We start from the raw sequence: 120,625 nt of genomic DNA on the forward strand, positions 1-120,625 counted from the left end.
GCTCTCTTTTCAGCAAGCTGCAATGAAAAATTGGGTGTATTTGCCTGAGATTTTTGGGTAATTCTAATTCTACTGTTACTGGATTTATGATTCTTTTAATTGGAAAAGGTCCTATGTATTTTGGTCCAAGTTTTTTACAGGGCTGTAGGGACTTTAGGTATTTTGTAGATAAGTACACCATTTCTCCTATAATGAATGGTGTAGGCTCAACCCTTTTTTTATCGGCTTGTGTTTTGTAAGCCTGCCTAGCTTCATCTAGTGCTTTTCTGACTATTGGCCAGGTGTTTTGTAATTTTTCCATCCATTCTTTCAGCGAGGGGATCGTTGGTTCGTTTGGGGTTAATTCTGGCATGGGGTTGAAACTTTGACCGGTGGCTATTTGAAAAGGAGTGTAACCTGTGCTGGAGTGGACTGCATTATTGTAGGCAACTTCTGCAAAGGGGAGTAAGTCCGCCCACTCGGTCTGCTGGAAACTAAGAAAACATCTTAAATATTGCTTAAGTACTGAGTTCATTTTTTCAGCCCCCCCATTTCCTTGAGGGTGGTGGCTAGATGTCAGTCCCTGAGTGGTTCCTAAGAGGGATAAAAATTCCTTCCAAAATGCAGACGTAAATTGCACCCCCCTGTCAGAGATGATGCGTTGGGGTGCCCCATGCAATCTGTAAATGTGTTGGATGAAAAGTTTTGCTAAGGCTTTTGCAGTGGGAATCTTTTGGCAAGGGATAAAGTGCACCTGTTTGGAAAACAAGTCCGTGACCGTCCAGACCACAGTATTCCCATTGCTTTCTGGCAATTCCACTATAAAATCCATGGCTATTTCTCTCCAGGGGGCTGAGGGACTTGCCACTGTTTGCAATAGTCCTGGCACTTTCCCTTGCAACCTCTTTGCCGTGGCACATTTTGGACAACTGGCTATATAACTTTCAATGTCCTTTTTCATGGATGGCCACCAAAATTGCCGTTTAATTAAATGTAAAGTTTTTACAAATCCAAAATGCCCTGCTGATTTTGTGTCATGGCAAAGGTGCATGAAAGTTACTCTTTGAGTTGTTGGTATATATAACTTTTCCCCTACCAAGGCAACCCGTCTCTCATTGTGCACACATTTTTGTTTTTCTGGAACCATTCATCTGTTTCCAAACTTTTTCTGAATTCAATTCCAGTTTGGCTGTCCAGTTGTGGTTTTAATTTGGCTTGGGTTCTTGTGGTTACTGGTGCTGCCAGTTGTGACTCTGCCATTATTGGTCTAGAGTCTGTGGTTCGTGCGCTGTTATATTGGGGCATGCGAGATAGAGCATCTGCCAGGAAGTTCTTTCTTCCTGGTAAATGTTTGAGCTTAAATTGGAATTGGTGAAAATGCTGGGACCAGCGGGCTTGTTTGGGATTGAGTTTCCTGGAAGTTTTCAGGGCTTCTAAATTTTTGTGATCAGTCCACACCTGGAAGGGGATTTTGTTGCCTTCCAGGAACTGTCGCCATGTGAGTAATGCCCAACGTATCCCATAAGCCTCCTTCTCCCATACGGGCCAGCGCTGTTCTGTTTCCGTGAGTTTCTTGGATGTATATGCACAGGGTTGCAATACTGCATCATCATTTTCTTGTAATAGCACAGCCCCCACTGCCACATCACTTGCATCTGCCTGTATTATGAAGGGTTTGTCCATGTCTGGGTGCCTTAGTACTGGTTCGGCAGAAAAAAGTCTCTTTAGTCTCTCAAACGCTGCTTGGCACTCCATTGTCCATGTTAGTGGCTGGCTAGGTTTTACTGAGGATGTTCCCTTCGTTTTTAGTAAGTTAGTGAGGGGCAAGGCTATCTGTGCAAATGAGGGGATGAATTGGCGGTAAAAATTTGCAAAGCCCAGGAAACTTTGTAGTTGCTTTCTTGTGCGGGGTGGTGCCTTCTAATACTGCTCTGACCTTCTCTGGGTCCATTTCAATGCCCTGTGGGGATATGCGATAGCCTAGGTAGTCTATCCTTTCCTGGTGGAATTCGCATTTTGAGAGTTTGGCATATAGGTTAGCGGCTCGCAGCTTCTTTAAAACCGCTCTGACAAGTTTGACGTGTTCTTCTTTTGTTTCGGTAAAGATAAGAATGTCGTCCAAGTAAACAAGGACCCCCTTAAACAGGTGCTCCCTTAGAACGTCATTGATTAATTGCATAAAGACTGCAGGGCCCCCTTGTAATCCAAATGGCAAGACTTTGAATTGATAGCACCCCATGGGGCAGTTAAATGCAGTCTTCCATTCGTCCCCTTCCTTGATTCTCACTCGATAGTAAGCTTCCCTTAAGTCTAGTTTAGAAAAAAATTTTCCCTTTCGATAGGTGTGACAGCATGTCTTTCATGAGGGGCAGCGGGTATAGGTTGCTTTCACTGATTGTGTTCAGGGCCCTATAATCCACGCATAAACGTAAAGAGCCATCCTTCTTCTCTCTAAAAAGGACCGGGGCAGCCACTTTAGGCTTAGCTGGTTCAATGAAACCTCTCTCCAGGTTTTTTTTTATAAATCTTTCCATTTCCTCCTTCTCCTTTGGGCTCATGGAGTATAATCTGGGCTTCGGAAGTTTTGCCCCAGGCTTGAAGTCAATGGTACAGTCTGTGGGTCGGTGGGGGTGGATCTCATTTGCCCTCTCCTCACTGAAAACTTCAGCAAGGTCCCTATATCATCTGGTATTTGTTAATCTTTTTTCCTCTCCTATGGATGCTTTTTCTATTCTTGATTCTGGTAGCCTCCCTATGGGTTTAAGTCCATAGGGTCCCCCTTCGGGAATTGATTTCTGTCGTCCTCCAATTTACCCAGGGGTTCCATTTTTTCAACCATTCCATCCCTAGAATCATTGGGCATTCCATACCTGGGGTCACCACAAACGTTTAAGTCCTCTTCATGGTTGCCCAGGGAGAGGTGTATTGGCAGAGTGGCTAGGGTAGCTGGCACCCCCCCTGCTATGGATCCATCTAGCTGGCCAAATGAGATTGGTTGTTCCAGTCTCCTGGATGGGATGCCCAGATTCCCCACTAGTGTTGGGCTAATGAGGCAGCGGGTGCAGCCAGAGTCTATTAAGGCTTTCACCTTCACAGCTTCGGGCATGGGGGGGATTAATATAGTCACTGTTTTGAAGATGGGTGTGATGCGTCCACTTACCAGGGGTTCGCCCTCCGAGCTGTCATCTGAGGCATCCACCGTCCCTGTGGTGTAGGCTGGAGTTCTTTCCCCTTGGTGAGCAGAGGTGGGGGTTTCTGCAATTTCCATCATTCTCATGGCTGTTTCTTTTGGCTTAGCTGAATACTTTCCGGGTTTGTTGATTGGGGATCTGTCTGGGTTGTGCTGGGGGGCCTTTGAGCGGCATTCTACAGCTCGATGCCCTTCTCTTCCGCACTTGAAACACCCCATTTGCTTCTTGGCTGTATCCGATGATTTCACCGGTTGGTGTGTCAGCTCAGGCGGGGGGCGGCTCCATTGTTTTCCTCGGCGGTGCCTCTTCAATATGTCGATCTCTGCTTCCTCTGCCAAGACGTACCATTCCTCAAGTCGATGTGGGTCCCCTCGGGGCAGGCAAGCATCATATAGATCATAGTTTAGTCCGTCTTTGAAATGGCCAAGGAGGATGTCTTCTGGCCAATTCAGTTTGCTGGCAATGGCCCGAAATTCTTGTGTATACTCATCCACTGGGCGTTTGCCCTGCCTCATCGTTGTTATTCTTTCACGGGCTTTGCGATCAGCCAGGGGGTCTTCAAATCGTCTTCTCAAAGAGGACATGAAACGGTTGAAGTTACTGAGTTCTGGGGCATTGGAGTCATGCAAGTTCACTACCCAATCCGCAGCTGGTCCATCCAGGGCAGATTGCACGATCCGGATGCGGGCTTTGTCGCTGGGAATATCCTGCCCATATTCCTCCATGTAGCTGAGGACTTGGGTTAGGAAAAACCCCAAGCGTGTTGGCTCCCCTTTGAATTTCACTTCCAACGGTGGACGTCTTGGAATGGATCGGTGTCTCTGTTGTGGGTGGTAGTGTCTTCCGTCCAGATTGCCATCTGTGGTCCGGTAGGGGGTGGGGGCTCCTGGATCAGTAGATGTCCCTGGGGTTGCAGGTTCCATGTCCCCCTCGGTGTCTCTCCCTTTGCGGCTCCAGGAACTGGGGCGGCCGTAGGGCTCAGTATTCTCCTCTCCTAGGAAGCTGAGAGTTCTCTTCATCAGGTCAATAGCTTTCTCTAGGATCCAGTCTGAGTACGGTGCCCAGCTTCCTCCCTCTTCACTTGCGTGCAGGGATTTCTCCATCTCCTGCTTCCATTCTGGTTGCTTGGTCCCCCGTCTCAGGGTCACCTTTCTTGATTCCTTTCCCCACTCACTTTTCTTTCCAACGCCCATTGACCAGCGAGGCTTGTGGTCCTGTGTCTCCACCACTTCTTCTCCTGAGGAATCTGGCCTCTCGGATCCCAACATCTGGCAAGGTTCCAGCTGGGTCAGCGCTCTCTTTCCAGGGAGTTTTCCCCCTCTCTTGCTCCATTGTCTGACATGGTAAATTTTTGCAAAATCCCCCGGCAAGGGTCTCCCTTCCAGGTGGATTAATTTTGCAAGTCCTGTCTAATGTAAGGACCCACCCCACTTTGCATCTTAAGAAGACAGAACTCTTGAATAATTCTTCCAACAGGAATCCTTTATTAAGAGAAAATGGTTGCAGGCATGCTAGACAGGACTTGGGGTCCAAGCTCTCCCATTCAAGGTTTTAAGGGGTTCCCCAGTAGTCCCACCCAATCAACCCCCCTTCCAGTGATAGTTGTAAGTTGTAAGATTTCTGTAAGAAATCTTCATTAAGCTATGTTGCTGTAAAGAAGAATGGTATTGTAAATATTTTTATATAAATATAAAGTTATTTGAATCAGCTAAATGCAGTCAACTGTGAGAGCTTCTGATTTATTTTTTCACCAATAGAGAAATTAAAATTCTCTAACAGGTTATGGGCCCAGAGCTTACTAAGGACTGCATTGTAATTTAAAGCTGGAAGAAATTGCCTGTGTTTAGAAAGTTTAAGAACAAGGCAGAATTAGTAGAATGGCTGCAATGGAATTTGAGGAAAACTCTGTGCCTTGTTTAGGCCAGAAGAATTATATTGTGTGGGCTGCAAAAATGGAATGTTTGCTGAAAGCTAAAGAGCTGTGGTATATTGTAGAAAATCCACAAGTGTTTGCAGCAGTTGATCAGAAAAATCATGATAGAGCAATGGCTTATCTTATCTTGAATTTAGATGATGACCAATTTCTAAATGTTGCAAATTTAAAAACTGCAAAGGCGATTTGGTTGAAATTGAGAACTGTGCACGTGAATGTTTCTGCTTGCAACATAGTGCAATTGTCAAGAAAACTTTACAGAGCCTGTTTGCAACCAGGTGAATCTGTGGAACAGCATTTAAATAAAATGCAAAGTTTATTTTTGGACTTAGAACAACATGGGATTAAATTCCCTGAGTCCCAGAAGGTCTTATTGGTGTTGAACAGTTTAGATAAAACCTGGGAAACAGTTTCTGCAATATTTGAATGCAAAGAAGAACAAGACCTAAATTTTGAGGCTTTAAAGGCATGTTTGCTTAATGAAGAAGAAAAACGCCATTTTATAAGCAGCCACGAGGAGGAGAAATTCCTGAGGAGGGGGTCCAGACTACAAGTCTCCAGAGGAGAAGAAACAAGCAGATCTGACCCGGACCAAATTGCAACAAAGGAGAGATTTTGCAAGCAGAGAGCAAGCAGAGAGAGGGAAAAGACTTGCTACATTTGTGAAAAAAAGACACATTTGCAAAGGAACTGTTTGCAAAAGAACAATTTGCAGCAAAGGACATTTGTGCATGCAAAAGGGACTGCTTTGCAAAAGGAACATTTTGGTGTTGCAAAAGTTTGCAATAGCAACAACAGATACAAGTGGCTAATAGATAGTGGGGCAAGTCAAACAATTGTTAATGATTCTAAATTATTTTGCAGGTTTGTTCCAGTAGCACAAGAAGCTGTGGCTTTGGCAAATGGCCAGAAAGCAAAAGTCATTGGAAGAGGCGATGTAAAAATTCCATATTTGGAATCAAAGTTTACCAATGTGCTTTGTGTACCTGAGATGTAACATAATTTGTTAAGTGTGTCTAATTTAGACAAACAAGGTTTTGAGGTCATTTTTGTAAATGGGAAATGTCTCATCAAAAGGAATGGGAATATTTGTGCATAAGGCATAAAGGAAGATAATCTATATGTATTGCAGGGACAAAAGGTTCAATGTTCCCATATATTTAAGAATGTTGCAGAGCATGATTCATGTGTTCATCTTCTGCATAGAAGACTTGGCCATGCAAGCTTTAAAGATTTGCAGCAAATGCAAGATTTTGCAGAAGGGCTAAATTTGAAGGGATGCAAAACATATTTGGACTGTGCAGTATGCAAAGCATCAAAGTCAAAGGCATTCCCAGTCAGTAAATGTAGCACAAGACAAACAAAAAGAGTTCTAGAGCTGGTTCATGCAGATCTGGTGGGACCTATGCAAGCCAGTTTGGGAGGAGCACAATATGCACTGGTAATTGTTGATGATTATAGCAGGTATTCATTTTGCTACTTGCTTAGAGCAAAGACAGAGGTGCTACAACAATTCAAACAGTGGGTAAGTTTTGTAGAGAGAAGGTACAGACAACAAGTGTGTCAGTTGCAAACTGACAGAGGTACTGAATTTATGTCAACTAAATTCCAACAATGATTGGGGAAATTGGGGATAAGACACACACGTACAAATCCTTACACAGCAGCAGAGAATGGTGTAGCTGAAAGAAGGAATGGTGTTTTGCAAACAATGAAAGATTCATTATTGGAGGATTCTGGTTTGAGCAGGTCATATTGGGGAGAAGCCATATTGACTGCCAATTACATAGTTAACAGACTGTGGAGTTCCTCCATTAATAATACTCCATATGCCATTCTATATGGGAGAAAGCCATCACTGGCACATTTGAGAATTTTTGGAAGTACTGCATGGGTACATATTCCGAAAGTAATCAGAAGAAAGGGACAGCAAAAGGCAAGAAAGCTCAGGTTTGTGGGCTATGAGCCAGGGTCAAAAGGATATCACTTTAGCGATGGGAGTAAAAGAATTATAATTTCAATGTCTGCTAATTTTGCAGAACAAAATTGGGACAGAATTAATGCAAATTCTGGGTATGTCTCACTTAATGACGGTGATCTGTTTAGTGACAATAACTCATCTAATGATGAAAAATCATTATTGAAGATGTCCATGTTCAAGGAGGAGAGGCTGAACAAGACATGAAGTCAGAAAGACTTGAGACACAGGAGCAGTTAATACCACGTAGGTCAGAGCGATGTAATAAAGGAATTCCGCCTGACAGGTATTCTGCTAGCAAGGTAAAGGTTTGCAATGTGTGGTATGAGCCAAGAAGTTATAAAGAGGTGTTGGCATTACCAAAAGCTGAACAAGAAAGATGGAAGGAGGCCATGGATGAAGAGATGAAATCCATGGGAGACCATGAAGTATTTAAATCAGTGACTTTGCCACAGAGAACCAAAGCTGTGGGTTGTAAGTGGGTATATAAGAAAAAGGTATTGCCAAATAACGATATACAGTGTAAGGCCAGGTTAGTGGCACAAGGTTTTTCAAGATTAAAGAATGTATTAAGTTAATAGGTCTGATGTCTCTTCCTGTCATGAAGGGAGGAGTGTTGGAATATTCATGAACAGGAAGAGTCATGTGGTAACTCAGTCAGCCAATGGGAAGAAAGTGCTACTGAGTCTGTGCAAAAAGAGCATTGAGTTAGGAGCTGGATTTCCAGTCTCATGTTTGTATCTGGTCTGTCTCTGTAAGAAATCTTCAATAAGCTATGTTGCTGTAAAGAAGAATGGTATTGTAAATATTTTTATATAAATATATAGTTATTTGGATCAGCTAAATGTAGTCAACTGTGAGAGCTTCTGATTTATTTTTTCACCAATACAGAAATTAAAATTCTCTAACAATTTTGACCTTCATTAATGAAAAAAGGAGTGGTAGTAGTATTGTCCAAATGCCAGTTGGGTGCTATGAATAAAACTGTAAGGTTGGTTATTGTATTACATAAATTCAGTAGGACTGCTTTGAGCCAAGTATCCCCACGGCTCTTCCAAAAGGGGATATAAAGGCTCCTACAATTCGCAGAAATATTGAAAGAATCCTGTGTCAACTTGTTGAACATGATTCACAGAAATAAAGATATTTATGCCCTTGCGTTAAAGAACTAGAAACAAAAATCGAGGCAAACGTAACATTTGAATGTTAATTCACCATTAACAACAAAACCCTCTTCATTGTTCATGATCCTGAGCAAAATTAGTCGATTTCTGCTGTTTTCGAAGACAATATTAGATGAAAAACATGGTAAATTTTAAAAGCGTGAACAGGAAGCCCAAGTGAAAAAAAATTCTCCAGAAACGAAAGAAACGCAAGTTGTTGAAACATCAAAGTCTACTCTGCAGTTTCATCAAATACATACACCAGGGGTCTTCAAACTTGGCCCTTTTATGACTTGTGGACTTCAATTCCCAGAATTCCTCAGCCAGCATACACCTCTTGTTCCTAAAGGCTCTCGGCGGCTTCTTGGCACGCCATAACCTTCTACACCCACCACCATCACCAAGCCTTCATCACCTTCCGTCGCTGCTTTCAGATGGTAGCACGCATGCGCCACCCTTTCATTTCCAATCCCATTTCGTCTGGGCGGACTTGACATACACGTGACCCTTCGAACCCGCCTCCTATTCCTCTAAATTTGTCTTCCCGGAGTATGGGCGGGAATAATTTCTTCCTGTTCCCCGATTGGTCTTGCCGTAGAAAATTAATTTCCCGCCAAAGCGATCAAGTACACGTGTTTCACCAAAGGGCTTTGAGGGGTGGGGTCACGGCTGGCTCCCAGCATTATCCAGGATAACGGCAACAAAACTTACTTCTTTGTCGGTGGCAAAAAAAAAAACTAATAATCCCCTATTCCCTCCTTTCTTTCTACGCTGTGGACTTTTGACTACTATGGACCACGCATAGAAACCGGAAGTTGGCATAACCCCAAAGTGTGTCCCCACTCTCGGGCTGCCTGGTGCACGCGCCTAGCGGAGCCCGCCTCCCTTTATTTCTGCGGGGAAGGAACATCCGGGTCAGCCTTGGATCACATCGATTGTGCGCGGGGGTGGGAGTGGGGCGGAGGCGCGAGGGTCGCCTGAGGGAAAAGTGTGATGGCGGTAGCGCTGGTCGCTCGTCTGTTAGCGTCGGTATCCGTGTCTGGACCACGCGGCATTCTCCGGTAAAGCAAATCCCGGCGTTCATCCCTGCTTTCCTTCCCGCATCCTTCTCCCTTAAGTCTTCGCAATGCCTGGGCGTCCGTCCCGCTGACCTTCGTTTGGTGGGGATCGGGCTGGTTCGCGGAGTCGTAACTCGACGCCGCTTTAAAATGACCTAGTCGGACTCTCTCCTGACGAATGGGGGGGTTCCAAGGCCCCGGCCTTTCGTATGTCCAGCCGGTAGAGAAGCAGCTGCTGCCCACAGACTCGTTTTCACCATGGTTTTCCTATCCTTGGAGGTCTTTTCTGTGGCTGAGACGTGAGGGACCAAAGCACAGGCGTCTGTTTCAGAAACGGGGGAAGGTACTAAGAATTGGGGCGTTGAGGCAGGAGATAAAAACATGAGCTTTAAGCAAAGCGTCGCCTCCCTGCATTTCCTAATCTGGGCCTCCAAGAGAAGAAAAAACTCTCCTGGATACAGATTACTATAATTTAAGATGAAATGTGCTAAATTGCGGGACAAATATGTTGCTTCCTTTCTCAGCCCGCGAGCCTCGCTTATGGCCGTTGGCGTTTCATCCCGGGGTTATTTTATTTGGAATGTCTTCACCATCGTTTCCTTCCTGTCCTTATTTTGAATTATAAATAGGCGTTTACGTAAAAAAGTTTTTATTAGAACATGTTTGTTGGTTTTTAATATACTTAAGGGATTTGAGAAGGGTGTATTTTTATTAGTATCTACCTTGTTGGTTATTTTTTAACTTGTGTTTATAATCCGGGAAAGGTTAGTGTTTTGGCTAGAGTGCAAAAACTAAATCATGCAAACTAAATCACAACAAAACTAAAGTACACAAATGTTCTGGCATCTGCCCCATTGCAATCAATAAGCAAACAAAAAGAAAACCCATGTTTTCTAACTATGATTTTATTGTTCTCAAATTTATACTATAATTGACACATACTGTTAAGCCAGAAATAAGCCATATAATATGAGTCCCTGCACATTATTGACTTTGTGGGCTTAAAGAGTTCTGCGGAGGTTGAAAAAGATAAATATTCTCTTGAATTTTGCGCTCTTCACAATACTGAACTTGCAGTGGTAGGAATTTCCAGCTGCTATGGTTCATCTTCGGGCCTATTGCTTTGCAGTGATTAAGTATGATAAAATGTGGATTTTATATATAGATAAAATAAATTATAATGGTAAATTGGTTTATCAGAAAGAATTGATTAAGAAATCTTTTTTAGAATACTATCAAAAATTATATAAGGGTACTAATATTCAAATTACAGATATAAATAATTATTTAGGCAAAGTTAACTTTCCTAAATTAACAGAAGATCAGGAAAAAAAGATTAATGGTTTAATTACTAAGGAAGAAATTGTTACAGCTATTAAACAATTGAAATTGGGCAAAGCGCCGGGTACGGATGGGTTGACATCTATTTATTATAAAGCTTTAGTAGAAGAGATGATCAACCGTTGTGTGAACTGTTTAATAATTTATTACAGGGGTTAGAGATCCCTCCATCCTGGCGTAATGCATTTATATCATTGATTCCAAAAGATAGTCAAGATATTACTTTGCCTAAAAATTATAGGCCTATATCTCTTTTAAATGTGGATTACAAAATTTTTGCAAAAATTTTAGCTAACAGGCTTATGGGGATCTTGCAGCAGTTTATACAGAGGGATCAATCGGGTTTTATAACTGGAAGGTATATGAAGAATAACGTTAGACAAATTATTAATTTATTAGAGTATTTAGAAAAGAATAACCAAGTCTCTGCAGGCCTGATATTTTTGGATGCTGAAAAAGCCTTTGATCAAGTGAATTGGCAGTTTATGCTGTGTTTAATCAAGGAGATTAATTTTGGACAAAATATATTACAAGTATTATCCAATATATATCAAAAACAGACTGCTCAAATTATTGTAAATGGGGGTTTGTCAGAGGCTTTTGTAATAGAAAAAGGAACAAGACAGGGATTCCCGTTGTCTCCGTTATTGTTTGTTTTAACACTGGAAATTTTGTTGATTAAAATTCGGGAGTCTCAAGAAATAAAAGGAATAGAAATTAATAAAAAAGAAAATAAATTAAGAGCCTTTGCAGATGACTTGGTTGTTACTTTGTCTCAACCTGTTTCTTCGGTGGTGAAATTATTACAATTGATTCAACAATATGGACGTTTTTCTGGCTTTAAAATTAATAATAATAAGACCAAAATATTAGCTAAAAATATGACTAATGGTGATAAACAGGCTTTAGTTAACTTAACAGACTTTGAAATTGTTGATAAGGTAAAATATTTGGGGGTTACATTATCTGCTTCTAATGTAAAATTGTATAAAAATAATTATGAAAAGCTGTGGATGGAGGTACAGAAGGATTTAAAAAACTGGAATAATTTACAGTTATCCCTTATGGGCAGAATTGCAGTTATTAAAATGAATGTCCTGCCAAAGTTTATTTTTTTGTTCCAAATGTTACCTATCTTAAAGAACGAACGTAATTTAGATGAATGGCAAAAAGGTATTAATAAATTTGTTTTGGCAGGGAAAAAACCAAGGGTGAAACTTAAAATAATGCAAGATTTTCGTGAGAGAGGTGGACTCAAGGTACCAAATATGAAATTGTATTCTGATGCTGTAGTATTGACATTGATTAGCGACTGGGTGAATTTAACAAATACAGAAATACTTCATTTGGAAGGCTGGGACCTATTTTTTGGATGGCATGCCTATTTAATATTTAATAAAAAAGTGGATTGGGTTTTTAATTCTCATATTATAAGAAACTCTTTGCTAAGAGTGTGGAGAAAGTATTATAAAAGTGACTTCAAAATACCATTATGGGCTATACCTCGGCATGCCATAGAAGGTATAAGGAAAGGGGTAAATATGGACAATGTCTCTTATGTACAGTTATTAAGATGGGATGGCCAAGACTGGCAGTTAAAATCTTTGGAAGAATTAACACATGAAAACTTAACTTATTCATGGTTCCAATATAGACAAATAGTGGATAGAGGGAAGATGGATTGTAAAATGGGCTGGCTTAGAGAAGATGGAATTTTTTTAAAACAAGTAAGAGATCAAAGGCCAACCCATATTAAGAGAGTTTATGGGGTTTTAGTGGAATTAGATTCAGAACTTGAACTAGTTAAAGATTGTATGATTAAATGGGCACAGAATATTGGTGAAACGATTTCAATGGATACTTGGGAACTTATTTGGATAAGAAATGTTAAATTCACACAAGCGCAAAATTTAAGAGAGAATTTTTATAAGATGTTTTATAGATGGCACCTTGATCCAAAGAAAATGTCCATTATGTACCCTAATCTACAGCCGAAATGCTGGAGATGTGGATATTTGGATGCTACCTATTACCATATTTGGTGGACGTGTAAGCATATAAAAGCTTTTTGGATTAAGATATGGTGGAATATTCAAAGAATTTTTAAAAGGAGGGTAAAATTTACTCCGCAATTATTTTTACTAGGTATTGTTATTGACTGTGATGCTAAGGAGGTTATATTGATGTTAAATTTGATTACAGCCGCTAGGTTGTTAATAGGACAATATTGGAAGAAGGAATCTTTGCCTACTTTACAAGAATGGTTTCATAAAGTTTCGTATTTGGCAGAAATGGCAAAGATTTCGGCTTTCTTAAAGGAGCAATCTCAAGAAAAATTTTTTGCGGTATGGGAAAAATGGATAAATTTTATACAACATAATTTGGATATGGAAAAATATTATCTAGCCTTTTTATAATTTGTAATGATTGTTTTTTCTTTCTTTCTTTCTTCTTTTTCTTTTTTATATATATACATTTTTTATGTATTATTATTCATATATTTTTTTTTATATATATATGCTTTATTCTTCGTCTACTTTCTTCTTTCTTCTTTCTCTCTCTCTCTTCTCTTTTTATTTATTTTTTTTTCTTTTTTAGTATATATTATTCATTTTAAAGTTTATTTTATGTATATTATTTCTATATATATTATTACTGTGATTTTTATTATTATTATTAATTATTTTATAAATTGCAAATGTTATTTTTAAAATATTTGTTAAATAATCCTATATTCAGTTCTGGGAAGTCGGGGGGGGGTGGGGTGGTTGGGGATGGGGGGGTGGATTTTTATTTGTAAAACTTTTGAAAAATTTCAATAAAAAAAAAAAAATGTGGATTTTATAGATTTGAACTGAATTATGAAGCTTGTGTGTGTGTGTTTTTTTCAACTTTTATACAAGGGTTTCCTGAAACCTAAAAATTGTTTCAAGGGCTCTTCCAGATTGAGAAATGCTGGCTTAGTGCAATCGGTGAACTTTTAAAACTTAACATTGTGATTAATTTATATAGAATTCAGACAAATATGTTCTATGAAATGTCTTTTTTTATTGTTTGTTTTCCTCCTGTTTCCCCTTTGCTCCATAAGGTGCAACTTAACAACCTTGGTGATTTTGTGCTAGGCTTAAGTAAAAATGTTTAAATTAGGACATTATTTCTAATTTTGTAATTAGGATATAGTTGTAACTGACTTTTTTTTTTGAACTGATGATGGTTTGGATAATAAAACATCTGCAAAAAACCAACCAAGCTCAGAGATCATCAAGGACCCCTTCTCCTTTATTGGTGACTGCTTTCTCTTAGACTCTTCAGTTCATGTCTCTTTTTTTTAAGCAATCCCTGTTTTCCCATTATTATATACTACTGTTACAGTTTAGATGCAATAATAGTTGATATTTTTGTTTCTGTCTACCTTAGATGCAATGTCACTCCTTCACTGGAAAAATGTTTTTCAAAATATTTTAGTTCTGACAGTTGTCCAAAGCGTCCTCTGCCATCATACCTTGCTTTTCTAAATAAACAGCGTGACCATTACAAGAAAAAATATCCAGGTAAGAAGTTTGCCTAAAGTTAAGAAATTAGTTTTCTTGATATCTGTTTAATGTACTTTTTTGAATTTAGTTTTAACCCATTCAGAGTTTGTCTAGGCAGATTATAAATATTGTAAAAATACTTCTTTAGTAAACTAAAAGAAATAACTCCACAAAAATCTATTATAAGTTATGCATTAGTTAGTTCATTATAAATGTAAGTGAGGTAGATTTTGAGGGGTAGCATAAAAAACATCACTGTTTTACAAATGATTTTCATATGCTTTTGATGCTACTAGAAGCAAAAAGTGCAACATATATATATATATATATATACCTTTAATGTATAATTCCACGAATTAATGGGGATAACCAATTTTAAAGATTTTTCTGTATAAATGAAAATATATACACATATTTTAAAAATCAAGGAATTTTAAAAATCAAGAATAACTTCCAGCTATTGATTCAAGTAGGGGAAAAAAATCATCAGATTTAAATAGAGAGATGAAGAAACTCAAACCCAGATAGTTTTGGCCAGTATCTGGAAGCATTTAATTAAAAGCAGTCATTCAATTTGCCATTTTATCTGTGCAGCAAAGAATTGCCACAAAGAAAAAATTGTAGTAGGTTACTTATGCAACCTCCTCCAATTCTTTCAAATCAGATTCTCTAAGTCAGGGGTCCCCAACCCCTGGTCTGTGGACTGGCACTGGTCCATAGCATGTCAGAAACCGAGCCATGCAAACAAGCAAAGCCCAATCTTGGGATGCAGGCAGCATGTGAAACCATGTCCCTCCGGTCCACACAAAAACCTGGCTCCATGAAACTGGTCCCTGGTCCCCAAAAGGTTGGGGCCACTGCTCTAAGTGCTACTTTTTATTTTTCAAGCATATGCACTACTGCAGAGGTCTCCAACCTTTTGGGCACCAGGGACCAGTTTTGTGGAGAGAAGTTTTTTCACAGACTGGAGGGTGCATGGTTTTGTGTGCTGCCTGCATCCCGCAGATGGGGCTTTGCCAGTACATGGACCGGGGGTTGGGGACCCCCGCACTACTGGATCTAAAAATTTACTGTTATGATTTTTTTCCCACAGGGACAATCTCCTCCCTTTTTTCTTGTTATGTAAAAGAACTGTGAGTGATTATCATATTTTCATAGTTAAAGAAATATAGTTTGCTTACTAAATCTCTTGTTTAGATTTCTCAGATAATCAGGGTAATTGTGAATGGTATGGATACTAAAGTTTAACTTAGTCTGCCACTGTTCTGATATATATGTGTCTTCTATTTTCATCATATAAAGACTGTAAGTCTTTATAGATTATTATTACTATTATAGTCATTGTTATTGTTATTATCTAGAACTGAACAATCAGCAGCTCATGAAAGAGATTGGGCGTATCTGGAGGGAATTACCAGAACCTGAAAAACAAGTATGTATGATTTTGTCCTCTATATTATTTGTTTGTTTACAAATAGAATACTATTTTTATTGAGAATCATGAAGCACAGTGGCGCTCACATGGTTAGGACGCTGGGTTGGAGGTTAGCAAGCCCACATTCGAGACCAGAGTGTTGCCACGGAGCAGAGTGCTCTCCCATCCTTCGCTCTAGCTCCTCTGAAAGAAGCCCCCAACTTGGTGACCCCAGACAATGTTAATCTCACCGGCTAATCCTTTCAACCCAGAAGCATTGCTTCCAACATGAGTGCAATGCAAATTACAAATCATTAACTCTAGAACTGACAAGAAATGCTTCTTGTATTCATAGAAATACAGTATCTTTAACTTTTCAGTGTTGCTTGACAGATGTATGTACATGTTTATTGCAAAATTTAGTTTTCTTTATTTTTAGCATTATGAAGCAATTGCAAAATCTGAATGGGATAGATATAAAGAACAAATGGCTAAATATAAATCTGAGCTAAATCCTGCGGAGGAGGCAACTTTGAAACAGGAAAAAAGAATAAGGAGGCAAATAAGAAAAGAAGCAAGAATAAAGAAGGTTAGTGCTTTCTGTTCTCATTATCCAAATATATAAGGACGTTGTACCAGCAAATCCTCAGTATCCTGATTTTGTCTGTGCAAATTTTTTTCCTTTCAGAATATCTCTAGCTGTGACTCACTGTATATACATAAGATTATTTTGATAAAGAAACCTCTAAATGGTGTTTATTCACCCTAACAATAAATAACATGATGCACATCTTTTGATCAAGATATATATCATCAAAGGATATATTTCACATACTAATATCAGAGTTATTTCTAATTCAAATTATATGGTTGCTCATTCGCAATTGCGACTCTGGGCAGTGAACATAGGACTAAAAAGCAAACAAAAACAACAATAAAATAATGACCCCAAAAGACAAGTTCTATTTAACCATATGAAAACTCAGGATCATATTGATGGACCTTCCCAATTTCCAAGCCTATTATTATAATGGTTTATTGCACAGTCAACCAGATGTTTAGACTGAATTTAGCATTTTTATCCATCTATTCAATCTTTCCCAAGGACCTGGAATAGGCAGATGTTGATGTTTGATGGTATCAAAGGATGTAAACTGTTCCAAGTAAAATTGCCTTCTACAATTGACTGATGATAATTTTGTCAATGCCAGTAATAAAATTAATTGGTTTTTGTCTGAATTAACGATAAAGCCAATATACTTACATTCAGATTATTCCTTTCGGTTCTCCTTTACAATCTTCTGAATCTTTACAATAAAACGTCATTTAAATAATGTGATTAAAGTGCCTGATAATGGAATGACGTACTAGTAAAACTGGAGTCTCCAGTAAGGAAATACAGGATGTTTCCAAATTGCCTTAATGTGCAGTCTCTTTTTTACTGACTTTCCTTGAATGTGTTCCATATCAGTAAACACATTTGTTTTACAAAGATTCTTTTAAATTCTCCATTGTTCAGCATTGTGAATTTACAAGTGAATACAATTTCAAATGAAATACTTGCATAATAATGTCCAATAATGTTACTGTAGGAATTAACAGCATTTGGAAAACCAAAAAAATGTCGGAGTTCCTTCAATATTTTTGTTTCTGAACATTTCCAAGAAGTCAAGGGGACCTCAAATAAGGTAAACAAAATGAGATGGAAAGTAGCATAAAGAAAAGAATGTTAAACTTTGTATTACTACAAATCCCTGAAATGAATTGGTATACTGTATCCCCCACTCCCCCAGTGAATAAAAGTATCGTATATTCCGGCGTATAAGACGACTGGGCGTATAAGACGACCCCCAACTTTTGAGAAGATTTTCAGGGTTTAGAAAGTCGTCTTATACGCCAGAAAATACGGTACAATATTGAATTTCTGTTTATAGATGAGCACAATAGGAGCTCCATTCCTTTGCTGCTAGAAAGCGAGTGTTGCCCACCACTGCTTCCCTAATTCTTCCTGAACTCAGCTGGTATTTTTCCCCCATATATTTTATTGATTTTTTAAAACATAAATCACTTAATAGTTGGTAAACAGTGTGTTTGCTGGGTTTACATTTGTAAAGAAAAATCATTAACAATTGGTTTCTATAATCTATAATCCACATAGTACATTTAGTTGATTTTCCCTTTCCCCCAAAATGTCTTCTTTGCAAACCTTGAAATAATATAGTTCTTATTATTTTGATAAAATATATTTAATCTTTAAATATTCCATTTAATGTGCCTAGTCATCTAATCCTTTAGGTCTTATTCAAAACATTTTTTTCTTTTTTATACATTATAATTTCCCTAAATTCAGACACATTTAATTATCTAAAACATTTCCTTCATCTAGGCCATTTCAGCAGTATTATATTACTTGTATCAAGAAATAAAATAAAAGGGGGGGAAAGCATACAGTATTATTTAAGGAATTCATCTCTCTTAGAATGACATATGTATTCAGAATCTTTTCTGTTTCTTTAACCATATTCAAACAAATGTTTCTTTTTTAAGCATTCTCTCTGGTAGATCCCATCATCTATTTTCTTAATTTTCACTTTGATCTTTTTCCTTTGACCAGTATCTTTCATAATCAATGTGATTTGCTGAATCAAAAAGTTTTTTCATAGATTCATGACTGCTGCTATAGGTATAAGAAGTAAATCGAATGTTTCTTTTTTTTGTAGATGTAATGTCCTTAATTTATATAGCTTACTGTTTTCTACTATTTAATTGCTTTTCCTGAAAAATAATAAAGTGATGGGCGATGTAGAAAAATGGGATTTTTGTATGCTTTGTCCTGTTAGTGCTTATTTCTGTAAAAAGAAAAATAGGACTGGGCACTAGGGGGCAGATTGGTTTTAAATTCAGAGAACAGCTACCCATATATTCCGGCGTATAAGACGACCCCCGACTTTTGAGAAGATTTTTAGGGTTTAGAAAGTCGTCTTATATGCCGGAAAATACGGTAATGGTGAAAAAAAATAATAATATACAGGTAGTCCTCAGGTTACAACCACAATTGTGCCCAAAATTTATGTTGCTAAGTGAAACATTTGTTAAGTGAGTTTGCCCCAATTTACGACTTCTCTTGCCAGAGTTGTTAAGTGAATTATTGCATTTGTTAAATTAGTAATGTGGTTGTTAAGTGATTCCCCATTGATTTTGCTTGTCAGAAAGTCACAAAGGCTGATCACATGACCCCAGGACACTGCAACCGTCATAAACATGAACCATTTGCCATGCATGAATTTTGATCATGTGACCATGGGGATGCGGCAACGGTTGTGGTCATAAGTCCCTTTTTTCAGTGCTGTTGTAATTTTGAATTGTCACTAAGTGAACTGTTGTAAGTTGAGGACTACCTGTATCACCTAATTTTAATGACTGTTTTAATTTTGTATAGGGGTACCGGACTGTGTGGGCTTGTGCAGTCAAAGAAGGGACCAAACCCCAGAATGAGTTTTAGCACGACTCGAGTTTTACATGATTGTTTTAAAACCTTGAGATTTTTTTTTAAGGTCATACTTTTCCCCTTCATATTCCTTCACGTCCTATAGTTTGAGAACCCTTGACCTAAAGGATACATTATAGGGGGAATAGAAAGATTTTATTTTATAACATTTTAAACATGAAATTTCACAAAATTGTTGGTCCAAGTTTAAAATGGGTTATTTCAGACATTTTGGAAGTGTTTCAAATTCAAGATTACTATAATGTTCAAAATAGCCAACTGTAAGTTGAAATCATGGTGTTATTTTTTGCACTTGATACATTTCAAAGTGAAATGTTCTGTGCACCCATTTTTTATACTGATGGGAACTTTAAATCTAAAACAAAATTGGTTGTTGCCCATTTCTGATGACACAAGATTAAATTTCAGTATGAATTCTAAGATACAGAAGATCTTTCAATTTTGATTGTAAAAGAAATTTCTTTGTACTTCATGCAGTCAAGTAAGTAAATCAGTAGTTTACATCTCCCCCTTTGTATTTCCAGTAATTCTATTTTTCTAGGTACAAAACATTAAATTTTTCATGTAATTCATCATAAATACTAAAATTCTGTCCTGTATATTAACTGTTGTAATGGATGTGTAAATTTTGATTGATAGACCTTAATGGTAGACCTATCATTAAGGTCTAATAAGTTGGCAAAAATGTTAAGTGCTGAACAGAGTAGTTCTCTATATCTCTGGAGGCTTTTCTCTAACAGATTGGGCATAATCTCTTTATGTACTTCGCATGAACTATGATGTTTAGAATTCCCTGGACTTTTATATCCATTAATCCAGATGGTTATGCCAACAATGACCCTTAATAACCAAACCTAACCTTAGGAAAGTTTCAAAAAGTAAGTCTTTTCACCAAAGATGTATTTCTAAGGTCTATCTTTGATTAAGTTTTGAAAATTGTATCTGCTCCATAAACCTAGAAAGGTCAGGCCCAATACATGACATCATACATTGAGAAGTAGATTATGTTCAGGAAATTAATAGAACCGTCTTGTATTCTGACTGCATCTTGAATTGGTTTTCAATGTCATAGTGACAATTTCATCTCTAAAAATTCTTACTAATTTTCCTTTTTTTTAAGCAGTTAGTTTAAAGTCTTAGATATTATTTCCAGTTTCTACACATAGATTATTCTCTGGCTTTGGAGATCTGCAGAGAAGAAACCACATATTTCCAAAAGCAATGCTGGGGTCGTTTAGTCATTAAATTAGCTAGCAAGTAAGAATTAAGGAAAGCTATTTATAATTTATCAGCTCTTCTTTTGCTATTCCACTTTTCAATCTTGCTTCACACATACCTGTCAACAAAAATTAATTTTGCTGAGTTTATAATTTTATTAATTGTGAATCACTTATTATTTATAGCTGTACTTGTAGACTCTCACAAGTACTATAAAAATGAAGAGCAGTATAACATATTTTTTATTTACATTGGATCATTTGATAGTCTCATTTTAGAATAATAAATATTGTCCAATATAAGTACAGAACAAATAAAGTGACTAAGGAATTTCCACATAATTTTAGTGAATTATTCTTTTTTTTTTCCTTTTCATGTAGGAAAAGTTTCATGCTTTATGTGAAGAATGGAAAAACCTGCCCAGTTCTCAAAAGCAGGTACTATCATAAAACTAATATTGGTGCCAGGTTTAAGCTGATGTCTAAATTAGGAATCTATCATATTTTAAGTCTGCAGTCAAGGGTTTTCGAATGTTGATAATTGATTGTTCACTTGGGAAGGAATTGTCTATAACATAGCTTAATTATTGGAAACAGGTGAGTATATGAACCTAGGGCTATAAATCTGTTATATCTGAATTATGATTTGTTTATCAAGTGAAAAAAGATCAGGAAAAATATATTAGTAAAAGTTTTAAATCTGCTCATTCATAAAACAGCTCCTTGCATCAGATGAAATAAGCTATATCTCATAAAAGTTTATGCTATTCCATAAAAATTGTAATTTGAAAAAGCCCCTGACTTAATGGAAATTCCAGTTCCACTTGTCACTGTTAGTCAGATACTACTTGTACCCCAGAGCTTAACTTTCTTCCAAATAATTGTGGAAACAGGTTCAATAATTTCAAGGCTAAGACCTGAGACCCAGGAGAATCAGTTTTTCCTATTAAAAATACAAGGCCTCATTTTATTAATTATTAAATAACACACATAACTATTTAAAAGGAGCTATTATTTGACTATTAAATTCATCAACAAATTCTTGACCAGTACCTGCTTTGTGCATCCATGCATTATTTTTTAAAAAAATGCAAGCAGTATTTTAATAGCTAGACATTGCAATAATACTCAAAAGCTGGAACAATATTAATAGTTTTGACAATGTCTCAGTTATATAAATTTTAAGTTAATGATGTGAGCAAATTTGCCTTAAGGTCTGGGGTTTTTTTCACCTTAAGGTACTAATTAAAGCATACTTGTATTTGCCAGATATGAAGGCTTATATACATCTGTTTCAAACAGAAAAAGATCATTTCTAATCAAGCTTTGATTCTCCCCCCTCTCCATAGGAATTTGAATTTCTTATAGAATGTTAAATCCTGGAAGATATTAGAAATATTATTATAGAGATATTAGAGATGGCTGAGGTTTGGCAGAGAAATGCTTCATTTGTTGTGTATGTATATGGTATTTTTCCTTTTAGCAGCAGTTTGTGCAGACAACTTCAGCATTTTGGGAACCCCATTTCTTTGTAACCGGTTCCTACATGAAGCTAAACCATAATGAGGTGTTTTTTTTGTTTGTTTTGGTTTAGAGAGTTATATAGACCAAGCCATAAAGGTTTGTAAATCATGGTTTACACCTTTGCACAATTCACATGAATTGCTTCTAGTTTGGGGTTAATTAAAATGCGATTAAAGATTGTGATTTAATATGATATGTGACTAGCTGATATACTACTTTACAGGTCTACAGCCAGCTTGCAGAAGATGATAAGATTCGCTATGAAAATGAAATGAGATCATGGGAACAGCAAATGAAAGCAAGTGGGCGTGGGGATATTCTAAATTATAAATTCACAGTGACACGAAAACGAAAAAACTCTGTAACAGAACCTTTAAGCTGAAAATAAAGATTTGGAAAGCAATATTATTTCATCAGCAACAAAGAAAACGGGTGCAAGAGTAAACCATCTGAGGAATAAGTTTAAAAATGTCTTATTCATTATTCCTGACTGCAAGTGAAAGCATTTGTCATTGAGGGTTATTCCTCATAAATATAAGTATTTTACTTTTTTGTTAACAGTCAAAACATTTATAATCAAGTTTGTGGAAATTTAAGTGATCGCTAATCATGAGAAAGGTGGTATTTTTTTTCCAAAAATGTCTAAATAACCACTGGACATAGACTTTTTTTTAATTAAAAGACCTTGAAGTACAAACTTGTGTCCTGTAATTTATAGGAATTTAATTGAAATATTTATTGCAGTGAAATATTGCAGTAATTTAGTGGGAGAATAATATATGCTGTTAGTGGAAAAAGCATATATATTACAAATTTCAATCATGTAATTAAACTATTGCTCCACAAATTTTAAATAATATTTTGAAGATACATTTTAATGTTATCTACTAACGGCACATATGAATATACACATAAAACAATTACAAAATACTATAACAAGCTTTATGCAAAATATATTAATATTGTTGTTCAGATCTGATAGAGCAGCGGTTCTCAACCTGTGGGTCATGACAACACAGTCTGCCATTTTTTTCCCCCTTTTCCTTAGCTGTGCTACTCCCTTTTATTCTATTGGCTTTTGAAAGCCAATAGAATAGACTCTCTTGAACAGAGTCTTATTCTATTGGCTTTCAAAAGCCAATAGGAATTGTCCAGGCTGTCTCTGCCCTGCTGAGCCCACCAAAAGTCCCATTCTGCAAACGATGCTGCAAGTTGTCTGCAGCGAAGGCGAGCTGTCTGGAAGTTTCCACCCCTCCCTGCTGAGCAACTACTAAAAATGTAAGTAAAAGAGGGCCAGGGGTGGGAGGTGGGAGGCCGGCGGGCGCAGGGAGGGTTGCTGGCACGCATGGGGCCTGGCGGGTGCCTTACCTCCCTTGGGCTGGGCCAGCTGGTGGCCCAGCCGGTGGTCGCCCTGCGCCGTCTCTGCCGCTTGCCAGCTACGCCTCGGCCAGCGCAGGGGTGGGCACCACACATGTGCGGCACTCCCGGGCAGGGATAGTCCTCAACTTACGACCGGTTGAGTAGTCCTCGACTTACGACCGGTTGGGGGGGGTCACGGCATTAAAAAGGTTGAGAACCAGTGTGATAGAGGAATTAGTACTGCCAATAGTTTGTGTCATCAGAATGAGTCCTAATATACTTCTTCCACTTCAGAAGTTTGGAGATGTCACAGATTTGAGATTTAGTCTGGTGGGCAGGGAGAGAAATTACAATGAGTAGAATGAAGAAACGTGCAATTTGAATGTTGCCCTTAGGCCTTTACCCAACTAGGTGGCAACAGTCCTTGTCTACAGCACTAAAAATGTTGCAGCCCTTGTTTGAGGAGTTTGAAAGCTGGGATGAAACCCTTCTACCTCCTGTGACGGGAAATAATGCAATAGTGAACTGGGGGGAAATTTTCAGTAAAATAGGTATCTTGGAAAGAAAATTTTCATACCAGTGATATCTGGTGTGTCAAGAAACCTGTATATTTTAATATTTACTTTATAATGAAGAACTATGGTTTTCAGCATTAATATATAGACTAGTGGGCAGTAAATATTTGTACATAGGCAAACTAGCAATTATCAATGACAGCAGAAATACTCCAGGCTGCCCATGTAGAGTTTGAGAGAGAACTAGAATTATGTTGCATCATTATACAATCTTTGTTACGGAAAACTAGGATACAGAAACTCACTGGAACCCCTCCCACATATGATTCTGGGCCACTGGTATTATCTTGGGGAGGTGAATTAGCTTCTGGTAGCTAATGGCAGTTAATTGATTGCTTTCTCACTTTTAAAACTAGATTTGCCTCTTCCATAATTCAGTTTTGAAAACCAAGGTATTCTTGCTTTCCCTGGTCATTGATACTATCTGATACATTTGCTACTGTAATGATTTTTCATTCTTTCTTGTTTTTATTTTTGTATTCCAGTTTGTAATTCTTAGATGAGAAACAGTATTCAAGCATGGTGAGTTAGCAAAAAATAAATGTATTAAGGACTGAGCATGTAATAATAAAATACCTAGATTGATCAGCAGAAAATCTAATAAATATAATCTAGATGACTAGTGAACTTTTTTTTTTTGCACAAACAAGGGTTTCATAAACATGCCATACATTGTTTCAAGAAATATATAGTATATTTCATTGTGTCTGGGTTTTTATTCAAAGGAGAAAAACATTTTTCATGCTTTAAGAAGCTAATGTTGGCAAATGTGGTATGAGGTAGTCCAGCGGTTCTCAACCTGTGGGTCGTGACCCTTTTGGGGGTCGAACGACCCTTTCACAGGGGTCGCCTAAGACCATAGGAAAACATATTTCCGATGGTCTTAGGAACCGAGACACTGCTCCGCATCCGTCTCCACATGTCCTCCTCCACCATTTGCAGAGAGAGAGACAGAGAGGCACTTTCGCTTCCCTTCTCTCTCGCTCAGGCGGACTTACCTCCTGCAGGGCTCCTGATTGGCCATGCGCCCAGGTGCCCCACCCCCTGGGAGAAGAGTAGCCAGGGCCTTCAGCTATAGAATTGCGGATTTTCACGATAAAACCTGTCTTTCACTCTGCAGGAATCACTTCTTGCCTTCAAAACAGAGAAGGGCCAACCAAGCAGGAGCGACGGATGTGATTTCAAACTAATGAGTTGTTTACATGCCTGCTGAGCCCGGACTGCCCGCCCCCCCCCCACAGACATACAAACACTCCAGAGCGCCTCTGCCTCACACCCACAACAGAACCAACACACCTGCTGATGCTCGCAGTTGTCAACAACACCTCCAGCAGCCTCCGGGCCTTCTGAGGCTCCAGCCTTCCTGCCCCGAGCTTTGGGAGCAGAGTTCGTGGGGAAGCGGAAAGCGCAGTGCAGGCCAGCCTCGCCGCTGAACTCTGGCTGTGGCTCTCCGGAGCGATGGGCTGTGGCCTCCCTCCACGTCGCTGCCAAGCATGGCCCCTCCTGTGGCGGTCCCTCCCCCGGCGGCCTCTCAATGGACAGGCTGGCCCGCTGCCGGCTTCGGGAAAAACGGCTAAGTGCGGTTCCGCGAGGTGGAAAATTGCGGCCGGCCCGGGAACGGCAGGGAGGCGAGGCCGGAGCGTGACAAGTTTGATGGGGTGGTGGCGGGAGGGAGCACCAAGGGGCGGCTGGGCGGCTCTTCCAAAGGTCCCGGTGGCGCCTCTTGAGCAGCCTGGGAGGACCCTCGGCCAGGCCGGGCAGGAAGGTCGCCCCCTCCGGCCGGGGTGTCCAGGAAGTTTCGGCTCCTCCCTGTCGCGAGCCACTTCAGCCTCTCGCCCACATTCTCGCCTTCCCGGGGGCTCAGGACTTGCAGACCCCCGTGACTTGCCGCCGCTCCCGGGAACTGGACTGAGCCCGCATGGCGGCAAGGCCTGGCGCCCGACCAAAACTTCCAGCCGTGCAGAGTAATGCGCCAGGCCACGCAACTGGCAGAGGCGGCTGCTCCTACTCTCGCTGCCGCTGCCTGGCCTGAATCTGCTTGGGGCAAAAGAGGCAGCTGCTGCCCAGTGCGCGGAACTCCTGTGTGTCCCAAGCCCCCCCCATTCTCGAGAGAAAGAAGCCGCTGCTTCCCATCCTGCTCCCCCTCCCTGCCTGTTCAGCTGAGGATGTAGCGGAGGCTGGGCTGGGGGCGGCAGGGCCCCCCGACGATGCTGCCATAAGAGAGAGGGGGGAAAGAGAGAAACAGGAAGAGAAAGAGAAAAAGAGGGAAGAGGAGAGAGGAAAGAGAAGAGAGAGAGGAAAGAGAAAAAGAGAAAGAGGGAGGAAAGAGGGAGAGGAATGGCGCTTCTCCAACCAGGCTGGGTGGAGCCGGCAGAGCAGCCTTCCTGTCCCCCCTGGGGGGTTGGGGGTCACCACAACATGAGGAACTGTATTAAAGGGTTGCGGTATTAGGAAGGTTGAGAACCATTGAGGTAGTCTAACTGGTATGGTGGTGTTTCAGAGTTTATTATTTCAATGGCTTTATTAACTATATTGCACAAAAAAAGTTATACTCTAAACCAGTGTTTCTCACACTTACAGCAGTGGCCAAAATTGTGGAAACCTTTTGGGAAAAGTGTATTTTGGAAGTTTGATGGCCACCACTTTTTTGGGGGAGTAGTACCATAAAATTATATATCAATGGAAAGATAATTTAATCAAGAATGTAATGCAACATAGTTTGTTCAATTATTCTATGAAAAGTTATAGCCAAATAACCCGAAAAAGGAAGCACAACTTGCTTAGGTTGATATCAGGTAGCTTTCCTTCATCTGATTGTAGCCAATGAGCATGAGTGTTTAGAGAGCCAATCAGGTGTCATCTTGTTTTGGCAATGAGCCAATCAGATCACAGTAGGATTCAGTTATTGATGTCACGTATTGAAGCTGAGAGGACATTTATCAGTGTGTTATGTGATCACTATCAAGTTGGTTGGGGTTTTTTTCCTTTCATTTAGTGAGCTTGTAAAACGTAATAAAATTAAAGTAATGGTGCAAAGAGTTGACTGGTTTCCCAGAAAGCGATGTAAATTAGAAGAAAAATTGGTGGAAACTTAACCAAGGATGGCATTTCTACTGTACACTTTTCCCAAAATATTTCCACAATTTTGGCCACTACTGTAGCAATTTTAAGATGTTTGGCAACTTTTAAGATAGGAACTGGGGAATTCTGGAAATTCAAGATCACAACTGCTAAATGTGAGAAACACTGTTCTAAACTGCTTTGCTAGGCTCAGCAGTTAGAGAAGCATTTTGAAGCAGAGTTACCGAGAGACTGAAATCCAGGTTCAAAGTTGATGACTGCAGCCCTAGCCCTCTTCAGACAAACTTTTGCTTGGATTCAGAGTCACTGATTTCCCTATGCTGCTGCTCTGAATGAAGATCGTTGAACCTTCTTACCAGATTCTAAATCTTATTTTGTACTGTAAACACCTCAGGGATATTTCCAGAAAAATAATTACAGGTAATCTTTGACTTACAACCACACTTGAACCTAAAATTTCTGTTGCTAAGCAAGGCAACTGTTAAGTGAATTTTGCCACATATGTTAAGTGAATCACTGCCGTTATTAAGTTAGTAAAATAGTTATTAAATGAATTTGGCTTCCCCATTGACTGCTTATCAGAAGGACACAAAAGGTGATCACGTGACCACAGGACACTGCAATAATCAAATTTTAGTGAGGTGCCAAGCATCTGAATTTTGTTCACATGATCACAGGGATGCTGCAACAGTTATAAGTGTCATAAGTCATTTTTTTCAATTGTAACTGAACGAACACTAAATGAACTGTTGTAACTCGGAGACTACCTGTACTGAATATTTTTACTTAGGAAATAACTTAAGCTGTGGTGAATAAAGCACCAGCAGGGCTTCCTGGACAGCCCCAGGTTGGAAAAAACAAAGCTGAAATAAACTGCCTAGCAGCTAGGGTGAGCAAACTTTCCCTTTTAGCTCTCCCCCAGTGACTATCTGGCTTTTTCCAAGCAAACTTGTCTGGCAGCCCTAAACCAGGACAATCACAGTAAGTGCAACCTACCCATCCTTCACATTAATTGCTCAGAAAGCAGAGCACAATAACTCCTAATCAACTGAGTACAAGTAGTCATGAACTTACAACGGTTCATTTAGTGACCGTTCAAAGTTACAATGGCACTGAAAAAAGTGACTTATGACCCTTTTCAGTTACAACCTTTTGCACCATCCCCATGATTCTGTGATCAAAATTCAGACACTTGGCAACTGTCTCATATTTATGATGGTTGCAGTGCCCTGGGGTCATTTGATCCCCTTTTGCAAACTTCTGATAAACAAAGTCAATAGGGAAGCCAGATTTACATAACAACCAGGTTACTAACTTATCAACTGCAGTGATTCACTTAACAACTGTGACAAGAAAGGTCGTAAAATGGGGCAAAACCCACTTAATAAATATCTCGACAACAGAAGTTTTGGGCTCAATTGTGATTGCAAGTCGAGGACGCGCGCCTCTATCCATTCCTATCTCTACGGTTCACGCTCCCGGTCCTTTGATTTCCTTGACTCCCTTTGTTTGCGACATCTACTGACGCGCGCTGTAAAGTAAAAGGCGAGGGGCACGAGTGGCGGGAAAGCCAGGTTCGCGCGCGCTGCCGAGCGGGGAGGAGGAAGAGGCAGCGGGAACGAAATCGCGGGTGCGCGCCAGTGAGTCCAGGGCGGTTTCGCGGGAGGAAAAAAAAAAGATGGGTTTGCTCGAGCTGTGCCGGGAGGCCTTCGGTGCGGGCGACCTGTACCAGGTGCTGGGCGTGAGGCGTGAGGCGTCGGCCAATGAGCTCCGCCGTGGCTACCACAGGGTCTCGCTCCGGGTGCATCCCGACCGCGCTGACCCGGCTGATAAGGAGCGCGCCACCCGGCATTTCCAGGTATAGCTGAGCTCCGGGGGCTGTTTATTTTCCGATTGAGCCCCTGGAGCCTGCCTTGTCTTTTACCGCGGGGGTGGGGGGAGTTAGTTTGGACCAGTGCGAGGATGGGAGACCACCAGGAAAACCCAGGGCTGCAGGTTAGACGGGAAATTAAGCAAACACACACACACACCCTTGGAAGAAGCAGGGGCAAGCTATCTTGGAAGAAAGCTGCAGGACTAACTTTATTTGGTCGCCTTAGCAAACACACACACACACACACATATCGGAAGAAGCAGAGGCAAGCTATCTTGGAAGAAAGCTGCAGGACTAGCTTTATTTGGTCGCCTTAAGTTGAACTCGGGGAAAGCTCTTTTTGTTGTTGTTAGTTGCGAAGTCTTGCTTAAAGAGGCGACAGCCTTGGCTAACCTCCGGGAAAGCTAACCTGGGACGGACCTAGTGGTTAGGGAGGAGGCTCGATTGGAAAGCTTAGTGTGACTTTCCATTCTGCGCTAAGGACATTTGAAAAAGGCAGATGTAAAATACAAGAAAACCCACGTGAGTTAGCTGGTGCAACAGTACTACAAAACCCATATGGAGAGTATCACAAAGGCCATACTGTGTGGCCCTCAGTACCTTGACTGAGACGGAGAAAACTAATAAGTGGAACATTTCCAGTCGCTGCACCAGAAAGAGGGCACCCACGACAAATGGGAGAGAATATAAATATTGCAGGTATAGCTACAGTAGTGGCCAAAATTGTGGAAACCTTTTGGGAAAACTGTATTTTTGAGGTTTGATGGCTAATAACACCAATTTTGTTTGGAGTAGTACCATAAAATTATATATCAATGGAAAGATAATTTAATCAAGAATGTAATGCAGCAAAGTTTGTTCAATTATCTGTATTCTATGAAAAGCTATAGCCAAATAACTAGAAAAAAGAAGCACAACTTGCTTAGGTTGATATCAGGTAGCTTTCCTTCATCTGATTGTAGCCAATGAACTGTTTAGAGAGCCGAACAGGTGTCATCTTGTTTTGGCAATGAGCCAATCAGATCACGGTAGGATTCAGCTATTGATGTCATGTATTGAAGCTGAGAGGAGGGACATGTCAGTGTGTTATGTGATCACTATCAAGTTAGTTGGGTGTTTTTGTGTTCTTTCATTTAGTGAGCTTGTAAAACGTAATAAAATTAAAATAATGGTGCAAAGCGATGTAAAATAGTAGTATTAAGTGAACAAGGCTACAGTTATAAAGAAATTAGAAGAAAAATTGGTGGAAACGTAACCGAAGGTGGCATTTCTAAGTTTTTGAAGAGATATAAGGAGACTCAGTTACTACAAAACCACATTGGTAAAGGCAGGAAGAGGTGCACAACAGCAAATGATGATAGAAGAATTAAGAGACTGTGCTTACGTGACAGAAGAAAATCATCTAGGTGTATTCAAGATGAAATGGCACAATGCAATGTGCAAGGACTGTTCGGTGCAGACTGCAGGAATTTGGCCTAAAATCTAGAATTCCATCAAAACCACTTTTATCTCTCAAACAAAGATTGAAAAGATTAAACTGGGCTAAAACCATGTTACTGTAAGTATTAACTGACATGGTGATAATTTTTGTATATCTCATTTTTTCTACGTGTTTAACTTTTTATTTTATAATTGCTATTCTAATAGCAAATCCTTCATAAAAGTTATTACATTACAGTCTAGATTAAATTATCTTTCCATTGATATATAATTTTATGGTACTACTCCAAAAAAAAGTGGTGTTATTAGCTATCAAACCTCAAAAATACACTTTTCCCAAAAGGTTTCCACAATTTTGGTCACTACTATAGTGTGGCAATTAGCCTTGTTGAGGTTCTGGTTGGGTCACTAAATTTTTAACTGACATTCTCAGGCTAACTTGGCTTGATGTAACCTCCCAGGGCTCGAGGGGGCGGGGAGGAAAAACTGGAGGTGGGGATCCAGCCCTTGTGTCACTCTAAACTTGTGGCATAAAAGAAGAGGAACGTGGGTGGGCAGAAGTATCCCAGATATGCCCAATTGGTGGTGGAATCGTTTCATACTGATAAAAGCATTCTTATTTGAATGAAACAGGAAGCATGTCCTCCGGGGGTTTCTTGCCTGTCCATCCCACAAGTTAATTTTAAAAACAATAGTTTTGGTAAGTTGGCTGGCAACCTATTTTTGACTTCTACCTGCTATAGTGATTTGCAGGGCTCTGCCTCTCAATCATAAACTAAATGTAGACATTTATGCCTTCTGAACCCCCTCCCCCAACCCCATATAAGAAGCAAAGGGAAACATAAATTGACTTTTCACAAAATTCTTATGGTGGCCTGTCCTGTCTAATTACAGTATTACCATCCTGTGGTTTTGATGTTTGGCTATGAATTGTGGGCTGCTTAGAATCAATTGAAGCAGCATAAATCTGCTTGCAGTGAATAAATTGTTATTTTTATAAAAAGATTATACATCTAAAGAACAAACAATATATTTTGAAGATTCAGTTTTGTTTTAAAAAGTTTAAATTCTGCTTACTTAGAATGGCCCCAATTTACTGTACTTACAAAATGATAAAACTCTTCAGTAGTTTTACTACTTTACTATTAGGACAATTTATGATAATGTAACATTCCTTATCCTAAAACAGGCCCTTTGGAAAAGGCAAGAGGAAGGGAGCAGGCCATTTATTGGATTATTTGTCTGTATCCTCTTAGATCCTCAGCAAGGTGTACGCAGTACTAAGTGATGAGGAACAGAGGGCGTTATATGATCAACAAGGGATCGTGGATGAGGAATCAACTGTATTGACCCAAGATCCTAACTGGGATGAATACTGGAGGTTGCTATTCAAAAAAGTGGGTTTTTTTTTAAACTCTACACTAACTATATAACTGAATTGCCAGAATTATTTCCAGTATAACATTTTGTATATGTTACGATTGTGTAAGTTTTGTATAATACATCATTTTATGATGGACTCTTACCATATCTAAAGCCGGTTGCTAGGGTTTTTTTTTTTTCCATTACTTCATTGTTCCGGACATGGGCAGCAAACAAATTTAATAAAGAAGGCTTAATGAAAGTTATAATTAAAGAGAAGCAGTTCTGATAATTCTGGAATTTTGTACAAATGGCAGAAAATATTAATTTTTAAATCCATTCTTGCCAAAATACAAGTAACTTACACTAAACCCTAAAAATCCTGAAGTTACTAATGAACATAGCTCTTGCATCTGAACTTCCCAGACTTCACACTAGAATCTCCAAATAGAATTGGAAAATATTACAACTCAAAGCTCACAGGAACTGCTTCCAAGCAGTGATTATATTGCTGAACTAGATAAATTGCTGGTTTTGCTTAAATTGAGACTGTCTTCTCTGGCTTCAGACTCCACATACAGAACACCTTCTTATTTCATAAAGATTTGGTTCAGGTGAACTTGAACGACAGGAAAAGAAAAACCTTTTAAATAATAGTGAATGTAGGAATGGAAAAAAGTATTTCTAACAAGCTTGTAAAAAAAGTTTTAATTTTTTCTAATCAACTAGATAACTGTAAAAGATATTGAAGATTTTGAAAAGAAATACAAATATTCCACAGAAGAGCTGGAGGACATTAAAGCCGCTTATGAAGACTTTAAAGGCGATATGGACAAAATCATGGAGTCTGTGCTATGTGTTGATTATACAGATGAACCAAGAATAAGACAGATCATTCAACATGCTATTGATTCTGGAGAACTTTCATCTTATAAATCCTTTGTAAATGAGTCTAAGAGAAAGATAAATGCAAGAAAAAGAAGGGTATGTTTAACTGGTGATAAGATTTATTAATAAAGTTTGTAACACTAAATAAAATTCTAAATATATCAGTGTATATAGCAGGGGTCTTCAAACTTGGCCCTTTTATGACTTGTGGACTTCAACTCCCAGAATTCCTCAGGCAGCCATGCCTGGCTGAGGAATTCTGGGAGTTGAAGTCCACAAGTCACAAAAGGACCAAGTTTGAAGACCCCTGGTATATAGCATCTACCATTTATCTTTATATTATAATCCTCATATTTTAAATCAAGGTGGAATTTCTGAAAGTGACTGATGCCCTTATCTTTTGTATTATCTTACATTCTAGTGATTTTTAGAAAAAAAATTCTAAAGCTATGAAAATAATAATAATCAGTAACATGTACAGAATACACATATGTGTTTATTTGAAGATTTTTATTAAAACAGTTAATTAAAGTTTTGGATTTGTTCCTGGGGATTCAGGCCCAGGTCCTCACTTTATTATAAGTTCCTGCATGGCTTTGGCCACCTTGATTCAAAGAATGGTTGCTGTGGGAATATTTCTTTAAATGCTAAATAAATTGCAGTGGTGATTTGAATTAGGAAACTTGATAGTTCATTTCAGTATTGTTGCTGTTTCAGACAGAAAAGGAAGCTAAAGAGGCAGAAGAATCCAGAGAACAAATGGGACTTGGAGAAGGAGATGATGATCTGAAAGTACTAATTCAAGTAAGATTAGGAAAAGATACTTAAAGATCCTTGGGAAAAAAACTTTTCTAACCTGATCAAAGAGTTCATAAAATGTCAAAATTTAGCATACAGTGACTTGCATTGGAACAAAGAATTTTACTTGATATATGGTAGAGGTTCCAAATTGACTGTGATTTTCCTATACAAAACACAGCAATAATCGGGGAATCTGTTTCTGATCTTTGTAGCATATTTAATTAATAGGCATCTTGATAACAATAGCTCATAGATGTTACAGTTACTTTCTTTGTAATTTTTAAACAGTAGTTTTGATTCTTTCAACAAACTTATTTTAAGTCTTCATGTTATTTTAAATACTTTAATATAGATGCTGTTTCTGAATTAATGACCACAATCTGTTCAATTAACTTTGTCATTAAGCAAAGTGGTAGCTCAGCAAATATTTGACTGAGATACTGTAAAGATTGCTGGTTGCTAATGTCTCATTCAGATAAAATTCTGTAGTGCGTTATGCGTTACTTTCACTCAGAGTATATTCTCAGATGCAAAAATTTGGTGTAAGTGCACATTACTAAGAAAATTAATATTTTTTTACTACCATTTATTACCATATTTGCAGATGGTCACTATCTGAGGTAGTTGTTAAATGAGGAGAAGCTGTAATGCTTTTTACAATAGAAGCTAATATTTTGCTTTTTTAACCAACTTGTTTTTATTCCATTTAACAGAGCAGAATAGATAGTCGAAAAAAGGAAATGGAAGGTTTTCTGACTCGGATGGAAGCAAAGTATGCAAACAAACCCAAAAAAGGAAGAAAGAAAGCAACTGCTAAAAAATGACTGATTTTATAAATGATTTTCATTTACCCCTAATTCGCAGCACACTTTCAGCAGTTAATTGATGTAAAACAAAAAGTACAGCAGGATTTTAGATACAATTAGCAAATTTCCAGCAAAATAGCTCTGAACATTTTGTAGGAACAGCCTTTCTGCACAGAAAGCTTGATCAAATCCTTACTATACTATATTTCTGTAGAATAATATTGTTCACCTATTGCTGAGTTGAATGTAAAACCTTCTTTAAAATTAAAAAATGAGCAAATTATTAAATTTAAATTGCTTTCAGAAGTGTACCAGAAACATTGTAGGTGAAACTTACAGGTATTTGGAAACATTTTGAAATGATGTATTGTTAAGTCACCTTTTCACAGGTAACAGTAGTGCCTTGAGTCCAAAATGATGGTAGTTCGTATGCATACATAAGAACTATATATTTTAAACATTTCTAATAACTCTACAAGTAATTTTAATAGTGCTACATGAACTGAAATCTTTACTAACTTTAATGCAGTGAGACTGAGATCTGAAAGAGAAAATTTCTTTAAAGCAATTATATACAATTGTACCAGTGTTTGCAAGGGCATGAATTCTCTGAATACATCTGACTTAAAGAAGAGTGTGCATTGTCCTTCTGGCTTATGTATGATTACAGCTGGGGATCAGTCTTTGAATATCTTACCTCTCAAATTCCATTCTGGAAGAAATGCTGACTGTGGCAACCTATATCCAACCAGTATGACATGCTCAAACCCAGGTTGGCTGGGATGGGGAAAGTAATACTTACCTTTCTAATCATATCTCTTCCAACATCTCTTTATAAGCATAAGGCAAAAATATGCCCATCAAATACAAGCATGAGGCAAAACTGTTAACTGTAAAATCAGATAGTCTTGCAGGTTAAGAGCAATATAGGAATGAGAGCTGTTGTAAAAGCAAAAACAATGCACTGGAAGATTGCATAATCAACAGGTTAGCTACTCAAAATGAAGTCAGCTTTCCAAACTATAGCCAATGTGAGCATGGAAATTAATTCTGATTTTTAAACAGAATTATTTATTATAGCTACCCAAGTTGACCTTCAATATCAGACTATATAATGGCAGCAAAAGTAACAGCTCAGATTAAAACAGCCATAACATAACAAACATACTAACCCCAACCCTGAGAACATTAGATATGGAGAAGAAAACAAGGGTTATGTACACAGACCCATGTTACTTGGATTCCCGGGGCTGTAATCAAACTGAGCACATTACTGAATTTCAGTGGCAAAGTTTCCTAACCATTGAGACAGCACAAAAGCAGACTCAATATATTCCAAAAGCATAGGTGTTTCTTCCATTTCTTGAGAGTATCTGCATCCATTGTATTCCTCAGCCAGATGCATTATTTCCCCTATCCATTTAGTTTTTAGCTAAATTTATAGGTAATAAAGATATATGGCTTATTTATTGTATGAAACCTAATTTCCTTTTTCATAAAACTACAATTGAAAGAGTGGCTTAATATTGTGCATAAACTGTCATTTTCTTACTGCCCTTTCCTGGAAAAAAAATCAGCTTCCATTTCTTGTTAGAAGAGGCAATGCTGCTTTAATATGTTATTCAGGCAATTTGTTCTTCCTAAGCAACACACACATTTTTGTATGTCTGTGGTGGAGTGAAGGAAACCAACTTGCACAACTCAGAAAAAGGAAGCCAGTTTAGGGATCAAAATCGGAAAAATTGCAAATGAGAGCTTGATAAAATCTATAAAAGCATTATTGCTAAGTGGGACTGTGACCAATTTTTCCTGTTGAGGGAGCCTCCAAAAATGCCATAAAATAACCCCCCATTTTTGCCCATAACATTTTATAATAGAGGAGGAAATAGTCTGATTATTTGCTGTAAAACATTAATAAAACTACTACATTGTTATTGTTAAGTGTGACTGGAGAAGTTAGGATTTCTTCGGATGATCTGAGTCAGCAGGCTCATCCTGCTGCTTGATTGTATGGGAGGTGCAATACCAACAAATGAAAATGCCCTGATGGCTCTAGCAGAAAATTAACACAGTATTGATGCCATTTATTAAAGGAACTCCAAGAGCAGCAAGTATTCTTTAGTTAACGTTCATCTGTAACATTACATCAGAGAGACAGAAATATATTTGAGGTGTTGCCTCCTTCCCAATCACATCCACTCAGGTCCAGCAGGAAGGAGGCGATGTTGGGATCTCATCCAAAGCAATGTCATCTGATGGGTCCCAAGAGAGCCTTTTCTGCTGTGACACCCCCCTCCTCCCCTTTTGGAACATCACCGACCCTGATGTCAGATTGGACCCAACCTCACTGGTCTTCTGGAAAAGTCTGAAAATGTGGTTTTGCTGCCTGGCCTGGGGATCTGGTAACGTGCATATGGAGCCTACAAAGTCGCTGTATTGCTAGGGAAACAATGTGATTGCTAGTAAATTATGATTTGTTTTTTTAAATAGTTTTTAAAGTTTTTAATGATTTTTGTTACAATTTTTGGTTGTTTTGTATTGTTTTGTGCTTTTTAACTATAAGCTGCTCAGAATCACATATACAAGTGGCTATACAAATACATACATACATACTAACCCCACAGGGCTGCGTGCTTAGCCCTTACATGTACTCATTGTACACATGATTGTGTATCATCCGACCCATCCACTGCGATCAAGTTTGCAGATGACACCACTGTGGTGGGTCTCATTACAGGTGGAGATGAGACAGCATACAGGGGGGAAGGTACAAAAACTATCCTCATGGTGCCTAGAGAACAACCTGCACCTGAACATTGGCAAGACGAAGGAGATGGTGTTAGACTTCTGGAGGAAAAGAGGAACCTGCCCCACTTTACATTGGAGGGGACTGTGTGGAGAGTTTCCTCCTTCAAATTCCTGGGAGTCTACCTCTGTGAAGATCTCACCTGGAAAACTAATACAGCCCAGGTGGCCAGAAAGGCCCAACAGAGACTCCACTTCCTCAGGGTTTTGTGGAAGAACAGGGTAGAATGACAACTCATGACCTACCGGTCTACTATTGAAAGCGTTCTCACGTATTGTGGTTTGGTATGCTGGCCTGACAGCCATGGACAGGAAGGTATTGCAGAGGGTGATGAGCACAGCTCAAGACATCGTGGGCTGTTCCCTGACTCCACTGGATGACATCACCAGGGCCCGTTGCCTTGGCAGAGTGAGAAAAATTCTCAGGGATGACTCACACCCTGGTCGGTACCTTTTTACTCTCCTACCATCAGGTAGGACAGGGCTTTTCAACCTTTTCACCCATTGTACCACTTTTAGGATATGGCAACATCCGAGTACCACCAGTCACCTAGCAAGGTGTCAAAAACTTGATGACCCCCCCAAAAAAGGAAAAAAGTGATAAAGTACAGGTAGTCCTCAACTTACAACAGTTTGCTTCGTGACTGTTCGAAGTTACAATGGCACTGAAAAAAGTGCCCCCCAACCCACCTGCCTGCCTGCCCAGTGGCGCTCTTCCTCCTGTCCGAGGTTTTCATTGTTGTGAGCATTTCTGTTGAGGATTGGCAGCGGGGGTGGGGTGTGTCTGGTTTTTATTCCCCTCGCCTGCTGGGTGGTTGCAGCGGGTTTTGGTCACTTCACATGACCCTCGGACACTGACTGTCATAAATATGAATCAGTTGCCAAGCATCTGAATGTAAATCACAAGACCCTGGAGATGCTGCAACATTCCAGCTCATTGGTGCTTCTTCAGGGCTCAGCAGAAGCACCAGGATCAGCACCGAGCTGCAGCTGGAGCCTGGCGCTGATCCTGGCGCTTCCGCTGAGCCCTGACAGCCCTGTAACTCCAGCCATCTCTCGCTCAGGCTTGTGCAGTACTGCCACCGGTTCAGCTCATTCCTCTCCCCCGCTACTTTTCTAGGATGGTCGCGTACCACCTGCCAGGTGCCAATGTACCACAGATGGTACCCGTACCACTGGTTGAAAAGAGATACAGAAATATAGCCAGCCGTACCAACAGACTGAAGAACAGCTTTTATCCATGGGCTGTCAGGCTTCTGAATGGGACATAACTTTATAACTTTATGCATGACAGACTCGTGAGGCCGGTGTGATGTGCAATTAGTTCACAGGATGAAATAAGTTAGGGGTTTGTAGTCACTGTGAGTTTGTGGTGAGGGGGGGCACAGAAGGAGGCTCAGCCAATTTCATTGTATACATGTTATATTTTGATAATAAAGAGTTTATTATTATTTATGACCTTGAGCCAGTTGTTCTCAGCCTACCCTGTTACGTAGGACTGCCTTGAAGTTGAAACTACATAGCATACTTACCCACCTTTAGCTCTTTGGTGGAAAAAAAAATAGAACGAAAAATTTTAAAATATTCTGGAAATTCATTTTTCCATTTCCAATTTCTACCACTTTTAAATCCAGGAGGTAGGCCTCAGCTCTGATATTTATTTTCAACTCAGATACAATCTAGAAAATGTTTTTATTTGCATACAAAATAGTCTCCATTTTACAACTTAATAAGTCTCTTTCCCTATCTTGTTTCTTTTACATCTCTTACATGGTATCAGGGAAAATGCAGTTACCTTTATTTTATACATAGCTTCAGCAATTAATGGTTTGTATTTACTAGTTCATCTTACTAGTTAGTCTTTGTTGAATTACATCAAAATTATGTTAGACATTAAACACAATATTCAGGTTGCTATGTTTTTATCTATCTCTAGATTATTACCTCACCAGGCTTATCTCCTACAAAATGTAGAAAATATTCTGTCTTCCCAACAAGAAAACCCTAATCTGTTAAATTTGACTACATGGTGAAAACGTTTTTTAAAAGTTTTTACCAAACTTTTTCATTTACTTAAAAAGGATATTGTGCATTGACTACAGTTGAAGAATACACAACTAAAGTGGTGCCTTACAATCTTAGCCAAAGTTAGCATTATTATAAAGTGATTAAACATGTATGAATTTAATTGGGAAATAATAGTATCCTGCATTTAAATACATAAATTAATTCAAATATACTGTGTTTAATCCTGGTCACCTTTCAAATACTAACTTTTTCCAAATACGTGAACTAGCAATGATAACCTTCAACTATTTAAACATTTAGGGAACCTACTGCAGGTGCAGGCCAAGCAATAATCAAATTTAATATCATTGTAAATAATATTGCTAAAAATATTGCTATTAAGTATCAATAATTTGCAAGTCATTGAATCTTAACCAGTATTGCCACTGCATTCTTCAGCCAGACATTTTGTAACAGAACATACCAACAGCATGATCATGGAGTTCCACAGAACACAAACTTTTAGTGCTCCATAAAAAAGAGGGTGAGTTTCTGCTGGTACAAAATTCTCATGCAAAAATGTAGTCTTTGGCAGTTGTTATACAAAAATAAGACTCTTCTAAAGAAAAATTGCAAATTCTTTTGTAAACGGATTTGATATTGCTGTCGTTTAATACTACTTTCAAAAGCTTCAGTAGAGTCTCCCTCTTGGAGATGGATGGCTTACAATCCTTGTTTGTTTTGTGATCCAGCTCGACTGTGAGTTCTTACAGAACCATATAACTGAAGACCTACTAAGCAAGAATGAGATAAGGCTTGAAAGTAACTATACAATTCAAGTCTACTTTGTACCCGTAAAAAAACATCATTACTGCCTGCAAGACATCAAGACAATAAACCTGTTGTAGATTTTTCAAGCATGCATCTGTATCAGCCTTTTGCACAAGACCACATCTTGTGTGAACCAAGCTTCTCTGCAAAACTACACTGCCGCGTTTTGTCAATTAAAACCAGAACTAGTTTGTATTCGAATAAGAATCATTTCTGATATTCAGGTTCTAGCAACTGAGCTAAGTCTACTTATCATCTGTCTGTGATTTTTATTCTTATGTGGTATAACATAACTCAGCAGGACAGGTTACAATTTGTCTTTCTGAAATCACAGTCTGGCTGCTACCCTCTTTTGTTAAACTGACAGAATAAGCTGAATGGGAACAAACCCTGGAATGTGTCCTGAACAGATTTAAAATTTATTCCAGCTTAAGAAATAAACTTTAGGCAAAAAAGACAAAACATATTTCCAAAAAGATGCCAAATTTTTTATGACTTGCAACCAAACAGATGATGTACATTCCCAAATCTGTTTCTTTACTTCTTACCCAGAGGAGGATGATCATCTTTATCTTCCTCATCTTCATCAAGAAAATGACCAAGAGGCTGGTGGTGGAAAGAATTAATATAGGAAGAGCTAGATATCCCTAAACTGGTTCCCATGACACCTATGTTGACAGAATCTGTCGAATAATAAAGATTCCAGTATTGAAGTCTCTTTGTGTTAATTGCTCTACATTAAACTGTCATTTAAAAAAAATATTTAATTATCAACCTACCTGTACCAGCAGATCCTTTATTATTTCGTGGCTGATTAGCATAATCAATAACAGTGCAAGAACGACGATATTGTGATTCTGGCTAAAAGGTTCAAATAAAATTATTGCATCAGGTCCTGGATCAAATCATACAAATCTAAAATATTCAGCAGAATTTTCATGGTTCCAACCCATCCTAAATGCATAGAAGTAGGTCTCCAGGTTACTCTTCAAAGGAAACACATACTGGTATTTATTTGGATGCAAATAAATCTCTCTGCTTGATGTGGGACATTTCCTGTTAAGGTTGCCTGAAGAGTTATACAGGTAGTCCTTGACTTACAACAGTTCATTTAGTAATTGTTTGAAGTTACAATGGCACTGTAGCATCCCAGTGGTCACAGAATCAAAATTCAACTGACTTATATTTATGACGGTTGCAGTGCCCCTGGGTCATGTGATCACCTTTTATAACCTTCTGACAAACAAAGTCAGATTCACTTAACAACTATGTGACTTACTGAACACATAACAAGTGTGAAAAGTCGTAGAATGTGGCAAAACTCACTTAACACAAATGTCTCATTTAGCAACAGAAATGTTGGACTCAGTTGTAGTCATAAGTTGAGGATGACCTGAACTAGCATTAAATATTGCACATACTCTCCCTTCAGACTTCCGACAAACTATACATCTTGGCATTTTCCAAAAGAAGGAATTCTATTCTAGTATGAATGCAATTTTGTTAAACCTTACCCAAAATGCATGTGACGTATTAGGCCTGGAAAAACTCTCAGGTAATAAAAATTTCTCGTGAACCGGTTGATGGCTGATGTCATCTGCTATTGCACTTTGAGCCCGGTTAACATTTACCCGGGATTTCTGCAACACAAAGAGAAAAAAATGGTTTTATATCCAAAAGAGCTATTTAAAAAATTGGAAACAAGCATCATTTATAACATAAACTAACTCTCAGATGTTTGGCTAAAGAGAGGGTGCATATGAATATTTAATGCAGCTTTCCTACCAATTGAATTTAACCCAAAATATAGAATTTGGGATGTAGGTGTTATGATGATCTTGGCCCAGGTTCAGTGATGCCTATGAAGTTTAAAAACCTTATTTAAGAGATATTATAGTTCCACAGTTGAAACTCAAATACTTTGGTCACCTAATGAGAAGGAAGGGCTCACTGGAGAAGGGCCTAATGCTGGGAAAGATTGGGGGCAATAGAAGAAGGGGACGACAGAGAATGAGATGGCTGGATGGAGTCACTGAAGCAGTAGGTGTGAACTTAAATGGACTCCAGAAGATGGTAGAGGACAGGAAAACCTGCAGGAACGTTGTCCATGGGGTCGCGATGGGTCGGACACGACTTCGCAATTAACAACAACAACAACAACAACAGTTCCACATAAAGTGAAAAATTGGAAGTATCTATACGCATAATACAAGAAATACAAGTGTTGTCATGAATCACAGCAATCAACCTTACTGGACAGCTGAGTTGAACTCCACCTAATTCCCAAACAACATCGCTATTATTCAGTTTCTAGATCATCTACCTCCTATAGCATCTCTCAATGATAATACATCCCATTATTTTAGGCTTTTGTTAGCATATTTCAATGAGTATTTGTAGGGAAAAAAATCCCTGAAAGCCACTAATGAAAACCCTGTAATTTAAAACTCAAAAGTAATTTTAAAATGTTACATTCTTTTTTTTTTTTATCAGAGATAATCTACAGAGGAAGCAAGAAACTAAAAAAAAAAAGCAACTGACTTACCATTTGCTTTTGGGATACTACATGTTCTGTCCCTTCTATGGTATTAATAGGAGGCAGGAGATTATTTCTGCTTAATGGCATTGGAGAAGGTGATGATGACAGCTGCTCATTTGCAGCAGAGCTGGAAAAAAAACCCAGCAGTTCTTACAAACTGTCCAATTCCATAAGGCTGACACGAACTGCTTTAAATGATGCAATCGACAACGGTAACTTTTGCTAGTTGAAGCACTGTTTGCCTGATGGTCTGGGAATAGTTAAGACTAAGCAAATGGTGAACTCCACATTAGGTGCATTTCAGTGGAGATGAAAAATGGGTGTTGTTTGTATATTTATGAAATTTGCTTGCCACCCATCTCTTATGCCACGACTCTCGGTATCATGATTTTATCAAGATTTCTTTCTAGTACAGGGGTGGGTAACCTTGGCTCTTTTATGACTTGTGGACTTTAATTCCCAGAATTCCTGACCCAGCATGGGAATTGAAGTCCACAAGTCATAAAAGAGCCAACATTCCCCACCCCTGTTCTAGTACTACATAAAACCATAATTCTAAGTGGTCATAATCAATTTCCCCCCTAACTTAAGAACAAAATTGTTTGCGAAAAGCGTAACAATTATCTGCAACGGTATTTCTCAACCTCAGCAACTTTTAAGATGAGTGGAGTTTGAGAGAGGAGGGCAGTTTAGAAACATGAAATACAAGTAAATAAATAAAAGTTGCCAAGGTTGAGAAACCCTGATCTACAGGAAAGTTAAACCCTCTATTTTTTTACTTTCATAATTAAGTAACGATGGGATGGTTTTACTTATTTGATTTCCATCTTGCCCTTTGCTCAGAGCGGAAATTGATATGCACAGCACTTCGTCCTCCTAATTCTCTGTAAATTAACAATCCGGTGTGATAGGTTATGCTGAAAAAGAGAGTCTAAAGTCTCCAAGTGAATCTTCCAAGTGAATCTCTGTGGGCCACCTGGGGACTCTTGCAATTCGCTTCCCGGTGCTCACTTTTTATACTAGCATGCATCTGTCTCAAATATATACAAGACTATTCAGATGCACCAAGATGAATTCTAATTAGTCTAATTTTGCTGAAATAAAAATAAATAAATTAGTCATCCATCCTTACGTTGCCTGAAAGGAATACCATAATTCAGATGCAAAAAACAGGCAAAAAAAGGGGGGGAGACAAGCTTTGCTTCTGAAGTGTACAGCAGGGGTCCCCAACCTTGGCAACTTTAAGACCTGTGGACTTCAACTCCCAGAATTCCCCAGTCAGCATGGCTGGCTGGGGAATTCTGGGAGTTGATGTCCACAAGTCTTAAAGTTGCCAAGGTTGGGGACCCCTGGTCTACAGTATTTAACAAAGTGTTTTCAACTCTAATCGAAATTTGTGAGGACAACATTTATTATCACCTTTTTTAGCTTTTGGCATTTATCCACCCAATGAGCAGATGCCATATGCTCCTGACGTAATTCATCACTGTTTCCAAGTTGCAATGGGGTCATACTTATAATACTTCCAAATCCGTACTGGATTACTTCAAGAGATGATTACTGTTCTCTCTGAGTCTGGAGAATGGAAGATAATGTAGCTGCTGCAATTAACCAAGGCTTCAGCAGCCAATCTCCTACAATCCAATCTCTTAGTTCAACACTGAACTCAAAGCAGGCTCTAAACCTGCTATTCCTTTGCACCTCTTTATTGCATGATATATTCCCTCACTGCCAGAGGTTAAAAAAGCAGCTTTGATGTTGTCGCCAGGAGGGTGAGTTTTATTTCTATAAGCTACCCAGAGTCACTGTGAGTTGAGTAGCCATATAAGTTTTCTAATAAAACCTATTAGAAGCTTTAAAAGAAGCTAATAAAAAAGCTTTAGGACAAAACATGGAAGAGTAACAAGTATTATGAAGGGGGGGAAATCAAGATAAAATCCAATCAGATTTTATTCTTGATGGTACTAAATAATAATAGTAATTTAATTCCAATTGCAAAATACTTAGAATCTGGAGTACTTTGCAGGTAGGTTAGCTTACATTTTTACTTTTCTATTTGGTTTCTATATAACTTTGGGAAGCATAATTTGTGCAATTTAATCCTATTTTTGGTCTTAATAACACCAATTTTCCTTGATTATAGATTCACCTTCACCCCTTTTAAAAATATGCCCTATTACAGATATGGCTCAAGTTACATTCATTTTTTCCCCTTTCCTCTCCCCCTCTTTTTCCCCCTCATATTTTATTGTTCATCTACACCAGTGGTTCTCAACCCTTCTAATGCCGCGACCCCATAATACAGTTCCCCATGTTGTGGTGACCCCCAACCACTTATACATCATCGGGTGCCAGGGGCGTGGCCAAAGGGGGGAAAAATGGCAGACAGCCTTGTTTGGCGACCCCTGTGAAATGGTCGTTCGACCCCAAATGGGGTCCCGACCCACAGGTTGAGAACCACTGATCTACACCATTTCCACTTTCTACACATTTTAGTTCCATATCTTTTAAAATGATTTTTAAAAGCTTTTAATTATTATTGTTGGTGGTGTTTTGGCTATTCGGTCATTTCGTGTTTGATAACTCTGTACGCCACTCCGAGTCATGTATATGAGATAGGTGGCTCCATAAATTTACCAAATCAGTCAGCAAATAATAGCAGAAGGAAGGAATTCAACTAATTTTATATCTCAACATACAGTCGCGTTCCCCTGATGATGTCATCTAAGGGTCGTGGGGTTCCTGAGCGAGAAAGGCTGGCATTGATAGGATGCAGGGTACGTGGTGGGGGATTACGCCTCCTTGCCGACTGTGCACAGTAGGACAGAGAAGATGCACTGAGCTCAAGGGGACGATTTGGCCGAGCTCTAGTTGACAAGATAGAACTGGATCCTGGTCTCATAAGCATTCTTTCATCGTAGTCTCTAAAACCAAGACAAGGAGAAAAGGCACAAGGATACAATCAACTATTAATCAACTTTTATAGCATTTGGGTAAATTATCTAGTATATCATTACAAATGAATCATCTTTCTGCTCCATAAAGCATACAGATATAAACTGCTGACAAATGTTGTTCCTTTCCCAACTAAGACTGTATTAAAAGCAAAAAAATGTAATGATAGCCTATTCTGGCTTAACTGTCATGGCACCGAACAACCTTATTAAATAAGAAATTTAAAATTAGTAGGATTTTATTGATAAATAGGTAGCTATTCATACAAATTGTTTATACAACAATGAACTGTAACTTTGTTCCATAGGTTTGTTTAAGGAAAAAACACTCTGATCCTAGCCAGGTGCTGGAAAAATATTAGTTCCACCCACACTTAATGGATGTCTACAAGAATTTAATGGATATTCATTTTTACAAAGTTGAGGTAAGTTTATTTATATTTCCAATATTTTCTATATTCAGCTTTGTGAGACTGAATGGTAGTATACACTATTTAGGGCTTCTGTACCATGACATACCAAATAGCAAAACATATCTGATCTTGGCTGATCCTAAAGCTAAGCAGTATCAAACCTAGCTGGAGCTTGAAGGGAAGATCTTCAACAAATGACATCCTAGAAGACAGCCCTGCTAACTCCCTTCTGCATTGTTGCCAATAAAATTGTATAGACATTTTATAGCAATCAAGCCCAATGCAAGGGAATCTTTATCTTCACACCATCTTATACAATTTTATCTTTGTATTTAAATTTTAGCTCCTGTCAGTTATAAATATCTAGTTATATTTAATCATCTATCTTTATTAAAGCATATTATACATAAGGATCCCAAGTCTACAATGTAATAAATTGTGCATTTAAACCAAAAGAAATTCACATCCTTATTGGTTTAATACAATCTAATATAAACATGCATTAATAGACATGTTTTAACTAGTTATCTGACTAATTATTTGCAGAAGTATTCTGTTTCCATAGGATGCAAGAAGAAAAAAAAATAAAGTCAACTCTAAAATATCTGTCTGAACAAAGACCAAGCCTTGAATACTTCAGATTCATCTTCCTAATTGGAAAGCCAGCTTTATGCAGAACAAACAAATTCTTGTAAATTCTTACAATATTTTATCCATCAAGGGCAAGTTCCTCTGATGTAAGGGAATCCCATGAATTACCATCAAGCCATTCAAATTACGTTGTGGACCAGCATTTGTACCTTGAGAAACATTTACCTGTAGATTAGAAAAAAATAAATTAGGTCATAATTAAACAATAACAACAACAAAGTTAATTTGCAATAGTTCATTCCCACTGGCCAAAGGAACTACTCCCAATTATTATGCAATAAGCAACATAGAGAAAAGATGCTTTAATTTTGGAAGCAATTACGTAAATATAACATAAATGCCAGTTATGTTTTTATGCCAGTTTTGTAAGTAGATATTTATAATAACACTGTTAAATTTTATTCTTTGTAAGTACTGTCTATTCATTCCCAAGCAATGGGGATCTGACAAGCAACTGGGCTGGCTGGATCTGCCTTTTGAGTACATATGATAAGTTATACAAAAGGATTATAGGAAATGAAAGAAAAAGAAGGAAAAAGGAAAAGGAAAAAACTGAATTAAACCACTAATACAATATTATTACAGAATGCCCTTATACTTGCAGAGTATGCATAGCGAGAATCAGAATATATTTTAAAAACTCAAAGAGATTAACTTAGTTAACTTTAAATTAAAGGAATCATGCTCCTTTCTGATCTCTGTTAAACTGAATAGAATCAAAACTAACATCTTCTATGCTTAATCAAAACCTCACACAATATTCTCAAAAAAACTGAATGCTTACGTTCCCAACTCTATTCTCAAAATATAAGAACATTTGCAGCACAAGACAGAAACTGCTAAAAGGTGTGATAACACATGACAAAAAAAAAAAAAAAAACATTTTGGAAGGACAGTTGGTCAAGTATTAAACTTACCAGATTTGAAGGAATAGAGGGCATCTTGGTTTGTGGCATCCGAGGTAATACCAAAGGCAAAGGTTCAAACTGCATAAAAGGACTCACTGAATCTGTTCTGTTTGCTTCCACAGAAATGACATTCTTCCCATCATCTACCAATATCCCAAACAAATGAGAAAAGATATTATTTGACTGAGATCCTTACAGGCAAAGTTTTCAGATATTAAAAAACCTACAGCCTGATTTCTCTCATAATTGCTTAAAGAGCTATAGCAATACTTGGTTATTCTTGAAAATTTATTTAATACTTGCTAATTTAACAAGCATCAATAGATTAAATAAATTAAATGTAGCACAATATTCTTGCTAAATTTGATTAGGAATCATTCATGCAGTAACTATTTTTATTGGGGGGAGGGGGGTTTCAAAGCCCAGTATTATGAGGAGTTGAATGCACATAGCTGCTTATGAAATGAAATAATAAGACCTCAAGAGTCACAATATAGGTTGTTTCTCATATTTTAAGTATCTAATCCTGTCATTTGTAGAAGCAGCTAGGGATGTGCACTAAATGGAATCTGTGTCTTCCTTCAATTCCCAAACAAATGCCACCCTGCCTTGTGAGCAGAAACATCTTCAAAGGAAAATACACAGTTCTAGTCCAGTAATAGTTTAGAAGAACAGAATATAAATAAAATAAATTTGTCAAGCATAGCTTAAAACATTAATACTAAGCATTATTAGAGATAGAAAAGCTCCAAATATAGCATCAAAAAGCCCAATACTATTTTAATAACTGCTTGAACACTGTCAAATACATTCTTAAAATGTGATTTACTATCTCCAAACTATATTCAAGTCCATGTCATATTACAAAAGAACATAATTACTAGTGCTATATCTGTATTAAAATTATTTCGGGGAAAAGAATTTTTGAAAGAGGCATCCATTATTCCAGGGGTGTCCAAGCTTGGCAACTTGAAAACTTGTGGACTTCAACTCCCAGAATTCCTCAGTCAGCCATACTGGTTAGGGAATTCTGGGAGTTGAAGTCCACAAGTCTTCAAGTTGCCAAGCTTGGACACCCCTGCATTATACAGGCAGAATTGCAGCATAAAGACAAACCTGATGTTGAACCTTCCCAATGCCTGCAGATTAGCTGCTCCATGTAGCCCAAGACTTCGCTCCACACATCATCAAATACGAAAGAAAGAACTGCATCTCTCATACAACACGATGGTGAGATTGGAGGAAAGCCTAATTTCCGTCGGGCTGGTGAAAGTCCCATTTTCCATTCATGCAATTCTTCTTCCCTTTGAAAAAAGCATGTAAATATTACAGCTGTTCGGTACTTAAACTGTTGACTGACAGCTTCTCACAGAGCTCCATCTTATCTACTGAACTGGGATTTGGAAACAGAAATTGGAAAACAATAACTATTAGAGGGTCTTCTCCACTTTTATAGGAGGAACTGAACCATCTGATTGAATCCCTGCCTTTATCAGCCTCTTCCACTGTTAAGACATCTCTGATGGGAGAAGAACAAGTCAAGCAATCACCCAAGGAATTCATAACAGGCTTTGCTGCTAGATAATATCTACTACCCCTTACCATCCAATGCCCCAACAGAATAGAAAATTCCAGCACTGGTTTCCTAATGAGGAAAACCAAACAGATTCTAATTGAATCAGAAGTACTAGAGCTAAATAAGAAAGTTGGATGAGTTGTAATTCCCTAAAGGAAACTTCTACTCTCTGCGAGGTGTTGTGCTCCTGGTCAACCAACAATTTGGCAGTGATCCACATTTTGATTACATCCGAGCTTGAACATTACAACACGCTCTATGTGAAGCTATCCCTGAAAAATATTTAAAAATTACAATTATTGCAAAATGCAGCAACCAATTAGTGCAGGGTACAGGGAATTATACAATCTGACTGTAAAGATCTCCCTATCAAAACAATTTGTTACTTTTAAAGCTCTGCTGGCCTAAAAGATCACCTCACCTTTTATGAACCTATCCAGTAATTAAGTCTGGCCAGATACTCTTATAAAAGCTGTTCTATTTTCGGAGGCCAGTCTTTCAGGTACTTAGGAGCTGGAACTTCTTGCACTTTTTTGAGAGCATAAAATGTACTTATTTCAGGAGTTCCATTTAGGCCATTTTCTTGATAACTTTCTAAATATTTTCTATAAAGATACATTCCCCCCAATGTTTCTCAAAAACATCCCAAAGATGTTTTGCCCAATTAGTATTAATTTTAATGCTAATGTTTTAATTGAAAACATGCTTTAAATTTCTTAGGGTACTCACAACAATAGCTAAATGTTAACATTAACTGTTTAATGAAAATAAAGCAAATTTCCACTTGACTTATTTACTGCCTTGCGTGATCACAAATAATTATTTAGCCAGCAACTAAAGCAGAGGTCTCCAGTCTTTCTCAGTTGGTGGACCGGAGGGAAAGGGAGGGGGAAGCATTTTACACACACGCACACACACAAAGGCCACAACAAGCACATGCGATACAAATGGGGCAGTGCTAGCGCCCGCGTGATACTCATTAGCACTGCCCGTTTTTGCCACACGGCACTGTTTTCGTCCCACGGCGCCCCATTTGCATAGAAGCAGCAGCGCTAGTGCAAGTGAGGGTGAGTGCACACACTGGCCAGTCTGTTCCGTGACCCAATGGCGAGCAGGCCACGGCCTGTCACTTAGATGACGATGCATCATCTCATGGTTGAGTACAAAGAAAGTTGATACTGTACATTACAAAAGTACATGCCTTTTCCATAGGTTCCTGCAGAACGCCTTTCCTGGCGGGACCTGGCAGGCCCCCACCTTTTTAGCCTTCTGGAAGGCCAGAAAGAGCTGGCTCTTCCCCCAAGGGCTGGAATAGGATGAGGCAGGAAACTGGGAATGTTTGTATTGGATTCATGCAAGGGGGATTGCTCAGGCACCAGGTTTTTGTTTTTACCATTTTCTGGTTTTTAACTAATGTTGGGAGCCACTTAAGAATTGTGTTCTGTGGATGGCTACATCTTTTACAAAATAAATAATAGATTTCCATCAAGAGGTAACACTGAAAAGAGAATAATTGTTTTCTATATTCAAAACTAAAAAAGAAAAAAAATCTTACAGGTTTATACACTGTTTGGCACAGTGTATCTTTTTTAATGTTAAGAAGAAACATACAATTCTAGGTCGTTGTAAAGTCACTACTTATGTTGTGAAATGTGTTCAATACCTACACATCTCTGTGGTCAAATGCTAAGTATTCCTCCATTATGCCTTCAGAGATAATCACAGTATCTTCCAGGTCTTCATTCTCAAACATCTCCAGCTCAGGGACTTTTGAAAAGTTGTCCTCTTTACCAACAGAAGAAACAGAAAGGGGAACCTTTTTGCCCCAGATAGTAAACCTGAATGACAAACAAGGCTTTTTAATGTCCATAATAAAGTTGGCTCCATTTTCTTTTAGATCAAATGTGCAGGGAATCTATTGTTTGTTTGCCTGTTTGCATTTAAAATTTTTATAACCTGCTTTGTCTGCAGAACAAGGTATTCAAGTGGCTTACAGATTAAAGAAAATATTGTCTTTACATATACACCGTTACACTTTTAGGCTTGACAAAATGGGGGGGGGGAAGGAAGAAAAGCAGAAAATTCTATGCAGCGTATCTACTTCAGTGTGCACTACATGATTAGTTTTAAAAAATAAACAAAAGGTTGTAGTTCCGTAGAGATTTTAAAACAAAAATCAAGGTATAGGTAGTTCTCATTCAGCCACTGCCTTGGATAACGACTATTCATAAATGACAGTAATAAGCAGTAATAAAGATTTCATTTTTCCAAGCAATCCATACATTTATGACAATAAAAGACTTCAGAGTGAAACTAATTAAGATCTGGTCAGTTTCAGGCAGCAGAGTCCCAGGGAGAGTTCTAATCAACCAATTAAGATAACAGAGTTGAACTTGTTAACTTGAAGTTAGCACTTTTTTATGGAATTGTTGTATTGCTCAGCTGCAGATAGCAATCTCTCTGTCCTGCCAGAGGGAGCAAAAATGGTGGGGGGAAAAATGGGTCCAGCACAGGACACAGAAAAGGGTTATCTAAATGAGATGGCAGCAACTAGTAATCTTTGCAGCCTCTGTTATGTGATTTGCTTAGTGACCATGTCACTTAGAGACCATATCGCTGATACCAAGTGCAGTCATTAAATGAGGACTACTTCTACATATAAGCACACAGTATTAAGAACTCTGTAGGATTAAATCCTGAATGGGATACAAGGAATGGAATCTGTTGATACCGTATATGCCGGCGTATAAGACGACTTCCGCAAGCGCTAAACTTGGCGCCAAAGACGGGGGTCGTCTTATACGCCGAGAATACTGGTAGTTTCCGGCGTATAAGACAAGGTTTTAGGAATGCGGCTCGGCGACAAAGACAGGGGTCGTCTTATACGCCGGGTCGCCCAATACGCCGGCATATACGGTAATTCTTCTCACTTATGGAAGATCTTACGTCTCCCTTTCTAACTATACTGGAAAGGGGAAGCTTAGAAGCAGTCATAATATGAAAGTAGAATATATATATATCTGAAAGAAGAATATCTGTAGCTCAGGGTTGAAATGAGGGGTCCTTGGTGTTTTCTGAGCTTGTTTGTTTTCTTGCAGACGTTTCATTACCCAAACTAGGTAACATCATCAGTGCTAGTAAGGAGTGGGGTTTGCTCTCAGTTTATATTCTAATGGCTTGTCCTGTCAGTGTTAATGGGATGGTCTTAGATAATCTTTGGTTGGCCTGTTTACTGTTCGCTTGCTTGGCCAACTAAAGCACTTCAAAACATCCTAAGCAAACCACAAGACCCAGCAGTCCCAGAAGAAAAAACAGGAGTCATTGACAACATACAGCGTAATGATTGCAATAGCCATTACATAGGACAAACAGGCAGAAGACCGGCAGAATGTATCCCTGAACACCAACTAGCAGTCAGAAGACACGATGAAAACTCTTAAATTTCACAACATAATGAAAAACTTAACCATGATTTCAATTGGGAAACTGTGACCATCCTAGACCAAGTCAAGTCAAAAAAGCAGTAGGGAATTTCTAGGAGCCTGGCACTCTGACAAATTAACCACCAATAGATACATAGACAGAAACAATATCTACATACTATGCAAAAGAGAATAAACAAGCCAAAAAGGAACAAAAAAAACAAAACACCTCCCCACCAAAAATCAGGACCCAGATGAGCACAGATTATCTCCAAGTTTAACATCAGATCAACAGTCAAGTAAACAATACCCCAATCAAGGAACTGCCATACAAGTCAATAGTAAACAGCCCAACCAAAGAACCTCTAAGACGAGTGTCAAACTGCCGGCCCATGGGCCAGATGCCTCATGCCAAAACCGCACCCACTCCATTGTTGGCAATGGAAAAAAAGTCACGATATGTCAAGACACGTCATGTGACATTGCGAGTTTGACACCCCTGCTCTAAGACCACCCTCACTAACACTGACAGGGTAAGCCACTAGAACAGACATGTCAAACACAAAGCCTGGGGGCCGGATGCGGCCCACGAAGTGGTTTCATGTGGCCCGTGAAGCCATCCAGGAAACAGTGAGGGAACAGCCCCCTCTACCTTGCCCCTGGCCCAGGCCAGCCGGGAGCCAATGTACAATTTTGTGGTGGCCATTTATGCTGATATGCATTCAGTCTTAGCTCCACAAGGCTGTCTGGAAACAGCAAGGAACCAGCTCCTGCCGCATCAGCTCTGCCCCCTGGATGCATGCTGGGGAGGTGTCACCCTTTGTGAGGAATGAAGAAATGCACCATCGCCTGGAAGTGGCCAGCAAATGGCCCTCACCTATTTCACCTATCTGGCTTGATGGGCTCCAAGGGAAGGGTTTTGGCAGGCAGTGGGACGCTCTCCTCACAGCACCGAAAGGCTGAGCTGGGCGGCGTGAATCCAAAAAGAAGCACGACAACGCCCAGCCCAGTTTCGGCAGGCAGCGGGGCGCTTTCCTCACAGCGCCAAGAGGCTGAGCCAGGTGGCGTGAATCCAAAAAGAAGCGCGATGCTGCCTAGCCCCCAGCCTGCCCAGTTTCAGCAGGCAGCAAGGTGCAAAGCTGGCAAGCTTTGCACTGCCCGGCTCAACCTCTTGGCGCTGTGAGGAGTGCGCCCCGCTGCCTGCCGAAACCGGGAAAGCTGGGCGGCATTGCGTAGGTAATGTTGACTCTCACGCTGCTCATGGCATCCCCTCTCCCAGAGCCCAGCAAGCCAGATATGTGAGTAGGTGAGGGTCATGTGCTGGCTACTTCCAGGTGATGGTGCATTTCTTCATTCCTCACGAAGGGTGACACTTCCCTAGCTGCGTTTCTTGCCTGTTTTTCACCTTTCCTTATCTCAAATATTTTCCCACCACTCTGTACTTAGGAAGGAAAGAAGGAGAGGGAGGGTCTGAGGGAACTCCTGCCTTAGTTCTGCCCTGCTGTCCTTTCACCATCCCCTTGCCCCCTCCTCCTGGCCTATCCTGGGGTTCTCCCATCCTATTGCTAAGGAAGCTTTGGATACAAAGCCGGGTCTACTCCCATGGAGAGGAAATGGGCCTCCCTCTGACTTTGCCCTCGCACCCATTATGAGCAACCTGGCTAAGGAGAGCAAGCACAGCAGCAGCAGCCTTGGGGAGGAGGTAAGTGCAACTGGGTGCTCCCTTGAGGAAGTATGGCTCAAGGGCCAGGCTGGGCATTTGACCTCTGCTGCCCAGGGCTCCGGGCAGCCCGCATCACCATCCAGCCCCCCCACATGGCCTGAGAGGAATAGTGAGGCTCTTCCAGTGGACCATGCTTTGGCACTTGCCCTGGTCCCATTCCCTTCTGCCAGAGACCCTCAAATCTGTCCCACTCCTGTCCAGACCCCCACAGGCACCCTTGACGCGAACTATGTAGAGCTGGCCATGCCCACCCAGTAGGCCACACCCACACTGGCCACACTCACCCGGCCCCCCAAGGGCAACTGCAATGCTGATGCGGCCCTCAATGAAATTGAGTTTGACACCCCTGCACTAGGATATAAACGGGCAGCAAACCACACTCCTTACTAGCACTGATGATGTTACCTAGTTTGGGCAATGAAACGTCTTCAAGAAAACAAGTTAAAAAAACAAGAACCCCTTGCATTCATAACCTTTTTTTTAAATATTATGCCTTGTTGGACAACTATTACCCTCAAAATACTTTCACAATCCTTAACCCAACTTTATACTTTCCCTTCCTCAGAGGCAGTTTTTTTTTTGTAAAGTTTTACAAATTTAATACAATATAATCCAAACCCCTCCCACCCCTTCCCCCCCTCCCCCACTTCCCAGAGCTGATTACAGGGTAACAAATAAACAATCATAATCTAACTAACATTACCTGACTGTAATTCAATCAAACCATAACATATTTTAACTCCTTTTCAAAACAAATATTAACAAATTGAAAACAAAAATAATAATATAATTATACCATAACACTAAAAATAATATAAATTCAATCATATTAAACTATTAATAATAATCTAAAATCTACTCATAAGCAAGATAATACTTTTCAGTCTCATATTTCTTTTGAATATAATCAATCCATCTTCTCCAGATCGAAATGTATTTTTCTTGTGTATGGTCCTTCAAATAGGCGGAGATTTTCGCCATTTCTGCTAAATTAGACACCTTAAGTATCCATTCTTCCATAGTAGGCAAAGAGCTTTTCTTCCAATATTGCCCCACCAATAATCTTGCAGCTGTTATAAGATTCAGCATCAAATTAATTTCTTTAGCATCAAAATCTACCATAATACCCAACAAAAATAATTGCGGAGTAAACTTTATCTTTCTCTTAAAAATCTTTTGAATATTCCACCAAATCTTAATCCAAAAAGCTTTTATATCTCTACAAATCCACCAAATATGAAAATAGGTTGCATCTAAGCTTCCACATCTCCAACATTTGAGCTGTAAATTAGGATACATGCGGGACAGCTTTTGGGTATCCAAATGCCATCTATAAAACATTTTATAAAAATTTTCTCTTAAATTTTGCGCTTGGGTAAATCTCAGAGGCAGTTTTCTTAATTTATCCAAAAAGTATTTGCCCCTCACAGACTGCATAAATTCCTGCTGAGATTAAAATAATTATTCTAAATCAGAATAACTGGTGGTTACAATAGCAATAGCACTTAGACTTCTATACTGCTTCTCAGTGCTTTATAGCCCTCTCTATAAGTCAGCATATTGCCCCCAATAATCTGGTTCCTCATTTTACTCATCTTGGAAGGATGGAAGGTTGAGTCAACACTGAACTTCTTCATTAATTCATTAGGTTGTATATACTGTTTCTATATTACTTTGTATATGACATTTGATTATCCAGTGGCAGGGCAACAACTACCAGTCTATCGATATTTGAGTTATTATTGTCCACAGCTCAGATCCAAAGAGAAAATTAAACAGTAGCCTTTTGTTATTTCCCTCTGAGCAGCAACTTGTAAAGAGTAACTAAACTTTTTCTTTCCATATAGTTTCTAGCAAAATATTTCCAGTATGTTTTTTAATATAGAAAGTAGGCACAAAGACCTTTCCTGGTTTTGTAGAGCCAGACCAATAATGTCAACGCTTCTTTTTTTTTTATTGAAAATTTTTAAGTTTTACAAAACAATTCCCTTCCCCGAAACCTCCCAACCCTCCCCTACCCTCCCCCGACCTTCCCAGAGCTGAATACAGGCTTAATTAAATTTTTTTTTAAAAAAATCTTAAGACACATATAAACCATAAGCAAATCTAAATACATTAATTAAACAAATTATAAAATAGTTAACAACAATATATATATAAAAAAATACCAGAAGGAAGGAAAAAAGAAACAGAAAAAGAAGAAATCAAATAAGAAGAAAAATAAAAAGAAAATTAAAAAGAAATGTCTATAAAATATCTTAAATTTTAAATATAAGTTATTCAAAAACTAAGTAGTATTTTTTTATATCCAACTTATATTGTATGAAATCTATCCATTTTTTCCATACCAGAAAATACTTCTCTTGCGATTGATCTTTCAAAAAAGCCGAAATCTTTGCCATTTCCGCCAAATAAGAAACTTTAAGAAACCACTCTTGCAAAGTAGGCAAACATTCCAACGCTTCTTAAGAATATAGTTTGTACATGGAAGAGATGCATTATTGATGCTACAGCTGTTTATTTAACAAAAAAAAACAAAACTGGTTTGTATAATAAACTCAAGATAGAAATGGACTGAATAATTGCATATTCATCTCTTAAAACAAAAATAAGATTGTAATTTTAAAACGTTCAGTTTCTGCTGTAGATGACAAGGGCTTAATTGGTCAAAAACAATAACTGCAATCCTTGTGAAGTGATCGCAGGCACTTACTCACTAGGATCTTTCTCTTGCATGGGACTCATGCCTGATGAAGTCAAAGTGCTGCATGCTGAACTAATATACCATCCATAGCCTTCATCAGTGGGTATCACTATTTGCTTCCCCACAATCCTGATGTTAAAGAGAAAATTATAAAATATTAGTTGATCTGAATAAACTTATTAAACGTTATCTGCTCTAAAAATTATACACATACATTAGACCAGTGGTTCTCAACCTTTTTAATGCCGCGACCCCAACCAGTCGTAAGTCGAGGACTACTCAACTGGTCGTAAGTCGAGGACTACTCAACTGGTGCAGCACCGTTTGCAGAATGGGACTTTTGGCGGGCTCAGCAGGGCAGAGACAGCCTGGACAATTCCTATTGGCTTTTGAAAGCCAATAGAATTAGACTCTATTCAAGAGAGTCTATTCTATTGGCTTTCAAAAGCCAATAGAATAAAAGGGAGTAGCACAGCTAAGGAAAAGGGGGAAAAAATGGCAGACTGCGTTGTTTGGCGACCCCCGTGAAATGGTCGTTCGACCCCAAATGGGGTCCCGACCCACAGGTTGAGAACCATTGCATTAGACCAATCCTAGAATACTGTTCAACTGTCTGGAATCCTTACCGCTTATCAGACATTAACAAAATCGAGAGAGTTCAGAAGTACTTTATATGAAAAGTCTTGTATTCTTCTTGTCCCTAATAGAATACCTATGCTACAAGGCTTCAAATTCTTGGCTTGGATAGTTTAGAACTGCAATACTAGCAGTCAGACTTAGGTATTGAATACAAAATTGTACATAGTAATGCTTTGCCTGCAAATGACATTTTTAGCTTTAATTGTAATGTAACACATGCAAACAACCACTTTAAAATTAATGTAAGCCTCTTCTAAACTCGATTGTAAAAAAATTCCATTTTTGTAACAAAATTGTCAAAGTCTCCAGAATATCTTACCTGATTCACTTCTCTCGGTCATTAACTTTCAGTTTTAATTCTAACTTAGCCTCTGTGGTTAGGAGGCTAGTTAAGAGGCTACTCCATATACAAGAGGGCCCTAAGGGGGCATGCATAAGTGCCCTAGCATGCCTATACCTGTCTGATTTTATTTTCTTTGCATGAATTTGTAATTTTTGTTTGACAAATAAAATAAAAAAATAAAATAAATAGGCATGCCCCAAAGACAGCTAGCAAATATGCAGAGGCTGTATGTCAAAAAAGCAGATTGCATGCCATAAAGCAGGATTCCCCAACCCCAGGTCTGTGGACCGATATCGGCCGCAGTATGCCAGCAACGGGTCCGCACAAACACGCGAAGCCCCATCCATGAGATACAGGCAGCACATAAAACCACGCACCCTCCGGTCCGTGGAAAAACCTTTCTCTATGGAACCAGTCTCTGGTGCCCTAAAGGTTGGGGACCTCTGCCATAAAGGACACCACCCACATAAACAGAGTAGCTCTCTAGTACTCTGAAGTATGTAGTAGTAATATATATTTGAGATACCTAAGGTGAGGAAACCTTGACATCCATTGTTCGCATTCCTCCTCTAGGCTAACATATAAACATGGTTTTTGTTCATAAAGGAGCTCATCAATGTGTCTGAATATTTGCTGAACTTGCCGGGTAGCAGCCTTATCAAATTCCTAGGGGAGGAAAAGGCAAAAAAATTAGTTGAAAAAATATATGACATTAATCATGTTCTCAGAAGGCTTTTTTAAAAAATAGAAAGATAAAATTAATATTTTACAATACTGTGCAAAAAAAGACTGATCCAAGAAATGAAATTACTTGCTTAGAAAATCCCAAAGAATGTCTTTCCAGGGATATCTAAAATAAAGTCAACTAAAATAGATGAGAAAATGAACCAAGGCATCACAGGCTTAATAGAATCTCCAGGTTTACCAAATAAGAAAAAATATTAAGAAGGTAACCAAATAAAAAATAAAACAATTATTTTTGGAAGTTATAATAATTTTCAGGGTCATTAAATTCTGGCTTTGATTTTTTAAAACAGAAATATTTCAAAATTTGTAGAGGCTCTCTTACAAACTCATTCATGAGCTCATTCTTCAAGATCAAAGTGTGAAAGCATACATAGATTCTTATGAGAATCTAAACTTATTCAACCAAATGTTATAATTCAATAGTTGTCAACCTGTGTTCCGTGAACCCCTGGGGGAGGTGCGATATCACAAGAGATCTGCAAAGGCTTGAAGAAATGTTATAATTTCATGAACAAGGACACCCGTTCAATTTTGCAGCTACTAAGATTGTTGGACGAGCAGGCACAAAAACAGCCAGGGAAATGACTGAAGCCTGGGAAACAGGAGTGCTGATTTACCACCAGCCTATCAAGTACTTAGAAGGCGAGGGCTGGGCAGCACAAGCAAACGACAGCTAATGACTTAAAAGCCAGCCATCAAGACACCCCAATCAATATCCAAAAAGCCACGTACATCAGGCACTATAAATACTACACACAGAACAGCACACACTCTGCTAGAAAGAAGTTCCCTGAAGATGGGCTCCAGCACAAATGTGAAAGATTAGAAGACAAAACCTCTAGTCCCGGTGACTGACCCAGATTGGATCCTGCAACGTTATTCTGGGACACGTATATATGCCTTCATTCATCATGATTTAAATCTTGAGTTAAGTCTTGAAGATCCATGGCCATGGTCTGTGGTTACACAAGGCATTTAAAGGGGATCTGTGATGAAGAAAAGGTTGAGAACCACTGCTACAATATAAAGTTAAAGGACAATACTCACATCATAGCCCCAAGAAAAAACAGAACTGTCTTCAGTGGAGGTGCCTGTGAAGCTCTGACAAGCAGACCATGAGTTTGCATTGTCTACTTGATAGTTTGACTCTTTTGTACTTTCAGACTCACTAAAATGCATATTTTGGAGGAAAGAGAAAAAGGGTAAATCAATCTTGAGAGAAAGTAATATGCATATTGATGGCTTACTTTTTCAAATAAAATTGTGCGTGTGTGTGAGAGAAAGAGAGATCAAGCACAAAGAGTCAGGATCAGTGGTAAGGTTGCAACATATTTTTTTTCCAAGCCTATACACAAGAATCTGGCCAACTAAAGTTCAGCACTAAATTGGCATCAGAAAAGGGTCAACAGAATTCAGGAGGGGTTGGACTTGCAGTGCTTGTGGGACTCTAAGCTAATGACTTGCTTAACTCCGGCCCCCAGTTCTGCCTGCTCTTCTTCTACATTATACACAGAGAGAGAGAGACACGTTTTTATCTTTGTTAGTGCCCAAAGTCATTGACAGTGAGTTGGGCAGCCATATAAATTGAATGAAAAAAGTTGTTCCTCATGCTTTTGCTATATAATGTGTCTATTTAAAACATATTTTACTTTGTACAAACACTCATTATTGGTTTCCAGAATGGTTGTGCTCTATCATCATGACCAAATACAGTCCTGATTCACACACAATGTGGCTTGTTCCTAGCATTATGTCCAAGCACAGCTATTTAATATAGCTTTTGAACAGAGGTTTAAAAAAAGGAAAATGAAAAATGGATATAAGAATGCTTCTTTTATAACTTTTACTTTCTTAAAAGTAAAATCCTCCACCACAATTAATTATATATCCCAATACCTTGAAATATCTTCTTGACTTTCAGTGGATGGGTAACTGTCATCCAGTGAATCCGGCAGGGGATGATGTTCTAAGGTATTCTTTGTAAGTCCTCGACTAAAAATAAATTAAAATGACATTTGCTTGGCGACACTGGATAGTAAAAATTATTAGAAAGTGTATCCTATTCTCAATAACTTCAACAGGAGATTCCTAGTTTATTAGCCACAAACGTTTTGCCAATTCTCTCTCTTAAAGCACTTATCAACCCAGCCAGCCACAATTCATGAACCTGAAAGAGCTGAGGTTCACTCCAGTTCTGTAGAAAAAAATCAATCAGCTTATGCCTGTATTTACAATAGCTGCAGTATAAGGGAGTCAAGCGATCACCATTTGTAAATTTCCAACAAACACTCAATGGGGAAAGCCCGATTCAATTGCATGATTCATTTAACAACAGCCGTGATTTTCTTAACAACAGTGGCAAAAAAATGGGGCAAAATAATTGCCTTGCTTAGCAACAGAAATGTTGGGTTCCATTGCGGTCGTAAGTCAAGGACTACCGGTCCTGTACTTGTTTTTGATTTAGCATGTTATGTGAACCCAGTTACTATGGCCCTGTAAATCATGGCTGTACAAATGCATCATGCCTAAACAAATCATGTTTTAATTCTTCCTGAAAGGATAAAGAGAAATCCGAACTTTTTATGCCACTGCAGGGGTGAAATCTGCTATGCCTATGCATTTCCCCTCTTCGTGAAAAACCATAGAAGCTTTTCTGTCGGTTCGATGTCATGGGAAAGGTAATGCTGTCCGGGGACACGCAGAATGACATGGGACGCTTCCCAAAGAAGCCCCAGAGATCACTCCTCTTCCGGGCCCGGCTCCCCGGATTTAACTGATTTCCTTCCCGCCCAAGGATGCGCCCGCCCGTCTTTAAAGAAATTTGCGGCAGACGCGGGTGTAGTGCCGCCTCGAACCGCTAGGGGGAGCCCTGTGGGAGCGCTCGAGCAAAAGAACATGGGAAAAGCAACACAGAGGAATTTATAGGAAGCCGCTGCAAGGCTCCCTTGGAAGGCAGACCACTTCTCCAGAAGGGCTGGGAACGCCTGGAAAGGCTCAGAGGGACCCGCGCCTGGGGTTTGGCCCAGGAGAACGTCACTCACATCCCCTGGACGTCTGGGGGCACCGGCTTCCGGGTGTATCGCGAGATCATCCTCCAGCATCAGCGGTTCATCTCGGTCCTCGTCGGCGCAGCCGGCTGGCCGGCTCGGCCCCGGCCGCCATAGCGACGCCCCCTCCTTCCCCTCCCTCTCAGGCCGAGCGGAAGTCTCTTCTCTATGGTGGCGAGAGGGGGTCGCGCAGGTCGCGGCGCGCAGCGATGACGTAAACAGCCGCTTCGGCGAGGGCAGCCAGGAAGTGAAGTCGGCGGCCCTGCGGTGAGTCCCGGTTGGTCGTTTGTTCTGGCAGAGCAGTTGGTTCTTTTTGGCGAGCGTACATCTTTTTTTTCCTTGTGGTTTATCGCCAAAAGTATGGGAATATCCATATTATATCTAGAAAGAGGAAGTAGCGTGGATGTTTAACAAAAGTTACCTTCTTTTGCAAACACTAAAGCAACTTCAAAGCCAGAGGTCTTCAAACTTGGCCCTTTTATGACTGGTGGACTTCAATTCCCAGAATTCCTCAGCCAGCATGCCTGGCTGAGGAATTCAGGGAGTTGAAGTCCACAGGTCATAAAAGAGCCAAGTTTGAAGACCCCTGTTCAAAGCCAATGAAGTAACTATTAATATAGTACTTAGTTGAACTGATAATAGTGCCTCAGAGGAAATCGGAAAGTCAGAATAGAGCTGGAAGGGACCTTGGAGGTCTTCTAGTCCAACCCCGCTGCTCAAGCAGAAGACTGTACCAGTCTCTTCTTTAAAAACTCCAGTGGTGAAGCACCCACAACTTCTGAAGGCAAGCTGTTCCACTGGTTAATTATTCTCACTGTAAGGAAATTTCTCCTTAATTTCAGTTTGCTTCTCTCCCTGATTAGTTTTCATCTATTGTTTCTTGTCTTATCTTCTGGTGCTTTGGAAAATAAATTGACCCCCCTCATCTTTGTGGCAGCCCCTCAAATACAGGAATACTGCTATCCTGTCCCCCCTCAGTCCTTCTTTTCACTAGACTAGCCAAACCCAATTCCTGCAACCGTTCTTCATATGTTTTTGTGTCCAAGCTTTTAATCATCTTAGTTGCTCTTCTCTGCACCTTTTCCAAAGTCTCAGCATCTTTTTTGTATATTGTGAGCAAAACTGGATGCAGTATTCCAGGTGTGGTCTTACTAAGGATTTATAAAAATGATAAAAGGGGTTCTTTTTAAAGAATGATTCATTCTAAGTTTGACAGATTAGTTGGGTAGCAAATCGTTCATTCACTTTGGTTACCACAATGTAAAAAAGATGTTGAGACTCTGGAAAGAGTACAGAGAAGAGCAACAAAGATGATCAGGGGACTGGAGGCTAAAACATATAAGGAACGGTTGCTGGAATTGGGTATGTCTAGTTTAATGAAGAGAAGGACGAGGGGGGACATGATAGCAGTGTTCCAATATCTCAGGGGCTGCCAGAAAGAAGAGGAAGTCAAGCTATTCTCCAAAGCACCTGAAGGCAGGACAAGAAGCAATGGATGGAAACTAATCAAGTAGAGAAGCAACCTAGGAGAAACTTCCTGACAGAACAATTAACCAGTGGAATAACCTGCCTCCGGAAGCGGTGAATGCTTCAACACTGGAAGTTTTTAAGAAGAGACTGGACAGCCATCTGTCCGAAATGGTATAGGGTTTCCTGCCTGAGCAGGGGGTTGGACTAGATGACCCCCAAGGTCCCTTCCAACTTTATTATTATTATGGATCATCGCACAGTCAGCCAGATGTTCAGACTGGATTTGGCATTTTGTGTACCTATCGAGTTCTTACCCAGGATCTGGGATAGGCAGATGTGGATGTTTGATGTTATTACAGATATCGTCGCAGGATGGAAGCAGTTTCTAGTAAGACTGCCTTTTGCAACTGACTAATGGCAAATTTGTCAATGCCAATGGTGTTCAAGTGGTGCTCCAGTTGTTTTGGTATTGCACCCAAGGCGCCTATTACTATTGGTACTACCCTTGCTTGCTTTTGCCACAATCTTTCTATTTCTATTTGTAAGTCTTTGTATTTTGTTATCTTCTCCAGTTCTTTCTCATCTATTCTGCTGTCTCCAGGTACTGCCATGTCCACTATCCAGACTTTTTTGTCTTTCTTATCGACAATTGTTAAGTCTGGGGTGTTATGTTGCAGGTGCTTGTCTGTTTGAATTCTGAAGTCCCAGAGCAGTTTAATTTTATCATTTTCTATGACTTTCTCTATTTTATGATCCCACCAGTTCTTGCTTACAGACAAATGATATTTCTTGCAGATCTTCCAGTGCACCATTGTTGCTACTTTGTCATGCCGCTGCTTGTAGTAAGTCTGTGCGATCTTCTTGCAACAACTTACCAGGTGGTCCACTGTTTCTTCAGTGTCTTTGCATAGGCGGCACTTACTGTCTGTTGCTGTCTTCTCAGTTTTGACTTTATATGCATTTGTCCTTAAGGCTTGGTCTTGTGCAGCTAGAATTAGTCCCTCGGTCTCTTTCTTCAATTTTCCTGCTTTTAGCCATTGCCAGGTCTTGTTATTATCTGCTTTCCCAGCTATTTTTTTAATGTACTGGCCATGTAGTGCTTTGTCTTCCCATGCCTCTATTCCAGTGATGGTGAACCTTTTAGAGACAGAGTGCCCAAAAACTACCCCTGCCCTGCCCTCTGCCCCGTCTCCCGCCCTGCCTGCCTGCAGGGCCAATCATCGCCTCCAGGGCCCACCACAGATCACCCAGGCAGCCCAGCAGCGCCATGGCGGCCACGCCCTCTGCACATCCCCCACAGCATCAACTGTGGACGATGGGGTGGGAGGCAGAGTCTTGTCTACGCTGCCTGGCTGCCATGTCCTTGGCTGCACTGCTCTGTGTGGGTCACACTCGGGGGCGATTCTTCTCCAGGGGGGCTGCTGGTGAGGAGGGGGTCGTGGGGGGAGGCAAGGCTGGGACAATGGCACATGTGCCCACAGAGAGGGCTTCAAGTGCTGCCTCTGGCACAAGTGCCGTAGGTTTGCCACCACTGTTCTACTCTGTTCTTCATTTGGTCTTTCTTGTAGGCCAGTTTGGTCTCTCCAGTAGTCAGTAAGCCTTCCTGATATACTAATTTCAGTACATCTTCATCACTGTCCTTCAGATATTCTTCCAAAGCCATTTTTTCTTCTTCAACCATCTGATGTACTTGCAGAATTCCACGCCCACCTATTTGCCTTGGTAGACAAAGTCTGTCAATGTCACTGAGTGGATGAAGGGATGATTCACTGTCATTATTTTTCTGGTTTTCCTATCCATTGCTTTTAGTTCTGCTTGAGTCCAGTCCACTATTCCAGCTGTGTATCTAATGACTGGAATTGCCCAGGTGTTGATTGCCTTTATGGTATTTCCTCCATTGAGTTTGGACTTTAAGATCTTCTTCACTCTCTTGATGTATTCACCTCTAATCTTTTTCTTGACTTAAGTGTGTTTGATGTTGTCAGCTTGAAGGATACCCAAGTATTTGTAGTAATCTTCCTCATCCAGACTCTTAATGTTATTTTCGTGGGGCATCTTGATTCCTTTAGTTTTCACTATTTTTCCTTGTTTGATAGTAAGTGTGGCACATTTGTCCAAGCCAAACTCCATTGCAATATCTTGGCTATATATACGGACAGTGTTGAGCAGCAATTTTATTTCAGATAATGTTTTTCCATGCAGCTTCAGATCATCCATGTAAAGGAAGTGGGTTAGTCTGGCAGATGTTTTTGATGTTTGATAGCCATGTCCTGAGTTATTCAGTATTGTTGACAGAGGAAACGTGCAGTAACAAATAGTAATGGTGATAATGAATCTCCTTGAAATATTCCTCTCTTTATGTTAACCTCTCCCAGTCTCTCACCATTGACCTGCAACTGTGTCTTCCATTGTGCCGTTAATCTTTGCACAAATTTTCTGATGTTTCTGCTGACTCCTGTTATTTCTAGGTACTTGATTATCCAGTCATGTAGCAGAGAGTCAAATGCCTTTTTGTAGTCAATCCATACCGCATTCAGGTTGGTCTTCCTTTTCTTGCAGTTTTCCAAGATCATTTTGTCTATTAGGAGTTGAACTTTTGTTCCTCTGCTATTGGGGCGTTTCCTTTCTACTCAGGTGGAAAGAGATTGTTTTCAACTAGATGCTGTTGTACTGCATCAGCTACCACACCATTAGCAATTTGAAAGTTGTTGGTAAGCAGGTAATTGGCCTGTAGTTGCCTGGTGTTACCCCTTTTGCTGGATTTTTCATTATTAGGTAGGTTTTCCCAGTTGTTAACCACTTTTCAATTTCTCTTCCTTGTAGTATATTGTTGAACTGCTTGGCAATGAGTGGGGTATATAACCCCACTCATGTTTCAACCAAAACCCATGCAGTTTATCTTCACCTGGTGCTAACCAATTTTTGATCTTCCTTGCTCTTTTTTCTACCATTTTTGTTGTTGTTACTAGTTCTTTCATTTCAACTTCTGATTTATTTGCATCCACCTCTTTTAACCAAGCCGCATCCTTGTTGTATTTCTTTGGGTTATCCCATATCTGCTTCCAGAACTGCACTGTTTCTTCCTTGTCAGGTACTGACTGATTCATTGCAGTTTCTCCATTGATGGGTTGGTAGAAACGTTTCTGATTGGATTGAAATTGGAGGTTCTGCCTATAATTTGCAATCCGAGCTTCGTATCTGCTGATTTTCCTGGCTATAGCTGGTTTTTGTTGCATTATTATTTCCAGTGCTTCCTTGATCTTCCTTGTTTCTAAGTGGTATTTCTTGATTAGGTATTCTTTGGTCTTCTTGTTCTTCAGCTTCTTTTCTTTCATCTGTTCTAACTTGCTTGCATGTGATCTTAACTTGCTGATCTTATTTTCTAGTCTAACCTTCCATTTTTGTGGTGCATTGTTTGTTTTTCTTCTTTGTTGATTTTGCATCCCAGGTATTCAGTTATAATTGCAGCTATGCTGTACATTAGTTGGTTTGTTTCTTGTAGTGAATTGGTGCTTATACTTGATATTGCAGTATTTGCATCTTTTAATGCTTGTGCTAGCTGTTTCTTTGGAACAAGCTTCAATGTAGGCAGCCTTATTCTGTTGTTTTTGTGCTGTTCTAGATGCTCAGTTATTCTTTATTTCAGTTCTTTTATTTCTTTAGTTAGAGGGTTTTGTTCTTCCTGAGGAAGAGGTGCCTGGTTTCCAAATGAGAACAGTTGTATATCTCTGCTGGATTCCTTCACTGCCACCTCCCCCTGGTTTGCCTCTACATTCTGAATTATTTCTGGCAAGGCTTTGATTTCTTTGCCCTGGATAAACCTTTGCAGTTCGTCCAATTCTGTTTCTGTGAATACTTTATTTTGTATTATAAATCGGTGTTGATCTGCTAGTCTCTGTTCTGTTATTTCTGATTCTGGATGTTGTTCTTTCCAGAACTGGTGCATTCGTTTTAGATATCCTCTTCTTGTTGGACTTGATCTGTAGTAACAGATCATTATTTCTTTATTTCAATCACTGTGTATTTGTGACAGATAAACACCTTTTCTTCCAGTAGTTCTGCAGCTGCTGGCCCTGGTTGCTCAGCCAACAGTCCTGAGTCCTGTAACCCATTTTTCACCAGATATCCAGGAATTCCAACATCTAGCGCGGACCTTGTTAACCCAGGCGACATCCGAGCCGGTATGACTTTCTGAAATTTACCTCTCACCATATTTTTTATGGGAGAGACACTCTTTGTGTGACTCTTCTGATGAGGCCTGTCCAGTATGGTTAAACCTCTGGCATAGCTCTCATCTTCCTCAAAGTACACAAGTCCCACAACCACGTCAAGGTACTGCCTCACTGGGGGTTGTTGTTATTATTATTACTACTACTATTATTACTACTTCTTCTACTACTACTACTTACTGGCATTTTAATATTGAAACACTGTTTGTAGAAATGGCTTTAAAAATTTTCTCTTTTGAAAGGGGCCTCTGAGATGCATAATGGAGGAGTTAGGTTTTGTGACTGTAGATGATGCAGTCCATTACCAATTATTCCTAATACATGAATCAGAAGACCCAGAACATCATCAAGATATCCTACAGCAATATATTGAAAAAATACTAGCATATTTTGCCCCTATCCTGGTTTCCTACATCTGGCAAAATGAGTCATTTAATCTAAAGTACAAACCTGCAAAAGGTAAAACTGGATTTATATCTAATTGTGTCTTATACACACTAGCAATTCTACTGCAACTTTCTCTGCCTCCTTAAGCCCTTTGTGGTATATGTTTTGGGAAATGAGGGGGGGAATAGTATTCCCATTGTTGTAGTGGCAAAGTTCTTCACAGCTTATTTTTTCAAGAAACATGGTTATTATTGTTTATGTTTCAAATTGACATGACTTGAAACTGTTTAAGATTTGATTCATACAAAACATTTTTTAAAAAAACAGCCTTATGTTAAGTTTTTATATTCTTATGTATGTATCTGTTGCTTAAAAAGGTAAAATTAACAAAATTTGATTAAACCATGAACAGCAAACAGTTTACCAACCCCCATTTTTCTGTACCCACAACAACCCCAAATCACATGCCAAAATTTGGTGATGAAATTGCCAACTTTCAGCAGTACAGTTTCCCACAACAAAGCAGTCTTTTTTGGCAACATAAAAAATTGGGAAAAACAGGAAAAACATAATCTTTCTCCATGACTTCAATGACATATGCTCCTAAATCCTTTGAAGGGCAGTCAGGCCAAAAAGATTGCCCATACCTGTTCAGCTGTTTATCCTAATTATGAGAACATTGTACTGTTCCTTTCTCTTTCTCTTATCCCTGCTGTTTCCTTGCATTATCTTGTTTATCTTCCTGCCAATCTCTAGTACCAAATACAGAATTTTTTTTAAAAAATGATGGTTAATTATGTAAAATAAGTTCTAACAAATTGTTACCCCAAAAGATTTAAATACTTAAAGCAGACAATGAAAGAGTAGTAAGAAGGGAAAAGAATGAAGCCGCTGTGTATATGTGAAAAATTTGCAGTTATTCCAATAACAGTTATTCTGACATGGTTACAGTAAGATAATCCACTCTCTTTTTTTGGATTTTGCTCCCATGATCATGGGGATGCTGCAGTGGTCATAAGTGCGAAAAACAGTCATAAGTCATTCTTTTCAGTGCCATTGTAATTTTGAATGGTCACTAAACAAATGGTTGTAAGCCAAGGACTAGCTGTACTTAAAATCTGTCAGACTTGCTCTGGGAATCTACTTACAGTATTTGTTAAATAACAAAGAGAAAGTTATTTCTCTAAAAGTAGCAATATTTTGCTATATTATGTAGTGTTTGTCTCACAAATGGTTGTTAATAGTTCTTATTGTCAGGGGGATCGTTTTGTGTTGTTTTATTGATTGTACTTTTATTGTTCAACTGATTTAAATAAAGTTCTTCTGTTTGTTGCTTTGGTTTGTTTTAGTATATATGGATTGAATGTTTTAGGCCCAGGCATATGCTGTTTAGAAATAATAGAAAAAACTTGTAGCTTGTTTTTTTTATTTTGGCAGTGGTTTGCTCTCCAAGCTTGGTTCAGTTTAGTTTCTGAACATTTTGTTACCTGACTAGGTAACATTATCAGCAGGATGATGATCACAAAACATTTATAAGCTAAGGAAAATAGGCAAGAAAATCCTGCTGGTGATGTTATTTTGTCTGGTAACGAAACATTCAGAAACTAAATTGAAACAACAGCAAACCATTGTGAAAATATGTTGTTTAGGTTTTGAAGTTAAGTTTCATTGCTTTTAATCTTTTATGATCTGTCCTGAGTCACTGTTGTTAGATGGGTGACCAAATAAATTGATAAATAGGATACTGATACTAGGATTGACTGCCAAATGTTTTCTGGGAATAATCTAATAAATTCTGTTGTTCTAGGAAATCTACCTGCTCATATTGCTGGTCTCACAAAGTTTGGAGATAACATTGAAGATGAATGGTTTATTGTTTACCTCATAAAGGAAATTACAAAGGAATTTCCAGAATTATTAGCTAGGTATTTTTATTTGCTGGTTAAATAGATGATGATTTTAGCTGTTCCTTGTAAACATAATTTAATATATTTATCTTTGCACACGCTTTATTGAAATAAAATTTGGAGGGAGGGGAGGAATTTTTCTGTGAATAAAGACTACATTATCACATGGTATCCATATGCATTAAATTAAATTATGACACACTTGTTCCATATTATGAGAGAATACTCTTTATTTGAATAGAGTGAATGATAATGATGGTGAATTCCTTCTGATAGAAGCAGCTGATTACCTTCCAAAATGGTTGAGTCCTGAAAATAGCATGCATCGGGTAAGAGAGATTTAAGAATTGCAATAGTGGCAAATTTAAGAATGTCAAATACCTAAAAAGCTATTTTTAAGGAATATATACTGTAATTTATTTTGAATTTCTTCATTATGTTTTTCTGTAAGATTTTTGAGGACTTTATCCTTTCAGTGATAGACTTGATAATTTCTGAGAGACTGTAAAAAAAAACTTCCAGATTTAATAAATTAATATATATATATATATTGTCAGATATTCTTTCATAATGGAGAATTATGCATAATTCCATTACCAAAGACTCCTGAAGGGAAGAAATTACTACCTGGTATAAACCCTACAATTCCCCAGGTCCTGAAATTGTTTTCTGCCCATTCTGAGGATTTTGTGGCTTCAAAATCTATTAAAGCAGCAGTTTATAAACGCATCAATGGGTAAGTGACTGAATCTGAATATACATGTTCAAATATATATACCCGTATATACCTGACATGCTGGTTCATACACATTTATTTATAGTAATCATTTTTGTTCACAATACTGGGAAGTAACATGCTGCAACATTTTACTGAAATAAAAATAAATAAAATGCTGCAGATTATCTAGTTGTTCCCTCAAAGTATTGTTAAAGTGGCCTCCTATGAATAAAATATAATTTATAATTCTCTGGCAGGGATAGCTAACACCCCAGGCTCAAAATCCAAAAGGATCTTGACAGACTTGAATACTGGGCCCTATCTATCAAAATGAAATTCAGTGTAGATAAAAGTTCTACACTTAAGCAAGAAAACCAACTGTACAGGTACAGATTAGGTCAAACTTGACTCAATGCCAGTAACTCTGAGAGGGATCTTGGAGTATAAGTGGACAATTACTTAAATATGAGCCAACAGTATGCAGCGGCAACCAAAAAAGCCAATGTAATCATAGGCTGCAGTAACAGAGGAATAGAATCAAGATCATATGAAGCATTAGTACTGTTTTACAAAGCCTTAGTATGGCGCTACTTGGAATACTGCAAGTTTTGGTCACCACATTATGATAAAGATATTGAGACTCTGTAAAGAGTACAGAGAAGAACAACAAAGATTATTAGGGGACGAGAGGTTAAAACGTGAAAAACAGTTACAGAAATTGGGTAGTCTAGTCCAGGGCTTTTCAACCTTTTCACCCATTGTACCACTTTTAGGATATGACAATATCCGAGTACTACCAGTCGCCTAGCAAGGTGTCAAAAACTTGATGACCCCCCCCAAAAAGGAAAAAAGTGATAAAGTACAGGTAGTTCTCAACTTACAACAGTTCACTTAGTGACTGTTCGAAGTTACAATGACACTGAAAAAAGTACCCCCCAAGCCACAGCCAAGCAAGACCCCTGCCTGCCCACCCGGCAGCGCTCTTCCTCCTGTCCGAGGTTTTCATTGTTGTGAGCATTTCTGTTGAGGATTGGCAGTGGGGGTGAGGTGGGGGTGTTTGGTTTTTATTCCCCCATCTGCTGGGTGGTTGCAGCAGTTTTGGTCACTTCACATGACCCTGGGACACTGTGACCATCATAAATATGAATCAGTTGCCAAGCATCTGAATGTAAATCACAAGATCCTGGAGATGCTGCAAAATTCCAGCTGATCCTGGCACTTCTTCTGGGCTCAGCAGAAGCACCAGGATCAGTGCTGCTTTCCAGCTGATTGGTGCTTCTTCAGAGCTCAGCAGAAGCACCAGGATCAATGCTGAGTTCCAGCTGGAGCCTGGCGCTGATCCTGGCGCTTCCGCTGAGCCCTGACAGCCCTGCAACTCCAGCCATCTCTTGCTTAGGCTTGTGCAATGCTGCCATCGATTCCCCTCCCCTGCTACTTTTTCTAGGATGGTTGCGTACCACCTGCCAGGTGCCAATGTACTACAGGTGGTACCCGTACCACTGGTTGAAAAGCCCTGATCTAGTCAAAAGAAGGACAAGGATGACATGAGAGCAATCTTCCAGTATTTGAGGGGCTGACACAAAGAAGAGGAGATCAACCTATTTTCCAGAGCACCCAAAAGCAAGACAAGAAGCAATAGATGGAAACTAATCACTGAGAGAAGCAATCTTGAACTAAGGAGAAATTTCATAACCAGTGAAAATAATCAACCAGTTGAATGGCTTGCTTTCAATAGTTGTGGATGTCCCATCACTGGAGGCTTTTAAGAAGAGACTGGATAACCATTTGTCTGAAATGGTATAGACTCTCCTGCTCAAGCAGGGGGTTGGATTAGATTACCTCTAAAGTTCCTTCCAACTCCTATGTTCTATCACCTTCCTAAATGTCAGTTCATAGTAGATGTATTATAGTATAATTTCCATAATAAAACCAGGAAACAGTTATTTTGACCACTTACTGTAGGCTGCTACTGCCAGATTTCTAAATAAATAATGTTATTTGGGAGATAGAGGTAGCATAATTATTGATATGCAGGCTCTCACTTATATTTAACTTTTTGGTTTGTTTTTTTTTTTAAAAAAAATCAGCTGAAAATTTGAAAGTTTAAATAAAATATGAAAGCAGCGCATTCCTTGTAATAAAGTTCAGCGGTGGGTAGTGTTGTGTTTCTCTGAAAACAAAGGAAAGTAGAACCCAGATAAAGCTCTGTGTTAGGCAGCAACCTGCATCTGAAGTGTTCAGCCATTTGTGATACAAATAAGAAAATTGGTTTAAGCAAATTTAGAAGACAAAAATCATAAATAGTTTAAGTTTTTTAACTTAAGTTCCTCCTCCACATATATACATATATGTGTATGTTAGCTATGTTAAATTATATGGGACGTCTACAGATCTTTATTTTTATATTCTCCAGTACAGGAGATGGAGAATCCACCAATGGGTTTTCTCTGTCTGCCTGCTCTTGAGACCAAGTAGTCAAACTTGACACACCCCCTCTTGCTAGGAGATCCAGTCTTAATTTGGTCTCCACTCTTGAAAGACTTGTTTGCCTTGGCTCTCAACAATAGCAGGTTAGATAAAGTAATCTATTGGTGAATTCTCCCTAATTTTATTGACAACTTTAAATTAATATCCCCTTTAACAATTTCCCCATAAGTGCTGGGATCAGTACTGATCTCAAATTAATCAGAGAGGTGTGGGGTGAGTTGGGGGGGAATTCCCTCAGTATTCCCGGTTTTTTTCCCTTCCCAGGGCCCTGGATGGGTGGGGGGAGTAGAAAGCATCAGCAGAGACTGCTTGCTGTGCTTTCTCCCCAGCCTCCCCAGCTTTTAACCCCAGTTTTGGGGTGGATTGCAGGCTCAAAGCTCGGATTCAAGTTTGAATCCAGATTTTCGGAGCTTGCAAAAGCGGCCCAGTGCACTCGCAGGCGCCATTTTGGCTGCCGTTTTTCGGCAGCCAGAGCATTCCTTTCTGTTCGGACTGTCTAGCCCAAGACAGTCTCGAACCTGACTGTTTTCGCTGTGACGTTTATCAGCCCATTCTTGATCCACCGAGGCGCTCAGATCCTTCCGCTGGGGCTGCGGAGACTGTTTTTTTGCACAAAACGAGTAGCGGCCGCCATTTTGGAACTGCCAAATTCTCCGGGGAGGCGCGAACGGCTTCCTTCGGGATTCGGCAGTTGGGGGGGGGAACCCATTACCAGCTTGCCAGCTGAAAAGGGTCATCCCCGTTAGGAAATAGGACCTTTTAGCCCATAAACCCCTTCCCTTTATCGTGCTGCTCCCGATTGGGCTCATTGCAGCAGGAGCGACCATTTTGGACTCCAGGTGGAGGCCTATTTGGGCCCAACAGGCCTGGTCACAGTCAAGGACACGTGGGCCATACAGGCAAAGGGGGAGGGAGCCCTCATCACACCCCTCTTTTTCAATCGGTTAGCTGCCACTTGAAACTGATATTTCAGATTTTTGGGGGGGTTGCTTGCCCCTTTTTCTTACTGGTGCACATTGCCTGGCCACCTAAGGCCTCCGGGCGGAGCCCAGAGAGTGGTTCCAAACGTGCCTTCGGTACCTGCCTCACCTACTGTGACCATAGTCCAGAGAGAATTTTTTATTAGTCGGGTGGTCAGGGGAGCAGTCTTGGTATTTGCTCCAATCTCACTTCTGCCAACTACTTGCCTGCCAGAGCTTCTTCTCAGTTTTTTTCCTGGGATTGCTCAAGCGGGATGGAGGGATCCCCGTTACCTCAAACCATGAGCACGCCCTCTCCATCATTGGCTGCAATAACCCTTCTGAACAGAAGGTGGCGGGCAAGTGCAAAGCTAAGACCAAACATACACTAAAGAAGACATCCAAGTTGGCGGAAAAGCAAGCCAGCCGTAGGCACCAGGCTCTGGAGAAGGAGTTCTCCAGAGCACAGAGGCAGGCCCAATTGGACATGGATCAAATGGCGGCCACCGAGATGGAACTTCCATTGGGCCCATCAACATCAGCTCAGGGGGTGTGGTCCATCCCAGGAATGCCGGTCACATTGGGTTTGCCCTCCACATCGGCTCAACAAGTGACACCTGTCCCGGACACTGTCCCTGAGTCCACTTTTACACCCATGGCTGCGGGACTCGGGGGTCCTGACATCGGAGACATTTTCTCCGACGGTCGTTTGGAGGCCTTACTAACCAAGGTTGTGGACTGTGCTCTGGCTCAGCGCTCTGTCCATCCCGATCAGGAGGCCTCCACCTCGGCCATGCCATCCTATGAACTTCCTACGGAGCTCCTGGCACTCCAGGAGCCTGCCTCTCCCGGCCAGTCCTCCATGAGTGGGTATTCATCCCCTCAAGAAGAGGAGCAGCCGGAAATTAATTTCTCAGAGGATGAGGAACTTCCTCCTGAGCCCTCTCTTTCAGGGGGCCTGTTTAATTCCAACCTATTCCTCACGATCCTCCGCAAGGCCACCTCCACTGCGAATATAGGGGCGGACCAGTTCCCTCAACTGCAGGTGACATCGGGCACCACACCCAGTCCAATATTTTTCGAGAAAGTGGCAGCTGAACATCACGTGCCGTGTCCCTCCATTTTTCTGAAGGGGATCAAGAAACAATGGGCCTCCCCTTCTTCATTCCCCTCAGTGAGTGGAATGGACAAAAGAATGTTTAGTTCAGTGATCCACGGATCTCACTGATGCACTGGAGGTCCCCAAGGTGGATGAAGCCTGGACTCCCTTGGTTTCCCAAACTGCCATTGCTGGGGACCTACTGGAGGCACTCAAGGCTGATGACAAGAGGTAGGAGCAAACTTTGCGCAAAACACATCAGTCAGCGGCATGGGCCATCAAAATGGCCACATGCACTTCATTCTTTGTCTGGACCACCCTCTTATGGTTGCAACAACTTCAGGCCAGGGTTCCTGCTGAGGACATTCGGACTCATCAGGACCTGGCCAAAATGGCGGCGGCCACGGAGTATGCTGCGGACGCAACACTCCAATCAGCCATTTTTTCCTCTAGGTCCATAGCATCCAATATAATTTCTAGAAGGATGTTGTGGTTGAAGCACTGGCAGGCTGACACCAAAGTTAAGTGGCGCCTAGCAACTGCTCCTTATTTAGGCAGCAATTTGTTTGGGGAGGCCCTGGCACCTTATCTCGTCGAAAACAAGGATAAGCGCAAAGTCATAGCCCATTTAAGCAAGAAATCCGACAAACGCCCCACGCCTTACTTTCGAAGACAGTCCTTTCGTCAGACGACTACCGCAACTATCAGCCAACCCCCTAGACCATACATTCCTAGACAGGACAGGCCGTACGACCGTCCCTATGACAGGCCAGGGTTCCGATCCAGGCAACGGAACCAGTCTAAGCGGCCATTTCGTGGAGCAGCCCGTTCCTACCGGAAGGCCAAGTGACTCCTACTCCGATCTCCCATCGGGGGAAGGCTGGTCCGCTTTTTCCACCAGTGGGAGCAAACCTCTACGGACAACTGGGTACTGCAGACCATACAGTCCGGTTTGTCCCTGGAGTTTCTAGCCACACCTCCAGACCGATTCACAGTCTGCTCAGTCTCCAGGGACCCCCTCAAACACAGGCTTATGCAGGAGCCCATCCAACATCTATTAGACATTCAGGCCATAGAATCAGTTCCGGCAGAATACAAAGGCCGGGGCTTCTACTCCATCCTCTTCGTCGTCCCCAAGGCCTCAGGAGGATGGAGGGCCATTCTGGACCTCAAAAATCTCAACCGTTACATAACATACAAAAAATTCAAGATGCAATCTCTCCAGTCCATTCTGGGAGGCATCAGACAGGGCGACTTCCTGGCGTCAATAGACCTCATGGAAGCGTACCTTTACATTCCCATTCATCCAATTCCTATGCTTTTGCTACAAAGACAAACACTTCCAGTACAGGCTCTTCCTTTCGGCCTCTCTTCAGCACCCAGGGTGTTCACAAAGATACTAGCAGTGGTAGCTGCCAAGCTGAGAAAAATCCCAATACGCGTCCAATGCTACCTGGACGACATTCTAATTCAAGCAACATCACTCCAGGCAGCTCAGACGGATATGAAGACCGCCATTCGCGTCCTTCAACAACATGGATTCTCAGTAAATTTCCAAAAAAGCCAGACAGTTCCCTCATTCAGGTTACTGCACCTGGGAGCCATCATAGACACATGGTCTATCTCTCCCAGGAGCGAGTGGCCAGCATCAAGGAACTGGCTCGCCAGGTATACAAACAACACACAGTTCCTCTGGTAACACTATCTCAGTTACTAGGCAAGATGGTCTCCTGCATAGCCATAGTACCCTGGGCCAGACTTCATCTGCGGGACCTACAATGGTTCCTCCTCCCCTTCCAGCACCAGAATACTAGCGCATCCAGTTGTCTGGTCAGGATTCCAGTTCACATTCGCAGGGCGCTTCGCTGGTGGTGCTCTCAGGCAGTGACCAAGGGGTCACTCTTCAAGGAACCGGAATGCGTCACCATCACGACAGACGCCAGTCTGTACGGTTGGGGAGCCCATCTACTCTCTCATTTTGCACAGGGACGTTGGTCCACCGCGGATTTGAGAAACAATATCAATTGGCTGGAACTCAGGGCCATCCACCTAGCCCTGCAAAACTTCAAAACACAAGATCAAAGGTCGTCACGTTCTAGTCCTCACAGACAACGTGGCGGCCAAGGCGCACATCAACCGTCGGGGGCACCAGGTCCAAATCCCTCATGACCGAGGCACGGCTCTTGTTCGCCTGGGTAGAGTCCAACCTAGGATCACTCAAGGCGGAACACATCTCAGGGGTCAACAATGTGCAAGCGGACTTCCTGAGTCGCGCCACTGTGGACCCCTCGGAGTGGGGTCTACATCCGGACCTGTTCTCAGACATCTCTCGCAGGTTCGGCCACCCGATTCTCGACCTGTTCGCTTCGTCGGACAATGCCCAACTCCCCAGGTTCTACTCCCGTTATTTCCTTTCAGAGGTGGAGGGGACGGACGCCTTACGGATTCAGTGGCCACAAGGCTTACTTTACGCCTTCCCGCCACTATCACTCATACTGGCGACCATCCTTAAACTGCTTCACGAGCGGGCGGAAGTGATACTCGTGGCCCCGTATTGGCCACAGAGGCCATGGTTTGCTGACCTGATGAACCTGTCCCAGTCGCCCCCATGGAAGATTCCTCCTCATCAAGTGTCACTACATTAGGGAGCCCTTCGTCATCCGGATCCCCAATGGTTGCAATTAACCATCTGGCGCTTGAGCGCAGCATAATGTCGCAGGAATTATTTTCCTCTCACGCCATTACCATGATTCAGGCTGCACGCCATCCAGCGACCAATCGCATATATGATTCCACTTGGAAAAATTTTTGCCATTGGTGTAGGAGGTGACAACTTGCCATTTCCAAACTGACCATTCCCCAAATAGTGGATTATCTGTTGGACGGACTGGATAGAGGCCTTGCCCCTGCGACTATTCGCAGACAAGTGGTGGCCCTGTCCACTCTTCTCTCTTGTCAGGATTCGGTTCCCTTAGCTCACCATCCCAGGATTTGCACGTTTATCAAGGGGGCGTGTAACACCAGACCTCCTGTGGTTCACAGGTATCCATCTTGGGAGTTGCCGTGAGTCCTTCGTGCTCTCACAAGACCGCCCTTTGAACCCTTGGCAACCATTTCGTTGAGACACCTGTCTCTGAAGGTGGCGTTCCTGATAGCCATCACATCGGCCAGACAAATTTCTGAACTGGCCGCGCTATCGGTCAGGAAAGACCTCTGCATTTTTCATAGTGACAGGGTTGTCCTACGTCTAGATCCTTCCTTCATTCTAAAGGTAAACTCTCTCTTCCACAGAGCATAGGAAGTTATTCTACCAAATTTTTGTCCAAATCCGACACATGACTTGGAGCGGCAGTGGCATACACTGGACGTCCGCAGGGCATGGCGGCGTTACCTCAGATGCACGGAGCCATTCCGTAGATCAGAAGCCCTCTTTGTATCCTTCCGATCGGCTACCATGGGGCAGAAAGTTTCCGCTGGCACCATCGGCAGGTGGATCCGGAATTGTATCGCGGAAGCGTACCAGTCTTCCTCCCTGCCGACTCCAAGTCATCTCACTGCCCATTCCACTCGCAGTGCTGCAACCTCTGCGGCTTGGGCCACTCAGGCATCCATCGAGGAGATTTGCAGGGCTGCGACATGCTCCTCGCCTTCTCTGTTTGTATGCCACTACAAGATTGACCGTTTCGCTTCGGCGGACACCTCCTTTGGTAGGAGGGTCCTTCAGCAAGTGATCTCGGGGGACCCCATTATGGCCTTATCTGTTTCCCTCCCATCGGGACAGTGAGGCTTTGGTAAGTCCCACTGGTGGATTCTCCATCTCCTGTACTGGAGAAGGGACGTTGTCTTACCTGAACGCCTTTTCTCAGTGCGGAGATGGAGAATCCACACCCACCCTAAGGTCAGATAGACTGTTACTAGGGAATTGAGAGCCAACACCAAGTTCATCTTCAGCCACTTCGCCCTCGTTAAGACTGGATCTCCTAGCAAGAGGGGGCATGTCAAGTTTGACTACTTGGTCTCAAGAGCAGGTAGACAGAGAAAACCCATTGGTGGATTCTCCATCTCCGTACTGAGAAAAGGCATTCAGGTAAGACAACGCCCCTTCTAAAAGAGCAGAAGCAACCTATATCAACAATTGCCTCTATCAGGATTATGTCTCTTATTCTTTTATTTTTATTTTTTGCACCTTGTTGCAATTTTGTGCCCTAGGTATCCTGAGAAGATCCAGACCTGTCTCCATCAAGCTCACTGTTATCTTCCAGCAGGCATTGCGGTAGTTCTGAAGCAACGTCCTGCATTAGTGTCAGCAGCAGTCCAAGCTTTTTACCTTCGAGATCCCGTTGACTTAAAAGGATGCCGCATTTTCAAAACCTTCCCCCCTGAAACATGTGTGATGGCATCAGTAAGTGTGGATTATGCTTCCTAGTTAGTCTTCACAATTAACTCAACCCATCATATGTGGTTTACGAATGATTTATTTGGGGTTTTGATTCTGTTCTTTTTAAGTACAAGTCTAACAATCTAACTTGCCTAATTTCCAATCTCTTGTATAATTATATAATCTCTTGCTTGCTCTGTCTTGTATAATTCTTCAAATAATATTACAAGTAGCCCTCACTTGACAACTGCCTTAGACAGCAACCCTTCACACAGTCCTGATCTTTGTGACCAATGCCCTCATTCACAACCATTGCCGGTAAAACAAAGGAGAGCTGAAATAAAATCATGGTGTTTCACTTAGCTCAGGGGTAGGCAACCTTGGCTCTTTTATGACTCGTGGACTTCAACTCCCAGAATTCCTGAGTCAGCCATGCCTAGGTTGCTTACCCCTGACTTAGCTACTGCTTCACTTAATGTTGACCCCAACTGTGGTTATTAAACAAGGGCTAACTGTAAAGAGGCCAAAGCAAATTCAAAAATTTTTTCAGAAAAGCGAATCTTCAATAAAATATTCTGATATTTTTCAGGTTGCTTTTACAAAATGTCTATATGCACAATTGATTCAACAGACATTTGTACCAGATAAACGGAGTGGCTACTCATTACCTCCTCGTTCACATCCTGAATACAAAGCCTATGAATTAGGCATGAAATTGGTAAGCATCTACCTTGACCTTTGATATTTTTACAACAAAATATTAATTTCAGGATACACACACACACACACACACACACACACACACACAAACACACATATACACACATATACTGTAGAGGCACAGAAACAAACACACAACCAAACAAACAAACACAGGCAACCAAAGACCAGAATCCATGCAATGCCTTGAGAATCTGCCTAAGGAAGGGTATTAATATGGGCTCTAGAGAAGTATTTAAAGTAGGTAAGTTATTTTAAGTAATTTGTAGGATAATATCTTGAAGTTGAATATAAACATTTTGCTAATGTTTATATTAACAAACATATGTTAGCTAATGTTAAAATCTTACTAAGGCAATGGTCAACTTGACAGAAACATATACATCATCTTTTAATATTCTATTGTGATTCTTCATTAAAAGAATGCAATAAGAACTATAAATATTTCTCTAGATCAGGGGTAGGCAACCTTGGCTCTTTTATGACTCGTGAGTTCAACTCCCAGAATTGAAGTCCACGAGTCATAAAAGAGCCAAGGTTGCCTACCCCTGCTCTAGATATAGCAGGGCGCCTCCCCTTGCAGTCAATTGGATTTTGACTCTGGTTTTCCCTATTTTTATTCCAAATGTTCTTTTAAAGTATTTTATCTAAAGATTTTTCTCTGGCAGGTGGCAGCATCTAGCTGAGTTTATTTAATCTTGACAAATAAGCCAGGTTGGACCTAGTTAATAGTTGATGAAAGACCACTGGCCAGTTTTAGGGCTGTAGATTAGATTAGAATAAAAAGAAAAACCCATCACAGAAAATGGCCACAGTAAACTACTTCTGTATATTTGATGTAATAGCTAAGCAAAAAAGGTGTTAAAGTACAATGCAAAGCAAATGTCTTTACTTTAAAAACGTATTGCAACAATTTTTAATTAAGATGTGAATATTATACAGGTGGTTTTTTTCCCCCATATTGTTCACAGGCTCATGGCTTTGAAATTTTATGCTCGAAGTATAGTTCAGCTTCTCCTGATTCCAAGAAAATACTGAACATTTCATTATGGGATAGCTTTCTTAGGGCTCTCCAGAATAACAATTATTTTAAGGTGAGATATATATATATATATATATATATAAATTAGAAGAAAGCAAACCTGCCTTAGCTCTTCAATGAAATGATCTGTTGTTGATATAATGTTGCCACACTTTAAGCCATAGCCTAAATTTATATTTTAAAAAGAGCAATGTCATCACCACCCTGGGCTGTTAACATAATAATGGGATGTAAATCAAATAAAGAAATATTTATTCATTGCATATTCATAAAAAAATATCATCTTTGATGTTCAAAATGCAGCCTAAAACAGGATAGCTTGCAATGGTCCCAGTTGTTAGGATTCATTCTTCTAGGTCAGGGCTTTTCAACCTTTTCACCCATTGTACCACTTTTAGGATATGGCAACATCCGAGTACCATCAGTCGCCTAGCAAGGTGTCAAAAACTTGATGACCCCCCCCCAAAGGAAAAAAGTAGTCCTCGACTTACAACAGTTTGCTTAGTGACTATTCGAAGTTACAATGGCACTGACAAAAGTGCCCCCCCAAGCCACAGCCGAGCAAGACAGCGCCCGGCGGCGCTCTTCCTCCTGTCCGAGGTTTTCATTGTTGTGAGCATTTCTGTTGAGGATTGGCAGCGGAGGTGGGGTGGGAGGTGTTTGGTTTTTATTCCCCCCATCTGCTGGTTGGTTGCAGCAGGTTTTGGTCACTTCACATGACCCTGGGATACTATGACTATCATAAATATGAATCAGTTGCCAAGCATCTGAATATAAATCACAAGACCCTGGAGATGCTGCAACATTCCAGCTGATCCTGGCGCTTCTTCTGGGCTCAGCAGAAGCGCCAGGATCAGCGTCGAGCTCCAGCTGGAGCCTGGTACTGATCCTGGCACTTCCACTGAGCCCTGACAGCCCTGCAGCTCCAGCCATCTCTCGCTCAGGCTTGTGTGGTGCTGCCACTGGTTCAGCTCATTCCCCTCCCCCGCTACCACTTTTCTAGGATGGTCGCGTATCACCTGCCAGGTGTATGTAGCACAGGTGGTACCCGTACCACTGGTTGAAAAGCCCTGTTCTAGGTTATTTCTGGGCTTTAAAGGTGATTGTAGAGTTCTAACAAGACCATCCAACTTCATGGAATTAAGCCCTTTTTCGACTGCTAAATGTCTGTTTGCTTTCTGTTGAGTGTAAACATACATGCAGTTCCTTATACAGTCACAAATAAGGTTGGAGAAGTTCCAACTACTGAAAATTTTGATTGAATGGTATTTTGGAATATTTTTGTTTACTTCCTAATAACACAGTTCAGCTCTTGTTTTATCATGAATGTTTATAACTACGTTCAATAATCATGTCTTACTTTGATAGGATTATATCACTGTGATATGTATTAGCCTCTAATATCTTCTTAAAAAAACAATTGGGTTCTAAACATGACAACAGAGCAGTAATTACTAGGGTTGTGCAAAACTACTGAGTGATTTGATTTGACAAAGCTTATCGGCAGCTAACAACAAGGCAGATTTGCAGGCAAAAGAAGAAATTTACTTTGATGGTGTGGAATGAACTGGATCACTGTGAAGGATGTTATAGTTCTGATGGTTTTTTCTGCTGCTTTTGTGGATTGGTTACAGACAATACACTTTTCTATTAGAAGAATGCCAGGAATGAGGAGTGATGGGCAGGCTGTATGACAGTGACAGAATAACCAGTCATAACTTTTATAACCCAATATTTGTGGCTATCCAAATTCTATCAGGATAGAAGGCTAACGTTACTTTAGGTTTCGTTCACATTCTTCTCTCTCGGCCTGTTTAATATGTCACGGACAAGCATTGACATTACTCTCTCTCGTGCTATGGAGGTCTGATTTATTGGGTCCTTGGTGCTCTTTGAGCATGGTGGTTTTCTTGTTGCAGACATTTCATTACCAAACAATGCAATATCGTTAGCACTGATAATGTTACCTAGTTCAGTAATGAAAAATCTACAAACCACCACGCTCAGAGAGCACCAAGAATCGCACAGTTCAACCATGAGCTACATATGTTCTCTTTTATAGGTCTGATTTAACTGCAAACAAAAAAAAAAATTGGCTTCCTCAGACCTTTTAGCACCAAAACAACAGTTTTTGTGCTTTTGCAGAAAATGTTTTCACTGTCTTGGTATAATATATTCTAAGTGTAGGTTAACAGATTTTAAAAATTGTTTTGTATATTTCCTTGTGGGTCTCTGACTTAACAAGCCTCCGTTGACTATTGTTTTCTTTTCAAAGGGTGAAATAGAAGGTTCTGCTCAGTATCTTCACCAGTTGCAAATGGCAGAAAACTATTTTCTACAGACTGTAGCTAATTCAGAAAGGTGAGATAAAGTTGGTTATATTTAATTTCCTTGGTTTGGTACTGCTAATCTCTGTGCATGATTAAATGTGGAAATATGAATATGTATTACTCAGCTTGGCTTAATACACCACTTATGGGTATTTCAAGATTGTACTTTCTACTTATATAATCTGATAAATAATGTCTCCCCCAAAGGAAGATGTGTGGTCTTCTAGAAATCGATGGAAATACAGTAAGAAACCACTGACCTTTTGAGTCTGACTCGGATGCAGACCACAGGTGTTTTTGGAACCACCCGAGAGAAAGGCATATGAAACTCAGTGGAGTTTAATCATTTCAAATCTAATACTATATTTGAAAAGATATAGAATTAAAATGATTAAAGTGTTAACATATTAAAGCATTATTATAATTTGTTATCTTTATCTGTTATAATTTATAAATTCTGAAAATATTAAAAATGTGGTTTGGAAAGAACCTTTTCCTAGATAACACTCAAGTGGGGCAATGTCCAGTCCCAGTCAAAAGTAAACACAATATACAGAATATAGAATAACAGAGTTGGAAGGACCCTGGAAGTCATCTAGTCCAACCCCCTGCTCAAGCAGGAGTCCCTATACCATTTCACTCAAATGGCTGTCCGGTCTCTTCTTAAAAACCTCCAGTGATGGAGCACCCACAACTTCTGAAGGCAAGATGTTCCATTGGTTGGTTGTTCTCACTGTCAGAAAATTTCTCCTTATTTCTAGGTTGAATCTCTCCTTGATCAGTTTCCATCCATTGTTCCTTATCTGGCCTTCGGGTACTTTGGAAAATAGTTGTCCCCCCTCCTCTCTGTGACATATTTATATTTATACAAAGGTCATAAAATAACATCATGATACAATTACAATCATAGTAAAAATAATACTTCTATGGCTATAAAATCCTAAACCTGCTATCTAACTTTATTGATCAGATTTACACAAAACAGCCCTACCATCTATCTTTTCTAACTCCTATTCTGAACATCCACTCACAACGATTTCCATCAGTCAGTCTTAGGAATATCTAAGTTATTTTTGAGCTGTGTGGTGGCATAGAGGTGGAGCTCTCACCTCACAATCAGGAGGCTGAGAGTTCGATTCAGTAGCAGCGGATATTTCTCTCTCTGGGCGCAATGAGTAATTACTTGCAAATTTCACATAGGCATTAGGAAGGGCATCGGGCCAGTAAATGCTCAGCTCCAATCGCATGTGTCCCCCCCCCCGCCTGAAGCAGAGTCATTAAAAGGAAAAAAAATCCCTAAGCTATTTTTTGTTTGTTTTCAATAATTAATTATAATGTTATAACCCAAATTATAATATTATAAACTGTAACAAATTTTATAGCAAATTATTTATAGCTGGGCTTGAAAATGATGTTAAATGAGAGGCAGGCAAACCACACTTTCCTAATAATATGGAATCACAACCAAATATTTAACCATTTCCTTTATGAAAAGCTTGTTTATAGGTGGTCCTTGCCCTGTAACCAAAATGGAGCCCAGAATTTTGGTCATAAGTCATTGCAGTCATTATGTTGAGGTACCACATGACTGGACTCAATTTTACAACCATTTTTACGATAGCCATAAAGCAAGTCACTGCAGTTGTTAAGCAAATCAGATAGTTGTTGAACAAATCAAGTGTATGCAAATCCAGCAAATCCATTGGCCATTTTCTACTGGAAAATATACATGCTTATAAATGTGAGCCAGTTGCCAGGTGCCTGAAATGCAATCATGTGACCAGGGGTTGGGGGAGTGGCAGCAATCTAACTTCAAGGATAGGTCATAAGTAGCTTTTTTAAAGTCCACTGTAACTTTGAACAATCATTAAGTGAGGACTACCTGTAGGGTATGAAGAGAAGTTCTATCTGCTAGTGAGATTATGATTGGATCAGTTGTGGAAAAGTAATAGCATAGCCAGTTCGATACATTTAATTATGTATTTTGGTGTTGTATTTCCTTTAATAGTTCAGTTGCTGTGAGCCCAGGGGAAGAAATTATGACAATCTTAAAAAAAAATTCCTTTAATTTGGAGGATTTGAAAAAGAGCTCAGACATTCTACCTCCAGAGGATGGTAAGTAGTGGGAGAGTTTTAAAAATAATGATCAGAGTTACAGAAACCTGTAGATAATGTTTTTATTTTATTGACTGGGGTTTTTTTTGTTTTTCTTGCTTTTTTGGCCATCCGAAAGGAATGAAAATGACATTTCATTAAATACTTTAAGGCAGGGATCCCCAAACCCCAGTCCGCAGCCCGGTACTGGTCCACAACCTGTTAGGAATTGGACCGCACAAGCAGCAGGCGAGCGAGCACACAAAACTACATTCAGACATGTGAAACCATCCCCTCTCCCCAAGTTCACCGTTGCCAGTCCCAGAGCCAGAAAGTTTGGGAACTGCTGCCTTAAGAGTATTAAATACTGTTCTTCTTAGGATGCCATAAAATAGAATTTGAAGTCCTACTGCCGAAATTTAATAAAATGTATGGGATAGTGATGTTTTTAAATATCTAATTACAGCTGTAGCACACTACTGGCTTACAATTAAGTGGTGATCTCCTGGGGCACCTAGATCCCTTTCACAGTTACTACTGGTGAGTCAGCTGGTGAGTCAGCTGGTTAGAATGTAGTATTGCAAGCTACTTCTGCTGACTGTTGGCTGCCAGCAATTTGGCAGTTCGATTCTCACCAGCTCAAGGTTGACTCAGCCTTCCATCCTTCCGAGATCGGTAAAATGAGGACCCAGATTGTTGGGGGACAATATGCTGATTCTGTAAACCGCTTAGAGAGGGCTGTAAAGCACTATGAAGCTGTATATAACTTTAAGCATTATTGCTATTGTGACTGCCTATTCCAGCGGTTCTCACCTTGTGGGTCGCGACCCTTTTGGGGGTCGAATGACCCTTTCACAGGGGTCGCCTAAGACCATCGGAAAACACATATTTCCGATGGTCTTAGGAACCGAAACACCGCTCCGCATCCGTCTCCACATGTCCTCCTCCACCATTTGCAGAGAGAGAGAGACAGAGAGGCACTTTCGCTTCCCTTCTCTCTCTTGCTCAGGCGGACTTACCTCCTGCAGGGCTCCTGATTGGTCCTGCGCCCGGGTGCCCCACCCCCTGGGAGAAGGGCGGCCAGGGCCTTCAGCTATAGAATTGCGGTTTCACAATAAAACCTGCCTTTCACTCTGCAAGAATCACTTCTTGCCTTCAAAACAGAGAAGGGCCAACCAAGCAGGAGCAACGGACGTGATTTCAAACTAATGAGTTGTTTATATGCCTGCTGAGCCCGAACCGCCCCCCACACAAACATACAAACACTCTGGAGCGCCTCTGCCTCACACCCACAACAGAACCAACACACCTGCTGATGCTCGCAGTTGTCAGCAACACCTCCAGCAGCCTCCGGGCCTTCCGAGGCTCCAGCCTTCCTGCCCTGGGCTTTGGGGGCAGAGTTCGTGGGGAAGAAGGAAGCGCAGTGCAGGCCAGCCCTGCCGCTGTGCTCTGGCCACGTTGCTGCTGAGCGCGGCCCCTTCTCGCCTGACTCTCCCTGCGGTGCTCCCTCCCCCGGCGGCCTCTCAATGGAAAGGCTGGCCTGCTGCCGGCTTCAGGAAAAGCGGCTAGGCGAGGTTCCGCGAGGCGGAAAACTGTGGCTGGCCTGGGAATAGGGCGGGGAGGCGAGGCCGGAGCGCGGCAAGTTTGATGTGGGGGTAGCAGCGGGAAGGAGCGCCGAGGGGCGGCCGGGCGGCTCTTCCGAAGGTCCTGGCAGCACCTCTTGAGCAGCCTGGGAGTACCCTTGGCCAGGCTGGGAAGGAAGGTCACACCCTCTGGCCGGGGCATCCAGGAAGCTTTGGCTCCTCCCTGCCGCGGGCCACTTTGGCCTCTCGCCCATGGTCTTGCCTTGCTGGGGGCCCGGGACTTGCAGACCCCCACGACTTGCCGCCGCTCCCGGCAACTGGACTGAGCCCGCACAGCGGTGAGGCCTGGCGCCCGACCGAAGCTTCCAGCCACGCAGAGAAACGTGCCGGCCCGCACAACTGGCAGAGGTGGCCGCTCCCACTCTTGCCACCGCCGCCCGGCCCGAATCTGCTCAGGGCAAAAGAAGCAGCTGCTGCCCAGCGCACAGAACTCCTGTGTGTCTCAAGCCCCCCATTCTCGAGAGAAAGAAGCTGCTGCTTCCCGTCCTGCTCCCCCTCCCCAACCGTTTGGCTGAGGACACGGCGGATGCCGGTCTGGGGGTGGCAGGGACCCTTGACGATGCTACCATAAGAGAGAGAGAGAAACAGAGAGAGGAGAGAGAAACAGAAGAAAAGAGGAAAGAGAGAAAGAGGAAACAGAAAGAGAGAGAAAGAGAGAGAAGAAAGAGAAAGAGAAAGAGAAAAAGAGAGAGAGGAAAGAGAAACGGGAGAGGAAAGAGAAAAAGGAAAGAGGGAGAGAGAAGAGAGGAAAGAGAAAGAGGAAAGAGAGAGAAACAGGAAAAGAGGAAAGAGAAAGGGAGGAAACAGAAAGAGAAAGAGAGGAAAGAGAAACAGGAAAAGAGGAAAGAGAGAAAGAGGAAACAAAGAGAAAAAAGAAAGAAAAAGAGAGGAAAGAGAAATGGGAGAGGAAAGAGAAAAAGAGGAAAGAGGGAGAGAGAGAAGAGAGGAAAGAGAAAAGAGAGGAAAGAGAAAGAGACAGAGGAAAGAGAAACAGAAAAAAAGAGGAAAGAGAAAGAGAAAGGGAGGAAACAGAGAGAAAGAGGAAGGAGAAAGAGAAAGAAAAAGAGAGGAAAGAAACAGGAGAGGAAATAGAAAAAGAGGAAAGAGGGAAAGAGGGAGAGAGAGAAGAGAGGAAAGAAGAGAGAGGAAAGAGAGAAAGAGGAAAGAGAGAGGAAAGAAAGGGAGGAAAGAGAGAGAAAAGAGAAAGAGAAAGAGGAAAGAGAGAGCGAAAGAGAGGAATGGCGCTTCTCCAACCAGGCTGGGCGGAGCCTCCTTCCTGCCCCCCCCCCCGGCCAGCTGGATGGGGGGCTGGGGGTCACCACAACATGAGGAACTGTATTAAAGGGTTGCGGCATTAGGAAGGTTGAGAACCACTGGCCTATTCTACAGCTGTACATTTGATTTTTCCAGCTTAAGTGCAGTGTGCTGTAGCTGCCCAAAAAGCCAAAGCAGTCCTAGGCTGTATTAACAGAGGGATAGCATGAAGATCACAAAAAGTGATAGTACCACTTTATATCGCACTTAGAATATTGTGTCTAGTTTTGGTCACCAAAATAGAAAACAAAAATGCTGAATAGAGTGCAGAGAATAGCAAGAAAGATGATAAGGGGTCTGGAGGCTAAACCATACAATGAAGGGTATATCTGGTTTAACAAAGAGAAGTATTAGGGATGACATGATAGCTATCTTCCAATATTTTGAGGTGCAATCACAGAGAAAAGGGGGTTGACTTATTCTCCAAAGAGGGCATGGCAAGAAGCATTGGTTGGAAGTTTGCTAGAGATCCAAGATTTGGAACTAAGGGAAAAAAATTTTGACAGTGAAGATAATTAATCAGTGGAACAGCTTGTCTCCCGAAGTTGTGGGTACTCCATTGCTGGAGGCTTTTAAAAAAAGAATTAACATCCATTTGTCCAGGATGGTATAAGGCAGTGGTTCTCAACCTTCCTAATGCCATGACCCTTTAATACAGTTCCTCATGTTGTGGTGACCCCCAACCCCCCATCCAGCTGGCCGGGGGGGCAGGAAGGCGGCTCCGCCCAGCCTGGTTGGAGAAGCGCCATTCCTCTCCCTCTTTTGCTCTCTCTTTCCTCTCTCTCTCTCCTCTCTTTCTCTTTCTCTTTTCTCTCCTCTCTCTTTCCTCTTTCTCTCTCTTTCCTCCCTTTCTTTCTCTCTTTCCTCTCTCTTTCTTTCCTCTTTCTCTCTTTACTCTCTTTCCTCTCCTTTCTTCTCTCTCTCCCTCTTTCCTCTTTTTCTCTTTCCTCTCCCGTTTCTCTTTCCTCTTTCTCTTTCTCTCTCTCTCTCTTTCTCTCTTTCTGTTTCCTCCCTTTCTCTTTCTCTCTTTTCTCTCTCTTTCCTCTTTCTCTTTCCTCTCTCTTCTCTTTCCTCTCTTCTCTCTCTCCCTCTTTCCTCTTTTTCTCTTTTCTCGCCTGTTTCTCTTTCCTCTCTCTCTCTTTTTCCTGTTTTTCTCTCTTTCTCTTCTCTCTGTTTCCTCTCTTTCTCTCTTTCCTCTCTCTTTTTCTGTTTCTCTCTCTTTCCTCTCTCTCTTTCTCTCTCTCTCTTACGGTAGCATCGTCGGGGGTCTCTGCTGCCCCCAGCCCGGCATCCGCCGCGTCCTCAGCCGAACGGGCGGGGAGGGGGAGCAGGACGGGAGGCAGCGGCTTCTTTCTCTTGAGAATGGGGGGCTTGAGACACACAGGAGTTCTTTGTGCTGGGCAGCAGCCGCCTCTTTTGCCCTGAGCAGATTCGGGCCAGACAGCGGTGGCGAGAGCGGAAGCAGCCGCCTCTGCCAGTTGTGCGGCCCGGCACGTTTCTCCGCGTGGCTGGAAGCTTCGGTTGGGTGCCAGGCCTCACCACCGTGCGGGCTCAGTCCAGTTGCCGGGAGGGGTCTGCAAGTCCCGGGCCCCCAGCAAGATGAGACTGTGGGTGAGAGGCTGAAGTGGCCCGCGACAGGGAGGAGCCGAAGCTTCCTGGATGCCCCAACCGGAAGGGGTGACCTTCCTGCCCGGCCTGGCTGAGGGAACTCCCGGGCTGCTCGAGAGGTGCCGCCGGGATCTTCGGAAGTGCCGCCCAGCTGCCCCTCAGTGCTCCCTCCCACCGCCGCCCCCACGTCAAACTTGCTGTGCTCCAACCTCGCCTCCCCGCCTTGTTCCCGGGCTGGCCGCAGTTTTCTGCCTCGAGGAACCTCGCCTAGCTGCTTTTCCCGAAGCCGGCAGCGGGCCAGCCTGTCTATTGAGAAGCCGCCGGGGGAGGAGCGCCGCAGGGAGAGTCAGGCAAGAAGGGGCCGCGCTCGGCAGTGAGGCCATGCGGAGACGGATGCGGAGCGGTGTCTTGGTTCCTAAGACCATCGGAAATATGTGTTTTCTGATGGTCTTAGGCGACCCCTGTGAAAGGGTCATTCGACCCCCAAAAGGGTCGCGACCCACAGGTTGAGAACTGCTGGTATATGGTCTCCTGCCATGGGCAGGGGGTTGGATTAGAAGACCTCCAAGGTCCCTTTCAACCCTTTGTGTTGAACTTACAATTACAACATTATAATTATTATTGTTTATTAGTCTGTCATTATTGTTTATCAGTCTTATCTGGACCAAAGGTTTTTAAACTTGGCCCTTTTATGACTTGTGGACCTCAATTCCCAGAATTCCTCAGCCAGTATGCCTGGCTGAGGAATTCTGGGAATTGAAGTCCACAAGTCATAAAAGGGCCAAGTTTGAAGACCCCTGATCTGGACTTACAACAAAATAATAATGTTGTAACATTCTAAGTTCAGATGATAGACTGATTATTTTATGGTTTTTATTAACACTAGATAAAATAAGCAGAATAAGCTGTGCTTATCCTTGCCAGACCCAAATTTGATTATACTGTTAGGAATTCTTTTAAGATTTATTTGAACCACTGTATAATAGTTAAACTAGGAAATGAATGAAATCACTCCCTAAAGAGGAGCAGGTAGTCTGGCAAATATGCTCTTGACTCTTTAACCCAGGGGTCTTCTAACTTGGCCCTTTTATGACTTGTGGACTTCAACTCCCAGAATTCCTCAGCCAGCGTGCCTAGCTGAGGAATTCTGGGAATTGAACTCCACAAGTCATAAAAGGGCCAAGTTAGAAGACCCCTGCTTTAACCTGAGGTAACATTGCATCAGACTGTTGGATTAGGCATCTAACACCATTTCTGTCTTGTCTAGTAGTGTTAATATCCCAACTCAATTTTAGTAGCATTTGAGGACCTAGCAGTAGGGGAACTATTGAGTATAAGATAGATAATGCAAACTCTGTGAATTATTCTGATGATTCTGAATTTGGCATATAGCAACATGGCTTCATTCAAACCTAGTCAGCTCCGTCATGTTTTCTGCAAAAAACTAAAAGCTTTTTTGGACATTTCATCTTTTCCTAATATATATGCAGCTGCTTGCAACTTTCACATGTTTTCCTTTTTACAGTCAGCAGTATTATTATTAATTATGTGTTTATTATTTATAAGCCACCCAGAGTCACAGTGTGCAGCTGTATAAATTTGTTTAATAAATAAATAAAGATTATCCTCACGCTTTATGCTACTCTTTTAGATGACAGTTGGCTGGAGATTTCTCCAGATGCTCTCGATCAGATTCTTAAGGAGACATCTGGCACAAATAAATCTGCTTCTGCCTCAGATGAAAAGCAGAACTATGACTTGACTGAGGTTGCTGAAAGCATGAAGGCTTTTATATCCAAAGTCTCAACATACAAAGGAGCAGAAACACCATGGTAGGTAGTTACATAACTGACTGGAGCATGCTTCCATATAATGTAATAATTTCTGTATTGGTGAATCATTTTCAAATAATCTAAGCCAAATTTGCGAAAAGAACTCTAGGCATTTACAGTATATCAAATTTATGTCTGTCAAAAACAATTATTACTTGGTAAATAACTTTTAAGTATTACAAAATAAATAAGTATTTAAATTGCAAATGCAACTTTTGCTTAGTTTCCTGAAACTGAATTTCATTTCTGCCAGAAAATAGGGGGTAAAACTCAGTCTATATAACATGTAGAAAAATAGCCAGAATAAAAGAACTGGATACAGAAAATCTATACATCTGCCTGATTCAGGCAAATTGTATAATAGCAGAGATTACTGCATGTTTAGCTTAATTATATAGCAATTAAATAATTTATCTGTTCTAAATGCAAGTTTGCTCAATCCTATTGCCACAATTGATACCAATGATTAACCCTTTTTTAAAAATTGTGACTTATACTGTTTCTCCCCGAAAATAAGACCCGGTCTGTTGTTGTTTTTTGCCTCCAAAAGAGGCACCAGATCTTATTTCTACTCACTTCGCGGCAGCAACATCGACAGTCCCGCCCAGCCGGCCTACTTTTTCTGCAGCCGAAGGAGCAGCTTCATTCTGCAGCTGAGAATGGGGCCTGCATTTTGCCTTGCTGGAAGGCCTCTGACTGCGAAATGGAGGCCAGAGCTCCATTGTCAGCTGTAAAATGAAGCTGCTCCTTTGGCCGCAGAAGAAGTGGGCCGGTGAGGCAAGGCAAGTGCCAATCTATGGGAGTCCTAGCTACAATGGTAAGCTCCACCACCCCCACGCCCCATTCCTAGCTTGATTTTTAGGCATGCGCCTTGCCCCAAAACTAGAGCTTATTTTTGGAGTAGGGCTTATACTAGGCCCACCCCAAAAAAATAAGCTAGAGCTTATTTGGGGGATAGGACTTACTTTTGGTGAAACATGGTATTTAGACATAATATTTAATATTTAAATATATTTATGTGATCAATATTTATTTGTAAAAATCCTTATCACTTATATAGGAAAACTCATGCTGCAGTTCCATGCTGATTATTTTTTAGGAACCCACCTAGACATTGTCTGTGGAGATTCTCAGTCATCCAGATCATAGTTATCCCAAAGATGCTTTTTCACGAGGCAACTAGACTTTCTTGTTTTTCTTTGAAGATGTTTTGCTTCTCATCCAAGAAGCTCCAGAGTTGAAGAAGCTTCTTGGATGAGAAGCAAAACATGTTCAAAGAAAAACAAAGTCCAGTTGCCTCGTGAAAAAGCATCTTTGGGCTACCTAGACATTAAAAAGGGGGGGGGGAATTTTCACCAGATCCCAGTAAATTTTTACTACCCTGCCTGTTCTAGAAAGGAGAAGTGATGAGGTGAAGAAGTTATTCTGTCCATAGAAATTGCTGCTGATTCTGAGAAATCATTTCCATAATCTTCCGCATTACATCATTACCTCAAATACCAACAACAACATAAAATATAATTATGAATTCTTAACTTTCAGGTCTTCTGCTGAGGGCCCTATCAGTTTTGATGTTGACTCATTCACAGAGGCTTTGGATAAAATCCTGGGTGAGTTGCCTGGATCAGGCAAGGGGATTAGAATGAAATGATTTGAGATTAAGTTTCCCTCTCATCTCTGTCCTGGAGCCACATATACCTCATCCCAAGAAAGCAGAGCTCATGGAAGCAAGCTCTTCCAAAAGGAACTTTTATTAGGAGAAGCTGATAGCAGGCATACTAGACAGGATCTGAGGTTTTCCTGCGTAGATCAATAGATTAAAGTGTCCCCAAGCAAAGGCCACCCCATAGTTCATCCGGAAGCTTCACACCAGCCAATCCCCAGGTGTTAAGCCCATTGTGGGAAAGGGGAGATAACATCAGGCCGGCTCTGGTTGTAACAGCGATGTTTAGGCAATTTCGCACCTTCTCTTGAGAGCGGAGAGATAAGCCAGTTGCCGGAGGCTGCATTCCTTTCTTCCTCCCCCTTTGCTAGTTGACAGTTGTAGGAGAAGAAAGTACAGAGAGAAATAATGCAGGAAAGCAAAGTGTTACATTGTAGTGATAGAGGAAGCTAAGGCAATAAACCCGTGATTATTCCCCCCTCCCCTCCAGGAGTATGGCAGAACCCAGGGAGAGAAGAGAATGGAATTTGGGTCAGAGAAAGAAGAGCAAGGGAAGTATGAAATCAGATAGATATGGGTTCTGACACTAGTTTTGGATACCTCATTTTCCCTCTCCCCAAGTATCAGTTGTTTTTAGTCTTATTCTAACACCATTTCTGTGTTGCTTCTAGGGCCAAATTCAGAGGAGCTGGACTCTGATGACTTAGAAGAAGAAGAAGATTTTGAATTTTTAGACAGTGATGAAGAGCCTGATTTAAAAGCTGATTCTCAAGGAGATACAGCATCTTGGAATGAAATAACCAAAAATCTCCAAACATACATGAATGAAATGGATCATGAATTATCATCCACCACTATTGGCAAAAGCTTTACCAATCAGAAGAAAGAGGTACGTTTAACTTAGACCACCTTTCTGGTGACTTAAGAGGAAGGAATGGCTGCCAGGGTTATTTTTTTTTCCTATAAATTAGCTATAATATGAAATTAGATAGCATTTCATAAGGGTTTTTTTTATCAATCTAAACGACATCCGAGTCCAGTGTTAACAGAAATATCTTATATTTTCTCTGTCGTTATTTAACATAGGTGAGATCTGGTAAAGTATTTCCATATAAAGACCCTAACACAGATTTGGAAGGCAGTCAGAGTAAAGAAGATCCTGATACAACACCTGTGGACATTGATGTGAACCTTGTAACTAACTTGTTGGAATCCTATAATGCTCAAGTTGGCTTGCCAGGACCTGCTTCTAACATTCTACAGAGCATGGGAGTATATTTGCCAGATAATACAGACCACAGACCTCATTAGCAATTTATTGATGCAATAAATTGGTTTTCTCGCTTAAAAGCTACATTGCTAAAACCTTTTTAATTAAGTTCTCAGAAGATGCTTTTGCAGATGGATTTGAATCATTTGGAGTATCCTTACCAACTACTTAACCATCTTGTGGAATCTGTTTTCTGAAACAATAATTGTAAAGCGCTGAGAAAATGGAATCTTGCAAATATTTTTATAATCCCTTTTAGATTCATTAAAATACTTGGGATTTTCTTGCAAATATTTTGCATTTTTTTAAAAAAAGACACTTTATCTACAATGTTTAATAAATATTAAACAACTTTCCAGTGATTGGAATATGTTGAAGTAATATATAGCGTGAGATACATATTATGAGATATATATTAAAATGAAGCGATATAGCAAAACAATATAAACATAAACAATTTAACACAGAGAGAAGCAAATGCATGTTTTAAATGTCTGAAACACAATGCTCAGCATTCAGAAAGGAAAGGCATTAAATATATTACAGATGTCTCCAAATCAGCAGGAGGAGAATATTCCGAATAGCACCATCAGGAAGAGAATCCCTTGTAGGTCTTAGTGGCTGGTACTAATTTGATTAATACTAATTTGATAGGTTTGAGGAGGCAAGGTTATTGTTTATAAAACAATGAGGCAGTAAAACTGAACAAAGATTCTTCTTTCAATGTTTAAATACAGGTGAGTGACACAGTAACAGTAATAGGCAACTGGCCATTACTGCAAAAAAAGTGTGCTCTTTAATAAGCATTTTTGCTTCTCAGCTTCAAAGCTGAAACTGAATTTACATGCCAACATTTAGGCTACAGCTTGCATAAAGTTCAGGCCCACTCTACTAAAGTTTCCAAGTTAGATGCTGCATAAATTCTGCCATGAATCCAATTATTGTACAAGTAATTTCTTTTCAAATATTACACTTTGCCAAAGGATTTTGTAAACTCTTCAGATGACAAAGTTCAGACAAAATCCAAAATCCAAAATATTTTTTTAAATATTTATTGTTTTATCATAAAAAGTAAAATATTTTCCGGCGTATAGGACAACTCAGCGTATAAGACAACCCCGACTTCGGCGCCGATTTCCATGCCTAGAAAGTTGTCTTATATGCCGGAAACTGCCGAAATTTCCGGCGTATAAGACGATTCGGAGTATAAGACGACCCCTGACTTCGGTGCCGATTTCCATGCTTTAGAAAGTCGTCTTATACGCCGGAAAATACGGTACAAAACAGAAAAACAGACAAAATGAAACAAAACCATATATTCAACACTAACAACGAAAAAGAAAATAGTATACAAAAAAGAATCCAAATGGCTTTTTACAGATGCTCAGTTAAATGTAAAATGCTTGTCCTCTTAAGATTTTACATATATTTACATATATTCTGAATTGTGATTGTTTAGCACAGAAGTCCCCAAACCCTTCAATAATCATGATCCCTTCATCAACTCCCAAACATTTTAACATGTTATTAATAGCAGACAAACAATGAAACACTAATCAAAGAACGAGCAAGGAGAAAACTACAGCTGCACCAACACTAGCAAAGCAAACTATTATATATAAAAAGAGCAAACCCCACACTTAACACTGATGATGTTACCTAGTCAGGTAATGAAATGTCTGCAAGCAAACAAGCTCAGAAAGCACTAAGGATTCAACAATTGTCATATTTAATGATCTCTGCACTGCATGTTATGAAAAAAGACAAGTTCAACAGCTAGCTAGAAAGATTAAGTGATACTTAACAGAAAAAAAACCCTTCTATTCCTTCTTGTATATTATAAATGATATTAAAGTATTAATAAGAACAGGGCTTTTTTTGTCATAGAACACCCAGAACGGAGTTCCGGCACCTTTTTTGGATGGAACCTTGTAGGGTAGGCAAGGCGGGTTGTATGACGTGTGAGTTCTGGCACCTTTTTTTTTTTTTTTTTTACAAAAGAAGCACTGAATAAGAGGTAAATGAATGTGGGGTCTTGGTGCTCTCTGAGCTTGGTTGTTTTCTTGCAGATATTTCATTACCCAAACTAGGTAACATGAGTGCTAGTAAGGGATGGGGTTTACTCTCACTTTATATTCTAGTGCAGTGATGGTAAACCTTTTAGAGACTGAGTGCCCAAACTGCAACCCAAACCCCACTTATGCATCGTTGGGTACCGGATGGGTGTGGCCTATTGGATGGGCGTGGCTGCAGTGGTAATGGCAGACTGGGTGGGACTAAAAAGTTCAATCAATCAATTCCCACTTTGCAAGATCTTTTTTTTTCCTGCGAGAAGTTGATTGATTGATTGAACCTCTTTTTTTGTGTACATGGCAGCGGAGGCCTAAAGCGAAAATGTTTTATAAAACCCAACTGAAGGCCTAGGACTGGGGCGATGGTGTGCGTGCCCACAGAGAGGGCTCTGAGTGCCGTCTTTGGCACCCGTGCCATAGGTTCATCACCACTGTTCTAGTGGCTTTATGTAGCATACAAAAGAATGTTTTAGAATCAGCTATGAGCAGAATCAATTTCAACAGCTGAATTCAAAAATCAAGTTTAGGTCTGAAAAATATTAAATGTAGAGATGAGATTCTCTTTACAAGTACAATAATGTTTTCCAGAGCCAATATTTATTTTAATTCTACTTTTAATACTAGAGATTTAATTGAAAGAGGTATATTATATGAATTTCACCTTAACATCTACATGGCAGAGAATGAGACAATGGATAGTCTAATCAGATTTCCTATTGGTAAGGCTGCAGGGAAAGGTGGATTATATGATGAACTATATAAACACAGATTTCCATGCAAGCTTATATAAATAAACTCAACAAAAATCATGCTGGACTGAATGTAAGCATAGTGGCTTAAACGGCCTGTTAAAAAGGAGATTGTTCATTATTTTTCTATGAGTTCTACTCAGTTATCTTAGGATCTTAGTCATCTGGCATTTTGAAACGCCAAAAGGAATACAAACTTGAGATGTGTAGTGGAAGATCTGATGTGCTATAAAATTAATACATCTCAATGACGTGCCATGTCCAACACATCAACTGGTGTTTGCTTAAAAACACCAAACATTTAAACAGTAATGAAATCCTCTTTTTCGCCTCTTTAAAGCTATTAAGATTAACATTTCAACATCAATAGCATCAGAATCTATTAAAATGAGATTGAATTGACAGAGATAGTAGATCTCAAGTTTCTTTCTCAGAAAGTTCACTTTAGGATTTTCTTTCATATACTGGATGAACCAGGTGGTATGGATGGGTCTTATTTAAAACTTACTCCCTTTCCCATTTTAGTTTTGACTATCTAGGCTAGTCTGTATTTGGAGAATTTACTCTTCCTCTGGGATTCAGTATACCTCCTACTTTCTTATGATCCCAAGAAAGGGATACAGCCCACATATAAAATATGCTACCACAATATAAGGCTACAGGCCTTTCCCACTGTGCTCCAAACCCCCCCCCCACACTTGGAACAGATCTATAAACACTTCTTGGCTATCAAAAGACATGACCCACTATCCCTCATGTCCATCCACGAAGACTCAGAAGGACACAAGTTTGATCTAACCAGGATCACAGTTGTAACCCAAGTGAAATCAAGGGGAGAAAGATAATTCCTCCAAGTCTGATTCTCCACCAATAAAATCAATATTTTATCTGCAGCAAGTTTTACTTTTTTTTCTCAAAATCTGGCAACCAAACTACTTTACAGCAATATTTTGGACAGAACTATATAGTCATTAATGAAGGATAACTTCATAAGGATCCAGTTTGGTGCTCTGGTTAAGGAACTTGGCTAGATACTGGGAGATTCTTACATTCTAATCCAATCTTAGGCATTTTAGTGACTTTGAGCCAGTTACTGGCCCTAAAAAGAAAATAAGAATAAGCCTCTTCCAAAAGACTTGCCAAGAAAACTGCAGGGAGTTGTCCAGTCAACACTGAATCAAAGGGCACACAAAGAAAAATTTCATTGAAGCAATCTAATGGATTATATTAAATGGAACTCTGAAACACAACTAGAAAAAAATGATAGAACAACTGCATCAGCAATGAGGTGACAACTTCAGCCGTTGTCTTCGTTTTTACAGTACTTTTGCCTTTTATCTCTGTATTTGAATTTTACAAACTACATTAGCAATCAGCAAGTGTATATCGCATTCTAGAACTGTTGTGAAATATCTATTTTTTCTCTTTAACCTTATTTTACATTGTTCACCAAAGTCCTGCTGGTATTAACTCTGCCCTGTATTTCTGAAAAAGTGAGTGTGAAATTAATTCCTAAACAGAGTGCATATCCCATCTCTGTATTCCAATATTATTTTTCTGGAAGGGTTTTTAAAATATCGTAGAAACATTTGAACTAACCTACTTCATGTAAACTACCCATTATAATAGCCGAGTCCCATCCTGCATTTACTCTCCATGTTTACAACAACATCAAACTGAAAAGGTGTCTGTGGAAACAGCATCAATGGGTATCCATGGATTCGAACTTGTGCTACCATTTTGTGCTTGAGCATCACACACACACATGCAAGATGTAGCTGAATTGATTTGGGGAGTTTCAATTCCAGCTGTGGCTGTAAGTCGAGAACTACCTCTACTTTCAGACTTTCTTCTTCATTTTTTTATAGGACAAGAACCAAGAAGAAAAGGTTATAATAAATGAATAGCACAAGTTTGTCTCCTAGAGATGTGGGGGCTCCATCACTGGAGATTTTCTCTAGAGTGTACTGTGGATCCCCGCCCTGGGCAGAGGGTTGAACTGGAAGACCTTTGCAGACCCTTCCGAGGCTAAGATTTTGTCATTGTATATAAAAAGAAATACAATTCTCCCCTACTTTTTTTCTTTTAACAGAGGATAAAAGATTATGACCAAAGACTTACCTGCAAGTGAACAATCAACATAGTAGAAAATCAGTGCAGGGCAGCAGCCACCAGAAAGCATGGAGTGTGGGAAACTCTTGGATCCACCATCAGACACAAGCAGCACTCCAAAAAACCCACAAAATAACCCATGAATGCTTAAAGTGTGGGAAATCATTTTTCCCTCCTTTTGACCCACAGGAAGGTCCATGTGGGAAGTGAAGCCAGACAAGGATTGGAGTATGAGACATCCTTCTCTGGAAAAGATGCCAAAGCTCTCTGAAGCCTCCCTAGACTAAAACCCCATAAATGCGTGGAATGTGACTTAGGCTTTAGACATCTGAAAATCCACAATGGAGATGTGGGAAATTTTTCCGTGAAAAAGCCAACCTCAGAAACCGTGAAAGAAACCTTGGTTGAAAATGTGGAAAGAACTATTTTCAGAATGCACATCTTAGGCTCCATGAAAAGCTTCATGCAGGAACAAAACCTTACAAATGCTTTGTGTTCTGTCCCCAGAGCATTTGCTGCTCTGGCAGCAGGGGGTTAATTTCTTTCTTTTGGAATCAAAGGGCATCATCACAAAAATCATCTGCACACCACCAGTATCAGAGCAGGAAGTCAACCCGGAACCTCAGTGCAGCAAACAAGAGAATTCTTACCAATATGAAGCAACTCAGTATTATAAGCAGGAAAAGTCCAACACATATGAAGCAGAGGACACCAACTTCTCTACACACTGCAAGTCTCAGTCACCATACAGCACCAAGATACTCCCTTCACTCCTCAACAGCTGGTCTAAAGCAGAACTGCCTGACAGGTATAATCACACACCACACTCACACTACAGTAGTGTACTATCAGCATACCCACACAGAAATCAAGCCATCACAGACTTTGCCAAGTTCTTTGATAAATGTGAGCTGAACACCAAAAGACTTGGGAAGTTTGACAATTGGCCAGAAAGTTAAAGACTTTGCTGAGCATACCAGTAGGATCAGGAACATTAATATAAAATACCCAGAACCAGTCTTAAGAAGATCTAGGACAGATTAGAGGGGTGTTACAGCTCAGCAGAGGCAATTGAGAGTGTACTGTTTAAGAGGATTGAGAATTTCCCTAAAATTTCTAGCAGGGAGTATTACAAACTCAGAGAACTAAGTGACTTATTGGAGAAAATACAATTTGCCAAAGCAGAGAGTGACCTGCCAGCACTCTCTCTCTTGGATACGGCCAAGGGGATCAACCCCATAGTCATGAAGCTCCCTCATGATCTATAGCAGAAGTGGGTAATATACGGGTTCAAACATAAGAGGAAATTCAAGCTGCCATTTCCACCATTCGATGTATTTATAGACTTTGTCTCAGAGCAAACAAAGGTTTTGAATGATTCTGGTTTTGACTTCACACTGGCACATACCACACCTCCCGGCCCCAAACAAAAGAGATTGCCAGTGACAGTGCATAAAACTAATATCTCCTCAGTGCAAGTTGCTCAGCTTCAAGCTAATGCTGCTCCACAATCCCGTCAGAAATGTCCAGTAGCAATGCCAGATAAATTTGATGCTAATCAAGCCCTTTTGGAACAATGCCAGCCTGAGGGCTGAGGACTTCCCCCTGACCGGGATAAAGTGGGATCTATGATCAGCCTTCTCTCAGGCACTGTGGCCCAATGGGCCACACTCCTGTGTGTCCAGTCTAGTCTTCAGCAAACTAGACTTGAGGGAAGCCTACAATCTAGTCAGGATCTGGCCTGGTGACAAATGAAAGACTACGTTCAGTACCCCAAATGGCCACTTCGAGTACACCATCATGCCGTTTGGGCTGACCAATGCCCCCACTCTTCCAGCATTTCATGAATGATATATTCCTGAACCTGTTGGATCAGTTTGTCATGATCTATCTGGAGGACATGCTGATCTACTCCCCTTTGCGGGAGAGTCATCATCAGCACCTATGCCTGGCCTTCCAACAGCTCTGGGAGTATTGACTGTATGCCTAACTAGAGAAATGCCAAATTTATCAATCAACCGTTGACTTCCTGGGACATTGCATTTCTCCTGTGGACATTGCTATGGAGTCAAGCAAGGTCAGGTCCCTGTATGGTTAGTAACCCCCACATTGAGTCAAAGATGTTCAAACACTCCTTGGATTCGCCAACTACTACAGGACTTTCATTCTCGGCTTTGCTTCCCTGAACACGCTCCTCACTTGGCTCCTTCAGAAGAAGACCATGTTTTAATGGAGCACCCCAGAGCAACAAGCTTTCCAGGCCTTGAAGCAAGCCTTTATGCAGGAGCCCATCCTGAAGCAGCCTGATCCACACCAACCATTTCTTGTGGAAGTGGATGCATCTGACATGGCCATCGGAGCACTGTTATTCCAGACTCATGTACCCAGCGGTACTCTCTCCCCTTACGCATATTATTTGTGGAAACTTAATCCAGCTGAGCGCAATTATACCATCTCAGAGGAGTTACTGGCCATTAAGGCGGTATTTGAGACCTGGAGACATCATTTGGAAGGGGCCTGGCTATATGTTCCTGTGAGGCAGTTGTAGTTCCTCGACTGCCAGCAGATCTAGCAGCTGAGTCAGATGAATCGGATGAGGAGGAAGGGATGCCTGGGTTCACATGGGAGTCTGCAGAAGGCTCTGAGGAGCAAGAAGACTCAAAGTGTCATGACCCCGTCAAAGCCTGAATCTGCGGAGGAGTATGGGGAGAAGCAGGCTGAGGTAGGCCAGGGCCTTTCAGGATTGGATGGCTTATAAGGTGGGAGAAAGAGGGGCAGGATGACCAAGAGAGATTAAGCAGTAAACATGAGACAGAGCTCAGGCAATGAGCAAGGATCACCCACTCCTGATCCTCAAGCACGGACAGTGGTGAGAAGGCGGGAACAGCACTTGCTGTCCTGACTATTCAGGAGGAGAGTACCCCGCCCCTCTCCACAAGACACACCTGGGGACTGAGACTTAAAGAGACTGTCAGGGCCCACTTCAATACCTCATTCTAAGAAAGTAGAACTCATGGAAACAGTTTCTTCCAAAAGGAGCTTTTATTAGGAGAAGCTGACAGTAGTCATAATAGACAGGATCTGAGGGTTTCCCACCAGATCAATAGGTAAAAAGTATCCCAAGCATAACCCCACCCCATAGTTCATCTGATCAGTTCAAACAGGCCAATCCCAAGGTATTAAGTTCATTGTGGGAAAAAGGAGATAACATCAGGCCGTCTCCGGACTGCAGCGATGTTTAGGTGGCTCCTTGCACCTTCCTTTGTGAACGCGGAGATAAAACAGTTGCTGGAGGTGCATTCCATTCTCCTCCCCCCTTTCTAGCTGACAACAGGGGAGAGAAAGTTCACAGAGGAAGAAAAGCAGAAACAGCAAAGTGTTACATTGTAGCAATAGAGGAAACAAGGCAATAAACCGCAAGTGCTTCCCGCCTCTCCTCCAGGAGTATGGCAGAACCCAGGGAGAGAAGAGAATGCAATTTGGGTTTAGAGAGAAAGGAAAAAATAAAAAGGAAAAGGCCCTTTAAAATATGGGTTCTGACATCGATGCTGTGGGGAGGGATGTTTGTCAGGACAAACGCTGAATTCATGGAGGGTTGTGTGCCATTGTCGTTGGACGTTTCCTGGACTTCTTGTTTTATTTCTTGCTTCTTGGATTAATTGCATTGTTCCTTTGGTTCCTGGATTAATTGATTTAGTCCTTGCCTTGCTGGATTTCTTGTTTTGGCAGCCATTGTGTTCCCAGCTTTGTGCTGGACTACTTGCAGCCAGAGGCTGTTGAAGGTGTGTTTGTGTGTGTGTGTGTGTGTGTGGCCACTTTGCTCTGAGACTTGTCAGGGACGTAGGAGCGTTTGGGGAACATTTTGGAGCAATAAAGGGGCAGTTTGAACTGTCAGCTGACTGTGTTGCCTCTGTGCTGTGCCCGGGTCATCACACAGAGCCAGATGCGGAGCCAGGCCCATCTATGCACACTCAGAGAGACAGCTGTGTTAGAGGTCTGAATTGAGCGAAGAGGAGGAACAGCTGGGGCTTGTTCCAGATGCAAGTATGTGCAGAGAGGAGAGGTGTGCAAGACAACAGAGGGTGGTGGGGTGGCTCTCCAGGAAAAGTAAGAGAATCTAAGTAGCCACGGCCTGGCTGGACTATAAAGAGGAGAGGTGTGAGAGGCGCCGGTTGCTGCAGGCAACGCCAGCTCTTCATCAGCCTGAGAGCGGCAGACTTCCCCACTGACCAGGATAAAGTGGAGTTTATGATCAGCCTTCTCTCTGTTGCTGTAGCCCACTGGGCCGCACCCCTGCTTGTCCAGCCTAGTCCAGTGTTGGATGATTTCCAGGGGTTTTGTGACCACTTGCGGCTCATGTATGAGGACCTCATCAAGATGTAGACTGCTAATAAGCAGGTTAATATAAACTCATAGCTAGAGAATTTTCAACAAAGAATGAACAAAGAATTCTGAAAATGGAAGACAAATCAGAGAAAAAGATAGAGGAAATAAAAGTAGAAAATCAAAGACTTACAGCGAATAAAAGTCTGGAAGATACAGTTACAATATTGGAGATGGAGAAAGCCTCACACCTTTTAAGACTCCAGAACATACCTGAAGACAAAGAAGAAGATTTAACAGAATTAGTTATAAACTTGTTGGTGGAAGCACTGGAAATTGAGAAAGAAGGAATGCAAGAAGAGTTAGATCAAATATACAGAGTTAATTCAAGCTATGAAAGGAGACACAAAGACTTCCGGTTTTGGGTTGCAGTAGGTGCACATACACAAAGACACTTCTCTCTTCGTTATCTGCTTTTCCTCTGCCGGTAGACCCTTAATTGGGTCAAAAAGTCACCCTGGAGGGGTGACTACCGATGAGGAGGACTCTCGTCAATTGTGGGGGGAGGAGGCAGCTCCTTCCGCGGTCTGAGGCAGCTCCTCAGGGCCGACGGAGAAAAGATCAGCCAGTAACATGGCTGGTCATTTAGCTGCTCCAGCTGAAAGTCAAAAGAACATCTAAACAAACCATTGTGGATGATCCCAGTGAGACTTTTCCCTCTCTCTCTTTGCTTAACTACTCTCCTGTTAAAAGCCTTTTGGAATTTCTTCCCTGCTTTGAAAGAGCTGCCTCTGTTTATCTGTGGAAAAGAGCTTTCCATAACAAAGGAAAACAACTTCTTATTGACTATTTTTATTTTTGGTTACTTGGGGGCTCTGGAAAAATCCTTATTATAAAACTTTATTATTATATTTTCTAAGCTGGAGAATATTATTTTTCTATGTCCTGGACTTATTTTTTTAAAGGGATAAAACTTTATTGTTTGGAAGAAAAAAAACCAACTCTATGAGAAGCCGGAAAAGAGAGTTCACAGCTCATTGACTTTGCTAGCGTCATTTTTGGTGTCTGGAAAAGACTTTCATAGTTTACTGAGGACACCTTGTGGAGAAATTTAAAATTGCAATTGTCTCTACTTTTGTTCCAACAACTGTTATTGGTGGGGGTGGATACTGACTAAATGTTTTGGAATACAGCCCCCACTAAAAGATAACAGGATTGGATTTAGTTACTACTGAAATGGAGAACTCTTATTTACAACTCAATTGTAAACTCATACTGGATAAAATTTATGAAGCTATTGAGGAAATATGTTCCCAAATAAGAAAGAGTACTACAGAAATAATAGAAATTCTACTGTGAACTTACAAACTGATCTTCAGACTCTATTTGATTATTCTGCAGATAAAAAAACAATAGAAGAGGAATTAATTTACATACAACCTATGGAGACTTTGGATGACCAAAAAATGATTGTAACTAAACTATCTACAATTGCACAATTAACAGAAATGGACTTGAAATGACAACCGTTGGAGAATTATGACAACTTTGATAATCAACTACTAATTATAAAATTGGACATGATTGTTTTATGCAGCAGACAGGAGCCAGGCGTCAAAAACAGAGGATGGGAGGTCTATTACTGACCCAAATGATATTACAAATGTAGCAAAGCTGTCTGAGAGTGTTTGCAGGAGCTTGGTTGGGAAGGGAGAGATTGGGACAGCTGCTGCTGGCTTTGGGTGTGGCCGGAGTGGCTGGAGGAAAAGATAGAAAAGGGAAGGAAAGGAAAGGGGAGGGGCTGCTACTGTTGCTGTTGCAGTTCATCAGGTGAAGGTAAAGGGACTGGAAGTTTTATTTGTTTCTTCATAAGGAGGATATTTTAAACAGAGGCTAGAGAGAGGGGGAGAGGGGATTTTTATTGCTTCCTTCATAAGGAGGATATCTCAAACGGAGGCAAGAGAGAGATTGTGTAGAAAGGAGTTGGCTGAGGCTCCTAGCCTCAGATTTTAACAATAAAGATAAGGGGGGAAGGGCTTTGACACTGAAACCTGACTGAAGAAGAAGCAACAGAAGGAGAGGAGAGATTGCTGGTGGCTATTGCTGATGCAAAGCCTGGAGGCTATTTGGACTGGGACTATTGCTGCTGCTACATGTTTTAGACATTGTGGGGGAGTTGCCCTGGGGGACGAGTTATTGCTACAGCACATGGACTGTTGTTGTTTCTACTACTGTCTGGAGCCGGGGTTTTCCTCCATCCCACTTGAGTCTGAACGATCGTTGAGGAATCTTTTATTCCTGCTGCTATGCCGGCCTTGGGCTGTTGGATATCATCATAGCCTTGACTATTGTGACTGGTTATTTTCGTTCCTGGAAGCCCCTCCTTGACGACAAGCTACCTACCTACTTGACGAGCCGGCTACCTACTAACTCTGCATGAGCTCCAGCTGGAAGAGACATCTTATCAACTCCTAAAGAATACTACTGCAGGGCTTGACACAGGGGGCTGGGGCTGGGAGGGCCTGGTTTCTGGCAGCCTCTGAGGAGGTAACGCTACACGTGGGGGCTCGTCCGGGATTTCCTGCCTGGCCCCTCCCCTTAGTAAGGAAGTGTTAGTATTGTGTAGGGATATGAGACAGGAGAACAATATGGATTCTAATGCGGCCACCAGGTGGTGTGAGGAGCAGAACAGTGAAGTGAAGACAAGTGTAGTAATGAAGGTCCCTGGTAATGTTTGGTCAGAGGAGTGAATTTTACAGACATTAAGGGTGTGGTCCCAGACCAAAGGGTATATGTGATAGATACAAGGGTAAATGAGGATTTCCCCCATTTTTATGTACTGCTGGAATGGAAACAGAGTGTCCCAGAGTATTTTCAGGTTCAAAGTCTGCAATTAACAGAAGATACCAGGGTGGGGTGATTTTTCCCACTGTACAGGGCATACCCTTGACCAAACCATTAGACCAGAAGAAAGAGAAGTGTGTTTCCCTATCTACAGGGGTAGCAAGAGTAGGGGCTACCCAAGTGGGGGGAAATTTGGTTTCTGCCCAAAATCCGATTGGGGGTTGCTGTACAGGGGCCGGATATAGGAAATTACGTATTTTTTCGGGGACAAAACCAGTACCAGAAGGAGAAGAGGAATACGAAGCCTGGATGGAGCAGGCAATACAAGCAGTTGAGGAGTGGGATATACTGGATACCCAGAAAAGACAACGGGTTAGAGAGAGCTTAAAGGGCCCTGCTGCAGAGGCCATTAGAAGTTTAACATTGGGTCAGAGACAGTTTACTGTGGGTGATTACCTCTCTTTGTTGCATGATGAGTTTGGGTCAGTTGAGACGGTATCTAGTTTACTGTTCCAGTTGGAACATATGTATCAGAAGAGGGGTGAGAAGCTCTCTGAATATATAAGGCGCCTGAATAGATTATTATATCAGGTAGTGGAGAAGGGGCGATTGGACCCAGCTGGGGTGGAACAAGCCAGGATAGAACAACTCTCCCGGGAATGCCTGGGGATATCACGAGCTTATAAGGAGGGTACAGGCAACCGAGGCTGTGGAGGAGGCTAAGGGGGTGACAGCTGAATTGCTGGTAGGACAGCCCTTAGGCCCAGGAGTGAGAGAGGTAAGGGAGGAGGATGACTGGATAACCACGATGCAAACCCAGATACAGGAGCTAACCAAGATGATAGCCTCTTAGTCAACAGTGGGTGGCCCACCCTTGCATGGAGGTCGGGTTGGAATAACCGATGGGAGGATGGGCCCACCCGCCTGGGATAATAATCCAGTGAGATCAGTGGTCTGTTATAATTGTGGGGACATGGGGCATTATAAGCGTGTATGTCCATAATTGTATAGAAGATCAGGGAACCCAGTGCGTTTGGGAAATTGTCAAGGCGAAGGAGTTAGCTGGGCGCCCGGTGATATCAGTTAGCCCCGGTGAGAGAGGGTCTTCTTGGGAATCCCCAAGAAATGAGAGTAATGGGGGTATCCTCTTCAGTAAGAAACCCCCACCCCTTGAACTGGCAGAGGCTAAAGCCATGGCTCCTCAGCAGTTAGTGGGTCCCTCCCCAGTGGTGCCGGTGCAGGTGGAGGGTATTTATACTAAGGCTCTTTTGGATTCAGGTGTGCAGGTGACATTATTATGTAGGGATTTTTATGATAAGTATTTGACACATATACCCATACAGGAGTTGGTGATTTGAAGATCTGTGGTATTGGTACTGAAAAATTCCCCTATGATGGATGTTTACCTATACAGCTGACGTTTGGGCCCTCTGTTGCTGGGTATACGGGGACCTTGGATACCTTGGCTATTGTATGTGCTCGCCCCCTGGGAGTTAGCCAGGGTTCATTGATTGTGGGGACTAATACTAGTTTAGTTAGGCGGTTACTTACCCCAGTCATTCCAATAGGGAAGGGCCCGCTAATGGGGAATGTTCATCCTGTGCTGCAGACAGTATGTCAGGGTTTGGTGCGGGAGCAGCAGGCCCCTGCAGAAGGAGTGCGGCGGTTATGGAAATTGGATAAGAGAAAGAGGGTAATACAACCTGGGGAAGTGGTGTGCCTGAGGGCTTCTGTTAAGTTAGATTGGGAGCAGCCTGGGCCGTATCTCATTCTTGAGTCTGGCCCAGGGGGACAGAATTGCAGAGTGGAATTGATTCCAGAGGTAATCTCCACGCGGGTATTGAAGCAGGAAAAGGGGCAGATCTCAGTTGAAGTTCGGAATATCACAGGCCTTCCGGTGCGGCTGAAGGATCGGATGTTGTTGGGGCAGGTGAGCCCAGCTACTCCAATTGAGTCTCTGGATGGTAAGGGAGAGATGGAGGGAGAGGTTTCGATGGATCAGTTTTATCCTAGGAATACCCAACTTCCTCCTGAGTGGCGAGAGAGAGCGAGGGATCAGCTTTGGAGGTGGAGGCATTTATTCTTGAGAGATGATTTTGATGTAGGCTGCGCTAGGAGTGCCAAACATGAAATCCGACTGAGGGAGGAAAACCCTGGCTCCAGACAGTAGTAGAAACAACAACAGTCCGCGTGCTGTAGCAATAACTCATCCCCCAGGGCAACTCCCCCACAATGTCTAAAACCTGTAGCAGCAGCAATAGTCCCAATCCAAATAGCCTCCAGGCTTTGCATCAACAATAGCCACCAGCAATCTCTCCTCTCCTTCTGTTGCTTCTTCTTCAGTCAGGTTTCAGCGTCAAAGCCCTTCCCCCCCTTATCTTTATTGTTAAAATCTGAGGCTAGGAGCCTCAGCCAACTCCTTTCTACACAATCTCTCTCTTGCCTCCATTTGAGATATCCTTCTTATGAAGGTAGCAATAAAACTCCTCTCTCTCCCTCTCTCTAGCCCAGTGGTTCTCAACCTTTCTAATGCCGTGACCCCATAATACAGTTCCCCATGTTGTGGTGACTCCCAACCATAAAATTACCTGAAACCCACTTATACATTGCCGTGTGCCGGGGGCGTGGCCAAGTGAGTGTGGCCAAGTGGGTGTGGCCACCAAGTGGGTGTGGCCACCAAGTGGGCACGGCCACCAAGTGGGCGTGGCAAGAAAGACAGCCCCAGCCACCATTAATGCTGTGCCGCCGCTGCATGTATTTTAATGCATGTTTACCCTGCCTTTAAATGAATTGAAATGAAGTAAGGTTTAACATTGTTTTTTTAACTAAGTTACTTATTATTGGAAGAAGAAATAAATGAGACTGGTGATTAAAAGAGGGATGAGAGAGATTAAGAACTTGAACATATCTGGAAGAGATACTTGAAGTGATAATCTGTTGATGTAAAACAATATTTGATTATGGAAATTGTAAATTGATAAAGTCTTAAAACAGGTTTAGTAGTAACAGAAACTTAAACTAGAAATGGAATACCACAGAGATCACCAAACCACAAACCAAAAATCGTAGGCAGCACATTGCAGCAGTTACCAAAACTGTATCAAAGATCTGTATTTCCAGATCACCAGTTGATAGCATCAGTTGAGGCAAATTCTAATCCACACATCAAGAGGGCATCCAGTTGAAGAAGATTCATTCAGGAAGAAAGGAAAGCAGACTGACACCATTTGACTGCACAGTCAGCTCAGCTAGTTGACTGGCTCCCTCCCAACCCCTTACTGATCTCAGACACTGATTCTGGGCCAAACACAAGGCAAGCAAAATGCCATCAGCATACTGATGCCACCTCCTTCCAAATCCAAGCTGATTTCTTTGAGCATTTGTTTGTACTTGGAAAAAAGCAGAGTAGAGGAATATTTTTTAAGTGGATCTGAGTCAGTGGGAGACAATGGAAGGTTGCAGGACCAGTTCTGGGTATCTGCAGCTCTGTATCTGGTGGACATGGCCACCCCCAAATGACACAGGTTGTAACTAGAAAAAAACCATTTCTCTGGATTTCAACACAAGCACCCATCTGCTGAGGATTCTTGACATATGAGTTTCCTCTCCCCACAAAATCTCCAGGAGAGTCTACCCTTTCCAACTATTCCAGGCTATTCCTCTGAATCAGCCATCAAAATGGGGTAGGGATGTGGGAGAGTTAAGAAGGGAAGATTGCAGCTACAAAGAAAAAAGTTCTTCTCTCAATAGAGCGAATTCCTCTTTGACTGGAATTACAGATGCATGTCACAGACCCCCCCCCCATTTTGCTAATAAAGTTTAGCCTTTTAAGGGGGGAATGAAAAGACTGGCCTAGGAAAGTAGAATAATAATATCAATAACATCTGGAGCACTACTGGAACATCATTGGCATTAACAAAATCACCATCATTCAGTTGCAAAAAGGCAGCCTTGAAACAGCTTACGTTCTGCCAAGATAGTTTGAAGGCCATCAAAGCATAACACGCCTGCCTGTCCCAGGTCCTTGGGAAGGACTCGATAGGACAAAAATGCCAAATCCAGTCTAAACATCTGGCTGACCAACCATAATAATAATAATAATATCAGCCAGCATTCCATTTCCTGGCAATGTGTTATTTTAGGGTGGAGGGGGCAGGCTGTATGTTTGGCAAAGGAAATCAAAAGTTTCCAGAAATCTTTCCTCACTTTTGGTGTCAGCGAGAACGGGAGGAGCCCTGGAGGATGGACTGGCCTGTCTGCGTCTTTCCATCGCTTTCTCCAACGTGTCCCTGCCTAGACAGAGACATTTTGCCAAAAGGGGGGATGGGACGGGGAGTTGGAATAATTTTTCTTTTTCTTAAAGCGACACCACATCTTACTAGAAAGCGAAGCCACGCCTCCTCCATTCCACTTGCGCCAATCAGCCTCCGAGGGATCGCTGTCTCCCAAGCGTGCCAGTGTTTGGAGGCAGGGGAGCGACGGTGGTGGGTGGTGTTTCGTGAAAGGGAGGGGCTACCTGACAGGAGCGGCGGTGCGAGGCCAGCCGGTGCCGAGCCAATTGCAACACGAGAGACACCGGCGGGCGGATCGGACGGCTGTGCTTGACGAGGGAGGGAGAGGGGATGGGGCTCCTGAGCACCGACGAGGTAGCGCCCTGAGAGGTGGCCGTGCCAGGCTCGACTTTCCCGCAGCAAGAGGGGCCACCGGGAAGAACCGGTTCTGAGAGGAAGAAGCAGAAGACTGAGGCGGGAAGGATGGCGACCCTGTCTCTTCAGTCCACCGCCACCTCCTCCTCCTCGGAGACTCGGAAGTTCACGTAGGCGCTCAGCAAGCCGGGCACAGCCGCCAGGTTGTGGCAAAGTTTTTCGCTGCTTTCAGACAGACCTGCGAGGTGGACGGGGTGGGGGTCTGGCCAACAATCTACAAGCGGGACAGGGCTGGGATGAGTGACTCGGGGGTGGCTGCTGCCCCCTCGTTCCAAGCAAGCAAGGAAGGGGCGCAGGGGTCTCTGAACCCACCGGAGGTAAGGAAACCACCCGCTCCGCTCGAGGGTCCTCCCAGATTTGCCGCCCGCCCTTCACCACCACTCACCACAAGAACGGAACCCCGCACCACTCTACATGGGTTTCCTTCCAGAAAGAGCCTCGCCAGGCACGAGCAACCCGTCCCCTCCCTTCCACTTTCCGCCCCACTTCCCTCCGCAGCCCTCAGGGTTAGACCCAGTGCACCCCCTTTGCCTCTGACCCTCCGCATCAGCCTTTGGCCCTCTTCCTTTGCCCAACCCCGGCACAATTTCGGCTGGCTCCGAGTGGAAACTGCGTTGATCCCTTCTCCCCCCCCTCTGCCCCCGGCCGGGGCAGCCTGAGAAATGGACCGAGCCTGCTCCAATTGAGCCAAGGTTTTTCTTTTGCCCCTTCTTTTCCCTTCGCTTCTTTAAAACTAGATCTCTCTCTTTCTCTCTCTTCCCTCCCCCCCGCCCTTCTCTCCCCGTTTCCCCTTTTAAAAAATAATAATTAAAGCAGGGAGAAGAATTAAGGCACTCAAAACTTACCGCTTTTGCTTGTTCTCTCTCTTGCTTTCTGCTGCTTGTTCTCTCTCACTTTCTGCCGCTTCTTCTCTGTTTCGCTTTCTGCCACGTGCTCCAAAACCGAAACTTCCTAACTTTATATTGGAAAAAGCTGCGCATGCGCAAAGAGGAGAGAGGCAGGCTCTGCGTGCCATCTGTGGCACTTTCGAAAGCCAATAAGAGGGAGTAGCACAGCTAGGGAAAAGGGGAAAAAATGTTTGCCGACCCCCGTGAAATGGTCGTTTGACCCCAAATGGGGTCGCAACCCATAGGTTGAGAACCGCTGCTCTAGCCTCTGTTTAAAATATCCTCCTTAAGAAACAAATAAAACTTCCAGTCCCTTTACCTTCACCTGACGAACAGCAACAGTAGCAGACCCCAGGCCTTTCCTTTCCTTCCCTTTTCTATCTTTTCCTCCAGCCACGCCGGCCAGACCTAAAGCCAGCAGCAGCTGTCCCAATCTCTCCCTTCCCAACCAAGCTCCTGCAAACACTCTCAGACAGCTTCGCTACACAAGCAATAATGGGAGATCTATTTGCTGAAATAGAGGCCTTGTTATGGAAACCTGCTTGGCATAAAAAGAAAGCCAGAATAAGACTAAAAAGAGAAATTTAAAATTATATATAATGGTTTAAAAAAGTTTTGAGAAATATGGATTGATTTAAGGACTAAGATTTAGAGTTGAAAATTTGCGTTTATTAGAATATAAGTTAAACAGAGTAAGAATGTATTTTTTGGAATAATATGTTTATTTGGATGAAAAATTTTTTGTAATGGAATGAGAATAAGAATATGAAAGAGGTTTTTAGCGATTCGGGTTGATTTAACAACTAATTGAGTGTGTTAAGCTAGTAAGACGATGCTTTGTGTAATAATAGATGTGTTCTCTTTTTTTAGACATGATAACTATTTGAATGAGATTTAAATGTTATCTGAAGAAATAAGAGAGATTTGTGATAAAATTAATGATGTATGAGATTAAGAATTAGAATATATCTGGATTAGTATTTTAGAAGGGATACCCGAAGTGATAATACATTTATCTAAGATCAAATTGGACTAATCTGTAAATTAATAAAGTTCAAAAACAGGATTAGGATTTATAGATATGTAATGTAGAAATGGATTATGTTAAATAGGTTATATTATTTGAGGGAAATAGAGAGGGGACATTTAATGTATTTACTCGAGGTATTATATGATTTTGTTTCTGGATGATTGATCATCTAACCACCACAGTGTGTCTTGAGCATTCTGTTGTAAAAGTTAAAAAACCAATAAAATTTGTTATAAAAAAAAAGAAAGGAGGCACAAAGTGCCTAGGGAGTTACATGTCAAATTTATGAAAAGAACAATAAGGGACAAAATATCGAGAAGACTGAGGGAAGAATTACTGCAATATAGAAAAAAGGAGATTGTGGTCTTGAAACAGATCCCTTGCAGGATAAGAGATTCTTGAAAACAATACCAATTTTTGACCACAAAACTAAATGACACATCTGCCCATAGAGTCCTCTGCGGTTCGGGAGCCAGTGGACTTACGGTCTCAGATACCGGAGGCACAACAGCACGATGAGTGGGTGGATCGACAACGGGGGAAGTTGGAGCTAGACTCTCCATGGACCTTCACTGAGGTCCATGGATTATGTTCCAGGGGGGCCGCTCCGGGGACTCATCCTCCCGCAATGCCATGACAATCCTGTGGCAGGGCATTTTGGCCTCTTCAAGACTCTGAACCTGGTCTCCCATACATTCTGGTGGCCCCAATTACGACATGACATCCTGGCCTATGTCACATTTTGTGTATGGTGCCGGCAGGCCAAGTCAGCAATGGGAGCCCCACAGGGTCTGCTTCAGCCCTTGTCAATGCCCGAGAGGCCTTGGGGAGCAGTGTCCATGGACTTCTTGACAGACTTACCCCATCTTCTGGGTTCACGATAGTGTTTGTAGTAATGGACATGGAAAGATGGCACATTTCATCTCTTGCCATGGGTTGCCGACAGCCTGCGCCACAACTCATATGTTCATTCAGCATGTCTTCTGGCTGCACGGTCTAATTGATTAGGTCATTTCAGATAGGGGGCTCAATTTACAGCCCGGTTCTGAAAAGGGCTGCAGAAGGCCTTAGACGTACAAATATATCTGTCGTTGGTGCATCATCTGGAAACGGATGTCAGAACCAAGAAAGTGATCGGAATTCTGTAACAATATCTGTGCTGCTTCATAAATCAGCAACAGGACAATTAGGCAGACTATCTTGCAGTAGCCAAGTTTGCTTTCAACAACTCACAGCACAAATGGTGCAATGGCAACTGGATAAAGCCAAGGTAGATTATAAGAAAGTTATCATTTGTATGCCAATCTAGAGAAATGCCAATTCTATCAAATGACCATTGATTTCCTAGGTCATAGCATTTCTCCTGAGGGCATCACCATGGAGCTGAACAAGGTCGAGTCTCTGCGTAGTTGGCAATCCCCACATTGCGTTAAAGATGTCCAACGACTCCTTGGGTTCGCCAGCTACTATAGAACCTTCATCCCCGGTTTTGCTTCCATGACTGTGCCCCTCACTTGGCTCCTGCAGAAAAAGACCCGGTTTCATTCGGATACCCTGGAGCAACAGACTTTCCAGGCTTTGAAGCAGCGGTTTTCAACCTGTGGGTTATGACCCTTTTGGGGATTGAACAACCCTTTCACAGGGGTCGCCTAAGACCATCAGAAAACACATATGGTCTTAGGAACTGTGACACCCACTCCACATCCGTCTCCGCATGGCCTCCTCCACCATTTGCAGAGAGACAGAGAGGCACTTTCGCTTCCCTTCTCTCTCTCTCTCAGGCAAACTTACCTCCTGCAGGGCTCCTGATTGGCCCTGCGCCCGGGTGCCCACCCCCTGGGAGAAGCGTGGCCAGGGCCTTCAGCTATAGAATTGTGGATTTTCACGATAAAACCTGCCTTTCACTTCTTGCCTTCAAAACAGAGAAGGGCCAACCAAGCAGGAGCAATTTCAAACTAATGAGTTGTTTACATGCCTGCTGAGCATGAACCGCCCCCACTACACACATACAAACACTCCGGAGCGCCACTGCCTCACACCCACAACAGAACCAACACACCCGCTGATTCTCGCAGTTGTCAACACCTCCAGCAGCCTTCAGAGGCTCCAGCCTTCCTGCCACGGGCTTTGGGGGCAGAGTTCATGGGGAAGCGGAAAGCACAGTGCAGGCCAGCCCCGCTGCTGAGCTCTGACTGTGGCCCTCTGGAGTGACAGGCCATGGCCTCCCTCCGCGTCACTGCCGAGTGTGGCCCCTTCTCACCTGACTCTCCCTGCGGCGCTCCCTCCCCCGGCAGCCTCTCAACGGACAGGCTGGCCTGCTGGCGGCTTTGGAAAAAGTGGCTAGGCGAGGTTCCGCGAGGCAGAAAACTGTGGCCATCCCGGGAACAAGGCAGGGAGGTGAGGCTGGAGCGTGGCAAGTTTGATGTGGGGGCGGCGGCAGGAGGGAGTGCCGAGGGGCAGCTGGGCGGCTCTTCCAAAGGTCCCGGTGCCACCTCTCGACCAGCCTGGGAGGACCCTCGGCCAGGCCGGGCAGGAACGTCGCCCCCTTCGGCCAGGGCGTCCAGGAAGCTTCGGCTCCTCCCCGTCACGGGCCACTTCAGCATCTCGCCCGCAGTCTCGCCTTGCTGGGGGCCCGGGACTTGCAGACCCCGATTTGCCGCCGCTCCCGGCAATTGGACTGAGCCCGCATGGCGGTGAGGCCTTGCACCCGACCGAAGCTTCCAGCCACGCAGAGAAATGCGCTGGGCCACGCAACTGGCAGAGGTGGCCACTCTCGCTCTCGCCGCCGCCGCCCAGCCCGAATCTTCTCGGGGCAAAAGAGGCGGCCACTGTCCAGCACGCAAAACTCCTGTGTGTCCCAAGCCCCCCCCCATGTGTCCCTGTGTGTCCCAAGCCCCCCCCCCCATTCTTGAGAGAAAGCTTCTGTCTTCCGTTCTGTTCCCGTTCAGCTGAGGATGCGGTGGAGGCCAGGACGGGGCCGGTGGGGACCCATGGCGATGCTGCCAAAAGAGAGAGAGAGAGAGAGGAAAGAGAGAAAAACAGAGGAAAAGAGAGAGGAGAGAGAAAGAGAGAGGGGAAAGAGAGAAAGAGAAAGGGAGGAAACAGAGAAAGAGACAGAGAGGAAAGAGAAAGAGAGAAAAAGAGAGGAAAGAGAAAGAGAGGAAAGAGAAAGGAAAGAGAAAGGAAAGAGAAAGAGAAGAGAGAGAGGGGAAAGAGAAAGAGGAAAGAGAGAAAGAGGAAAGAGAGAGAAGAGAGAGGAAAGGGAAAGAGAAAGAGAGGAAAGAAAGAGAGAAATAGAGAGAGAAAAGAGAGAGAGAAAGAGGGAGAGGAATGGCACTTCTCCAACCAGGCTGGGCAGAGCCGGCGGAGAAGCCTTCCTGCTCCCCCTCCCCGGCCAGCTGAATGGGGGGTTGGGGGTCACCACAACATGAGGAACTGTATTAAAGGGTCGCAGCATTAGGAAGGTTGCTTTAAAGGAAGCCTTCATGAAGGAACCCATCTTGCACCATCCTGACCCACACTGGCCATTTGTCGTGGAAGCGGATGCCTCCGACATTGCCATTGGAGTGGTGTTACTCCAGGCTATTGCGCCTGGTGGTGCCATCTTCTCTTGCATGTACTACTCATGGAAACTGAATCCGGCCGAGTGTAACTACACCATCTGGGAGAAGGAGCTACTGGCCATCAAAGTGGCATTTGAGGCCCGGAGGCATCATTTGGAAGGGTCTCGGCATCAAAATGACGTTCGGATGGACCACAAGAATCTGGAAAGCTTGCAGACAGCCCAGAAATTGAACCAACGACAGATTTCGTGGTCTCTCTTCTTCGCTATGTTCAATTTCTGCATTACCTACATACCAAGCAGTCGCAACCAAGGAGCAGATGCTCTGTGAAGAAAGCCAGAATATTTCCATACAGAAAACAAGCTTCTGCCCAGGACAGTTCTCCCCATAGAGTCTTTCTCTGCAGTTTGGGAGCCAATAGATGTACGGGCTCAGATTTGGGAGGCACAAAAGCATGATGCATGGGTGGCTCAACGAAGAGAAGAATTGGTGCCAGATTCCCCATGGACCATCATAGATGGACTCCTGAACTATCGTGATCAGCTCTATGTTCCAGGAGGGCCACTCAGAGGGCTCATTCTCAGCCAATGTCATGATAATCCGGTGGCAGGGCATTTTGGCCTATTCAAGACACTGAACTTGGTCTCCCATACATTCTGGTGGCCCCGAGCACAACATGATGTCCAGGCCTACGTCACGTATTGTATACAGTATAGTCAGGCCAAGTCAGCGACGGGGCCCCCACCATGTCTACTTCAGCCCTTGCCACGCCCAAAAGACCCTGGGGGGTTGTTTTCCATGGACTTCCTGATGGATTTACCCCCGTCTTCTGGATTTATGACAGTGTTCGTGGTGGTAGATATGCTGACCAAGGTGGCACATTTCATCCTGTGCCACGGTTTGCAGTCAGCCCGTGCCACCTGTTGTATGTTCATCCAGCAGGTGTTCTGGCTGCACAGCCTCTCTTATAGGATCATGTCCGATAGAGAATCCCAATTTACAGCCCGTTTCTGGCAGGGGTTGATGAAGATGTTGGACGTCAAGATCTGCCTCTCGTCTGCACATCATCCCCAAACTGACAGCGGGACCGAGAAGGTCATCGGGATCTTCGAGCAATATCTGCGCTGCTATATAAATCAGCAGTAGAACAATTGGGCGGACTATCTTGCGGTGGCTGAGTTCGCATTCAAAAACTCACAGCACAGCTCCACACAGATGACCCTATTCTTGGCCAATGTGGGATATCACCCCTGGTTTTTTCCCTCTTTCACCGCTAGACTCACCGGTTCCAGCAGCGAATGATTTCATGGCAGTTACAGGCGATTCATCGATTGGTACGACGACAGTTGGAGAAGGCCAAGGCCAATTACAAAAAGGTGGCCGATCGGTCAAGGTGGGATACGCCTCCACTAACAGTGGGAGACCGGGTATGGCTGTCCACCAGGAACCTACCATCAATCCAGCCAGCCAAGAAGTTAGACCACTGATATCTAGGACCGTTCCCAACCGAGGCGATCATCAATCAAGGGTTGCCTATTGATTAACTCTGCCACGTTCACTGTGGGTGCATCCGGTCTTTCACCAGTTGCTGTTGGTCCCTGAGCAACCGCCATGTTCACTCCACCGAGAGAACCTCCCCCACTGGAATGTGATGGAGACAGTGCTCCCGAGTACAAGGTTGCCAGCATTTGGGACTCTCGTTGGCTGAAAGGGCACGTTCAATACCAGGTCGAGTGGAAGGGCTATGGACCGGAGGAGTTCACCTGGGAGGATGTGACCACTGTTCATGCTCCTGCCTTGGTGACCGCCTTCCATGACCAGTTCCCATCCCGATCGCATCCGGACCAGCAGACCCGGGGGAAGGGTCCTGTGGTGCAGGATAGTGTTGTAATTCCATGCCAGCCTGTGATCCTGGCAGCTGAGTCCAGGGAATCAGAGGACGATGAGGAGGAGCCATCAGAGTTAGAGGAAGGCTCTTATGAGTTATAAGACTCACAATCAGATGAAGAGCCTTGCCCCTCCAATCGTATTCAGGATGAGACACAGCTGTGTGGGGGAGATGAGTCAGACTTTGAAAACTCACAGCTGGATGTCATTATAGACGCTCGTAAATGAAGGCAATTATCTAGAGCAAATCAGAGGGAGTCAAGACGACAACTCCAAGGGAGGAGGAGAAGGCATTGAGAAGCCACGCCTTGGGGCTGCTTTATAAAAAAGGAAGGTGAAGGCGGTGCTGGTTGCTGAAGGCAACCGTTTGCAAAGAGCTTCAAGAGATCATGGTCTGTTTGTTTTACCGGTGAATTTCTTGTTTAACTCCTGCTCTGTTTGCTTTTTTAACCAGTTATCTGTTGGAAAAGTATTCTGTTGTTTTTGTTTTGGAGAAAACTTATCAGGACTGTTTATGAAATAAAAAGGGTTGGTTTTTCCAGCCTACTGATAAGAAAGGGGATGTTCTTGTGACGCAACAAGGACAGACATAGGCTGGGACAGAATAGCCTGTGACAGAATATGTTTGGGAATTCAGGCGGGGAGCTGGTAGACTGTGCTCCTGGCCAGAACATCTGTTGGTTCACCAGTTACGAGCCAGCCTGGACCGGGATTTGCGCCAGGCGTGTGTTCTCTGGGGTGTCTCAGGTTGGCTTCAAAAGTGGTTCCATGTGGTTGTGCGCCTGGACGCAGGGCTGCAGGAGTTCTGCAAAAAGGGGGAGGATCTGGCGGTACCACGTAGGAATGTGGAGAGATCAAGGGACAAAGGACGCAGGACCCAGGTTCCAGGTTTGGGTTCCTCTGGGCCTCCTTGTCGGCCGTCATTCAAGTGTTTCCAGTGTAACCAGCCAGAGCATCAGGCAGCAGAGTGTCCCATCCCCATACCAGGGGGAATCCTTCTGACTCTTGGGAAGGACAGACCCACACCCAAGAAGACACTGAAGAGGTTGAGGGCAGTGCATCAATCGGAAGGGACCACCCCCGATGGAGGCCTCAGGAGGAGGAGGAGGCAACAATAGCCACCAGATACCAGCTGATGGTGTATGACAGTGAGGACAAGTCATTGGAAGATCCCATCATACTGATGAGTCCACAGACAGGGCATTGGAGGGAATACAGGGCCCTGATCAATTCCGGCTGCACCCGCTGCCTGATTAGTAAGGGCATGGTGGCTGAGGCCGGGATTGGGGTGCGACAGCTGGCCAGCCCTATTAAGTTCGAACAGGTGGATGGATCCCTTCTGGGAGGGCAGCTACCCTTGTAACGGAGCCTGTCAGATTAGAGATGGGGGCCCATTGGGAAGTCCTTCGGTTTATTGTGGTTCCTTCCATGACCGAGGCTGTGATCCTAGGACTGGCATGGCTGGAAAAGTGGGGTCCTACGATTTGGTGAGAAGGGGGATACCAAAAACTGCAGCTTGGGATTGGTTCCCAGCCACCAGACCAGGAACTGGACAAAGGAGGTGGAGAAGGGAGTAGGGTGGTAACCGCAGGTCAAGAGAGTGCCAGGGGGGGACCTCCCTTTCCAGCTGCGTATGCCAACCTCACTGAGGTGTTCAGTGAGCAGGAGTGTGACTTCCTGCCTCCTCACCAGCCAACTGACTGTGCAATCAACATCGTGCCAGGCGACAAACTGCCCAAACTCCGGATGTACGCGATGGCGTCCAGGGAGATGGAGGAGCTGTGTCAATATATTGACCGGAACCTACTGAGGGGCTTCATCCAACTGGCCCGTTCACAGATAGCAGCTCCCATTCTGTTCAAAGAGAAGAAAGACGGCTCCTTGAGGTTATGTGTTGACTTCTTTGGCATCAATGGGGTGCCGAGCCCTCCCGGGCTCGACACACGAAAAGGGGGACCGCCTGGTGACG

At 41.8% G+C, this 120,625-nt stretch overlaps 4 protein-coding genes across 9 annotated transcripts; 3 read left to right on the top strand and 1 right to left on the bottom strand.

Moving 5' to 3' along the window:
* The first annotated feature begins 9,146 nt into the window (after positions 1–9,146).
* Positions 9,147–22,536, top strand: TFAM (transcription factor A, mitochondrial). The gene is made up of 7 exons (XM_039367446.1): positions 9,147–9,305; positions 14,061–14,194; positions 15,538–15,608; positions 16,030–16,179; positions 17,183–17,278; positions 20,697–20,753; positions 22,063–22,536. The coding sequence occupies exons 1-7, from the start codon at positions 9,238–9,240 to the stop codon at positions 22,219–22,221; spliced, it is 735 nt and encodes a 244-aa protein (XP_039223380.1). The 5' UTR covers positions 9,147–9,237; the 3' UTR covers positions 22,222–22,536.
* A 5,823-nt stretch (positions 22,537–28,359) lies between these two features.
* DNAJC9 (DnaJ heat shock protein family (Hsp40) member C9) lies at positions 28,360–35,548 on the top strand. Of its 2 annotated transcripts, none has more exons than XM_039367533.1 (5): positions 28,360–28,712; positions 31,424–31,564; positions 32,259–32,513; positions 33,139–33,221; positions 33,932–33,948. In XM_039367533.1, the coding sequence occupies exons 1-4, from the start codon at positions 28,533–28,535 to the stop codon at positions 33,205–33,207; spliced, it is 645 nt and encodes a 214-aa protein (XP_039223467.1). In that variant the 5' UTR covers positions 28,360–28,532; the 3' UTR covers positions 33,208–33,221; positions 33,932–33,948. The 2 variants fall into 2 exon arrangements, with proteins under 2 accessions (XP_039223467.1, XP_039223458.1); XM_039367524.1 differs by having other exon boundaries at positions 28,368–28,712; positions 33,135–33,221; positions 33,932–35,548.
* A 2,954-nt stretch (positions 35,549–38,502) lies between these two features.
* Positions 38,503–61,467, bottom strand: FAM149B1 (family with sequence similarity 149 member B1). Of its 3 annotated transcripts, none has more exons than XM_039367501.1 (15): positions 61,328–61,467; positions 60,183–60,278; positions 59,334–59,454; positions 58,066–58,205; positions 56,567–56,686; positions 50,376–50,546; positions 48,249–48,436; positions 47,142–47,275; positions 46,277–46,389; positions 44,906–45,130; positions 42,213–42,333; positions 41,182–41,307; positions 40,447–40,528; positions 40,216–40,350; positions 38,503–39,627 (listed from the first exon to the last, which is right to left on the bottom strand). In XM_039367501.1, exons 1-15 carry the CDS (start codon positions 61,375–61,377, stop codon positions 39,560–39,562), a joined length of 1,890 nt encoding a protein of 629 aa, XP_039223435.1. In that variant the 5' UTR covers positions 61,378–61,467; the 3' UTR covers positions 38,503–39,559. The 3 variants fall into 3 exon arrangements, with proteins under 3 accessions (XP_039223435.1, XP_039223426.1, XP_039223444.1); XM_039367492.1 differs by having other exon boundaries at positions 38,503–39,630; XM_039367510.1 differs by lacking the exons at positions 58,066–58,205; positions 60,183–60,278; positions 61,328–61,467 and having other exon boundaries at positions 38,503–39,630.
* Positions 61,468–94,789, top strand: ECD (ecdysoneless cell cycle regulator). 3 transcript variants are annotated; one of them, XM_039367459.1, is made up of 15 exons: positions 61,468–61,600; positions 66,926–66,984; positions 67,275–67,491; positions 69,227–69,344; positions 69,568–69,655; positions 69,884–70,062; positions 78,799–78,991; positions 79,557–79,685; positions 80,659–80,781; positions 83,005–83,090; positions 85,068–85,174; positions 91,370–91,550; positions 93,093–93,160; positions 93,885–94,102; positions 94,300–94,789. In XM_039367459.1, the coding sequence occupies exons 3-15, from the start codon at positions 67,293–67,295 to the stop codon at positions 94,522–94,524; spliced, it is 1,914 nt and encodes a 637-aa protein (XP_039223393.1). In that variant the 5' UTR covers positions 61,468–61,600; positions 66,926–66,984; positions 67,275–67,292; the 3' UTR covers positions 94,525–94,789. The 3 variants fall into 3 exon arrangements, with proteins under 3 accessions (XP_039223393.1, XP_039223412.1, XP_039223403.1); XM_039367478.1 differs by lacking the exon at positions 80,659–80,781; XM_039367469.1 differs by lacking the exons at positions 61,468–61,600; positions 66,926–66,984 and having other exon boundaries at positions 66,993–67,491.
* Positions 94,790–120,625: the final 25,836 nt, after the last annotated feature.

Source organism: Crotalus tigris, unplaced genomic scaffold (assembly GCF_016545835.1).
Source record: "Crotalus tigris isolate CLP2741 ecotype Arizona unplaced genomic scaffold, ASM1654583v1 scf7180000017600.4437325, whole genome shotgun sequence".
In the NCBI taxonomy this organism is placed as follows: domain Eukaryota; kingdom Metazoa; phylum Chordata; class Lepidosauria; order Squamata; family Viperidae; genus Crotalus; species Crotalus tigris.

Bases quoted from the DNA above. Each gene is read 5' to 3' on its own strand.
- DNAJC9 (XM_039367524.1), top strand. From the start codon at position 28,533: ATGGGTTTGCTCGAGCTGTGCCGGGAGGCCTTCGGTGCGGGCGACCTG. The intron at 31,565-32,258 runs GTGGGTTTTTTT...CTAATCAACTAG, and splicing joins GGAGGTTGCTATTCAAAAAA to ATAACTGTAAAAGATATTGA. The intron at 33,222-33,931 runs GTAAGATTAGGA...TCCATTTAACAG, and splicing joins ATCTGAAAGTACTAATTCAA to AGCAGAATAGATAGTCGAAA.
- FAM149B1 (XM_039367492.1), bottom strand. From the start codon at position 61,377: ATGATCTCGCGATACACCCGGAAGCCGGTGCCCCCAGACGTCCAGGGG. The intron at 59,455-60,182 runs GTATTGGGATAT...TATGCATTTTAG, and splicing joins AGTCAAGAAGATATTTCAAG to TGAGTCTGAAAGTACAAAAG. The intron at 48,437-50,375 runs GTAGGTATTGAA...CTTTTTTCAAAG, and splicing joins GCATTTGACCACAGAGATGT to GGAAGAAGAATTGCATGAAT.
- ECD (XM_039367459.1), top strand. From the start codon at position 67,293: ATGGAGGAGTTAGGTTTTGTGACTGTAGATGATGCAGTCCATTACCAA. The intron at 69,656-69,883 runs GTAAGAGAGATT...ATATATTGTCAG, and splicing joins CTGAAAATAGCATGCATCGG to ATATTCTTTCATAATGGAGA. The intron at 93,161-93,884 runs GTGAGTTGCCTG...TGTTGCTTCTAG, and splicing joins GGCTTTGGATAAAATCCTGG to GGCCAAATTCAGAGGAGCTG.
- TFAM (XM_039367446.1), top strand. From the start codon at position 9,238: ATGGCGGTAGCGCTGGTCGCTCGTCTGTTAGCGTCGGTATCCGTGTCT. The intron at 9,306-14,060 runs GTAAAGCAAATC...TGTCTACCTTAG, and splicing joins GGACCACGCGGCATTCTCCG to ATGCAATGTCACTCCTTCAC. The intron at 17,279-20,696 runs GTAAACAAAATG...CTTTTCATGTAG, and splicing joins TCAAGGGGACCTCAAATAAG to GAAAAGTTTCATGCTTTATG.